This window comes from Salmo salar, chromosome 11 (genome assembly GCF_965601325.2).
Source record: "Salmo salar chromosome 11, fSalSal1, whole genome shotgun sequence".
In the NCBI taxonomy this organism is placed as follows: Eukaryota; Metazoa; Chordata; class Actinopteri; order Salmoniformes; family Salmonidae; genus Salmo; species Salmo salar.
Window position 1 is genome coordinate 10,130,635 of NC_138301.1, and position 111,395 is coordinate 10,242,029.

Sequence of the window (111,395 nt, forward strand, 5' to 3'; positions counted from 1 at the left end):
GGCCACACATAGAAAAAGAAACATAGAAATAGAAAACAAGAACCAAAATCCCCTAGACCCAAAAAAGACCAAAACACACAAAACAAACACCCCCCTGCCACGCCCTGACCATACTACATTTACAAATGACCCCTTTACTGGTCAGGACGTGACACCACCTACAACATTGTTTGAGAGAATTTGGCAGTACAGCCTCACAACCGAAGACCACGTGTAACCACGCCAGCCCAGGACCTCCAAATCCGTCTTCTTCACCTGTGGGATTGTCTGAGACCAGCCACCCGAACAACTGATGACACAGTGGGTTTGCACAACCGAAGAATTTCTGAACAAACTGTCAGAAGCCGTCTGAGGGAAGCTCATCTGCGTGCTCGTCGTCCTCACCAGGGTCTTGACCTGACTGTAGTTCGGGTCGTAACCGACTTCAGTGGGCAAATGCTCACCTTCGAAGACCGCTGGCACGCTGAAGTGTGCTCTTCACGAATGAATCCCACTTTCAACTGCATCAGGCAGATGGCAGATGTGTATGGTGTCGTGTGTGGGCAAGTGATTTGCTGATGTCAACATTGTGAACAGAGTGCCCCATGGTGGCGGTGGGGTTATTGTATGGGTAGGCATAAACTACGGACAACGAACACTACTGCATTTTATCATTGGTTATTTGAATGCACAGAGATACCGTGACAAGATCCTGAGGCCCATTGTCGTGCCATTCAGTCAAACCAACTCATGTTTCGGCATGATAATGCACGGGCCCATGTCGCATTGTAAAATAAGAATTTGTTATTAACTGACTTTCCTAGTTAAGGTTAAATAAAATTCATTTAAAAAAAGGATCTGTACACAATTCCTGGAAGCTGAAAATGTCCCAGTTCTTCCATGGCCTCATACTCACTAGACATGTCACACATTGAGTATGTTTGGGATGCTATGGATTGCCGTGTACGACAACATGTTCCAGTTCCCGCCAATATCCAGCAACCTCACACAGCCATTGAAGCGGAGTGGGACAACATTCCACAGACCACAATCAACAGCCTGATCAACTCTATGCGAAGGAGATGTGTTGTCCTGTATGAGGCAAATGGTGGTCACACCAGATACGGACTCGTTTTCTGATCCACGCCCCTACCTCTTTTTTTAAGGTATCTCTGACCAACAGATGCATATCTGTATTCCCAGTTGTGAAATCCACTATTAATCTTTCCATGTGTATAAACATCAAATTAGTATAGCCAATATAGAATACATTCCTTGCACCCCCCGCACATCAAACTTTAGAAGCCATTTCTATTGCAGGTGCCCCTAATCGTAAAGGCTTGTATCAGGTTTAACAAATAAATAAAAAAATTCTGCAGGATCCTTTTAAAGGCCCTTTTTACTCAAAAGTACTAAACTGTGATGCATGTATGAAGCCTCATATACTTATACATAAGAGAATATGGTCAACAGTAATATTTGATGGGACCAATTAAGTTCCATGTTATTTTTTTGTGTATTTACAGTACTTCAGATAGTAGACGCTTTCAAAGAATATACTTAAACATAAACATCTAAGCAGGTAATGCTTTCTACTGCCTTAAAGATTGATCTTGAGGAAAGATCAAATACACCTGCCTCTTCTACTTTCAAAGATATACTCTCTGTCTACTAAATTAAGAACATTTGCAGAATGCTCATTTTAGTCACATGATACTGCAACATTTTTATTTCTAGATGCTTTTGATATTTGGTTTGTTGTTCACAGGGTTGGGTAGGTTACTTTCTAAATGTAATTCGTTACAATTACTAGTTACCTGTCCAATATTGTAATCAGTAATGTAACATTTGGATTACCCAAACTCAGTAACGTAACCTGATTACATTCAGTTACTTTTAGATGACTTTCCCCTTAAGAGGCATTAGAAGAAGACAAATATATATGTTACCAATTGAATTACATCTATTGCTGGATAAATCAATGTTAAAGTTTACATAGCTGGCCATATATGGATGTCACATTTTATTTTATAGGTTGGTTATGTAGGCTTCTTGTAACCCATTGCTTTCTACTAAATATAATAATACAATTAAATTATATCTTTACATTAAAAAGCAAAGTCTATCAGAATTCCAGTCATTCCAATAAATAATATATCCCTTGGTCTTCAAGAATAGGACTTGGAAATATGGAAGCATAGATTAGCCAAATTGTTTTACCTGAGCATAATCCCAAAACTAAGGATTTATTTGCCAGCCCGGTTTATGATCATGTTGTCATGGAGGACTGATTGGGCTCATTGAGTCGAGTTGAAAAAGAAATGCTGCGCTCGTGGAATGGCATGCTTTGAGTATTACTGAAAAGTGCTATTTACATGTGAAAAATGAATGCCATATGCTGCATTTGCTATAGACCTATTGTTTACCTTTTTGTTGGTGACACTTTGATATCTAGATAATATGAAGCTGTTTAAAGGACAAATCTACAGATTAAACAATAACAAAACGGCTCCCCCGCCTCTGTTTTGGTAAAAAATTGAGAGATGGGCCTGGAGAAATGTAACCACTCTCAGATTAATAGACATAGCTATGGATGTAAGGTCTGATCATCCATGATATCAAAATGATTATTTTAACCATATGAGGCTATACGGTGTTTACATTTACAATGTTTACAAACATTGGAGAAAAACAAGCTTATATTTTGGGTTCTCATGGAGTGTGACAGTTGAACTAAGCTCAAAATATATATATAATTTATAAGTCCAAAAATGGATGTAGCAACTACAGATTGCCCCTTTAAGTCTATCAAAAGTGTGCAAGTATGAGCTTGTGTCCATTAGGCCTATGGATGTATTGTTTTTATCAGCATGAATTAGATTGAGTAATAAAAGCCATACTTTTATTCCATAGGCTGGGATCTGCACTATGCAGCTGTTGCAAAAGCGCATTTTTCACTGGCTGTCCACTGGTTTCAAAAACAATGATTGATATGCAGCTTAAATTTCTTGAATTCAACCATTATTGGGTTCAGATATACATTTAGATGTGAACAGCCGTCCACAACAACCACAATCCTTAAGGTGCAAATAGCTAAATGAGAGAGCAGCAGTGTGATTCACATCAATGCGCTATGTAGATATCAATAATAAGTGACATCCGTATCGCCGTAGACTACACCACTGCTGTCATCCTTACCTCCAAGCATTTATTCAAGTTGGATAATCTTTGGATGCCAACAGCAGTCGCACCACTGGAAGACATAGCTTGGACTGTAGCCTACAAAAGCCTATTCCTGCTCTTTTCCCGCGATCCATCAAACACATTTGGTGTGTCATCATAGTCTCTGACTTGTGGTCAGACTCACTCACGTGGAACAAATTTAAACTTGCGCCTTTTTTCAATGCTGATTTGAATGTCATCGTGAAAACAGAAGTGTCAAGGATTTTTTGCCCATAGAGCACTAACACAGCTATTCTAGAGAGGCACGCTGCCAAAACAACATGTTTCACATTTCCCCTGTGAATACCCAAATCACAGCCGCTGTTCAGAGCCCCAACCCATCCGGCTCAGTCAAGCAGGAAGTCCCTGAATGAGCTGAAGCTGCGGTCAGGCCTGCCAGGAGGATTGGAGTTGATCCTGGGGATCTTCTGCATCAGCTTGGAGACTGCTCTCCTGCGGAATGAGGCTGGGGAAGTGCCAAGTTGCTGGATCACATCTCCATAAAGAACAGTAAAGACGCCCGCAGTCTCTTCCCATCCGTCACGCACCGAAATCTCATGGAAGGACAGTTTTAGGCCCTGTGACAGGCCTTCTCCATCCTCAGTGCTCACCATTCGGTCAAACTCAAGGTCCTACTTGTTGGCCACAATAACTATGGGTGGAGGCTCAGGGCAGCACTTGCGGGCGCCTGAAGAGGAGTAGATGTGATTGACGAGGAAAGAGAGGCATATGACCTCATCAAAGTTGTCTGTTACAGAGTACACAATGACAAATCCATCTCCCCACTTGATCTTCTCTTCGATCAGCAGGGCATCTTCCTCCTTACAAGAAATGTATATTTAGTTATAGAATGGCAAAAACAACACAAAAATCATAGATAAATAAAAAAAACTACCTGAGTATACCAAACATTAGGAACACCTTCCAAATATTGAGTAGGATCTGGCATTGCAGCCAAATAACTCCACTTTTGACTAATTTGTCCAGAGCACATTGTTCCAGTAGTTTTGGTCTTTACCCAGGTCTTGTCAGTCTTGTCTTGAAGTTATTTTTTGAGAGCAGAGTATTCTTCCTTCCTCACCTCCCATGTAGGCCAAGTTCGTGCAGTATCTTTCTGACAGTTGACTCATGCACTTCGATATTGATTGTAGCAAGAGGCCTGTAGATCCCTTGATGTTACCCTGGGGTTCTTAGAGACTTCAATGAGCATCTTTCGGTCAGCTCTTGGGCTGAATTTGGTGGGACGACCTGTACTAGGTAGAATGCCAGTGGCCTGGAATTTTCTCCATTTGTAGATGACCCGTCAGACAGTAGAGCGATGTACTTCGAATTGCTTGGAAATGGATTTGTAACAGACTCAGGGGCATCAAACTTTCTTGAGGGCCTCAGATAGGTAGGTATTTTGATCTTTGCATGATGTGTTACCACACACCCATAAGGTTAAGACCAAACCAGACCAAGTTTCTAATCTTTGTGGAAGGCTACACCCTCCCAAGGTACTCTCTAATGATTTCGTAATCATTTGCACCTGTTTTGGTGCACGATTCAAATTTTAGCCATTTTAGGTGTGGGGGGGGGGGGTGTACAGGTGAGGTAGGGGTGTACACATTTTTTCTGCATAAGGAAATATATTTTTCATTTTAATTGCATTACATTTTCAAAGTACATTTTTTTTGTGTGATTTGTTAAATTGGGCTATCTTAACAATGAATGTGATTGGAATTTAGCTAAAAAATCCATGTGTCCAAATATGTCAAAAAAAAAGAAAAGAAGACCACTTTCCAAAGGATGTACTTACTTTTTCACGACTGTGTGTAACTATACAAAACGTAACATATCATACTAATGTGAGGGTGTTTTAAAAGAACCGACCTCAGTCTTCTTTTAAATGAAATCTGGGGTAAAAAAAGAGCAAAAGTACTCAGTTCTCTTTATATTCACACTGCCCTTGCCTTTGAATGAGGACTCAACTCTTTTGCCAGTTCACTTCACCTACTTTGTGGACCGAGTCCTCTTTGCATTCACATTGATATGTTTAGAAAGGAACCGATATCTTTTTCCAACATGCACTTTTACAAAGTGCAGGACAAGCCATTTAATCACAATGTGTTATCGGACAGCTAGACATAACTATTTACATTTTGGAAGCTAATAGATTGCATTTAGTTAAAATACAAGACATAATCATTGGAATCGGAAGATACTATTAACATGTACATTTCATTGGTAACAGAATACATAGCAATAGAACAACTGTAGAATAAATAATGCTGTCATTGAAAATTGTACACCCAAGGTAGGCTACTGCCCCTTTAAGAGCTAGAATAAATTGCGTACCCTATGTTGTGATTTTGACCAAATATGTTGTCTTCTCACTATTGAAACTCCACAAACAATAAACAGCTTATGAAGCTCTCAGCCTAGAGATCAATTTTTTTGGTAGATTATTTGTTTGCAATATTGATTATATTGAATAAAACTCCTTGACAATCACTAATCAATAACCAAAAAGAGCACACATTTTCTTCCATGAACCTGCACATCATCATCTCTCTTTGTGGCACGAATGTGAGGGTTTATAGCGGGGGAAACGGTGTTACAGTAGTCTAGTGTGTGGTGCGGGAATAATGACAAGGGGAGCTTTGTGTTTACGTTGTCCTAAAAAAAGAGAACCGAATTGAGACCACCCCTCGAGATGGTCTCAGTTCGGTTCGAGGGCTCTTTTGAAGGGTCTGAGATATTTTGTAGTATTCACACTGCAAAAAAATTACGCAAACCACACTGAGTTCACAAAACTTGTCTGAAAGGGACCAAGTGTGAAAACACACCGTGTCCCAGATTTTCGCTTAATCTATTATGTCTAGTCTATGAGACCAGGCTGGAATACCTCAAGTTTTCCTTCTTTGCTGTCTTCAAGCTAGGTTTCTCCACTGTGCAACATGATATCATAGGTGGCTATTTGTCATATAGGTGAGAAACTGCACCTGGATTTCACCAATTTCATAACAGATTCATAAACAATTGACCTATGACAGATTGCTTTAATTGTACTTATACAACACATCTGATTACATAAAAAGGCAAATTTACAAAGATTCACTTGAAAGATACCAAATATTGATCATAAATATGTTTTCCCATTATATTTTCAACTGAGCATGTGTTCCAAATTTCAGTGGCACATTCACTGGCCAAAAAGTTTATTTACAATTCAAAACATATAGCATCAAGTCAATCTGGGAGCAACTTCAATTGTGTTGATCCGAAGCACTGTTTGTGGTTGCACAATAACTGAAAAAGGAAAAGACAATAGTTAGTCTTGCAACATGTACGCAACATTATTCTGAAACACACACTGTCAGGTTATTCATACTGCTTTTACAGAATTTACTTCAGAGGACGAATATAATTTAGGATGTTTGAACATTTAATGAATAAACAAATGCTATTATAACACAAGGCCTCAAGTGTGACTCTCTTTTCTGTTGTGATATCGGGGGGAATTTCCACTCTCTGGAGAGATTTAATGTTCCTGTTTACTCCAAGAAAACAATATCAAATTATACTTGAACAGTAATCGGCATGTGTGGACAGAGGAATTCAGGTCATTCATTGAATCTAAAAAGAGAATCTTAGAATTGATGATCAAGTGATCACCCAACTACAGTGTATTCAGAAAGTAGTCAGACACCATGACTTTTTCCACATTTTGTTATGTTACAGCCTTACTGTAAAATTGATTAAATACATGTTAATCCTCATCAATCTACACACAATACCGCATAATGACAAAGCGAAAACAGGTTTTAGAAAATTTTGAACATGTATATAAAAAAAAATCGAAAACAGAAATACCTTATATACATAGGTATTCAGACACTTTGCTATGAGACTCGAAATTGAGCTCAGGCGCATCCTGTTTCCATTGATCATCAATGAGATGTTTCTACAACTTGGAGTCCACCTGTGGTCAATTCAATTGATTGGACATTTGGAAAGGTACACACCTGTCTATATAAGGTCCCACAGTTGACAGTGCATGTCAGAGCAAAAACCAAGCCATGAGGTCGAAAGAATTGTCCGTAGTGTTCAGAGACAGGATTCTGTCGAGGCACAGATCTGGGGAAGGGTAACAAAAAATGTCTGCAGCATTGAAGGTCCCCAAGAGGACAGTGACCTCCATCATTCTTAAATGGAAGAAGTTAGGAACCACCAAGACTCTTCCTAGAGCTGGCCGCCCGGCCAAACTGAGCAATTGGGGGGGAAGTGCCTTGGTCAGGGAGGTGACCAAGAACACGATGGTCCCTTTGACAGAGGTCTAGAGTTCCTCTGTGGAGATGGGAGAATCTTTCAGAAACCCAACCATCTCTGCAGCACTCCACCAATCAGGCCTTTATGGTAGAGTGGCCAGATGGAAGCATCACCGCAGTAAGTTTGCCAAAAGGCTCCTAAAGACTCTCAGACCATGAGAAACAAGATTCTCTGGTCTGATGAAAGCAAGATTGAACTCTTTGGCCTGGATGCCAAGCGACACGCCTGGACGAAATCTAGCACCATCCCCACGTTTATTTTTTAAAATTTGATTTAACCTTTATTTAACTAGGCATGTCAGTTAAGAACACATGATTTACATTCACGGCCTACCCCGGGCCAAACACTGGGCCAATAGTGCGCCGCCCTATGGGACTCCCAATCATGGCCAATTGTGATACAGCCTGGAAGCAAACCAGGTTCTGTAGTGATGCCTCTAGCACTGAGATGCTGTGCCAATCGGGAGCCCCAAATTGGTGAAGCATGGTGGTAGCGGCATCATGCTGTGGGGATGTTTTTCAGCGGCAGGGACTGGGAGACTAGTCAGGATGAACAGAGCAAAGTAGAGAGATCCTTGATGAAAACCTGCTCCGGAGCAAAGGTTCACTTTCCAACAGGACAAAGACCCTAAGCACTCAGCAAAGACAACGCAGGAGAGCTTTAGGACAAGTCTTAATGTCCTTGAGTGGCCCAGCCAGAACCCAGACTTGAACCCCATCGAACATCTCTGCAGAGACCTGACAATAGCTGCACAGCGACGCTCCCAATCCAACCTGACAGAGCTTGAGAGGATCTGCAGAGAAGAATAGGAGAAACTCCACAAATACAGATGTGCCAAGCTTGTAGCGTCAATACCCAAGAAGACTCGAGACTGTAATTGCTGCCAAAGGAGCTTCAACAAAGTACTGAGTAAAGGGTCTGAATACTTATGTAAATGTTATATTTCAGTTTTTCATTTTTATTAAATTTGCAAAAATGTCTAAACCAGTTATTGTCATTATGAGGTATTGTGTGTAGATTGATGAGGGGGGAAAAAATATTTAACCAATTTTATAATAAGGCTGTAATGTAACAAAACAAAAAACTACCTTGGAATGTGTCACTTTCCCACACAAACTCTTGCAGCTTTTACACGCTTGTTCATGCTGACAATTCTCCCAGGGATATTATACTTGACAATTACATTAGAGTATTGTTGTTTAGATTGTTTCCCAATTAAAACATTTCATATACGCGTCATTGGAATAAAGGAATAGTGTTGCTAGCTTTGATTTGTACACTACACGGTTTCAAAGATTATTTTAACTTCATTGTTTAAATATCAAAAACATTCAACATGTAAAAAAAACTAAATACTTCTTTTCTTCTGGTATCTGTGTCTTTTCCAGAACCGCATGTGAACTTTGGGCCAGGATTCAGTCTTCTCAATGACAGTTGCCTCTACTCTGACCAAATCACGACTACATGCGAAAAGAGGGGAAATGACTGTTAGAAATATGAGAAAATTAGAGCAGTACAGTGGGGGAAAAAAGTATTTGATCCCCTGCTGATTTTGTACATTTGCCCACTTACAAAGAAATTATCAGTCTATCATTTTAATAGAGACAGAATAACAACAAAAAGATCCAGAAAAACGCATGTCAAAAATGTTATAAAATTATTTGCATTTTAATGAGGGAAATAAGTATTTGACCCCTCTGCAAAACATGACTTAGTACTTGGTGGCAAAACCCTTGTTGGCAATCACAGAGGTCAGACGTTTCTTGTAGTTGGCCACCAGGTTTGCGCACATCTCAGGAGGGATTTTGTCCCACTCCTCTTTGCAGATCTTCTCCAAGTCATTAAGGTTTCGAGGCTGACGTTTGGCAACTCGAACCTTCAGCTCCCTCCACAGATTTTCTATGGGATTAAGGTCTGGAGACTGGCTAGGCCACTCCAGGACCTTAATGTGCTGCTTCTTGAGCCACTCCTTTGTTGCCTTGGCCGTGTGTTTTGGGTCATTGTCATGCTGGAATACCCATCCACGACCCATTTTCAATGCCCTGGTTGAGGGAAGGAGGTTCTCACCCAAGATTTGACGGTACATGGCCCCGTCCATCGTCCCTTTGATGCGGTGAAGTTGTCCTGTCCCCTTAGCAGAAAAACACCCCCAAAGCATAATGTTTCCACCTCCATGTTTGACGGTGGAGATGGTGTTCTTGGGGTCATAGGCAGCATTCCTCCTCCTCCAAACACGGCGAGTTGAGTTGATGTCAAAGAACTCCATTTTGGTCTCATCTGACCACAACACTTTCACCCAGTTGTCCTCTGAATCATTCAGATGTTCATTGGCAAACTTCAGACGGGCATGTATATGTATTCGTTGAGCAGGGGGACCTTGCGGGTGCTGCAGGATTTCAGTCCTTCACGGCGTAGTGTGTTACAAATTGTTTTCTTGGTGACTATGGTCCCAGCTGCCTTGAGATCATTGACAAGATCCTCCCGTGTAGTTCTGAGCTGATTCCTCACCGTTCTCATGATCATTGCAACTCCACTACGTGAGATCTTGCATGGAGCCCCAGGCCGAGGGATATTGACAGTTCTTTTGTGTTTCTTCCATTTGCGAATAATCGCACCAAATGTTGTCACCTCACCAAGCTGCTTGGCGATGGTCTTGTAGCCCATTTCAGCCTTGTGTAGGTCTACAATCTTGTCCCTGACATCCTTGGAGAGCTCTTTGGTCTTGGCCATGGTGGAGAGTTTGGAATCTGATTGATTGATTTTCTGGACAGGTGTCTTTTTTACAGGTAACAAGCTGCGGTTAGGAGCACTCCCTTTAAGAGTGTGCTCCTAATCTCAGCTCATTACCTGTATAAAAGACACCTGGGAGCCAGAAATCTTTCTGATTGAGAGGGGGTCAAATACTTATTTCCCAAATCCCAAAGCAAATCAATTTATACAATTTCTGACATGCGTTTTTCTGGATATTTTATAGACTGATCCTTTCTTTGTCAGTGGGCAAACGTACAAAATCAGCAGGGGATCAAATACTTTTTTCCCCCACTGTATATTCAAAATGGACACTGCATACATTCAAAACCTAAACATGCATAATCCCCCCACCCAGTTGATGATATAGAACTAGAAAACTTACCCGAGTAGGGGCCTCCCAATCAGTGTGAACTCTTCTCCACCAACCAGCAGCACCTATTAGATGGAAGGATTTTGTCCATAAAAAAGTGCAGCCTATAAGACTGCACTTGATGCTAGGGTCTACCAACATTGCAGACTTATTTGTGTGCCACAAATAGGGCGAGCGAAAATATGTTGTGGTTGAGAACTGTAATTTAGTAAAATACATAAAATAATTTACAGATGTTTGGGCTGACAATGACAGCAATGGAGTTGGTAAGAGCATAAAAAGAACTGGGACAAGGCTAAAAATATTTGGCATGTGTGGAAAATTTGTCCCTTCCAAATAGTAATGACATATAGTAAATAGTAAGAATATAAAGGACACAGACCTTCTCAAGTCTAATCTTGTCACCACATTCAGCATCAATGTGGTTTTCAATGAGGATCAGGTCTTCATTTGTCACTTTCCACTGTCGACTTGCAAAATGGACAACTGCAAAAAGCCTTCCATAGTCTTCCTTTGCAAGAAGGGTGTTCACATTTTCTAGAACCACTGTCAGGCAATGGGAGAGTGATCGTTCAGACACAGTAAATTACAAAAACACTGAATCTAAAGATTGATTTAGCCCTAGGCTGAAGTTTTATGTCTCTTTCACTACAAAATAGGCCTGTGATAAAATGTTTTAAAGGACAATTATTTCACATAAATAATCTTTGATGCGTGTTTAATGTTGGTTTTGCTTTATCAAAACTGAGAAAGCATTCAGAAAGCAACAATCAGTGTACATCGGTCATCCTTTCCCCCACCTTTGTGCTGCCTCTCCTCTTCGTCACTGCTGATATAGGACACTTCTGGCCATAGTGGTCTGGATAAGGACGTCGGTGGTACATAACTGCTGGGGAACATGAGCCGAAATTGCATTATTTTGATTCTATCATATTTTGGGTGGTTGAAGGTGTTCTCTTTAAATGATTTGAGATCAGACATTACACAGAAAGAATTGTAATCTAGAATCAATATGGAGTACGAAGTAATACATAATCATTCTACATTATTAAGTTGAGTGAATATACTGTACCTTGATGGTAATTTGCTCTGAGAACTTCGATGACGTGCTATTGCAGGACACAGAAGTCCTGAATGACAGATTATTCAGTTAGTTTATTCCCTCTGGGAGAGATTGATCCTATTCATTGTCTGAAATACAAGCTTGTTGTGTAACTATTTACTGGCTATAAATTATTTACACACCAAGATGACGCTCAATATATTAAATTGCGACAAATTTTTGACAGATGAGACGTATTAATGAAAGCTGCTGTTTTGCCTTTGGATTTCAACACAACATACTCATCAAGCTTGTGAGATTTAGCCGAACCGGCTAATGGTTAGCTAATGTGCAAATTTAGCTTGCTCTATTCCAGAGATAATACATCGCACGGATAACTTGACCAGTTTAGATTTGTCGACATAAGGGTGAACAACCTACCCATTTGATTAAGAATGGGAATTTTCACATGACGTGCTTGTAATCTCCAACACGTTCTCAGCATCTCCAGATATCCATTTCTCAAAGTCAGCGCCATCTTGCCTGTCAATATTAGGTGTTACAGTCATTACATTCCCCGGATTTCTATCAAATAAAATGAGTTCCATTTAAAAATTGTTATTAGGAAATGGAAGATGCACAATGACTATACAGATGTCGCTCCGACATTTCCTGCTTGCTAAAATTATAATAGATCGCCTAATTCCATGCAATGTGACAAAACAAGCAAGTATAGTGTAGAGAAGTATTGTACCATCTAAACCGTGTGAAATACACTGCTCAAAAAAATAAAGGGAACACTTAAACAACACATCCTAGATCTGAATGAAAGAAATAATCTTATTAAATACTTTTTTCTTTACATAGTTGAATGTGCTGACAACAAAATCACACAAAAATAATCAATGGAAATCCAATTTATCAACCCATGGAGGTCTGGATTTGGAGTCACACTCAAAATTAAAGTGGAAAACCACACTACAGGCTGATCCAACTTTGATGTAATGTCCTTAAAACAAGTCAAAATGAGGCTCAGTAGTGTGTGTGGCCTCCGCGTGCCTGTATGACCTCCCTACAATGCCTGGGCATGTTCCTGATGAGGTGGCGGATGGTCTCTTGAGGGATCTCCTCCCAGACCTGGACTAAAGCATCCGCCAACTCCTGGACAGTCTGTGGTGCAACGTGGCGTTGGTGGATGGAGCGAGACATGATGTCCCAGATGTGCTCAATTGGATTCAGGTCTGGGGAACGGGCGGGCCAGTCCATAGCATCAATGCCTTCCTCTTGCAGGAACTGCTGACACACCTCAGCCACATGAGGTCTAGCATTGTCTTGCATTAGGAGGAACCCAGGGCCAACCGCACCAGCATATGGTCTCACAAGGGGTCTGAGGATCTCATCTCGGTACCTAATGGCAGTCAGGCTACCTCTGGCGAGCACATGGAGGGCTGTGCGGCCCCCCAAAGAAATGCCACCCCACACCATGACTGACCCACCGCCAAACCGGTCATGCTGGAGGATGTTGCAGGCAGCAGAATGTTCTCCACGGCGTCTCCAGACTCGTCTATTCCATTTGCACAAAAGCATGTGAAATGTATTGTCAATCAGTGTTGCTTCCTAAGTGGACAGTTTGATTTCACAGAAGTGTGATTGACTTGGAGTTACATTGTGTTGTTTAAGTGTTCCCTTTATTTTTTTGAGCAGTGTATATTTCCCATAACCAAAAATATTGTATTTTCAGCTGTTTGAAGCTGGTGTACAAAACAACATTTAAGAACAGGAAGCATATAAATAGTGCACATAGAAATAACATATCTACCGCTTTCAATTAGATGTATAACGCACATTTCTATGTGAATTTGGTCATCGCCCAAGAAATTACATATTGCAGCTTTAAGACCCCAACATTTCACTAGTTTTTTTTTGCAAAATAAGTATTGAATACATCAATGTAGTGTAAGGCAGAAATAAGTGTAAGAAATAAATGAGAAATAACACTTGTCAAAGACGCCAGCCACTCAAGTCATAAACTGTTCTCTCTGCTACTGGACAGCTTCTACCCCAAAGCTATAAGACTGCTAAATAGTCAGTGAAATAGTTAACCAATAGCTACCTGGAATATCTGCATTGACCCTTTTTGCACTAATCTGTTTGACTCATCACATACTCCGTATCTATCCTGTTGCCTAGTCACTTTATCCCTACCTATATGCACATTTATAAACTGGGTGGTTCGAGCCCTGAATGCTGATTGGTTGACAGCCGTGGTATATCAGACTGTATACCACGGGTATGACAAAACATTCATTTTTACTGCTGTAATTACGTTGGTAACCAGTTTATAATAGCAATAAGGCACCTCGGGGGTTTGTGGTATATGGCCAATATACCATGGCTAAGGGCTGTTTCCAAGCGTCGTGCATAAGAACAGCCCTTAGCCATGGTATATTGGCCATATACCACACCTCTTCGTGCCTTACTGCTTAAATCTACCTCAATTACCTCATACCCCTGCACATCGACTTGGTACTGGTACACAGTGTATATATCATTTCATTTATTGAAATTCTTTCTACGATTTCATTTTTTCTTGAATTGTTTGGAAGGTCCCGTAATAAGCATTTCACTGTTCGTCTACCCCTGTTGTTTACGAAGCATGTGATTTGATAAGGCATACTTTTTATTCCAAAATACATTAAAAACATTTTTTTTGTAGGTTCCCATGAGGACTTTTCCAAGCCTCTCAACACTTTGGCAAAAACAAACAGAACACAGTGTCTGTAGACACCTCTGTGGAAAAGCAACAGCTCATTGTTTTTTAGGGGTGACTACCAGTTGGTCAAATAATGAAAGTCACAGTGGGGTGCCAAAACACAGAGTTGGCTGTGAATTGTCTATTTACAGTTTAATATTACTGTATTGAATGCCATTTCCTTGTCAAGATTGTGTGACATCTTTTTTTATATGCATTGGCAAAGATATTTATAATAACTAACAGAAGCAGACTCCAGTGCAGCAACCATTGAAATACCTGTCCTGTCACACCCTGTTGTTTCACCTGTCTTTGTGCTTGTCTCCACCCCCCCTCATTATCCCCAGTGTATTTATACCTGTGTTCCCTATTTGTCTGTTGTCAATTCATTTTGTTTTCCCCTTGCTCCTGTCTGTTCTAGTTCCTGTTTTCAATTTTTCCCCAGTTTTGACCTTTCTGCCTGCCCTGAGTCTGCCTGCCGTTCTGTACCTTGTCACACCACACTGGATTATTGACCCCTGCCTGCTCTGATCTTGAGACTGCCTGCCGTTCTGGACCTTTTGAACCCTATCTGGATTACTGACCTCTGCCTGCCCTTGACCTGTCATTTTGCCTGCCCCCTGTTCTAGTAATAAACTTTTGTTACTTCGACACTGTCTGCATCTGGGTCTTACCTGAAATGTGATAGTACCAACTGGCCATGACTGACCCAGCAGACTTGGACCAGCACCGCAACGACATCTCCTCCCAAGGAGCCACCATTGGAAGGCATGAGGAGACCTTGGCCGAACGCCATGACCAAGCGTTGAACACATTGCTGGAGCAATTCCGTGGGTTGTCTATTAGGCAGCCTACCACAAAGGTAACCTCCAAGCCCCTCAGTAACCCGGCTGTTAGCAGTGCCGTCACCCCAGTTTCCTGGGAGCCCACTTACCTCCCCCAGAACGCTTCGATGGAGAGTCGGGCACCTGTTGGGCGTTTCTCGCTCAGTGTTCCCTCATCATCGAGCTGCAGCCCTCCTCCTTCCCCTCGGACCACTCTAAGATAGCGTACCTCTTCGCGCTGCTGTCCGATAGGGCTCTCGCCTGGGCTACAGCAGTATGGGAACAACAGTCGGCCATATGTCTGGAGGAGTTTGTGGTGGAGGTAAAGAAAGCTTGAGGCTCCATTGTCTGGGAGAGAGGCTGCCCGGAAGTTACTCCAACTTTGGCAAGACTCCCGCAGTTTGGCAGACTATGCGGTGGATTTCCACACGTTGGCAGCTGAGAGTGCCTGGAACCCGGAAGCGCTGTTCGACATGTTCCTGCACAGAGTATCGGAGGAAGTAAAGGACGAGCTTGCAGCCCGGGTATTACCGACAAATCTCGACACGCTCATCGTCTTGACCATTCGGATCGATGGGTGACTATGGGAACAAAGGAAGGAGAAGAGAGTTGATTCCACCTCGCCTCTAAGGCATCCCGGAAGTCCACGACGGCTCCGTTGCCGAGAGAACCCGAGGCTACCCGAGTTCCTCCGAAGACTGCCAATTCACCTCTTCCCGAGCCTATGCAACTAAGCAGAGCTAGGCTGTCTCCAGCTGAACGGCTATACACTAAGAGTTGCCTGCGGCACTACTGGTCATTTCATCTCCACCTGTCCACTAAAGGACCAGGCTCACCGGTAGGAGCGAGTACTCTGGTGGGCCATACGGAGAACATTTCCTCTCCCCTTACTCACACCCCTTTCAAGCCATTTTGCTGTGGAGGAACCAGTCAATCTCTCCGGATACTCATCGACTCTGGGGCCAATGATAGCTTTATGGATGCTACCCTGGCTTCCGAGCTGGACATCCCCACCCAGCCCCTCTCCATTCCCTTGGACATTAGAGTGCTGGAAGGGCACTCTATAGGCTGGGTCACCCACAATACCACCCCCATCAACCAATGTGTGTCAGGGAACCACAGCGAGATGATTCAATTCCTGCTCATTAAGTCTCGTCAGGTTCCCGTGGTATTGGGATTCTCCTGGTTCCAGCAACACAATCCCCTCATTGACGGGTCTGCTGGTGCCATCATTGGCTGGAGCCCGTTCTGCCACACCCATTGCCTGAAGTCAGCAGAGCCTGCCCCGGGATGTCTTCCTGGGGGCTCGGAAGTTGCCCCGGACCTCTCCGTATTTTCCATAGAGTACTAGGACATCCGGGAGGTGTTCAGTAAGGCCCGGGCCGCTTTGCTTCCGCTGCACCGACCATATAACTGCAGGATTGACCTTCTCCCAGGCACCACTCCGCCCCAGGGACGACTGTACTCTGCTGGGTCCAGAGACCAAGCATATGGAGACCTACATTGAGGCCTCCCTAGCTGCAGGGTTCATTAGTCCTTCTGCCTCCCCGCCGGCGCAGGTTCTTCTTTGTGGATAATAAGGACAAAACACTGTGCCCGTGCATCGACTACCGGGGTCTCAATGACATCACAGTGAAGAACCGCTACTCGCTACCACTCATCTCCTCAGGCTTCGAGCTACTCCAGGGGACCACCGTGTTCTCCAAGCTGGACCTATGGAACGCCTACCACCTGGTGGGTATACGGGAAGGGGACGAGTGGAAGACTGCCTTCAACATGGCCAGTGGTCACTACGAGTATCTTGTCATGCCATTTGGCCTTACCAACGCCCCTGCTGTGTTCCAGGCTCTGGTTAATGATGTGGTCCACGACATGTTGAACCGGTTCTTCTTCGTCTACCTCGGTGACATCCTCGTCTTCTCCCGCTCCGCCCAAGAACACGTGCTCCACGTCCGACATGTTCTCCAACGCCTCCAGGAAAACCAGCTTTTTGTAAAAGCAGAAAAGTGCAAATTCCATCGCTCCACCATCCCCTTTCTGGGTTACATCCCTGCAGGGAGTGTGCAGATGAATCCGGTGAAGGTGAGAGCGGTGGTGGATTGGCCCCAGCCTATATCCGGAGTGCAGCTGCAACATTTCCTGGGATTCGCCAACTCATATCATCGAATATGCCCACAACACCCTTCCTTGCTCTGCCACGGGTCTATCGCCCTTCGAGTGTTCCCTGGTGTATCAGCCCCCGCTCTTCCCTGAGCAGAAGAGGTTGGCATACCTTCGGCCCAGATGTTTGTCTGCCGCTATCGTCGTACCTGGAAGAGACCCTGGTCGGCCCTTCTCAAGACCACCTCCAGGTATCGACGACAAGCGGATCGCCACCGGACCCCGGCTCCCCGGTATCATCTCGGGCAGAAGGTATGGCTGTCCATCCAGGATCTGCCCCTCTGGGTGGAATCCCGCAAACTCTCCCCCTGGTTTATCGGCCCTTTCCCCATCTCCAAGGTCATTAGCCCCTCTGCTGTTCATCTTCTGTTGCCCCGTACCCCCGTATACATCCCACTTTTCAACGTCTGCATGACGCCTGCATGTTAAAGTCATAAGGTGCATAGTTTATATTAATTCAATCTCAACCATAAATGTTAGAAATGTAAAGTTTTTCCCGTGCAAGCCGACATTCCGAAGTCGCCCCCTTGAGTTACAGTGTAGCTGTAGTCTACGGCTTGTGTATTTCCTATTATCGCTAATTGCCTAGAAAAGTTTATGTCCAGTCTATAGGTAATCTGTCTTTCCCTCAACACCTCACGGCATGGTTTATAAGCATGGATATCGACTCTGCCACTCAAGCATGCTTTTGGGGCACAGTCCACTTCGGGCTAGAAGGTTGAGGGTTCGAGACCTGCTCCCTGCTTTTTCATTACAGTATGTATATGATTACCGCCGATAGGGGGAGCTGTTACATCAATGGAGTGAGTGAGATCGTGATGTCTTGGAGATTTCTTCAATGTTCTTCAAACAAACTTTTCTCCATCTCATCATTTTACCCTATTAATTCAGGTATGTAATGTGCAAAAGTGCAATATGACTTAAAATATTGAGGTAACATGGTTAGTTACATAGTCCATGAGTTTGGTAAGGTTTGAAGGCAGTTGAAGGGAGTTTTAACCGAGTGAAAAAAAATGGTTGGTATTTTCCCCATTGTAAGTAATGGAGTTAGGTTAAGAGAAGGGATTAAGATGGTGTCCGACCTTTCTGTACTTTTTTCCCAACGTTTTAGATCAATTTGTTTTATTTTCTATAAACAAAGGCTCAGTTTAGTTTAGGTAATATACGTAAATATGCGATGTCACGATAAAATGTGTTTGTACGAAAATAGCGTTTAACAGTTCGCTATCTTGATGCTAACCAAATTTACTTGGATAAGCGCTAGCTAGCTCTAGGCTAGTTGGTTTTAGTCAATGTCAGCTTACATGTTAGTGATTAATGTAATGGTTGTAGCATTGTTTTGCATAGACCTTTTTTTGAAATTGACACTGATACTATAGTGGTTACATATATTTATATACTGGGTGGTTCGAGCCCTGAATGCTGATTGGCTGACAGCCGTGGTATATTTAAGCAGTAAGGCACGAGGGGGTGTGGTATATGTCCAAAATACCACGACTAAGGGCTGTTCTTAGGCATGACGCATCGCTGAGTAAATTGTAACGTATCCCTTGATGGTATTTGTTAGTTCAACATTGTTCTAACATAAGACATATAATAGATATATATTTAACCACAAGGGTGTACTAATGAGCTATGATTTTAAAATCATAATAGAGGACTACTGAAATAATATTATTTCAGTGTAGATAAGGGAAGGCCTGCTTAAATGAAAACATGCCAGCCAGACAAGCCAGTGTATGAATCAAATGTATTTGCATATGAATGGAGTGGAAATTAGCTGACAATGTGTGGGGGGGGGGGCATAGAAATCATATTTTTTACCCCGATGCCTGTTTGTTGATAAAAAACAGATTGTGGTAAATAACATTAATCGCAATGGTTAGCCTATGCAAATTAATTGGAAAACAAAAGCTTATTAATAGGAATACATTTAGCCTAATTGGTAACAAATATGACATGGGGGGGGGAAGACAGGATTCTAGTCAGGCTTTTGTTTGTCAAATCCAGTTAAACTGTTTGGTCTATGCATAGACCCATACCGATTCTAACTTTTTGGTATTTTGCTGTAGGCATAGCCTACCACTAATATTTTAAATTGCGGCGCATTTACTAAACAAACCACATTTTCCAGTGATGTTGAGGCTGAGCAAGACCTTCGATGGACTGTGTAAATAATCGTGGATCCCTTTATATAATCTGGACCGTTGCTTTCCTAAGGCTAAGCAAATAAGGGGTAGCATATGCTTTCTGCCCGTCTCTATAACAAGGGTTAGGCCTATATCCTCACATACCCCCTCAATTCGAACCCTGCTTTTAACCATAAGACATCTCCACAGAAATGTATAGCCTAAGGATTGCATGGTGACAGTGATTGTGTCTGTTAATCCGGTAAACTGGGAAGTGGGGAAAAAAACGAGGTCAAATCATGACAGTGATTTTCAGGTCAAAGAGATGCCAGAGTTTCTGAATTGGAATTCCGAGTTGGATGACCGTTCCCCAAAAAATATCCCAGTCTGAGCTCGTTTTATTCCAAGTTCCCAGTTGTCTTGAACGCACTGAAGTCGGAAGTCAGAGATTGCCGAGTTCTGAGTTGTTTTGAATGTGCCACTAGAGACCAAGCTACCTCTTATTTCTGAATAGGGCAACCTCCAACAAAGAAGCCCTTGTGTCTGTATTGATGTGAGAAATAGGCATATCTACACAGTAATGGTGGCGAGCTGCGATATCAACTACCAAAAAAAAATTGTATTGGAGGCGGTATGCCCATTTTAGAAATCATGTACATTTATAAGGCATTCATGGTGAGATCTTTAATAAACTAAACAGACACTTAAACTAACGTGACGCGTAACACACGTAGACGTTAAGGCGTTCATGGTAAGATCGTTCATAATAAACTGACAAGCAAACTGACACGTGACATGTTACACGACGTGAACACCATGTCTACATGACGTGTCACGACGCAAACACTACGTCTACATGTTATGTACGTGTCACGTGACGGGAACACGTTGGCAGTTTGCCGCCTTGGAAAAAAATCGTGTCTCCATTGACAGTCCATGTTAATTCATGGTGGTATTTTATGGCACTAGGAAGACATTAGGTGACTTCGTGAGAGGTGGCAGTAGCTTCACGAGACTTAATTTCAGCCCTTATCACCCGCCAGTCTAGCCTTGTCCAATGGTAAACATAATGGAGGCTATACTCATGTCACGTAGGGTCGTCAGACACCCAGCAGGTGAATGGGCCTATCTTAGGCCTAAATTGAAAAGGTTTCCTGCTTTTACAAATCGCATTAAATCAAGATACCAGCAGATGTCCCCATCTAAATAATTTAGCTACACTTGCAGTTGAGGGATGACAGGGTCTCAACAGGGATCTGTCAGCTGTGATGCAGCTGTGTTCCCCTACCATGAAATGTACTTTGATGCAAGCAAAAATTATTATGTTCTTAAGGAAATGTACCTTTTCTAGTTGACTCACATATTTCAACACATTATGCCTTAATATTTCCTTTAGAGAAAAGGGTAAATAGTCAGACAATTTTAATATGAATTTTTAAACATTTTAATTGTACATAAACAAACCAACCAAATAGGGATCACAATTTTGGCTCACAAAACAACAGCTTATTGAGTGTGCACTTAGCTTCACGCCTGTGGAGACAAGTGTTATCCTTAAATCAAAAACATTTAAGACAATATTGAACTGAAAATATTAAAAAAGCAACTGTTTTGGCCATCTAATAAATTCAGCAATGTCTATGCCTCACAGCGAAATCACAACATTGTACAACAAAAATATATAGAAAGTAAAGCTTTTAATTGAATTCACCAAAAGGCGACTTCACAGAATTGCATTCTAATCAATTAATATTACAGCTGTACAGACTAAGGTTTGGTCATGTGGCAACTAAGCTCTACATGTTTGAACTTTCTTGAATTTCAATGTCACATTGTGAAATATAATAACTTTGTTCTAGTAGAAAAGGCAACTGTACAAACCAAATGTTAAATAGAAAATCAGTCACTTTGTACCAATAATATTGCAAAAAATATCCAACAGGTTTCTTTTTTAGGATCACATTTAAACTCAGACCTAGCAGCTGACAAATCTGGAAATACAATCTGTCACATAATATTAAAATTAAAGAGCCCAGTCAATCCAATTCGTCTGTATTTTTTCTGCAGGTCAATTCATTTGAGATTCTATCCAATACATTTTTGTTGAACAATGGGAGATCAATAACCCAGAGAAGTGTTTTTTAATGGTGAAAATAATTAAAAGGGTAGTTCTGAGTACAGAACATGTGACAGTTCTATAATGTGGTTAGAGGCTCCATTTCTAAAACCCAATCCTGGTTTAAGAAGAGGGCACTGATGTTAAACAGGGATGGAGCCATGTTTTAACTACTGCAAAGACAATGGTTTGTATACATGTGGACTGAAATGATGACAGTAGAAGGGATTCATATTGCCCAAGTAAAGCAAATTGATGACGTTAATGCACAACGACACACATTTAACATGCCTAAAGTCATCAGACAAACTCAGGTCAGATAAAGCATCACTTCACATTCTACACACTATGCCAATGCAATACAACTATATTAAAGGTATGCTAATAAAAACTGTGCTCTCTGGGAGTAAAATACAACGTTTATCAGGAACTGCATGAAAAGGTAGTGTTTAGCCTTTATTATGAGACAAAAACACTCCCAACCCAACAGAATGAATCCCAAAGTTGAAACAAATAAGCCTTTAAGGGCACATGCTTTATAACCTGGTTTTATCTAGTTTTGGGAATACTTGTACGACAGAAAAATCAAAATAATTCCAACACCTAACTTCACCTCAAGTCCTAATATAAAATAGGGGTCTCTAAAATTTGTCGAAACACACATGAAAACCTAGGAGGTACAACCCACCACATCAACGTTGAAAAAGAAACCAACCCCTACTTTTGTTGCCCAGATGTTAACTTCAAAGGGCAACGTGTAAGAGATAAATGTGACCACCGGCATCGTTTGGCACTAGTTTATTCATAACTTTTTTTATTCTATTAAAAAAAGTCAATCACATTTTGCTGAGGATTTCAGTGCAGTTACAAAAAAAACGTGCATGCTAAATATATATATATATAACTGAAAAGAAACTCAATTCTGCTCATTTTGTATATTTTATTATTCAGACTAAGGATGATTTCCACACAAAAAGAAATGAAAACATTATGTGCCTGTGATGACTTCACACACTGAAAGACAAAAACGGAGATTCAAGTGTATATCGTTGTCACTCATTAGAAACTCCCCAAAAATTACCCTCATACCAACTAACCTAACGCAAAATGAGAAAGTCATCCCCAGTTCAGCAAAATATGACCAAAGACATCCTAAAAAAGCTTAGAACTTACAAGAGAAAAAACACCCACACGCAAAAGTAGTTTCTATAAATTGATTGGTTGCTTTCAGACACAAAACAAAAACGTAGTGTGGGGGGCGCTAGGAAGACCGCTCAAAACAAAGGGAAAAATAAACGTGTTTACTATTAAGGTCAAATTAAACAAAAAAATAAACCGATTTGGAAAAATCTAGTGGTTATGTCAGTAAGTTCTCGAAAAATACATTCTCTTTTTTGCTTGTAACAACTCATGTAGCTTTATAGATTTATTTTCTTGGCAGTCTGTCTAGCGCACCCTATTGGCAGCACAAAGGACAAAAGAGAAACAGAACAAACAAAAACATTTTCCAATAAACGCCAAAAGCTAACAAAAGGTCAAAAAGGTGAACATTTCAAGCGCCATAGAAGTGCAGAGGACAACGTACTGGACGATGAACTTTTGACGTCACATCAACATGCTAGGCAAACGATGAACAAACGGGCACGAAGATATCTAGAATAAAACAAAACAGGGAGACAAACTTAGGTTAAAGCAACAACGGAAAAAGGAGAGGGAAGAAAAAAGAAAATCATAAATGATTATCTTTGCATGGGGAGGGGGTCACTACCAGATACACAATCTAAACACAGAACATTTAATGTGAGACAGAAGAGGCGAAAGGACAGAGGGGGAACACAAGCAACATGCGAACAGAGAATTGAGGTAAGAACTTACAGGACACAACACCGAGACACCACACTGACTGCCTACTACTGTACAGTCAACATTTGTGACTTAGTATTACATTTGAGGACTCTTCATACAGTAGTCAAAAATATAAAGGGAAATATATAAATGATCAGTAATATTCCAATTTCAGGAAATAATCCTCCCAAGGGGTTTAGCGCCATCTGTCCCAATGTGCTTTTTTAAATTTTCTTACAGATTGTAAAAATAGCATTTTTTTGCTATTCATTGCTTGTAATGATAGTCACCTGGGTTACGAGCCAGCAATATTAGATTAATTGTGCTTTGCTAGAATGATCTATGAGAGCTGATTGTCAACTAATCTCAGTCAACATTTCTCTTGAATGTTTGCTTCATCTGTTCATAATTCCATCATATGCAATACAGCTAAATTACATCCACAGCAAAGGAGCTTTTCTCGAGGGCACAATACAAAACTGAGTCAAGTACAGTATCTGTACTTTAAGTGGCAAGGAGGTAACTTTCTTTTAAAATAAGAAGGCAGTTTGTCAATACAATACAGAAAGGGTAAGTAAAGACAGTGCAAACAAACTGAAGACAATTTATAAAACAAATGAGTAAAAAAGTTTAAGCTATAAAACTTTAAGACTACATTAGTCTGTTTCACATTATAAACAAAAACAGCTTTTCTGTGAGTGTTTGGCATCTTCTCATGTTCTCTCTACCATAATCTGCTGCCATTCTTAAGAATTCCACTTCTGTATGCTTACGCAAAATGATGCCTTTCATACAAAGCAAAAGTATGAGATGTACAGCAAAGTTAACAGTGATGGTTAAGTTCATGTACAACAACTATGTGCCCCCATCAGCTGAGATTCAGTCTTTGGACTTATTTTAATGGCAGCAAATACCCTGGACTTAACCTTGCAGTAACCCTGCTTAAGCCTATTTTCTCAGTTGGTATTGTTATGCACATGGAAATGATAGTTAAATAGGCACACATCTAGGTTGAACTCAAGTAAAATATTGATTTTCCCTATAATATATTCCATTCTTTAAATGCAAGGGGACTACAGTTTTGAAACTTTAGCAGCTGGCAAATCCTACTCACTGACCATACAAAATTGTCACTTGCTGCACATTAACAATAAACACTTGAATAGGGCTACACGGGTCAGTAGTTTAACCCTCACATATTTAAATGTAGTAACCAACGTCACATTAGGATTCTACAAAATACTGTTGAAGATTCTTGAAAAAAATCATTTCAATTCAGAGAAATAATGTAGGCAATAAATAGTTCCCGACACTTGGGAGAAGTATAAAACCTTTATAAAAATAGAAAAGGCATAATAGTTTTGTAATATACATCATCTGGACAATTGCTTCTTTCCATTTCTACAAAAACACTTTATAAGTTAATGGAAGTCTAAGAAACGGATTACTGTGTTTGTTGTAGTGATTAACATTTATTTAACGTCGCCAAATCATGAAATGCTAGCGTTTTCAGTTAATAATAAATACACACACTGGAATAAATATCTACAGGGAAGCCAGTATTTTGAGGGAGTAGTCTCATCTAACCAGCTCAGAGGTAGAGCAGACTACTTGAACTGCGGATAACGAGAGAGAAAAAATTAAATACAAATCAATTATATCTAATTTGAGCATTATTTTTGCATCGGTAATTAGTAGAGCTGATTGGATAATTTAGGATGAATCTGACAAATGTTAACTTCGAAAAGTCCCAATGTTGCTCTTTTCCAGGACACTCAATTGCTGCAAGCCTAAAATGCCAAGTGATATTCCATTTAGTGTTAGAAGTAGGACTGATGTTCTACTTGAACTGACAGCTAAACAGAAAGGAAATAGATTGAATGCGAATATTCTAAATGGGGCGGAATGCTAATTTGAAGTTAAAGATCATGGGAGAGTAGAGACTAAGTTATTGCCGCTATTAAAGTCACTGTTCCTCACTTAAAAGACGACATGTGAAGGGCAGCATTAGACAGAAGGCCAAATTTACACATCTGACAGGTGGGGAATAATATTACTCAAGCCAGATGACACTTTAACGGCTGTGTTCATTAAAACTTAAAGTAGGACCCAATTACTCCTCCCTTCACACACATTCAGCACAGTATTTGTTAATGACGCAGGACTCTATATTCTCTCTCAGATATTCAATTTTAAAAAAGGGTGAAATATTTCAGATACACTACATGCCTGAAGCAAGGGTGTGGCGTTGTGACATTGTCCTGAGACCAATCAAGAGGTTGGCAAGTTAAATATCTCACAAAATCATTCAAGGCAATACTGCTGACGTCTTACAAATCAATTCATTCAGAGTTGTAAAAAACTATTTTGCTCCAAAGTATAATGTTGAGAACAGAAATTCAAGCTTCTTGTTGGTTAATAAATAAATAAATAAACAAACAAACAAAAACAATGAGTAAAAGCCTACTGTATGCAATGTATTCCTGGTACAGCATCACCAATAGACTTTTCAGGCAACTTCTAAATAAAACAAATTTTAAAAAATGGCTCATCTGCTGGAGTGAAGTCAGATCTTGCGTACATGTAGATAATTGATAATTGCAGTCGGCAAACAGCTATTGTTTTCTTGCCATTATCCGGTGCATGGTCTGTCCATCCTCATTTCAAAAAGGCAGTTTTCTGGAAGGCTCCGCATGACGCATCAGAGCTTTGAAGAACGCAACCATGGGGATGGTTTGGTTATGATGGGATTCATTTGGAGTTGGGTCAGGGGGCATGATTAGGTGGTGGTGGGAGAAGGGGTAAAAATCAAGGGGATATTTTGGCAACTGGCTGTCATTGTGCAACATCATAATGACTTAACTTTACACAGCAAACTAATGACACCTTCACTTAAAATGAACAAACACAATTGTTTAAAAAAGAAAATTTCAAAAACAAAACAGAATGTAAGTATCCAGTTTCAGTTGAGCAACATCCTTTTGCATGTTGTTTTTGTTTTCTGCTTGCGTTTGTTAATACAGAGAATAGAAAGGAGTGACCCCAGCAAAGTGGAAATCTTGATATGCGCAAAGGGATAGGGAAGAATGAGGAGAGGGTAGGGGTTTGCAGCAGGGTTTTAGTTTCTTATTCACACTCCACTTACCAGAAAAAAAAAACAATTTCCTAACCAAGTCCAATTGAGAGAAAGCATTCAGTATGGCTTGCTGTCATTTTTGGATCTCTTCAGCTGCACCTTTAGTCGCTTCATGCCAATTTGGAAACCGTTCATCGACTGAATGGCGGCCTGGGATGAGACTGGATTGTCGTAACTCACAAAGCCTGTAAGAGAATCCAGATAAAAGTCATATGCAAGATACAAATCAATCCTTGCCTTCATAATAAGAACACACTATATACACAGCCTTACTAGTGATGTGCTGTTTTCCCCCATCCTCCAGCTTACCAAAACACTTGCTGAGGTTGGTCTGCTTGTCAATGAACACCTTAGCGGAAATAACGTTGCCAAAGGGCATGAACATCTGGAGCAGATCCTGGTCTCCAAACTCCTGGGGGAGGTGGTAGATGAACAAGTTGGCTCCCTCAGGGCCTTAAGAGAGCAGAGCAGGAAATCATTTATTACAAATGTCTGACACAACAAGATGGTAATGAATACAACTAAGCCAGAGGCAACAATTTTGTTTTTGACAGACTAACAGCATTTCAAAATGTTATCTGAGGAGCCTTCTGATACGAATTTCTGCTTATTTTAAAATGACATTTTCTACAACAAGTACTGTCAGTGGCGGTTCTAGCTTGTATGGCTCCCTGAGCGAACATGATATCATTGTCGTGACGTGCAAATGAGTGATAGAAAACCGATCGCGCAAATGTCACCATTTTGATTTTTTTTGTGCGGGCGCCCCGTCCCGACCACGGCAAGATGCCGCCCTGGGCGGCTGCCCATGTCGCCGATACCTAAATCCGCCACTGAGTACTGTGAAAACATTTCAGAGTGTTGCAATTAAATCTTACCCATGCTCCGACTGTCGCTTGCTGTTGCAGCATATTTAAAACAAGACAGAACCCTCAGCAGGTGACAATACATATTTTCACCAATATCCCACACTAAGGTCACATCAAAAATGATGTAATCTATAACTAAGCTCTTAATATCCCTTGCACTAGTACTACAATCAAACATCAATCACAGTGTAGCACGTGATCCCTGTAGAGCAGACATTTCAGTTAACACAAATCTCCCCATTCCCACACCCCCAGTCAAACCCTTTTATGCCCCATCTCTATCCCCCTACTTGCCTTCCTTCTGGCTTCCTGCAGCACTGACACTCTGTTGGGAGAGCAGGCTCTGGTTGTAGAGGCTGGGGAGGGCAGCAGCAGCGTACTGCTGGATCCCAGAGTAGGCCTGGGTAAGGGCCTCCATGGTGCTACCAGTTCCGTTCGACAGGCCCCCGCTGCCTAGACCACCGTTCAGGGCTGCCATCCCTAGACACAGGAGCTCTGTTACAAGATTAGGGCTAGAATACCTTGTATATGTATCATGCACTCTTCAAATTTGAGGTAATATATTTGTGGTAAATGAATGAATACAAATATGTTTTGAGTCTGCTAACCTGCAAGTGAGCCCATGTTGAGGCCGGCTCCAGCCCCTGCGGCCAAAGACTGCAGCGCCCCTAAGGAGGCCATGGGGTTCATTGAGTTGTTGTTACAGGAGGTGGGTGACGATCCTGCTGTGGAGATGAGTCAACCCCAAAACATTTAATCCCTTGGAGGAAAACGGCACCATTTGACTCCGCTAGGAGGACTTCAAAGTCTAAATTCACAGACCAGGGAACATAAAGCAGAGACTAGGGATGGGAAGGCAATAGGAAGAAAGGTTAATGAGAAACACCCAACAGTGTTTACAGAGGCAAGTCAGTGGAATGAGGTTAAAAGGTACATACAGGTGAGGGGGGGTGAGAGATAAAAAGCGGGACCAACCCTTGTAGGCGTCCCATGATGAGTGTGCCTGCTGTCCAGTACTCGTACCTGAGCTGGTGAGCACGCTGAGGGGACTGCTAGAGGTGGTGAGAGCGCTGCTGCCCGTGGGTGTGGCCTGTGTGGCACTGGCCGCGGCTGCCAGGGCAGCCAGGTTCTGCATGGCATTCAGCCCTGAGACACACGCATAATCTGCACTTAATACGGGCCATGGAACCTAGATCTCGCTTAGGTCAATATATAGGTTACACTGAGTCATGCAATCACTGTTTTTGCTTTACAACATGTAAAGAGTTGCAGGTACCTTTCCAACACAATCTGAAATGGGTGAGATGGGAGGCAAAAGTAGAAACTTAGCAGCCCATTCAATAAACAACTAGAGCACTGGCCAAAACACACAGAAAGCAGATACCCCACATATCACTGCATTGTTGTAAGTCAAGAAGTGGGATAATGAGCTGACTTTGGAAACGAGGTAAACAGTTTGAATCAACTCAGATGAAGTTTCAATATGAATTTAAAGCAGGCTTTGTAAAATCTTGAACAATTGTAGCTTGCCCCATGACATAGCCCGTGGTTATCATATTGGAATGAAAACCAGGAATGAAAACATTAATTACTCAGTTCTTGCTATGATGAATTCGATAAGTAGCCACTCGCTGCAGCAGACACACTGCTAGAAACCAGATAAAAAACACCAGTTTGTGTGTTAGTGTTTACGTCTGGAGTTTCCTAGTGGCAGAGCGTTTCAGCTCAAAATTCAATTCATAAACGAGGAGCCGGTTTTGAACATGGTCCCTCACCACTGCTTGACAAACACAGCACACTGAACAGATTACTTGGAGTTCAGGCATGCAGAGAATGACGCACACAGCAGTATCAATAACGCACATTTTCACCAGGCACACTACAGGTGGCAGTTGGATGGGGGAGGAAAACACATTTAGCGTGCAGGTGTAAGAATGGAAAGGGGGGAAGGAGGAAGAGAGGTAGGAAATGTCTGTTTTTACCTGACATACCAGACATGGGATGAAGGTTGTTGAGGGCATTCCCAGAGGTGGCAGACTGCTGAAGGAGCTGTAAATAAAGCTAGACATTACACCAAAACAGAGAACACAAAGGGTCAGGACTGCATCCGGGACTGTGCTTTCAGGAAAGAAATCGCAGAGAGAGAAAAAAGGTAAAGTGGGTGAGTAGGACAGATGAAGGGTAAAAGGACAGGAAAGAGTGGAGGTGTAAATGTTGGTGATACAGAGAGGGGAAGAATCAGAAAAAATAGAAGGTAAAAAACAAATCCAGAAAAAAACGTGACGCTGGGAAACACTGAGTGGGATGAAATGAGAGTTAAGAGGATTTAAATGGAAGGCAAGACAGCGAAGAAAAGGAAGAGGTTGGAAGATTTTCACAGCACACCCATGGAGCAGCACTAACATCGTAGCAAGCTCTGCCGTTTATATTGGACTGGCCACATAATTGGAGGGTCAGGAGATCTACTCCCCATTTAGAATTAAAGCCAATTGAAAACATATCAGGTCTTTAGGTGAGTTGAGACTAGATGGCCATCCAACATAGATAATTGGAAACAATGAAAATATACATCTCTAACATCTGTCTAGAAAGACAGCAAACCAAACACAAGCAAGGAGGGAGGGAGCTGGCTGGATGCAGAAAATGCGCGACTCATACAGAAGAAACAGATCATGTGTCTACTCCCTAAGGTCAGGGAGAATACTTACGAGGCAAAACTAACAATGTTCAATCAATGGAAACCTTATGTCAAATCAAGTCTAATAAGAAATTGACAATATGGCAGTCAATGCTCTAGAGCAGGGGTGTCAAATCGGCCCGCAGGTGGTTTGTGAAAAAATATATAAATAATAAATAAAAGAAATGGGGAAAAAATAATCAAACCACGTTATTTGTCACATGCTTCATAAATAATAGGTGTAGATTAAAAGTGAAATGCTTACTTCACAACAATGCAGGGATAAAAATAGAGAAATAATAGACAAGTAACACAAGGAATAAATACACAATGAGTAACTCATTATTTCGCTATATACACGGTGTACCAGTACCGAGTCGATGTGCAGGGGTACGAGGCAGATATGTAAATATAGGTAGGGATAAAGTGACAAGGCAACAGGATATATAATAAACAGTAGCAGCATATGTGAGTCAAGAGTTAATGCAAAAGGGGGTCAACGTAGATCGTTAAACCGAAAGAGTCATTCAAAAGCATATAAAGTGATTTGATAAGAGCTTTGATCGAAAATGCAAGCCTGATGCAACCTGAGCCTGATGAGCCATACTTTAAATACATTTTATGAGCCCTACATAAAACATTTTTTAATCCCAAGCCCAAAAAAAGCACAAATGATTGTGACGTTAGCCAATACATATGACATATAGGCGACTAAGCATTACGCACGACAGAAAAACGTAAAAGCCCATAGATGTAGCTAGCTACAATGAATTTGGAATGTATTCAGACTGCTTCCCTTTTTCTTCTGTTACGTTACTGCCTTATTCTAAAATGAATTAAATAAAATGTTTTTCCTCATCAATCAATACACAATACCCCATAACGACAAAGTGAAGACAGGTGCATTCATATGGGCCTTGGTCAGGGAGGTGACCAAGAACCCGATGGTCACTCTGACAGAGCTCCAGAGTTCCATCTCTGCAGCACTACACCAATCAGGCCTTTACGGTAGAGTGCCAGACGGAAGCCACTCCTCAGTAAAAGGCACATGACAGCCCATTTGGAGTTTGCCAAAAGGCACCTAAAGGATTCTCAGACCATGAGAAACAAGATTCTCTGGTCTGATGAAACCAAGATTTGAACTCTTTGGCCAGAATGTCAAGCGTCACATCTGGAGGAAACCTGGCACCATCTCTACCATGAAGCATGGTGGTGGCAGCATCATGCTGTGGGGATGTTTTTCAGCGGCAGGGACTGGGAGACTAGTCAGGATGGAAGCAAAGACGAACAGATCAAAGTACAGAGAGATCCTTGATGAAAACCTTCTCCAGAGCTCTCAGGACCTCAGATTGGGGCAAAGTTTCACCTTCCAACAGGACAACGACCCTAAGCACACAGCCAAGACAACGCTGAATGTCCTTGAGTGGCCCAGCCAGAGCCCGGACTTGAACTCGATTGAACATCTCTGGAGAGAGCTGAAAATAGCTGTGCAGCGACACTCCCTATCCAACTGACAGAGCTTGAGAGGATCTGCAGAGAAGAAATGGGAGAAAGTCGCCAAATACAGGTGTGCTAAGCTTGTAGCATCATACCCAATAAATGCTGATATTTCCGGGGGGGTCATACATAAATAAAATACTGTTTTGGCTTGGTCATTATGGGGTAGTGTGTGTAGATTGATGAGGGCGGAAAAACTATTTAATCAATTTTTGAATAAGGCTGTAACATAAAGTGTGGAAAAAGGGGTCAATACTTGTGTATTATTTATAATTTATAGTTTTGATGTCTTCACTATTCTCTACAATGTAGAAAATTGTAAAAAATAAAGAAGAACCCTGGAATGAGTAGGTGTGTTCCAACTTTTGACAGGTACTCTGTGTCTGTGCGCCACACACACACACACACACACACACACACACACACACACACACACACTACCAGTCAAAAGTTGGAACACCTACTCATTCCAGAGTTTCTTTATTTTTACAATTTTCTACATTGTAAAATAGTGAAGACATCAAAACTATGAAATAACACATACGGAATCATGTCGTAACCAAAAAAGTGTTGAAATCAAAATATATTTTATATTTGAGACTCTTCAAAGTAGCTGCCCTTTGGCTTGACAACTTTGCATACTCTTGGCATTCTCTCAACCAGCTTCATGAGGTAGTCACCTGGAATGCATTTCAATTAACAGGTGTGTCTTGTTAAGTTCATTTGTGGAATTTCTTTCCTTCTTAATGCATTTGAGCCAATCAGTTGTGTTGTGACAAGGTAGGGGGTGGTACACAGAAGATAGCCCCATTTGGTAAAATATCAAGTCCATATTATTGCAATAACAGCCCAAATAAGCAATGAGAAACAACAGTCCATCATTACTTTAAAACATGAAGGGCAGTCAATCTGGAAAATGTCAAGAACTTTGAAAAAGTTTCAAGTGCAGTTGCAAAAACCATCAAGCGCTATGATGAAACTGGCTCTCATGAGGACCGCCACAGGAAAGGAAGACCCAGAGTTACCTCTGCTGCAGAGTTCATAAGATTTAACTGCACCTCAGATTGCAGCCCAAATAAATGCTTCACAGAGTTCAAGTAAAAGACATCAACATCAACTGTTGAGAGGAGACTGCGTGAATCAGGCCTTCATGGTCAAATTGCTGCAAAGAAACCACTACTAAAGGACCCAATAAGAAGAAGAGACTTGTTTGGGCCAAGAAACACGAGCAATGGACATTTGACCGGTGAAAATCTGTCCTTTGGTCTGTGTCCAAATATGAGATTTTTGGTTCCAACTGCTGTGTCTTGTGAGCCACAGAGTAGGTGAACGGATGATCTCCGCATGTGTGGTTCCCACCGGAAAGCATGGAGAATGTGTGATGGTGCTTTGCTGGTGACACTGTCTGATTTATTTAGAATACAAGGCAGGCCAACATCCAGTGAAATTGCAGCGCGCCAAATTCAAAAACAGAAATACTCATAAAAATTCAGAAAACATACAAGTGTTATACATAGGTTTAAAGATTAACTTCTCGTGAATCCAACCACGGTGTCAGATTTCAAAAAGGCTTTACGGCGAAAGCATACCATGCAATTATTTGAGAACGTCGCCCAGCAGACAAATCATTACAAACAGTAATCAGCCAAGTAGAAGAGTTACACAAGTCAGAAATAGAGATAAAATAAATCACTTACCTTTGATCTTCATATGGTTGCACTCAGAAGACATTCATTTACTCAATAAATGTTTGTTTTGTTCGATAAAGTCTCTCTTTATATCCAAAAACCCCGTTTTGTTCGTGGGTTTTCTTCAGTAATCCACAGGCTCAAACGCAGTCACAACAGGCAGGCAAAAAATCCAAATTGCATCCGGAAAGTTCATAGAAACATGTCAAACGATGTTTATATTCAATCCTCAGGTTGTTTTTAGCCTAAATAATCGATAATAATATAATTTTTCAGAATACAAGCCTGAAACAATTTCTAAAAACTGTTGACATCTAGTGGAAGGCATAGGAACTGTAATTTGAGTCCTAAGTCAATGGATACTGTAATGGCATTGAATAGAAAACTACAAAAATAAAAAAATCCTACTTCCTGGATGGATTTTTCTCAGGTTTCCGCCTGCCAAATCAGTTCTGTTATACTCACAGACATTATTGTAACAGTTTTGGAAACTTAGAGTGTTTTCTATCCAAATCTACCAATTATATGCATATCCTAGCTTCTGGGCCTGAGTAGCAGGCAGTTTAATTTGGGCACGCTTTTCTTCCAAAATTCCGAATGCTGCCCCCTACCCTAGTGAAGTTAACCAGCATGGCTACCACAGCATTCTGCAGCGATATGCCATCCCATCTGGTTTGCGCTTAGTGGGACTGTCATTTGTTTTTCAACAGGACAATGACCCAACACACCTCCAGGCTGTGTTAGGGCTATTTGACCAAGAAGGAGAGTGATGGAGTACTACATCAGATGACCTGGCCTCCACAATCACCCGACCTCAACCCAATTGAGATGGTTTGGACCGGTGAAGGAAAAGCAGCCAACAAGTCCTCAGCATATGTGGGAACTCCTTCAAGAGGATTGGAAAAGCATTCCAGGTGAAGTTAGTTGATAGAATGCCAAGAGTATGCAAAGCTGTCATCAAGGCAAAGGGTTACTACTTTGAATCTCAAATATATTTGTTTAACACTTTTTTGGTTACTACATGATTCCATGTGTCATTTCATAGTTTTGATGTCTTCACTATTATTCTACAATGTAGAAAATAGTAAAAAACAAAGAAACCCTGGAAAGAGTAGGTGTCCAAACTTTTGACTGGTACTGTGTGTGAGAGATCTATCTATCTATATAAACAGGATTATCTATTTTGAATGGAATTGATAGGCAACAATTGATGAGGGAAAGACTGCTCACGCGCGCATGCTCTAATTCAAGATTTGTTACATAATGGCGACGAAGGACATTGCCACCGTTTTACACTCCCGTAACCAATTGTGCTATTGTGTATGTTTTTTCGCCTTATTTGTAACTTCTTTTGTACATAATGTTTCTGCCACCGTGTCTTATGACCAAAAAATACCTATTGATATCAGGGCAGCGATTACTTCCCTCGTACTGGAGGAATTCTTCTTCAACGAGTCGGACGAGAAGGATTTACTCCAGACACACGACAAGACCGTCATTCGCAGGAGGAAAAGACGGAGGTATCGTGGACGACAGTCCGGGTGCCTTGTAAGGATCCGTTGCCAAGAGGGTAATCTACCTTTACCATCGGTCCTATTTGCCAACTTACAATCAATCGAAATAAAATAGATTTACTACGAGCATGTATATCCTACCAACGGGACATTAAAAACTGTAATATCTTATGTTTCACAGAGTCGTGACTGAACGACGACATGATTAACATACAGCTGGCGGGTTTTAAGCTTTTTCGGCAGGATAGAACAGTGGCCTCTGGTAAGACAAGGGGCGGAGGCCTATGCATATTTGTAAACAACAGCTGGTGCACGAAATCTAAGGAAATCTCTAGATTTTGCTCACTGGAGGTAGAGTATCTCATGATAAGCTGTAGACCACACCATTTACCAAGAGAGTTTTCATCAACATTTTTCGTAGGTGTCTATATACCATCGCAGACCGATGCTGGCACTCAAATGAGCTGTATACGGCCATAAGCAAACAGGAAAATGCTCATCCAGAGGCGCCGCTCCTAGAGGCCGGGGACTGTAATGCAGGGAAACTTAAATCCGTTTTACCAAATTTTTATCAGCATGTCATGTGTAACCAGAGGAGAAAAAAAAAAAATAAATAAATATAAAAAAAAACTCTAGACCACCTTTACGCCAGACACGAGTACAAAGCTCTCCCGCGCCTGGCAAATCTGACCATAATTCTATCCTCCCGATTCCTGTTTACAAGCAAAAACTAAAGCAGGAAGCACCAGTGACTCAGTCAATAAGAAAGTGGTCAGATGAAGCAGATGCTAAGCTACAGGACTGTTTTGCTATCACAGACTGGAATATGTTCCGGGATTCTTCCGATGGCATTGGGTACACCACGTCAGTCACTGGTGTCATGACCGTGGCCCTTTTGGGTGTACATCGTGGCTCCCCCCTTCTCACACCACAGGTTTTACAACAGTCATAAATTCCTGGTAGAAACTCTCTTCGCTGCTATGAAGTATTGAGGGAGAGCCTATGGAGAACAAAGACATTCTTCTTGCCAAAACTCCTAATCCCCAAAATTGGAGAATTAAACAATATTTCAATTTTTTGAGAATGTGGGAATGGTCCATGGAAACGTAAGGGACAGTCATGTGGAGTTTGTCTCATTTGGTGATCTCATGAAGGATAGGAAACACACATTACTGTGTCTTTGGTTGTGTACAGTTTTCAATTATGGGGTTTACATCTAAATGTTGTGAAACGTATATGATTACATATGAAACTACCTGTGAAAAGATGAAATGTGATGTTAGCCTTCTAAATGAGTCTGGGTTTTCATGTAAAGTTAACTAATCAGTGGCCACATCCCCGTGAGCACAGACATTACACGGCGTCATGGAATGCCCCCTCTTCTACTAAGTATAAAACCTACTTCCGACAAAATTTACATTAGACCAAAAAATATAAAGCTGTCGCCAAAATGTATAAATGGTTGGAAATACAAACTAGAGTCAAGACAACGCCGGGACGAGGTCCCCACATTGAAATGGCTAAGAAATCTACAAACAAAATAAAAATTATTCAGGTTGCAGCCGTTTCAATACTTTAGTCTGGTAAACGCATCCGATCTAAGAACATTTCCGATTGGTACTCTGAAGTATCCATTATAACAAATACGACAGACTTTGATCTCTGGTGGACAAACCAAAGACTTTGTCGACTGACTATCCAGCAGACAGACTGGCGATCGCAGAGAGGGACAACCAAGACGTACACTCGTAAATGTCAATTGCATTTCTAAAATCCAATTGAGCGATTGTTAGGGTGTTAAATATCCATATTTACGATGAAGTATTCAACTGTATGTAGTGAATCCACTCCGAGTTTGCCGCTCTTGAACCGCCCCCACCCCTTTCCTTTGTCTACCAAGCCGTCATATCAGTTAAGCCCACTAGGGACTTTTCTATCATGTCAGTAACCAATGTATGACCTATTGTGTGCGTGTGTGTTTATGAAATTCTGTGATTGATTAATTTAGTGAATAAATAACTAAGCCAATTTGTATATCACTGATTCATGATCTATGTTAGGGTTCGCGTAGATATGCAAGGGTTTGTGACACTCAGAATATTACTGATGTGATGATAATACATTAATAAGTGACTAAATCGATAAGATATGAAAATATCTGAGGAGTTATATTCGGGAAATAGAAACTCTTTCCTGTGGTGCCCAGACTTCCTAGTTGATTAAAGTTACATTAGTTTAATTGCGTAATTAAAATACAGATAGTACAGAATTGATTTGATAAAATAAAAGTCAATTACGCCACTACATTGCAGTTATTGATGAAGCCGTACGTACATGACCGTACGTACATACCCCAACCAGAAGCCATGGGTTACAGGCAAAATACGCACTGAGCTAAAAGGTAAAGATGCCGCTTTCAAGGAGTGGGACTCTGACCTGGAAGCCTAAAAGAAATCCCGCTATGCCCTCCTACAAACCATCAAATAGACAAAGCGTCAATACAGGACTTAGAATGAATCGTACTACACCAGCGACGACGCTCGTCGGATGTGGCAGGGCTTGCAAACTATTACAGACTACAAAAGGGAAGCACAGCCACGAGCTGCCCAGTGACATGAACCTACCAGACTAGCTAAATTACTTCTATGCTTGCTTCGAGGCAAGTAACACTGAAACATGCATGAGAGCACCAGCTGTTCCGGACGACTGTGTGATCACGCTCTCCGTAGCCGATGTAAGACCTTCAAACAGGTCAACATTCACAAGTCCGCAGGGCCAGACGGATTACCAGGACGTGTCCTCCGAGCATGCGCTGACCAACTGGCAAGTGTCATCACTGACATTTTCAACTGTCCCTGCCTGTAATACCAACATGTTTCAAGCAGACCACCATAGTCCCTGTGCCCAAGAACACTAAGGTAACCTGCCTAAATGACTACCGCCCCGTAGCACTCACGTCTGTAGCCATGAAGTGCTTTGAAAGGCTGATCCCAGAAACCCTAGACCCAATCCAATTTGCATACTGCACCAACAGATCCACAGATGAAGCATCACTATTGCACTCAACACTGCCCTTTCACACCTGGACAAAAGGAACACCTATGTGAGAAAGCTAATCATTAACTACAGCTCAGCCTTCAACACCATAGTGCCCTCAATGTTCATCACTAAGCTAAGGACCCTGGGACAAAACACCTCCCTGCAACTGGATCCTGGACTTCCTGACGGGCCGCCCCCAGGTGGTAAGCGTAGGGAACAACACATCTGCCACGCTGATCCTCAACATGGGGGCCCCTCAGGGGTCCATGCTCAGCCCCCTCCTGTACTCCCTGTTCAATCATGACTGCATGGCCAGGCACGACTCCAACACCATCAAGTTTGCCAATGACAACAATGGTAGGCCTCATCACCAACAAAGATGAGACAGCCTATAGGGAGGTCAGAGACCTGGTTGTGCGGTGCCAGGACAACCTCTCCCTCAACGTGATCAAGACTAAGGAGAAGATTGTGGAACAGGTTGAGAGCTTCAAGTTCCTTGGTGTCCACATCACCAACAAATTAACATGGTCCAAGCACACCAAGACAGTCGTGAAGAGGGAACAACAAAGCCTATTCCCCCTCAGAAGACTGAAAATATTTGGCATGGGTCCTCAAAAAGGTTCTACAGCTGCAGTACATCACTGGGGCCAAGCTTCCTGCCACCCAGGACCTCTATACCAGGCGGTGCTAGAGGAAGGCCCTAAAAATTGTCAACGACTCCAGCCATCCTAGTCATAGACTGTTCTCTCTGCTACCACACGGCAAGCGGTACCGGAGCACCAAGTCGAGATCTAAAAGGCTTCTTAACAGCTTCTACCCCCAAGCCATAAGACTCCTGAACAGCTAATCAAAGGGCTACCCAGACCCATCTTTTACGCTGCTGCTACTCTCTGTTTATAATCTAACTCTCCCTACACGTACATACTTCTTCAATTACCTCAACTAACCGGTGCTCCCGCACATTGACTCTGTACTGGTACCACCTGTATCCTCGCTTGTTATTTTACTGCTGCTGTTTAATTATTTGTAACTTTTATTTTCAATTTTTTACTTAACACTTTTTTCTTAACTTCTTAAAGCATTGTTGTTAAGGGCTTGTAAGTAAGCATTTCACTGTAAGGTCTACACCTGTTGTATTCAGCGCATGTGACAAATAACATTTGATAACAATATTCGAGTGTTAGGCTGTTTTAAAACTCTGCAGCTGCAATAACATATTTACAATAAAACAAGAAGGTGACCCCCAAAAGCCAGATGGAAATGTGTAAATTAGACAACATGCATTTGTTCTTTATATTACTGTAGCATAGGCTATACTGCAGCAAATGTAGGCCTACCTGTCACAAGAAAAAAAAAAATTACCATGAGATGATAGGTCTACATGCATTGTGAACAGCAATACTGACATGTGCTATCTGTCCACAACATAAGCGTTGATGGTTGATCATGCAGAGAGACCGCAGAGAAGCAAGATTTAGACATTGCATATAATTTAACAGTTCCATTTCAAGTCATGCTGTTGATATAAATCATTTATAACAAATGTACCGGTTTCTCGGTTATTTATCCCAAAAAAAGGGAGTGGTTTTGGGCAGTAAATCTCAGTAACCGGGTTCCCCGCTATGCAACCCTAATCAGTACCGCTTGTCGTGTGGTAGCAGAGAGAACAGTCTATGACTTGGGTGGCTGGAGTCTGACAATTTGTAGGGCCTTCCTCTGACACCGCCTGCTATAAAGGTCCTGGATGGCAGGGAGCTCGGCCACAGTGACGTACTGGGCCGTACGCACTACACTCTGTAGTGCCTTGCGGTCGGATGCCAAGCAGTTGCCATACCAAGCGGTGCTGCCGGCAGTCAAGATGCTCAAATGGTGCAGCTGTAGAACTTTTGAGGATCTGAGGGTCCATGCCGAATCTTTTCAGCCTCCTGAGGTCCTTAGTAATGTGGACACCGAGGAACTTGAAGGGCTCATGCCACTCCACTACAGACCCGTCGATGTGGATGGGGGCATGTTCGGCCCACCGTTTCCTGTAGTCCATGATCAGCTCCTTTGTCTTGCCGACATTGAGGGAGAGGTTGTTTACCTGGCACCACACTGCAAACTGAATATACTTTTAAATAGTGATGCACCGACATTTTTGTCCGATACTGATATTTTCCTTGCCAAAAAGAATACCTACAATTTTTGCGGTCTTAAGCATTCTAGTACAGTTAAATCTTTACACACACACACACACACACACACAGCGGTCTAAGGCACTGCATCTCAGTGCAAGAGGTGTCACTACAGAACCTGGTTCGATTCCAGGCTGTATCACATCCGGCCATGATTGGGAGTCCCATAGGGGGCCGCACAATTGGCCCAGCGTCATCCGGGTTTGGCCGGGGTAGGCCGTCGTTGTAAATAAGAATTTGTTCTTAACTGACTTGCCTAGTTAAATAAAGGTTACTGTCATTGACAGTGATGCAAATGAATACAAATAGTAGAATTATGTGATAATTGAATAGATCATGCTAAACGAGGTTGGAATGTTATAAAAATCAATAAAAGACAATTTGTTAATTTGACAAAGATCTGTAGAAATCACACTGGATGTATTATACTTTATAATTGCATTGGGGGCATACTTATTCCACTGTACATGGGGCATCAGTCTACTCAGTGACACCCTGAGAACATTAGCGTTGTAGCTCTTATTGCAGAACTCAAACAACTGAATTGAGCCAAATTTATTGTCAACCTGTGTGTATTGAACACTATTCTGGAGGAAAAACAATACTGCATGGATGTTTTGGAGTCTGATAACTGAGGAGGACGTTGGTAAAAAATATATTGGGTCAGTAGACTGATACCCCATTTCATTGATCCCCAATCCTTAGTTAAAGCTGTACAGTGCAATATGAATGTCAATACACACAATTGGCTGACTGGGGAGGTGATTTCGCACAGTCATAGACCCACAATAAGAGCTACAATGCTAATATTTGCGCAAACTCTTCACAGTTGTGTTCTGTGGGTGTCATGAAGTAGACTAATACCCCATTTCATTCCTTCACATTCGAACCTTGTTTAACATCATCTAGTCTAAATATGGCATGATTCCACCAACTGTAAACTTATGCATCACTTTCAAAGAGGTACTTTTATTTTGAAGGAAAAGCACAAATTCCACTATTGCACCTAATCCTTATTGTGGCTAGCTTCACAACATAACCCGGTCCGGTCGAGCCTCACTAGCCAGATGAAGCTAGCTGGCTGCTTATAACGTTAGCTTTGGGCAACAGGGTTAAGTAGCTGGCTAGCCATTTATTTTCATTAACTAAAGTTCAATTTCAACAAGCGAACAACAAGTGGCAACCTAGCTAATACTTACGCAGAAGAATTCCTAAATCATTGCTAAGAATAATGAAAATGACTGCAGTTTCTACTGGTCATTGTTTTCAGGCTGGTTGCATTGGTGCTAGCTAGGTACCAAGCTAAAGCTAGCTACCCCAGAAGTTGGGGTCGAACAACTGATGCTTTATTACTAACGCTGTATTGTAAACACATAGTTTGTGGACTGTGTTTGCAGACTTTTTTGTACAGCTTTGAGAGTGCAACTGATCATAGTGGTGTCGTGTGCATGTGCAAATTCAGAACACACAACACTCTATAATAGAACTGTGTTATTTGACGTGTCAAATTAAAAGCTTATTTGACTCATCTTTTTTGACACGCAAAGACCCAAACGATGTTCCATAGTATGTCGTGAAGCTAATGGCAGTGACGCTATTACTGTTCAACTCCAGTAGGGCAACAGGTGTACCGGTGCTCCACCAATCTTTCGAAAGCCAACATCACCCACGACAGAGAACGGCTGATTGTCAAGGGCAATGATTTCCATTATCTTGGCGTTAATGGATTTCGCCTTTGAGTTGTCTCGCTAAAATGTTCTTACTCTTTCAAATGACTGCTGGACTTGTTGACTGCTCGATCCACACAGCAGACATTGTGGGCTAGGTTAGGAATGCTGTGTTGCACGTGTAGCGCAACATTTTACGTTGCTTCATTATGTTATGTACCTACGTTATATAGGTATGCACGTCAGCTTTGACATCGGTTTTGCACGTCGGCGTTAAACTAGACATCGGGCCGATACCGATGTTGGCATTTTTAGCTCATATCAGCCGATTCCGATATGTTCGCCAATATATCGTGCATCCCTACTTTTAAATCATTAAAACCAAATCGAAACTGTGTGGAAATGATAATGGACGTACATTCAATTTTGACGGCGATTAAATATTTAAATCCCTCCGGATCTGTATGTAGACCAAATGCGGCCTCCAGGGCAAAATTTGTTTGACACCCCTGATCTAGAGACTGTCTAAATCAGTCTGCCAAACAGCAGTGCATTTTAATGTGTCCCAGCTGTAACCCTCATCTTTCTAGAACAAACCTGAGATTGTAACCAATTGCAACCCAAACCTTAATTTGCTTGCAAACACAAACAACAAGCTAAGCTTAGTCCTGAATACCTACCTCTGGAAATATGAACCTAAAAATCTGTCAATTTCTAAACTGGAACATTAACAAGGGCTTGAAGCCAAGTCACGGGCCATTCCAAAGCTCTGCTGGGGATGGCGCTGGAGGAGGTGGTCACTTACTGCCAGATACTGTGGTCCCAGAGAGTTGAGCCCGGTCAGATTCCCCCACATTGAGGCAGTGTTGAGCTGCTGCATCTGCTGCTGAAGCTGCTGGGCAATGCGCTTCTGCTCCTTGTCCTTCTGCGTGTCGGCAAACTTCACTACGATGGGAGACGAGCAGCCCTAAAAAGTCAGGACAGACAGCAAATAGTGTCATTTCAAAACAATCTTCGATATTCCTCTAGCACGATTACAGCAATTTCAAAATGGCATTACTTGAGTAATGGGCCAGCCAATCATATAAGGCAGAGGAAAAAAAGCAAGTTATTATGTTATACTGAATGAAAATATAAACGCAACATGCAACAATTTCAAAGATTTGACTGAGTTATAGTTCATATTAGGTAACCAGACAATTGAAATAAATTCATTAGGCCCTAATCTATGGATTTCACATGACTTGGAATACAGACATGCATCTGTTGGTCACAGATACATTAAAAAAAAAAGGTAGGGGCGTCAATCAGAAATCCAGTCAGTATCTGGTGTGACCATTTGCCTCATGCAGCGCGACACATCTCCTTTGCATATACTTGATCAGGCTGTTGATTGTGGCCTGTGGAATGTTGTCCCACTGCTCTTCAATGGCTGTGCGAAGTTGCTGATATTGGTGGGAAGACACTGTCGTACACGTCGATCCAGAGCAGCCCAAACATACTCAATGTGTGACATGTCTAGTGAGTATGAGGCCATGGAAGAACTGGGACATTTTCAGCTTCCAGGAATTGTGTCCAGATCCTTGTGACACGGGGCCGTGCATTATTATGCTGAAACATGAGGCGATGGCAGCCGATGAATGGCACAACAATGGGCCTCAGGATCTTGTCACGGTATCTCTGTGCATTCAAATTGCCATCGATAAAATGCAATTGTGTTTATTGTCCATAGCTAATGCCTGCACATACCATAACCCCACCGCCACCATCGGGCACTCTGCTCACAACGTTGACATCAGCAAACCACTTGCCCACACGACGCCGTACACGTGGTCTGCGGTTGCGAGGCCGGTTGGACGTACTGTCAGATTCTCTAAAACAATGTTGGAGGAGGTTTATGGTAGAGAAATGAACATTCATTTATCTGGCAACAGCTCTGTTGGTCATTCCTGCAGTCAGCATGCCAATTTCACACTCCCTCAAAACTAAAAGACATCTGTGGCATTGTGTTGTGCACATTTTAGAGTGGCCTTTTATTGTCCCCAGTACAAGGTGCACCTGTGTAATGATCATGCTGTTTAATCAGCTTCTTGATATGCTACACCTGTCCGGTGGATGGTCATCTTGGCAAAGGAGAAATGCGAACTTCTGAGAAATAAGCTTAATGTGCATATGGAACGTTTCTGGAATCTTTTAATTCAGCTCATGAAACATGTGACCAACACGACCCTGCCTCACGACCCTGCCTCACACAGGAAGCGGCGCAGGTCCTAATCCAGGCACTTGTCATCTCCCGTCTGGATTATTGCAACTCGCTGTTGGCTGGGCTCCCTGCCTGTGCCATTAAACCCCTACAACTCATCCAGAACGCCGCAGCCCGTCTGGTGTTCAACCTTCCCAAGTTCTCTCACGTCACCCCGCTCCTCCGCTCTCTCCACTGGCTTCCAGTCGAAGCTCGCATCCGCTACAAGACCATGGTGCTTGCCTACGGAGCTGTGAGGGGAACGGCACCTCCGTACCTTCAGGCTCTGATCAGGCCCTACACCCAAACAAGGGCACTCCGTTCATCCACCTCTGGCCTGCTCGCCTCCCTACCTCTGAGGAAGCACAGTTCCCGCTCAGCCCAGTCAAAACTGTTCGCTGCTCTGGCACCCCAATGGTGGAACAAGCTCCCTCACGACGCCAGGACAGCGGAGTCAATCACCACCTTCCGGAGACACCTGAAACCCCACCTCTTCAAGGAATACCTGGGATAGGATAAAGTAATCCTTCTAACCCCCCCCTTAAAGATTTAGATGCACTATTGTAAAGTGGTTGTTCCACTGGATATTATAAGGTGAATGCACCAATTTGTAAGTCGCTCTGGATAAGAGCGTCTGCTAAATGACTTAAATGTAAATGTACATGTTCCATTTATATTTTTGTTCAGTGTAGATTCTCTGTTTCTGAAGAATGGGAGGTGTGCAGGTTCAATGCTTACCTCCATAGTTTGTGATTGGTGCATGGATTTGATTGTTGACTGTGCCATCTGTCTTGCTGTAAATGTTATAAACGCACAACCTGCAGAAGGGGAACAACTCGTAAATGGTTGACATACATGGTCCTGACTCCTGACAGCATTTATAAACAGATCATGTTAAGCATACAGCCCAGATTGCAGCATGCAATGGAGTCTGGTAAATTCTTGTTTTAGTTAAACAGCCCTCCAAAAAGCGCACTTGGAACAGTGTAACAGATATTTGGATCATAAATAACTAGAATTTAAGTCAATATGCTACATCTAGAAGTGATGACCTTGAGATTGGTACATAGCTGTGAGAGGATTTGTATGGAAGATGTGTGGGATTTGTACACAAGAGGACAAATGAGAGTAATGACTTATCACCCATCTGTATGCAACTATTTTAGAGTGAGTGTGTGGGAGTGTATGTACCGCATGTAGAGAGATTAATGTCAAAACAATGACTAGTCCTCATAGTATAACTGATAGAGTAAATGTGTATGTGTGTTTGGGTGCATCTTGTTGAAGGTGTGTGTGTGTGTGTGTGTGTGTGTGTGTGTGTGTGTGTGTGTGTGTGACGATGAGGATGAAAGGTGAACTGAATCTGCCTCACCACGGCTCAGTCCATCCGGCCCACGTAGTATTCTACATTCCTCGATCTGTCCGTACGGCGAGAACATAAGTCTGATGTCATTCTCATTACACTTTTTCGATATCATTCCTATGAACAACTTCCTGTCTTCCACCGCTGAAAGAGACAATGAAGAAGACAAGGTTGTTTCAACAAACATTGAGTAACTGCATTAGAGACATCATACAACAAGGGCAGCTTCTAAGAGGTAGGGCTTCAACGTAAAAACAAAACTACCACACCATCCACCAGTCTCCACTGCCTGCAGAGCTGTAGCTATACCCACCATTATTCTTCTCACTGTCAGCTGGCTTCATCTGAATGGGGTGATGCATCTGTTGAGGAAAGACATTGAATTTAAAGGAAGGAAGAAGCGCTGAAGGATACTGCCTTGATAGGTATAAATGGATGTGTGGTTGGCATCTCTAGGGCCCTATAAAATCTGCGATGTGGAGAACACAGAAGGAATCTAGACATTAAAACTTAATTCCACAATATTTAAATGTATTAACCTCTCTAGGGTAGGGGGCAGTATTTTCACGGCCGGATGAAAAACGTACCCAAATTAAACGGCCTACTACTCGGGCCCAGGAACTGGAATATTATTAGTAGATTTGGACAGAAAACACTCTGAAGTTTCTAAAACTGTTTGAATGATGTCTGTGAGTATAACAGAACTCATATGGCAGGCAAATATCTGAGAAGAATCTAACCAGGAAGTGAGAATTCTGGTGCTTGTAGTCCTTTCAAGTCATTGCCAATGGAACACAGTGAGTTAGGGTTCATTTTGCAGTTCCTAAGGCTTCCACTAGATGTCAACAGTCTTTAGAAAGTTGTTTGAGGCGTCTATGATGAACAGAGACCGAACAAGAAGGCTGGGAAGTTGTAGACCCATCAGTTCATTGGCGCGCGTTCATGTGAGAAGGAACCTGTGTTCCAAAACGTTTTTCAAGACACAGGAACCGTCCGGTTGGAATATTACTGAAGTTTCACGTTCAAAAGGCCCTAAAGATTGATGCTTTACAATGTTTTACATGTTTGAACGAACGTAAATAGATTTTTTTCTTTTTCCGGCGAGCTTATATTATGGAGTTTATCGTACAAAACAACATTTATTGTGGACCTGGGATTCCTGGAAGTGCCTTCTGATGAAGATCAAAGGTAAGGGAATATTTCTAATGCAATTTATGATTTTAGATGACTCCAAAATGGCAGCTATCTGTATTGCCTAGTGTATTTTTCTGAGCGCAGTACTCAGATTATTGCAAAGTGTGCTTTCCCAGTAAAGTTATTTTGAAATCTTTCACAGCGTTAGCATAAAGGAGATGTTCATCTATAATTCTTTGAATGACAGTTTAATATTTTATCAACATTTATGTTGAGTATTTTTGTAAATTGTAGCGCTGATTCACCGGCAGTATTGGAGGCTAAATATTTTCTGAACGTCACGCGCCGATGTAAAATTCTGTTTTTAGATATAAATATGAACTTGATCGAACAAAAAATGCATGTCATCTGATGAAGATCGTCAAAGGTTAGTGCTGCATTTAGCTGTGTTTTGGGTATTTGTGATGCATGCTAGTTGCTTGCAAATGGCTGTGTGGTTATTTGTGTCTATGTACTCTCCTAACATAATCTAATGTTTCGCTTTCGCTGTAAAGCCTTTTGGAAATCGGACAACGTGGTTCGATTCAGGAGAAGTGTATCTATAAAATTGTGTAAAATAGTCCTATGTTTGAGAACTTTGAATTATGACATTTTGTGGTTTTAAATTTGGCGCTCTGATTTTTCACTGGCTGTTGAATAGTGTGGGACGATTTCGTCCCACCTCCCCTAGAGAGGTTAAACTTCGTAGGGAATAAACTAAATGTATGGAACATTGTTAAATTTGCCCACGTTTATCATAAGACATGAACAGAATGCATCAGTGATGGGTATTTCCTGCAACTTTCTTAAGAGGCAACGAGAATTTCCCCTGACTATGTCTGGTGCACGCATCTACCACTTTGTGCATCCATTAACAATGATGCTAAAGAAATAATTCTGGCAGATGGAAAGGCTTTCCCAAAAATCTTCTCAATTAAATGTTAAACTACAAAATAGCCTATGCTAACCTGGCAGAATGAGATTATTATTTGCATCAATCCAGTATTTGTTCTGCAAACTATCACCACATGTGCTCTACAAAAACCTCTTGTGGACTTAAAGCATCCCATTTAGTTGTTTTCTATTTAAACAAGTGTGATAAAAAAAATAAAAAAATGGGGAAATGGAAACCTTGAAAAACAAAATGGAGAAAACGGAATTTGGGAAAAAACTAAGTAAACAGGAAAAATATACAACAGATGTTATAGGGTCCTACATCTCTAGAGATAGAAGCTGAACAGCAGCACTGACTGTTCTATTACAACCTGGCAAGCTACCCAATTCGATTTACTGAGGAAGTTAACATTTCTACCAAACCTACTCACCCCTGGGAGAATTTTCATGTTGTGAAGAGCATTTTGTGCTTCCAATGCAGATTTGCGAGTGTAATATGTTATGAAACAACAACCTGTTTGGGGATATAAACAGTTATTAGACAAAGTAAATGTTACTCAATTATAAAATGACATTGATAGAATATTGGTGGGCCATCTATGCCTGTTCACCAGAGCTAAAGAACATGTTCTGTACATGTGTTAGTTCAGGCACACATCTCCCTTCACGTTTCTCTCCCTCTTCTGAACCCTTCCCATCAACCAATTTGATTGACATGATGATGTAGACTAGCCTACATCCGAGTATCATATTTCTGAACAGCCGATATAAAAACCTGCAATTTGAACCAACATTCCAAAAATATATATTTTGTAGGCTAATTTAGGATGTAGGCTACAACCTTTTCGGTCTGTTGTAACTAAGGATATTGCAGTAGCACAAGTAGGGCGCAGTCTACACATTGCATTGGAGAAAAAACAAATCTGTTTTAACCACAAATAACCTACATCTTATAAAAACTGAAAAACACTATTTTGACTGCCCATCTTGCTCCAAATCAGTCAAAGTTTTCAATGATGATGAAAAAAATATAATTAAATCGCCATTTAGACTGCCTGTCTGATTCCTGCTTGTTTGATATGCTGCGGCAGCGGAGGGAGTAGTAAAGTAGAGAATCCCGCAAATAGGCAGAGGCTTCTGTTGTTTAGCTATCGGGAACAGGATTCCAGAGAATTCAGCAACACAGCCAATACATATAATGAAAAGGCATGGAATTCTGGATAGGGTGAGGGTGTAGTGTAATGGACACCTCTGGTGAAGAACTCAAGACAGCACTGTCACCTTTGCTTTGTGGGGGGTTTTGACTCCTGTCACGCAAGACATTGATTTCATAGACGGCGCCGTAAGGCTCAAATAGCTCCCGCAGCTGTTCCTCTGCCCAGGACCGTGGAATCTGGCCAACGAACATCTTGATAGCATCGATGTCGGGCTGGTCTGGGTGGTCCAGGGTCCCATTCATCTTCTTTGCCCTGAGAGAGAAAGAAGATAAGTTGTTATAATATGGCTACATGATGTGAACTTGGGCAACAGAAGATACATTTATGAGCCGTCTTCCCCAGTGGCGCATTAAATATGTCCCTGCTGGAAATAACATATTTGCATAATCGACTAAGCAGCTGGAAGCTTCACAAAATTGCATCGGAGCAAAGGCTGTTTTGCAGAAATGTACAATCAAGTCTAGACTATTTCAGTAGCACTACATAACTTGTAGTCAAGTAATGTTGTTATTAAGTGTCAGTTGAAAGAGGTGCCATCTGAGGAAACGTTCTAACATGCATACAAAAACATACAGCACCAAATGCATACTGCCAGCAGAGAATTGACCTACGCAACTAAGACCAATAGCTCTAAAGAGAATGATCTTGAATGTGAAGTTTGTTTTGGGAGATCTGATCATTCATAACCAAACAATTATTCATCTCATGCAATATTGAAGGCCGCACAGAACAAAACAAGAAAATATTAGTCTACATCAAGTCCATCCTTGTCAAATTCATAATGAGTATGAATTAATATAAAAATCCATTTAAATATCATTTGAATGTGCAAGCACATACCAACTAGGTTTTCGATTGACAAACTGTACCTCCATATGGTCAGATTAGTCCAAATCAAGACTGTCTAACATGGTGACCAGACCGCACACGATCGTGCAGTATCGCATGCATGTTGATTTTATCCCCACACACCAGACGCGATCAGGACACGCAGGTTGAAATATCAAAACAAACTCTGAACCAACTATATGAATTTGGGGCCAGGTTGAAAAGCATTAAACATTTATGCCACTTTAAATAGCTAACTTGCTGTTGCTTGCTAATTTGTCCTGGGATATAAACATTGGGTTGTTATTTTAACTGAAATGCACTACACCGACAATTAATCATTTCTAACTTGTTAACAATTTATGCTAGTTAGTTTTTGCTACCATGTGGGTTTTAGCTTGCTTGAGCCTGCTAACTGAGGAGTGTTAACTCACCTGTTTCCATACACCTTTCATTTTAAAACATCTATCTTACAAAATAGTTTTTTAATCTAACTTCTTAACTCTACATGGAATTGTATTTGGGGTTTTTTACTCATTTTTTATCATCTTTACAGGAACATGCCACGGGCACTATCTGATGTGTGGAGATATTTCACTGCAGCGAACATAGAAGGATAAGCTGTGTACATTTGCAAATACTGTGCCAAATCATGTGTGAAGAATGCAACAAAGATGCAGAATCATCTGGCCAAGTGCATAAAATTCCCTCAGCGCTCACAACAAGCAACCTCTGACAAGTCTCTCTACTTCTATTCGAGGTGAAAATTATGAATCAGACACCTTATCGATAGCAACAGCTAATGGTCCTCCTGGAATCTGAAGTTTTTGACTCAATGGGAGGAAGGTAGTCAGAGAAATGCTGATGAATATCTTGCTCGAGCTGTGTATGTGACTCGTTCAGCTCTGATGCTCACAGGCAATGTGTATTGGAAGAGATTTCTGAATGTACTTCGCCCAGCATACACCCCTCCAGCCAGGCATACTTTATCTTCTCATTTGTAGGATGCAGAGTTCAACAGACTTCAAGTGAAGGTCAAGCAAATCACAGAAAGCAGACTGTATTGCAATCATCTCTGATGGGTGGTTGAATGTTCGTGAGCAAGGAATAATTAACTACATCATCTCCACCCCTCAACCGTATTCTACAAGAGCAGGCACAAGGGACAACAGACACACCGTTAATTCCCATATACTCCCGTTAATTCCCACTTCTGAATATTCCCCAAAATGTGCAACCCTACATAGCAACATACAAAACCTTTTTCAGATGACTGGCTAAATTGATTATTTGATGCGAAAACTAAAATGGATGAGTGGAACATATCTTTTGATCCTTTCGGTGGCATAACTATAGATTAATGGGGAAAAGAGATGGCAATAATACCCAGGCATGCAGATTTGGAGGACACTGCATTGAATGATCTAGAGAAAAGCCACAACAAAAAAGACAGTTAAGAATACAAACTGGGTTGTGCGTTGCGTCAAGGGATGGCTAGGGGGGGGGGGGGGGGGGGGAGTTGTTGACGTCAAAACTGTCACTAAGGAAGAGTTAAACATCCTTCTCCGACAGTTTTAAGGAAATGCACGAAATGAGAAGGTGGGAGCAGTACAGCATAAGTAGATACCTGGCACACCATAGTGGGCTCAACAGGTTTCTAAAACACCCATCGGTCGCAGCTGGTGCCTTATGAAGGACACTGAATTTACCACCTCGAATCATGTATTTCTGGGCAACATCAAACATCTAAGGCAGCAAAGAAAATATATCACAAACAGCCACCCTCCCATCACCGATAAGGACATTGCCCAGCTCCAAAACTCCCAGGCTCTGAATCCGGGTACACCAAGGGGTCTGGTTCAGAAAGTGTGGTTCGACCTCCAGTTATATCTGGGTCAAAGAGGAAGAGAGGGGAACACACAACTAAAGCCCCAACTCATTCCTCGTAAAAACAGACGAGAACGGTTTAAGCCAAGGTATGTTGTTTATAGCCTGTTTGTGTTATTTCTAAGTTGCACTCGTTATTAGGCTACTGGAAAACAATATTATAAACGCATTCTCTCAGATACACCACTCTTGCATAGAACGAGGCCACAAAGAATCATCTGGACCTAAAGGAGACACCCGTGCCAATATATCTACAAACACCGGCTTCTCGGGCATTAATCCAAATAATGTTTTTAATGAAACTATGTCGATCATTATTTGAATGTTGGTAACTCGTTGTATAAAAGTGATAATGCCCTCGAAGCCGGTGTTTGTTGGATATATTGTCACGGTTTGCCGGCCAAAATATATTGTCTCGGGCCTAACAACACCCGTGCCAATATAGCCAACAAACACCGGCTTCTCGGGCATTATCACTTAAATGGATACTGCCCAACCCTAAGCTCTAACCATTAGCTCAACCCTGCTTTAGTTTCAAACGCATGACAACTGTTAGTAGCCTATTAATTCCCTTCACATGAACCCACTCTAAAGCCCTAATGTGTACGTTACATCTAAGCTAAAATGTTTATATCTTTAAAAGTAAAAACACAAGATCAACAAATAATAAGCAGCACCCTTTCCTAACAATTTCCCTGTAGAGAAATTGACAGACTGCCATGGTTATAACATAGCTTAGACCACTTGTTTTAAGCCTCTGACATGTACAATAACTACTGATTGTAAGTCGATCTGGATAAAAACAGCTGCTAAATTATAAAAATGTAACTGCACTGCATACGGAATACAGACTATGAACCATTACGGGGGGCACTTGGGGAGTGTATGCACCTGTTGAAAACTCGCTCTACCACCGTTTGCACCTCCAACACCTACATATCAAATTTAAAGCACCAAGTTTAGGACTGGAACATTATGGAAAGCACAAAAATGTGAAGTCACATGCTGGGACTAAACTACAGATCAAGAAATTGAGTATCAGTCTATACAGCTGAAAATACACGGCGGAATACCAGGTGGAACCAATATATAGCCTACCATCCCCCCAAAATGACATTAAAAACGAATGTAAATAAAAAAAACTACACCTCAAATCCATTTCTGAAAAGCACTTTTAAAAAAACATTCTGTACAAGCAATAAGCTTATTAACTCATTGCTAAATAAATAAGAAAAACTACTCACACAGGACTAGAATTCAAAGAGCAATGGTCCACCATCATCTCAGGCAAAAAATCCAGCTTAAAAGAGCCCATGTTTTTGGGTATGTTCCCTTTTCCAAAGAAAAATAAAAACAAACTTGATCACACTTTTTCACACCAGAAAAGTCAATACACTGCAAACCACTAGAGCCTTCTCAGAAACTTTTCAGCAGGAGGCTGCTGTGGAAAAACTATGCCGAAACCACATGGAGGCTGATCTATAACTACGAGAAGTAACATAAAATGGTAAAGAACCAACAACTTCAATTAATTGGACAACGGTGAAACGTTGAACCAGAGTATAACACAAAACAAATCCTCACTGTCCAACAAACTGGGTCTAGAATAACAGAAGAGTAGGCAGGCCACTAAAAGCTGTGGCCCCGGGTCCCACAAATAAAGTGCTGATGGGCTGGGGCTTTTTGTGAGCATTTCTCTTAGCCAAGCAGAACTGGGTGCAGCGTCAGATAAATAGTGTCAGATTGAGGCTGATAAGGGCGAGTGACTGTCCAGAATGAATGGGGAACTGGAGCGAGCTGGTAATCCCTGCACTAATATGAGGCTGTGGAGACAATCAGGTTCCGGCACTGGGACACGGTCACCCTGTTGTTCAGCGCAGTTGGGGGGGGGGGCTGGGTCATATGACATTGGTCGCATTAACTCCCACCCTAACCCCCTGACCTTAGAAAAGCCACAGGCATGGCAGCGAACACAAACAAGGAGGGGAACCTGTGTAAACAACCTGGACAGTGGATGGCTCAATAAACTTGCCCTTTCTTTTGTTGCGCAATCACAACAACCAGAGTAGTTACAAAACCACCATTACGATTTAATACGCCCTACTTAAATTATAGCAAACACTGCTTTCAAGCTTTCGTGACCATTTCTGTACAATGTCAAGTTACATGCTGGGTCAATTAGGAATACAAAATGCCAGCCAGTACCCACCAAATTTCACAGTGGGTGCGAGACACTGTGGCTTGTGGGCCTCTCCAGGTCTCGCACCCACTGTGAAATTTGGTGGAGGCTCTGGAGGTGCTTCAGCAAGGCTGGAATCGGGCAGATTTGTCTTTGTGAAGGACACATGAATCAAGCCATGTACAAGGAAGTCCTGGAAGAAAACTTGCTTCCTTCTGCTTTGACAATGTTCCCCAACTCAGAGGATTGGTTTTTCCAGCAGGACAAACAATGATCCATGCAACACAGCCAGGTCACTCAAGGTGTGGATGGAGGACCACCAGATCAAGACCCTGTCATGGCCAGCCCAATCTCCAGACCTGAACCCCATTGAAAACCTCTGGAATGTGATCAAGAGGAAGATGGATGGTCACAAGCCATTAAACAATGCCAAGCTGCTTGAATTTTTGCGCCAGGAGTGGTATAAAGTCACCCAACATCAATCTGAAAGACTGGTGGAGAGCATGCCAAGACGTATGAGAGCTGCAATTGAAAATCAGGGTTATTCCACAAAATATTGATTTCTGAACTTCCTAAGTTAAAACATTAGTATTGTGTTGTGTGAAAAGGAATATGAACAAATTGTCTTGCATTAGAGGTCTGACAACACTATCTTTTTTGTTATTTTGACCAGTTGTCATTTTATGCAAATAAATGCTCTAAATTACTATTTTTATTTGGAATTTGGGAGAAATGTTGTCAGTAGTTTATAGAATAAAACAAAACAAAATCATTTTACCGAAACACATACCTATAAATAGTAAAACCAGAGAAACTGATAATTTTGCAATGTCTCCATTGCTTTCCAGAGCTGTGTATACACTTAAAGTCGTAAGTTTACATACACCTTAGCCAACTACATTTAAACTCAGTTTCTCACAATTCTTGAGAATTAATCCTAGTAAAAATCCCGTTTTAGGTCAGTTAGGATCACCACTTTATTTTAAGAATGTGAAATGTCAGAATAATAGTAGAGAGAATGATTTATTATTTGAGCTTTTATTTCTTTCATCACATTCTCAGTGGGTCAGAAGTTTACATGCACTCAATTAGTATTTGGTAGCATTGCCTTTAAATTGTTTAACTTGGGTCAAACGTTTCAGGTAGCCTTCCACAAGCTTCCCAAAATAAGTTGGGTGCATTTTGGCCCATTCCTCCTGACAGAGCTGGTGTAACTGAGTCAGGTTTGCAGGTCTCCTTGCTCGCACACGCTTTTTCAGTTCTGCCCACAAATTTTCTATAGGATTGAGGTCAGGGCTTTGTGATGGCCACTCCAATACCTTGACTTTGTTGTCCTTAAGCCATTTTGCCACAACTATGAAAGTATGCTTGGGGTCATTGTCCATTTGGAAGACCCACTTGCGACCAAGCTTTAACTTCCTGACTGATGTCTTGAGACGTTGCTTCAACATATCCACAATTTTCCTACCTCATGATGCCATCTATTTTGTGAAGTGCACCAGTCCCTCTTGCAGCAAAGCACCCCCACAACATGATGCTGCCACCCCCGTGTTTCACGGTTGGGATGGTGTTCTTTGGCTTGCAAGCGTCCCCCTTTTCCCTCCAAACATAACGATGGTCATTGTGGCCGAACAGTTCTATTTTTGTTTCATCAGACCAGAGGACATTTCTCCAAAAAATAAGATCTTTGTCCCCATGTGCAGTTGCAAACCGTAGTCTGGCTTTTTTATGGCGGTTTTGGAGCAGTAGCTTCTTCCTTGCTGAGCGGCCTTTCAGGTTATGTCGATATAGGACTCGTTTTACTGTGGATATTGATACTTTTGTACCCGTTTCCTCCAGCATCTTCACAAGGTCCTTTGCTGTTGTTCTGGGATTGATTTGCACTTTTCGCACCAAAGTACGTTCATCTCTAAGAGACAGAACGCGTCTCCTTCCTGAGCGTGGTCCCATGGTGTTTATAGTTGCGTATATTGTTTGTATAGATGAACGTGGTACATTCAGGCATTTGGAAAATGCTCCAAAGGATGAACCAGACTTGGAGGTCTACAATTTTTTTTCCTGAGGTCTTGGCTGATTTCTTTGGATTTTCCCATGAGGTCAAGCAAAGAGGCACAGTTTGAAGGTAGGCCTTGAAATACATCCACAGGTACACCTCCAATTGACTCAAATGATGTCAATTAGCCTATCAGAAGCTACTAAAGCCATGGCATCATTTTCTGGAATGTTCCAAGCTGTTTAAAGGCACAGTCAACTTAGTGTATGTAAACTTCTGACCCACTGGAATTGTGATACAGTGAGTTATAAGTGAAATAATCTGTCTGTAAACAATTGTTGGAAAAATTACTTGGATCATGCACAAAGTAGATGTCCTAACCGACTTGCCAAAACTATAGTTTGTTAACAAGAAATTTGTGGAGTGGTTGAAAAACGAGTTTTAATGACTCCAACCTAAGTGTATGTAAACTTCCGACTTCAACTGTATATACACACTACCGTTCAAAAGTTTGAGGTCACTAAGAAAACCACATTTTTGTCCATTAAAATAACATCACATTGATCAGAAATACAGTGAAGACATTGTTATTGTTGTAAATGACTATTGTAGCTGGAAACGGCAGCTTTTTATGGAATATCTACATAGGCGTACAAAGGCCCATTATCAGCAACCATCACTCCTGTGTTCCAATGGCACGTTGTGTTAGCTAATCCAAGTTTATCATTTTAAAAGGCTAATTGATCATTAGAAAACCCTTTTTCAATTATGTTAGCACAGCTGACAACTTATCCTTATTAAAGAAGCAATAAAACTGGCCTTCTTTCGAATAGTTGAGTATCTGGAGCATTAGCATTTGTGGGTTCAATTACAGGCTCAAAATGGCCAGAAACAAAGAACTTTCTTCTGAAACTTGTCAGTCTATTTCTGTTCTGAGAAATGAAGGCTATTCCATGCGAGAAATTGCCAAGAAACTGAAGATCTCGTTCAACACTGTGTACTAGTCCCTTCACACCAGAATAGAAAGAGGAGTGGGAGGCCCCGGTGCACAACTGAGCAAGAGGACAAATACATTAGAGTGTCTAGTTTGAGAAACATACACCTCACAAGTCCTCATCTGGCAGCTTCATTAAATAGTACCCGCAAAACACCAGCCTCAACATCAACAGTGAAGAGACGACTCCAGCATGCTGGCCATCTAGGCAGAGTTGCAAAGAAAAAGTCATGTCTCAGACTGGCCAAAAAAAGAAAAGATTAAGATGGGCAAAAGAACACAGACACAGGACAAAGGAACTCTGCCAAGGCCAGCATCCCGGAGTTGCCTCTTCACTGTTGACGTTGACTGGTGTTTTACGCTTGTGGGGGTCGTAGAGCAAAACGGCGAACACCATCATGTTCGTGAGAGTTTAAAACATAGTTTGTAGGCCAAACGCTACTAACAATTTTGTGAAAAGACTGATTTTCGGGATGTCTCATGGTCTGACACACCACTCCATCTGTAACCTTTCACTGCAGATGCGTAAGCGTGACATCGGCGGATGCGGTGGATTGAGACGGGTCCAATGCAGAAAAACATGTAGCTTTAAACAGACAGATTTTAGGGGGGGAGGGGGGGGGGGGGGGGGGTTTATATGCTAATTCGATTTCCACAGTGGCGCAGACATTTACTCGAGACGGTTCAAATCGGGCCAGTGCTGTCTTAGATATCACGTACGAACAAACTAATGTATGAAAGCACTAACGGACGAAGACAGATCCACAGTCCCCTTCCCGATTTCATCGTGGGGACGACAAGTAGACCACACAGACAGACAGGAGGAGAACAGGAGACATCGGCCTAACTTATGAATGCATACTGATTAATGGCATAGAATGGTGTAGAACTAGGCTATTGTCACAATGTGTCTAATAGGGTTGTCAAGATAGCAGAATTTTGACTTCGATACCAAGTTTAGTATCATGACATTGTTTCCGCTGCAGTCATTTTACTGTGGCGCTGCGCCACGGCAAAATCATTGCCGCCACACCAAAATAATACGGAATATGAAAAAAAGTACTTTTCCTCTGCAAACCTCATAATATGGACCATGCATATGCATGGTCCAATATGCAAAAATAAGTTTATAATAATTTTAACAATATGTTACTGGGCTTATTTCTGGAAGTGGAAACTCCATTTTAGATGGTGTCAGCATAATTTAATTTTAATTCATTTTGGAGTAGAATATCGTTTTAAAAAGTCACCTGAGCTTCTCAGTCCTTCTACATAAAAATATCTGGGGGGCACACCAGACCCCCCAAAAGAAGGGGGGAGGGACCCCCACTTCAACAGTTTATGGTGGAAATCAGCTATGAAATCGACATATTTTCAATTGACGTTAGCTTCAGCTGTAAGCTAGCAAGACAAGTTAGCTTACAAAGCTACCAGTATCTTCTCGCATTATAAAGTGTTCTAGCCTTTATGGACATTGTTTTGCAAACTGTAATTAACAGCTTCAACATTTCTACATGCAGTGTCACATTCAAGTGTGTTAACTTCTGTGCAGCATGAGTTTGGAGCTAACATGATGCAGTCCAGATCCCAGTACAGGCTAACAATTAGTAAGTGGAGCAGGCACAGTGCGTGCCTCGCACTATAAGGGGGACATTGGCTGTGCAGATAGAGTTGATCCGAGAGACACATTTGACACAAGTACCAAAACAAACATTTCAGTACCGAACAGTTTTTCATGTTCTAGTATTGAACATTTTCACTATCCCGTGCAACACTAGTGTCTACATTATAGAATAACAGATGCAGAAGTCATTTTCCATATAATGTCTGCTCAAAACATCCTAAGGCTTTTCAACTTTAGAATCTTGATTCACTACCATGCTTCACATGCAATTCTTAACCACTACTTGTAGGCCCAACTAGTATCTACTACTATAGTTAGTGTCCTCGACTGCATTTCAGCACCAGAATTAGCCCTTGTGTGGCATGTTGACCCAAAGCATACAAGTGTAGGCAGAGGGTCCACTGAAGGGGAAAAAGCAAGGGAGAGAAAGAGTTCTTACCCCCCCATGGTGGGCACCTCCAGGGCAGTTTGGGGAAGCTCACATTGTGGCTGCCCATGCTGCTCCGTGGACAGGTACAAACCCTCAGCGTCGATACTATCCATCCAGTGCCTTTCACAACCACTACAGAAACACACCAAACAGCACAGGACAAACATGACACCCATGTATGTATTCACAAGAAAAACACAAACAGTGCATGGAAAGGACTTACAGTTGCTGAGACAAAGACATCCAGAGTTTGGCCAAGGAAAAAGTGTAACATGCACGTCGAAGATATGAGAGAAATCAAAATGTACATGACAAAACTGGACACACAACAATGATATTATAACAAATAAATGACAAGCACTGCATGTAGGCTAGACTGTACATTGTCGTTCTTTCTGGATGCAAACAAGGGCAGGGAACCTAGAGAACGTTACATGGAGTGCACAGCTAATAGAGCAGAGTGATTTGCCTTATTGCGTTGAGGATATGAAATGAGTGGACCTAAAAATACTACCAATAAAAAAATGTATTGGTAGTCTGAGTTACTTTGTGCTTCTCTGAATTATTTGCACAACTCACTCAAGGGATGCGAGAAGCTAGGTCAATGTGTTATCTAAGAACAAGGCATTTGGTTAGATTACAACTACCCTGGGGTGTAAAGGTGAAAAACTGCGTTCTGACACGAAATACACCAACATTTACGCTTATACAATTGGTTAGCTGTGTTGTTGAAAGGACCCAAGATTCAGGACTGTTCACATGGCAGATGTCCATAGCTACTCCATCATGCCAAAGAGTGTTTAAAGACATGTGTAACAGTATTGCTTCCGTCCCTCTACTCGCCAGTCACCCTCGAAGCATTGTTACCTATCGCGCCACAAAAGCTGCAGCCCTTGCAGAGCAAGGGAAACAACTACTTCAAGGGCTCAGAGCAAGTGACTTCACCGATTGAAACGCTATTAGCGAGCACCCCGCTAACTAGCTAGCCATTTCACACCGGTTACACGTGCTCCAATAATTTGGCGACCAGTATTTTATATATTTTTTTTAAACCTCCCGCTTCGGGCTGGATGTGTCAATGTGTTTATACATGTATAAACTATGAGCAGAATTACTGTCATACCTCAATTGGCCACGAAATCCCTAGTTGGAAAGCAACTTTTCTGGAAAGCAACTGTTTTCTGGAAGCTGTGTAGTACCATTTTCTCTACATTTCCTCCCACGTGTGTCAGCCCCCTAGCAATTAGAGTTCCGGCCAATGAGCTTCAACCCCTTGCCATTTGAGTGACAGCTAGCAAGATGCACACACGGTAGAGCGAGAGAGAGCAATGACGTGGTGCACATAGTCAGTCGGGGACCATTTTGGGAACCGTTTTTGGCTTGTGGGTGCTACCTTCAGAACTACTGGCTAGAAAGTATACAGAAGTACCGGAGATCGCCTCCCAAATTGCGCAGCAGTCTAAGGCAGTGCATTGCAGTGCTTGAGGCGTCACTACAGATCCGGGTTCGATCCCAGGCTGTGTCACAGCCGGCCGTGACCGGGAGACCCATGAGGCGGCGCACAATTGGCCCAGCTTTGTCCGGGTTAAGGCAGGTTTGGCCGCCCGGGATTTCCTTGTCCCATCGCGCTCTAGTGACTCGTGGCGGGTCAGGCATCTGCAAGCTGACTTCGGTCACCAGCTGGACGGTGTTTCATCTGACACATTGGTGCGGCTGGCTTCTGGGTTAAGCGAGCAGTGTGTCAAGAAGCACTGCAGACTGGCAGGCTATTTTTCGGAGAACGCATGGCTCTCGAACTTCGCCTCTCGAGTCTGTAGGGTAGTTGCAGCGATGGGACAAAACTGTAACTACCTATTGGATATCACGAAATTGGGGAGAAAAATGGGTAAAAGTACAACAACAAAAAACAAAAAGTACAGGAGATACCTTTAAAGGTTAGGATTACTTTTCATAAATAAATATTGAACACTAGGAGTCTTTTTTTTTTATAAACACCAATAGGAGAAAATGAGTCCTTGATACTACTCAACTACACATTGTGCAGATCTTCCATGACTCAAGTGAAAATTACGTTTGTTTCCCTTTTATCAACCATAGGCCTCTAATCTCAGACAAGCATATGTTCACTTTGCTGTCAACTGTTGTACCCCAGCAACACACATAATTGGCGAGAAATGCCTTATCCTTTCACATGGCCAATTAATTTTCTGAACCAAGCAATGCACCAATCCTGGGCTAGGGTAGATTTGTTCACTGAGTACTATTAATTATTGATCTGTTCTCAGTACAGCCATGCAATGAGTCCTATCTAACTGTAAAATCTCTCCCGTCTGGCTTGATTGGTGTTAGTGGACAAAGGGTTTACCCAAAGGGTTTACAGCAGGGGCCATCAACTAGATTCAGCCACGGGCTGGGGGGAGGGTGGGGGTGGAAAATAATTATAATTTGTACTCAGCGAATTGATGCAAGAAGGCTGAACAGATATTGCATAAGACAAAAACAATTTCAAACCTTGATTACATAGGTACATAGGTGTCTCTGAGTGTCTCATAGGTACATAGGTGTCTGTGTGGAAATACTTGGTAATAGATTTCCTAAATTAAAATAATTTTGAGGTGAATTCCTAGTGAGTTTAGTCTCATTTCCAAAAACTATAATAAAAATGTATAATGTGGTCCGCGGGCCCCCAGTTGATGATCCCTGTTAGCAAGCCTGGCATTTGTCCAGTAGTGCTGAGCGAATAGTGTTTTTTATTAAATCATATCGTTTCTTTTTTAAATATCAAGGTTTTTAATTTTGGTTTCGCACATTTTTTGGGGACATTAAATGCACCAAAACAATTAAGAAAAATAACCATGATGGTAGTGACTGCCCATTATTGCTTATCACTTATTTACCATCATTTATTCACATTACTTTAATAAAATATTTCAGTTGTGTATATTATACTGAACAAAAACTTAAACGCAACATGCAACAATTTCTATGATTTTACTGAGGTACAGTTCATAAGGAAATCAGTTAATTGAAATGAATCTATGAATTTCACATGACTGGGCAGGGGCGCAGCCATGGGTGGGCCTGGGAGGACATAGGCCCACCCCCTTGGGAGACTTGCCCAACCACAAGGCCCAGCCAAACAGAATGAGTTTGTCCACAAAAGGGCTTTATTACAGACAAAAATACTCAGTTTCATCAGCTGTCTGGGTGGCTGGTCTCAGACGATCCCGCAGGTGAAGAAGCGGGGTGTGTAGGTCCTGGGCTGGCGTGGTTACACGTGGTCTACGGTTGTGAGGTCAGTTGGACCTACTGCCAAATTCTCTAAAACGACGTTGGAAGTGGCTTATGGTAGAGAAATTAACATTAAATTATCTGGCAACAGCTCTGGTGGACATTCCTGCAGTCAGCATGTCAACTGCACACTCCCTCAAAAGTTGATACATCTGTGGCATTGTGTTGTGTGACAAAACTGCACATTTTACAGTGGCCTTTTATTGTCCCCAGTACAAGGTGCACCTGTGTAATGATCATGATGTGTAATCAGCTTCTTGACATGCCACTCCTGTCAGGTGGATGGATTATCTTGGCAAAGGAGAAATGCGCACTAACAAGGCAGTAAACAAACTTGTGCACAAATTGAGAAAAATAAGCTTTTTATGCATATGGAACATTTCTGTGATCTTTAATTTCAGCTCAATAAACATGGGACCAACACTTCACATGTTGCATTAATATTTTTGTTCAGCATACATGTTTATTTGATGTCTTTATTATTTCATTCCAAGTCATCTCTATTGAGCTAAGGCTTATGCTGTCTGACAAAAATCACTATTTTAGTAGTTCTAAAAATCTAAAATCAGAATTGAATGACTGCTGAATAACAACTATCAATCACTTAGATCGGTACCCCCTGTATAAACCCTCGTTATTGTCATTTTATTGTTTGTCTTATTTATTTTTTACTTTAGTTTATTTAGTAAATATTGTCTTAACTCTTATTTTTCTTAAAACTGCATTGTTGGTTATTAAGGGCTTGAAAGTAAGCATTTCACAGTAAGGTCTGCACCTGTATTCAGTGCATGTGACAAATAACATTTGATTTGATTTTGTATTTTCAGGTAGAGATACCTCGCGAAGCAACTGCCCTCTAGATTGTGAGTTCTTCCCTTTGTCTCCATGCCCACACAGATTGGACAATTATACATGGAATGGATTATGGTCATTGTAGTTAATTATAAAGTCTTCTGCGCTAAACTATGTAGAATATTGGCCTGTTGGAAACTACAACCCCCAACTGCATTGCACAGTTCGGGCATGATCTGATTGATCTCTAGAGAAACTGCGCATTGAGCTCAGAAAAAACAAACTAAATGGAATTCAAGAAACTGACCTGACCTCAGTCAATTACTTTAAAAAGTGAAAAATAAAAACATTTCAGAAGAAAAAAAAGAAAAGAAAAAAAAATCACTATTGTCCAGATAACACCGTTTAGAATCAGGATAGATATTTTCATGAGGTAAAATAGTTTTGATCTGTACACAAGATTAATGTGTTGATGGTTTTACACTAGTGATCAACTTCTTGGACATACCCACCAGACACTAAAATGGGAAAGGCCAGTCATGGCTAAAGGCAGTTCTTCAAAGAGAAACGCACCTAGTTCTGTTAAAACCTCATTTGTCTTGCAGCTCTCCACCTGCTAAATACTTCCAACAAAGAAGAAATAAAAAAGGCAGATAAATATTACCAGTGGCAGACCACTCCCTACTTGGCTGCAATGAAATGGAAACGGTTATTACGGAGGGTAATATATGTGTCTTTGAGAACGGCTCTGCCGTCCAAAAATGTAATCTCGGCTCTGCTGGGAGCAGTACAGAAACAATAAGCACACCAAAGATCGACAGGGGTGGTGATAGTAGGGGATAGGACCAGAAAATTCAAATGGGCAAACAAGGAACCTGGGAGTTGCCATGAATAGACATTACCTTTAAAAAAAACAGTTGCTAAGGAGTCTTGCAGGGTTACAACAAACACGCATTCTTGACACAAGAAACACCTGACAAGTTTGCCATTGCCATGAATAACCAAAATGTAATAGCGTCACAATAATCCATTGAAAGCTCATTACAAGGTGTGAAACCCCTCAGTGAGTACGGTTAATATGATTATTGTGGATAATCAGATGAATATAATAAAAGTTCATTTAAAAATGTTTAAATACTTTGCAAGACAATTTCCCAAATAATCCTGTTTACACGGACACATCTGAACTAAGGCTACCTGATGGGACTTATATAAATGCATAAAATGGGCAACAACAAAAAAAGTTCTAACAGGGACCATGTTCTATTTGATTCTAAGTTCGGACAAAGCTCGCATGCGAAAGATGTATACTTTGTTTTTCTAAAATCACTTCACTCGCGTATAAGAGGGAGGTTTGCGCTACCGGTTTTTGCCCCTGCGCAGATCAAATATGCCGATTTATTAAGCTACTTACATGTTCGAACAATTCGAAAGATGATTCAAACAATGTTTTCTGAATAAGTGTATGCTTACTTCGATTTTAACCTTACGTTGATTAAGACTAGCAAAGTGTTTACGTCTCCCAAATGGATGGAAAGGTGGATGAAGGTGGCAACTGATAACTGACTAAATTGTGTGCACTCACCACTTACTGTAAGTTGCTCTGGATAAGAGCATCTGCTAAATGACTAAAATGCAAATGTAATGCAATCATAACCATTATCTACCGTAAATTCCAGACTATAAGCAGCAACTTTTTTCCCAGGCTTTGAACCGCGCTGCTTAAACAATGACGCGGCTAATATATGGATTTTTCCCGCTTTCAATTTATTTTTTATTTTTTTTAAACGCATACTGTGACGTGCTCAGTTTTTTGGCGGCATGAAGCTTTCATTAGACCAATGAAATTGCCGAACGGGTTAAGGTCAAACAACTTTGTTTACTGTTTAGAATAAATCGAGCTCTCTCAAACTTCCCATCATTCTGATTACGGTAGTCATTTTGTCACCCTCATCATGGCAAAGACACGGAGAAATGCATATGATGCAGCTTTCAAGTTGAAGGTGATTGATCTGGCTGTTGGAAAAGGAAATAGAGCTGCTGCACGGGAGCTTGGTCTTAATGAGTTGATAAGACGTTGGAAACAGCAGCGTGAGGAATTGACTCAGTGCAAAAAGACAACTAAAGCTTACTGCTATTTTTTGTTACAAGCCGTGTTTCGTTAAAGCCTGTGTAAAGTTAATTTGTTTCAATGTACCGGTGGGCACCTGCGGCTTATAGACATGTGCGGCTTATGTTCAAAATAATTATTATTTTTTAATTCAGTGGGTGCAGCTAATATTCAGGTGCGCTTAATAGTCCGGAAATTACGGTAAATAGAGGAGGTAACTGAGGTATGGCATTCCATTTAAGGCTATGCCAGAGAACAAAAAATCTTGGTTGACTGAAAGTCATCTGTTCTTTCGACCAATCGATTGGTAGAAATTTGAAACATGTATTTTTCCATATACAGTGCCTTCCGAAAGTATTCAAACCGCTTGACTTTTTCCTTGTTCTAAAATTGATTCAATTGTTTTTCCCCTCAATACCCCATAAATGACAAAACAAAAACAGGTTTAAAAAATGTTTTTACCAATTTATTTTGGAAAATATATATATTTTTATTTACATTTACATAAGTATTCAGACCCTTTACTCAGTGCTTTCTTGAAGCACCTTCGGCAGCTATTACAGCCTTGAGTCTTCTTGGGTATGACGCTACAAGCTTGGCACACCTGTATTTGGGGAGTTACTCCCATTCTTCTCTGCAGAGCCTCAAGCTCTGTCAATTGGATGGGGAGTGTCACTGCACAGGTATTTTCAGGTCTCTCCAGAGATGTCCAACCAGGTTCAAGTTCAGGCTCTAGCTGGGCCACTCAAGGACATTGAGACTTGTCCCCAAGCCACTCCTGCGTTGTCTTGGCTGTGTGCTTAGGGTCGTGAAATTTCACCCCAGTCCGAGGTCCTGAGCACTCTGGAGCAGGTTTTCATCAAGGATTTCTCTGTACTTTGCTCCGTTCATCTTTGCCTTGATATTGACTAGTCTCCCAGAACCTGCAGCTGAAAAACATCCCCACAGCATGACGCTGGCGCCACCATGCTTCACCGTAGGGATGGTGCCAGGTTTCCTCCAGATGTGACACTTTGCATTAAATCTTGGTTTCATCAGACCGGAGAATCATGTTTCTCATGGTCTGAGTCTTTTAGATGCCTATTGGCAAACTCCAAGGGGGCTGTCATGTGCCTTTTACTGAGGAGTGGCTTCCGTCTGGCCACTCTACCATAAAGGCCTGATTGGTGGAGTGCTGCAGAGATGGTTGTCCTTCTGAAAGTCTCTCCCATCTACACAGAGGAATTCTAGAGCTCTGTCAGAGTGACCATCAGGTTCCTGGTCACCTCCCTGACCAAGGCCATTCTCCCTCAATTGCTCAGTTTGGCCGGGCAGCCGGGCAGCCAGCTCTAGGAAGAGTCTTGGTGGTTCCAAACTTCTTCCATTTAGGAATGATGGAGGCCACTGTGTAGAGTTTCTCTGTGGAGGTGGGAGAACCTTCCAAAAGGACAACTATCTCTGTAGCACTCCACCAATCAAGCCTTTATGGGAGAGTGGCCAGACAGAAGCCACTCCTCAGTAAAAGGCACATGACAGCCCGCTTGGTATAAAGAAACATGATATGAAGAAAATGTAGTCTATTTCAGAAGAAATAAATAGCATACTGTCATGACTGTCCTGTAAGGATCCAAATAGGTCAGATCAGTTTTGCCATAAATTACTTCGGCCAGACCCCCTCACCCCCACGGGGGGGGGGGGAAGGGAGCTGGTGGGGGGTTGACAGCTCACACTGTTGTAAATCAAGGACAAGAACATTCAGCCATCTCCCGCTCCAAATTCACACAGTAATGCGCCTTTGTTTAATAGACATTCTCCAGCCAAAACTAACACATTCTAAAGCAAATACTGGAACAATATTTCTAACATAGAACGTGGGGAATGGTCAGAGGTGACCCAAAGACCACTAATGTCGTTTGGTTGTTATTTTGTGATGTCATTAAAAATGTTAAAGGAAATACTGTAACTTGAAAAGTATACACACTATGTGTGAAGTGTCCATCCGATGAGTTGTGCATGTAATATGGAAAATTAGTGTTTTTGTTAAGAGGGATGTGATCTTAGAAACTATGAGTAAATTGTTCCCATTACTTTGTACAAGTAAGAGGTCACCGCCACCTTGAGTGAGGTCAGAGAGCATGTCAGCCTCACAAACCGCTCCTTTTGAAAGAAGTGTATAAAACAATGGGTTAAGAATTAACATATGAGACCAGATAGCCGTTGAGCTGTAGCTCACATCCAAAGTGGTTCGAACTCTGAAATCTCAACAAGGTAGAGACAATAACATCACCTCCCGGACAATCACTGGTATGGCTGATTAGCAGTCCTAAGTAAAGTATCTAGAAAAGTGAACTTAAGCAGGACCATTCCACTACTCTTCTCAAATCACCGTAGCACGCTACTTTCATCACCCCAATGGGAACCATGAATAGGCTGGCTAGCTTCAGTAGCAAATGGAAGAGAAATCAACTCTGTAGTTCTGTTCTACGTGACAAGTCACAGGATACCGGACGACGGCAGAGATTAACAGTAGAAGACGGATGGGGACCCCTTTTGGACAATCAGAGTCTTACAAGCGTTCCGCAAAAAAAGACCCAACAACCTTCCCAAGAAGGCCTGGTACCGACAGAAATACACCAAGAAACAAGACATTTACACATAAATACATTCATGATTTCTTACTCCAAACGAGCGACGGTTCATGTGCAAAGTATATGATTACAGCGAGAGTAATTTCTAAATGTACCAAAGTATTGTGTCTCCGTCCCTCTCTCTCGCCCGTCATGTCTTTTGTAAGAAGCCACCATATCATGTCAGTCTGCTAGGTACCTGTTTCTAACGTATTAAGTGTGTATGTTTATCCTGTGTTTCCATTTAGTTAGCTAGTAAATAAATATTTAAACCAATTTGTGTTGTACTGAATCATAAGTAAGGCTGGGGTTTTTGCAGATTCAGGAGGTTACGACTGTTCACAATGATATGATACGAGGTTATGATTAATAAGTTGACCGTTTATAGATGTGCTAGGTTAAGATCTTTAGAGTTGGTAACTCCTTAAAAGAACCGCTCTCGTGGAGCCCCAATTCCTAATGTAGCCCACATTGTTACATGATTCATAAAAATAAATAAATAGATGTTTTTTTTAAATGAATTAATAATCAGGTAACAATTAAACATAGTTGATTAGATAAATAACAGTCATCAGATTAATGTAAGTAAAGTCATGACAATACTCTGATTTGTCCTTATGTTAGGCCCTGTTCTGGCTATGCAATATGGCTGTGGGCTACACTAGTTCATTTAGCTGACAAGATTTGCTTAGAACTCTGTGGCAGTATTTTATACTATGAAGAACACAATTGAACATAGCTGAATAAAATAGAAAGGCTATTTTCTCCAAACTATTTGAGGGAGTGCGCATATTCGGCTATTCTATGTTGAGCAGTTAAAGAAACAGATACTCCTATATGTTTGTTTAATTTAGAGTTATTTATATAACTTTAGTTGTGATACAAATGTTGGGCTATATGTTTAGATGTTTAATACATTCAAAGGCTGCATACTGTGACTAATGATGATTTGAAAAAAGTTGCATGAAAGGCATGAGCTCTGCTTTGTTTTTTGCGCATGCTGTACACGCTTCATCACTCTCATTCACAATTTGACAAGTACAAACAAAACATCCATGCCTTTTGTGGCCAGTGGCTGTTGTGCATTTGGGGTGAATTTAAAAATTATAATTCCCTTCTCCCGGCTGCACACCGAAGCACCTCTCACTCACATGGCTCTGTCATGTGATCGGGTCTTTTGCACAGGCTACAAGTGAAGACCGAAAAATCGTGAATGAAACTGCACGTGTCCTTATCCAATTACGAGGTGCATATTGAAGATATTGGCAGAATTGTCCACATTTACTTTTCGTCAGCCAACAAGATGAGTAGGCCTAACGAACAGCAAAAGCACTAGTCTTGGTCAATCTACTATCCCCCATAGTACAAAAGTTGATCTATTCTATGCGAGAAACACATATTCCAAACATAGATCCCAATAATACAGCCACTAGCATCAAAAAATGTTTTAAGCAATGAGCCTGAGAACAGATGAGAACGTTTAGCTTAAAATGTTGATAAACTATTAGGCTATTTCTTCACATTATAAGCGCAGAAATGCGCACATGGCAGTAGACTATAGGTGTGAATCTTCCATAACAGGAAAACACCACTCTCAAAAGTGACCACAAATGCAATTATTCATGTAATGATTTTATTATAAAAAGGTGCATTTTTATGGTAAAAATGATCTTCCACAAACGTGTGTATAGTATGCCAGTTATTTTTGTATTTTTTTAAACAATGTCAAAGCTACCGTGCATACCGATATAGGCACATGACATAATAACGCCAGGTAAAATATTGAGCTACACGTGCAACACAGCATTCCTAACCTAGCCCTCACAATGTCTGCTGTGTGGATCAACCAGTCAACAAGTTGAGCAGTCATTTGAAAAAGAACATTTCAGCGACACAACTCAAAGGCAAAATCCATTAAAGCCAAGATAATGGAATTCATTGCCCTTGACAATCAACCGCTCTCTGTTGTGGGTGATGTTGGCTTTCGCCGACTGGTCGAGCACCGGTACACACTACCAAGTGCGCCATTTCTCAGATGTTGCCCTACCGGAGTTACACAGTAATAGCGTCACTGCTATTAGCTTCACGACATACATACTATGTAACGCCGTTTGGGTCTTTGCGTGTCAAAAAAGATACAATAGTATTGTCAAATATTACATTTACATTTTAGTCATTTAGCAGACGCTCTTATCCAGAGCGACTTACAGTAGTGAATGCATACATTTCATACATTTTTTTTCTGTGCTGGCCCCCCGTGGGAATCGAACCCACAACCCTGGCGTTGCAAACACCATACTCTACCAACTGAGCTACAGGGAAGGCTAATATGTACAAAAATGTCTGCAAACAAGTAAACACCGGCTACGAACGATGTGTCTACAATACCACGTAGGTAATAAGGCATCATTTATTTTGAACGCAACTTCTGGGGTAGCTAGCTTTAGCTTGGTTCCTACCTAGCACCAACACAACCAGCCTGAAAACAATGACCAGTAGAAACTGCAGCCATTTTCATTATTCTTAGCAATGATTTAGGAACCCTTGTGAGTAAGTATTAGCTGGGTTGCCACTTGTTGTTTCCCATATTGAAATTCAACTTTAGATCATGAAAATAAAAAGCTAGCCAGCTACTTAACCCTGTTGCCCAAAGCAAACGTTATAAGCAGCCAGCTAGCTTCATCTGGCTAGCGAGGCTCGACCGGACCAGGTCGTCCCTCTGGCTCAGTTGGTAGAGCATGGTGTTTGCAACGCTAGCATGGTGTGTGCAACGCCAGGGTTGTGGGTTCGATTCCCACGGGGGGCCAGTACAAAAAAAAAAATGCATGAAATGAAATGTATGCATTCACTACTGTAAGTCGCTCTGGATAAGAGCGTCTGCTAAAAGACTAAAATGTAATGTAAAATGTTATGTGCTGTGAAGCTAGCCACAATAAGGATTACGCACAATAGTGGAATTTGCGGTTTGCCTTCAAAATAAAAGTAATTGACTGTGATGCAAATTAATACAAATAGAATTATGCCATACATTTATTTTGAAGGCTAACGCAAAGTCCACTGTTGTGGCTAATCCTTATTGTGGCTAGCTTCACATAGATGGGGCCGACCATTAATCAAATAAGAACTGTCTTATAAATTAGGGTTATTTTAGATGACACCTAGCTATATAGTTAGCTAACTAACTAACTATAGCTACTGAAACAGATGTAGTGTATCTTTGACACGCAAAGACCCAAACGGGGTTCCATAGAAATCCTGGTTGAAAATGAAAACGACTGAACAAAACAGCACAGCAAGTAAGTGAAAGAAATAGGTTTTGATTATGTTTTACTGGTAATGGGGACATACGTAAATGCTAACAATATATACTGCTCAAAAAAATAAAGGGAACACTTAAACAACACAAAGTAACTCCAAGATAATCACACTTCTGTGAAATCAAACTGTCCACTTAGGAAGCAACACTGATTGACAATAAATTTCACATGCTGTTGTGCAAATGGAATAGACAACAGGTGGAAATTATAGGCAATAAGCAAGACACCCCCAATAAAGGAGTGGTTCTGCAGGTGGTGACCATAGACCACTTCTCAGTTCCTATGCTTCCTGGCTGATGTTTTGGTCACTTTTGAATGCTGGCGGTGCTTTCACTCTAGTGGTAGCATGAGACGGAGTCTACAACCCATACAAGTGGCTCAGGTAGTGCAGCTCATCCAGGATGGCACATCAATGCGAGCTGTGGCAAGAACGTTTGCTGTGTCTGTCAGCGTAGTGTCCAGAGCATGGAGGCGCTACCAGGAGACAGGCCAGTACATCAGGAGACGTGGAGGCCGTAGGAGGGCAACAACCCAGCAGCAGGACCGCTACCTCCACCTTTGTGCAAGGAGGAGCAGGAGGAGCACTGCCAGAGCCCTGCAAAATGACCTCCAGCAGGCCACAAATGTGCATGTGTCTGCTCAAACGGTCAGAAACAGACTCCATGAGGGTGGTATGAGGGCCCGACGTCCACAGGTGGGGGTTGTGCTTACAGCCCAACACCGTGCAGAACGTTTGGCATTTGCCAGAGAACACCAAGATTGGCAAATTCGCCACTGGCGCCCTGTGCTCTTCACAGATGAAAGCAGGTTCACACTGAGCACGTGACAGATGTGACAGAGTCTGGAGACGCCGTGGAGAACGTTCTGCTGCCTGCAACATCCTCCAGCATGACTGGTTTGGGGGTGGGTCAGTCATGGTGTGGGGTGGCATTTCCTTGGGGGGGCCGCACAGCCCTCCATGTGCTCGCCAGAGGTAGCCTGACTGCCATTAGGTACCGAGATGAGATCCTCAGACCCCTTGTGAGACCATATGCTGGTGCGGTTGGCCCTGGGTTCCTCCTAATGCAAGACAATGCTAGACCTCATGTGGCTGGAGTGTGTCAGCAGTTCCTGCAAGAGGAAGGCATTGATGCTATGGACTGGCCCGCCCGTTCCCCAGACCTGAATCCAATTGAGCACATCTGGGACATCATGTCTCGCTCCATCCACCAACGCTACGTTGCACCACAGACTGTCCAGGAGTTGGTGGATGCTTTAGTTCAGGTCTGGGAGGAGATCCCTCAGGAGACCATCCGCCAACTCATCAGGAGCATGCCCAGGCGTTGTAGGGAGGTCATACAGGCACGTGGAGGCCACACACACTACTGAGCCTCATTTTGACTTGTTTTAAGGACATTACATCAAAGTTAGATCAGCCTGTAGTGTGGTTTTCCACTTTAATTTTGAGTGTGACTCCAAATCCAGACCTTCATGGGTTGATAAATTGGATTTCCATTGATTATTTTTGTGTGATTTTGTTGTCAGCACATTCAACTATGTAAAGAAAAAAGTATTTAATAAGATTATTTCTTTCATTCAGATCTAGGATGTGTTGTTTAAGTGTTCCCTTTATTTTTTTGAGCAGTGTATATTTTTGGTCAGTGTGGTGTGTGTGTAACCTTTATTTAACTAGGCAAGTCAGTTAAGAACAAATTCTTATGTACAATGACGGCCTAGGAACAGTGGGTTAACTGCCTTGTTCAGGGGCAGAATGACAGATTTTTACCCTGTCAGCTCGGGGATTCAATCTAGCAACCTTTCGGTTACTGGCGCAATGCTGTAACCACTAGGCTACCTGCCGCACTTGTCACATTATTATGAAGTATACGGTAGTCCACAGTCACGTGGTGTTTGTTCACAAGCACACAACGATAAGAGACTGCTGGTTATTTGTTTTGTTCGTGCAGCAAACTGTGTAGCATTTGAGTAACTTGAGTACTTTAGGTCATTATTTTAGCATTCTCTATAGGATTTTACATGTACTTGTTAGCATTGCTAACCTTCGGATTACAGAGTATTAGGTTTTGAAAACAGCGCCCCTTGTGTTCAGTATTGGTATTACAGAATATCCCAGTATGGCACAATACAAGTTAAGTATGAAGGTATGACAATCTGGAAACCGCCCAAGCCATAGACTTTCAAGTAGATTTAACTCAACATTCAAAGGCTTCTTGGTAAGCAACTACAGTGTAGATTTGGCCTTTTTATTTTGTCCAGGCTTCCTTCTTTTCCCCTCTGTCAATTAGGTTAGTATTGAGGAGTAACTACAATGTTGTTGATCCATGCTCAGTACTCCGGTCACAGCCATTAAACTCGAATGGTTTTAAAAATCACCTTTGGCCTCTTGGTAAAATCCCTGAGAGGTTTCCTTCCTCTCCGACAACTGAGTTAGGAAAGACACCTGTATCTTTGTAGTGACTGGGTGTATTGATACACCATCCAAAGTGCAATTAATAACTTCACCATGCTCTAAGGGATATTCAATGTCTGCTTTTAATATTTTTGTTTTTTAAACCATCGACCAATAGGTGCCCTTCTTTGCGAGGCATTGGAAAACCTCCCTGGTTTTGTGGGGTGAATCCGTGTTTGAAATTTTCTGCTCGACTAAGGGACCTTACAGATAATTGTATGTATGGGGTACAGTGCTAAGGTAGTCATTAAAAAATCACTATTATTGCACATAGAGTCCATGCAACTTAATACGTGCATTGTTAAGCACATTTTTACTCCTGAATTTATTTAGGCTTGGCATAAGAAAGGGGTTGCATACTAATTGAATCAAGACATTTCAGTTCTAATTAATTTTTAAAAATTTCAAAAAACAATCCCACTTTGAAATGATGGGGTATTGTGTGTAGGCCAGTGACACAATGTCTCTATTTAATCCATTTTAAACTCAGGCTGTAACACAACAAAATATGGAAAAAGTCAAGGGGTGGGAATACTTTCTTTAGGCACTGTATTTTCTCTGAGACTGGAAGGTGGGAAACAAAATAGTAAGTATTTTCTTGTATTTTTTCATTCCTCTTCTGACATAAAGAGGGGGCGTGTCACACCTATGTAAAAATTCAGCCAACAGCAGTCATCTACCCTCACTAAGCCGTTGACTCCATCTGTAGGAGCGAACCATTTTCGTGAACGTTTACCTAATAAACTGGTCACCGAGTGTATATTTTGTTTGTATGTATGTGTTGGGCTTTAGCTGAGATTATTCTTTACAGAGTCAAGTATTTGTCCAGGCCTCAATTGTTCCTTGACTAGCACCATTCATTCTCACCGCCAATAATTCTGTTATAACTTTAACAGTAACTGTATCCACTGGCGATTTGAGAGTGGGCTATTTGCCATCAAAGAGCCAACATTGTTTTTAGCGGCAGTGCTGCCTGCCAGCAATAATTGTCTCTGACAGAGACTGAAGGAGCTGTCATTGTTAAGTAACATAGAAGATGCAACGCATTTCATATTTACATTCATGCACTTCCTCCCAAGAAGCTTAACTGCATGGCACTCCTACATCATATGAATGTGGTTACCGGATTTACGGGACACAGCGAACAGTTGGGAGTTAGGGCCAATTTCATCATAAGTTTTCCTTGGTGTTAAATACAGTCTGAACAAACTTTAAATGTATACAATTGATGGTTCGGATTTCAGGACGCCAAGGTCATATTTTTCCATATTCTGTTCCAGTTAAAGGGTTGTTCAGATTCACTTAGATCTGTGGACCATACTTTTTTAATGGCTAGCTCAGAATATGATGGTACGGATTACACATTTGGACCATTGGGAGGATGCAAAGCATTATTGTGAAATAATGGAGTATGGGCATGCCATTTTTATTCCCAGGTACAAGCACTTGAATGCACTCATGACTCAATTATATAAGCACCAAAATTACAATTTGTTTGTCTGAAGTGCCTGTGAAAGCTGAACAAAGTAAGATCCTATTTTATAGCTTAGCAAAACATTTTGGCAATAGAATGCATTTTCAAATGATTCCCACCTGACCCAGATTGGGAATTTAAAAGAACGTTTTTGGAATGTGTAAACAATATTAATTGTGTGATGGGTGTTCCAAACAAAAAACTACAAGTGTGCATGCTTCAGTTCCTCAATCGTAAAGCTAGAAGAGCTTAAAAAAAAAAAGCCTTATAGTTGAAGGCTCTTTCCTTGAGTCATGAAAGTGCATTGACATTACTTAGGAACAGTTTAACAAGGTGTGTGGCCACTTAGAGACACCAGTTAGACCTCTCACTCAAACCCTTAAAATAGTTTTTTCTTGTCCCACCTACCCCAACATTTCAATGAATATATTCAGCAACAAATGAAGAATATTCAGAGTATTTTCAGATTTCATTATTGGCAAATGCGGTGAAGTACAGTAAATGTCAAATGCACATACAATCAAAAGTGTAATGTTTGGATTCAGTCTTGTGTCAGGTGACCTTTGGTCTGATAATGTCCCCATAATCTCCAAAGTCCTCTCATGCATTTGCTTTTTATATTTCTTCTGTTAGAAACATTTCAATTTGGCCATAAGAAGGCTACGACGGGTAATCATGTTTAGAACCGCTTGTGCCTTTTCTGCCCATATGATGAAAATGAATCTATGGCCATGACTTAAATAGCCTACTTGCCCTGCGTCAAGGAAGGCATTGAAATAGCCATATTGTTTCAGTGACCCAATAGGCTAATACTACAACTACTACTCTCTGAAAACCATTTTAAGCCAACTGAGCCCATTACTTAAAATGACTTTGAGGATGTAGTCTGCCTCTAAGCAGTAGATGACAGCGAGAAGATTGTCTGAGAATGACTAGCCTGATGACTTACCCTGGGTTTGCTTGTCACGTAGGTAATGGTTCTTCCCCCTTTATCCTGTTAACAAATAGAGACATAAAATGACCAAATCTGTGTGACTGACACATAACAGCCATTGATTCTCACTTTTGGCATTTTAAGCAATAAGACAAGAGTCAGAGCTGATTAGATCTCAGAAGCAAATAATCAAATCAAATGTATTTATATAGCCCTTCGTACATCAGCTGATATCGCTGATATAAACCTGCTAACATAAATAGTCAAGTTCTCCGGTGTAGCACATTACCAGTGCTGTAGGTCACATTGCAATGTACCAGACAGTGACATGAAAATACTACATTATTTGTATGCAATCAATTTCTGTAAATGGCAATAGTTCAAACATGACTTACGTTGCATATTGTATGCATAATGAAAATGTAATGTGAGGTTATGACCACTGGTCTGACCAAACTCCATCTCATAAAATGAGTCATTACTACAAACGAACTTGTAGAGAACCAGTTATCATCCATTAGAAATTCTTTAGACACATAACATCTGCAGTAGACAGCTAAATTCTTATGTATGAAAACGATAGATTTGAAAATAGGGAACGTTGGATATGGACACAGCGTACTGTAGGCGTGTGACTCACCGGTGTACTACAGAGAGAGTCATCGAAGTCACTTATGAAGACACCAGTCAGAATAATTTGTTTTGTGTTGTCGTGGTATCTAACAATAATAATTACTATACATTGACAACTTAAATAGTTGCTCTGAAGAACACGTAGCACACAAGCCTCAAACACTTTTTTAACTGCCACTGTTCCAACTCACTCGTATGTGGCCCGAGAACAGACGTTCGAGAAAAGTAGACCTCACCCCTCATTTAGCTAGTTAACGAACGTTACTAGCTATTCTAGTAATTCATGCAAGGGTTGTACAAATTTGAAATATTCAACAGATACTTAAGAATATCGTCTCGATTCAACATTTAGAAATTAATTGTGAAACGATTAACCAGCCTATTTATTTCGCCATTTTTGTTCTAACGTTAGGCGAGCGGAAATAAAGATATGCTTTGCTTGTTTATTTTAAGTGCATTGAGCATCAAATCCAATATATTACCAGATTTGGTAGCTAACAGTAGCTGCTCTGTGAAACAGCAAGTGCTGTAGTGTGTGAGGCTAACTTGGCTGTTTAGAACCAGGCTCGGTGGTACTAGTAACGTTAGCTTGTTGATAAGCACACTGACAGGCTATTTCAGTCTTCTGTTAGCTAAATGCAAACATTATCAAAAGAAGAACCATGCGTGTTTGGAAAGTATTCGCTAGCAGTTGTATTTATTGTTGGGTAAGAATGGTTCCATTTAGCAAACAGATAGCTAGTTTTCTGGAAAGCAGTTTAATGACGCATGTTGTTTGTGACCCTCTTTGCTAAGCCAGCTGACAGATCCATAAACAAGCCAAATGTGCGCCGCTATCTAGCATTGGATATCACATTTGATAGCTAGATAAACCAGCTGGCAAATAATTCTACTTCAACCCTACTTACCTGTGTGATGTCTTAACTTTAAATGCGACTACCTATGTGTTTAGCCAACACAGTGTGTTATCAGTATTTGCTAAGTGTATGTTTGGTGGCTTATTATTTCAATTATTTTCTTCACCAGCTCACTTTTAGACTTGTACTTCTATCTTGCAAAATGGCGGTCTTTCCTGCATTTACCATCAAACTCTCGGAAACAGGGGATTGGGGGTGTGACCGTCGATTATGTTTTTTTAATTGAAGTGAATGTTGGACCAAACAACGTTAGCAAAATATTTGTTGCAAGCTTTTTCTAAATGTGCGTTATATTTAACAACTTTCCTTGCGTTTCCGAGTCGCCTTTAGACCCATTGTGCCATTTAGAATAACAAGTGTCCCCTGCGTCACAAACTTGGTACGTTCTAGATTCTTTCTCATGGGAGGATGTTATGTAGTCATTCTGTTATTTAATAGCTCAATGGTCAGCTGCAAAGTTATTGTGTTGCCATTCAATTTATGTTGATCAATGTGTTTTGATGTAAATTGCCTCTTCTCCAGGTGCAACATGTTGAGCAGCATTTGAAACTAATTCTGAGAAGTCGGTTGTACAACGCTGTCTGCATCTGAAGCAATTACACAGATGTTCATGTTTCTCAGCAGGTTTTGACAGCTGGCTGATCCTGCCCCAGTATATGCTTTTAAAGATGTTGATGATGAGTATGCCATGTCTCCTCTCCAAGGCTCAGGAAGCTCCGATTCAAACTAGACAGCTCTGCAAGCGTTATAAAGTCAAAATACGTTCGTTACTCACAAAATAAAAATGTACACGCAATCGAAAGAATGCCTATTCACTCACATCCCAAGGATCCCGGATAGCACTAACTTTAATGCTATGCACAAGTCGGAAGTCTACGACAGCTCAATACATTGAAGGTGCCGAAAAGTGTTTTTTTGCTGTTGCTTGTAAAATATTTGTGTATCCTTTTTTGGAAGTACAAAAAGTACTACGGGAGTAAATTAAGTTAGTTGCTCAGCGAAACCCCTACATTGGTTAAATACCGAACGTATTTTTACATAACTGTGTGTCTAATGAGAGTTTGAATAGGAGCTTCGTGTTAGAGACGAGACACTTGTCGCTGACATCTCTAAAGCACAGATACTGGGTAATTAGCCTGTTAATTACACAGATACTGGGTAATTGGCCTGTTAGGTTGAATAGTACATCTGGAACAACACGTTTTCCTACCAGTCATTTAGATGTTGTTGGTTTGGGCCATGCATCTATCTCGGATTTGGAATTTGCTTTAACATTGGTGCTGACTACGCTGTAAATGTAAGTGTGAACATGTCTGGCGCGTTAGCAAGGATACTGTTTTAAATTATTGAACCTTTAACTAGGCAAGTAAGTTAAGAACATTCTTATTTACAATGACGGCCTAACCCGGACGACGCTGGGCCAATTGTGCGCTGCCCAATGGGACACCCAATAACGGCCAGATGTGATACAGCCTGGATTCGAACTGTAGTAAAGCCTCTTGCACTGAGATGCAGTGCCTTAGACCGCTGTGCCACCCTGTAGACCCTGCCTTTCAAATCAATGACTAAGGAGGTAGCTAGCTGATACATTTTGGTTATGTGAACTCCAGTCCAGTCTACTACTTTTAGCTGGCATGCACGCGCTACTGATTTTGTAATGGAGAAAAAGAAATTGACATCAACATTATTTTCTACTTCCAGCTGGTGCAGATGTAACGGTGTATTTAAATTGTTCAATTCCCGCATAAAATGGGTATTATTCCACCTGGTGGATTACTGGGTTAACAATGTCTAATACACTCTGTAATAAAGGTATGGGATTCTGGGTGTTCCATAGCTCTATGGAGAGTTGCTGTGGGTGAGTTGAAAGGTCCCGCGATAGAAATGACATCGTTACATCATAAAATCTACCTTTTACATCAGCAATGTATGTTATTAGTAACAAATGTTGTTGGTGTGGCGTAAAATAAGCCACTCTTTATGTTATTTGCCGAATCTTAGTTTGCCTTGTGGGTTTTTTGCTAACAGTTAGCTAAAGTTCCCTCTGAAGTTGGTAGCTAACTTGAAAATGCATATTCTTTAGGAGTCTATTTGTATCCCGTCGGCTACTCATGCAGCCATACTGCGTGTGTCCCATGAGTGCAGGTAATTTATGACAAATGATTAAAGAATGTTTTATAAATGTATGAGCACCAGCTAGCAGCGTTTATAGATGTACTATTGTGAAATGGTTGTTCCACTGGATATCATAAGGTGAATGCACCAATTTGTAAGTCGCTCTGGATAAGAGCGTCTGCTAAATGACGTAAATGTAAAATGTAAATGTTTTGGCCTGGTTTTGTTAGCTTAGGAAAATATGGTACATTCTAGGTGTATTGTATTTCTTCGCCACAAGAGTGTGACGTTGAGTGATTTTTCGGGTTCATTTGATATATGTTGAATTGTGTGTGATCGTTTGTTCTGATGTGAATATGAGATTACACATGGAAACAATATATTTTTATTATAGTGAATTGGGAATTAGGGATTATTGAATCCACTATATGATAATGACTTTGATAGACATTTCCATTGTTATTTTGTTGGTATATTGTACAGCAGATCTATGGAGAATTGCTGTGGGAGTGCTATTTATATCCAGATGACTACTCATCATTCATCCATACTGTGTGTGTGTTGCATGATTGCAGCTTGGAGATAAATGGGGTGCCCAGTATAGAGAACCTGCACAGAGGAGTGGACAGAGGAGTGGAGTTCGCACTCAGTCACCGGGAAAAGGGCTCCGGTGTCAATGTCCACTGTAAGGCTGGACGCTGTCGCAGTGCTACACAAGCTGCTGCATACATCATACGGGTGAGTCAGTGGCTTTGGCCAGCAAACGACAGGCTTTGCTTTCCATAGATTGCCACTGCTGGCTATCCTGATCATCACTAGTACTGAATTAGTTATCTACCGAACTTGTACATCAGTTTGTTGGTCTGTTTACAGATTCACTGCTAGGGTCCAGAGGAAGCATGTCAGATGTTGGCCTCTATCCGACCACATGTAATAATTTCTTCTACACAGCTGGAGATGCTTCGGCAGGTACCATCAGCAAGTCTGTGGCGGGGGGGTTCCATTTAAGATTGTTGAGAGGCTGCCAGCATACTTTATTGCACTCCTACAGAAACTGTAAAATGAGCTTTGTCAAAACAAACCATATTCTTCTTGAAGAGTTTTTTTGACCTTGAGCTTATTCTTTATTACATTGTTTTGTTACTCAACTGGATCAAGGGCATTGTATAATTCAAATGTTTTATCACAGCTCATCAGAACATGGGGTATAATAAAATGCAATCCCCATCAAAGTACTGACAGCTGGGTGAGGGGGTGGGGTGTGTGTATTTAAAAACATGTTTCTACGTAACATTTTTTCCTCCTTAATAGGGAATTTGATTACAATTTCTATGTTAAGCAAATTTTTGTATGTTACAAATTTCACTGATTGTGTGTGTTTATGTATATATTGGTGATACGGGAATAATATGTTCAAAGGTAAATGATTAAAGAATCCAACCCTGTCACGTAACTAATTAGTAGTTATGTAGCATGTATAATGAATAATTAAAGTTCTAATCGAAAGGCCCATAAGGTCTAGTAGAGGCCCGGGACAAAAATGAAATGTGTGTGTATTAGTGTGCCTAAGAAAATAGTAGACAGTGTTTGACCCGACCTAGTGAGGAACTTTGAGTAACTTAGAGAAGAAAGGGAGTGACCCTCAAGGTCTCTCTAATCTCGGGGGAAAGGAACAGACAGCACTGGCTAGTGGTTAACAGTGGTGAGAACTCCAGGGAGGGATACAACTCACCTACTGTTTGTGTGGAGGTATGTGCGTAAGTGGAGAGTTAGCATAAAATGAATGTCTTTGTTATTTGGACCTCAGAACGTTCTCTGAATAAACTGTATGAACATTTTGCAGAAAGCTGAGTCCTTGCCTAATTATTCTTAACCCAGTGTCTTACAAACCTTGGGGATTAGTCAAGGCTTATTGATTGTTAATTATTATCATTGGGATAGAACATTCCACTGACAATTGGAAAATAATATGACTTATTATAAAAGGATAGCTATTGATACTTCATCCATGGAAACATAACCGGAGTGAACATGTAGCCTAATTGTCTGGAAAGCCTTTGTTGAAATGAGCATTTGAATCAGGAAAGTTCTCTCACGATATTCAACCAGAATGTTGAATGAAATGATATGTTAACGTACTTAAGCAGTTATTTGTGCAGTTGGTCCTTTTGGCGGTAGGAATGTGAGACAATATCCACAGGAAAGTATATCATTATGCTGAACAAAAATATAAACACAACATGTAAAGTGTTGGTTCCATTTTTCATGAGCTGAAATAAAAGATCACAAATGTTCCATATGCACAAAAAGCTTTTTTATCAAATTGTGTGCACACATTTGTTTACCGTAATTTCCAGACTATTAAGCGCACCTGAATATAAGCCGCACCCACTGAATTAAAAAAAATAAAATTATTTTGAACATAAATAAGCCGCACATGTCTATAAGCCGCAGGTGCCCACCGGTACATTGAAACAAATTAACTTTACACAGGCTTTAACGAAACACGGCTTGTAACAAAAATAAATAGGCTTTAATGAAACACGGCTTGTAACAAAAAATACAAAAAATAGCAGTAAGCTTTAGTTGTCTTTTTGCACTGAGTCAATTCCTCACGCTGCTGTTTCCAACGTCTTATCAACTCATTAAGACCAAGCTCCCGTGCAGCAGCTCTATTTCCTTTTCCAACAGCCAGATCAATCACCTTCAACTTGAAAGCTGCATCATATGCATTTCTCCGTGTCTTTGCCATGATGAGGGTGACAAAATGACTACCGTAATCAGAATGATGGGAAGTTTGAGAGAGCTCGATTTAATCTAAACAGTAAACAAAAAAGTTGTTTGACCTTAACCCGTTCAGCAATTTCATTGGTCTAATGAAAGCTTCATGCCGCAAAAAAACTGAGCACGTCACAGAATGTGTTTTTTTTTTTTTTTTAGAAAGCGGGTAAAATCCATATATTAGCCGCGTCATTGTTTAAACCGCGAGGTTCAAAGCCTGGGAAAAAAGTTGTGGTTTATAGTCCGGAATTTACGGTACATCCTTGTTAGTGAGCATTTCTCCTTTGTCAAAATAATCCTTCCACCTGACAGGTGTGGCCTATGAAGAAACTGACTAAACAGTGTGTGATCATTACACATTACCTTATGCTGGGGACAAAAGGCCACTTTAAATTAAAATGTGCAGTTTTGTCACAACACAATGCCACAGATGTCAAGTTTTGAGGGAGCATGCAATTGGCATGTTGACTGCAGGAATGTCCAACAGAGCTGTGGCAAGAGAAGTTTATGTTAATTTATCTACCATAAGCCACCTCCATTTTAGAGAATTTGGCAGTACCCGCTACTGGCCTTACAACAGCAGACCACGTGTAACCATGCCAGCCCTGGATATCAGTCTCAACATTCCAAAAGGAGTTGAATGTACCAGAACAGAGACCGGCAACCAGGCTAGTATACATTTTGGATACAAACTAGTATAGCAACAGATAGCCCTTGATGAGATCTATCCAATGTTAAATTACCTGTCTGAAATGTGCATTAAAAGTAAATGGTAAAACAAAGACCATCAACCGTTGATTCTACTGCATGTCTGTAATGGTGGTGACGCAAAAACTTTTAACAAAGATTTATATAACTAAACCAAGATAGACCACAGCCTGTCGTTTACAACGTTGAACAAATGAGTCATAGTGGGCAGAAAAAGCAATGATGGCAGAGCCAACCACGACCAAGCGAGATCCTATCGGCGTGTACTAGCACTCATCTGCATATTTCCGTCAGGGAACGCCTACTCTAAAGTGCAAATGTGCAACAAAAAAAAAAACAGAAGAAAATTGAATACGTCATTGAAAAAACATGGCGGCATCGTTAGTGCGTTTTGTTCGCGGAGGTTTTAGCAGGACTTTGAATCGTAAGTACATTTCGAGTGTTAACTGTGCACTAACATGCTGTCTTAATGTTTAGTTAATGTGCGTGATAACGTACTTATATTGTTGTTAAGATCGCGCTATCTGTAGTCGGCCGATTCTCATTTGACCTTCCATCAAATTGGCTAGCAAGTCAGTGGTTATGTTCCAGGTCGGGATTTTAGTTGTCACACTGCGCATCTAGAAGCTTGCTAAACGCAAGTCAGATTTTGATTATCTGCGCAGGACGACTGAAACAGACGACGTCTGGAACGCACATTGTAATGTCAGTTATAAACTGACACTAACAGGCATGTATGCCTTGAATACACTATATATACAAAGGTATGTGGACACCCCTTCAAATTTGTGGATTCGGGAATTTCGGCCACACTCTTTGCTGACAGGTGTATAAAATCGAGCACACCGCCATGCAATCTCCATAGACAAACATTGGCAGTAGAATGGCCATACTGAAGAGCTCAGTGACTTTCAACGTGGCACCGTTGTCAGTTCGTCAAATGTCTGCCCTGCTAGAGCCACCCTGGTCAGCACTTACAGTTGTTATTGTGTAGTGGAAACGTCTAGGAGCAACAACGGCTCAGCCGGGAAGTGACAGGCTCACAGAGCTAGACCACTGAGTGCTTTAGTGCGTAAAAATCATCTGTCCTCGGTTGCAACACTCACTACCGAATTCCAAACTGCCACTGGAGGCAATGTCAGCACAATAACTGTTCGTCGGGAGCTTCATGAAATGGGTTTTCCATGGTCGAGCAGCCACACACAAGCCTAACATCACAATGTGCAATGCCAAGCGTTGGCTGAAGTAGTGTAAAGCTCACTGCCATTGGACTCTGGAGCAGTGGAAACACATTCTCTGGAGTGATGAATCACGCTTTACCATCTGGCAGTCCAACAGACGAATCTGGGTTTGGCGGTGCAAGGAGAACACTACCTCCCCGAATGCATAGTGCCAACTGTAAAGTTCGGTGGAGGAGGAACAATGGTCTGGGGCTGTTCTTCTTGGTTTGGGCTAGGACCCTTGGATACAGTGAAGGGAAATCTTAACGCTACAGCATACAATGACATTCTTGATGACTCGGTGCTTCCAACTTTGTGGCAACAGTTTGGGGAAGCCCTTTCCTATTTCAGGATGACAATGCCCCTGTGCACAAAGTGAGGTCTATACAGAAATGGTTTGTCGAGATGGGTGTGGAAGAACTTAACTGGCCTGCACAGAGCCCTGACCTCAACCCCATTGAACACCTTTGGGATGAATTGGAACGCCAACTGCGAGCCATGCCTAATCGCCCGACCTCACTAATGCTGTTGTGGCTGAATGGAAGCAAATCCCCGCAGCAAATGTTCCAACATCTAGTATAAAGCCTTCCCAGAAGAGTGGAGGCTGTTATAGCAGCAAATGGGGGAGGGACCAACTCCATATTAATGCCCATGATTTTTGAATGAGGTGTTCGACGAGCAGGTGTCCACATACTTTTGGTCATGTAGTGTATCTATTAGCTAGCTATATCCTTGTTATGACAATGTTATGTAGCCATAACCGAGTCAAGTAACGTGAAAGTGTTAGTCACTTAGCCGCTAGTTAGCGAGCAGTCAACTAGCTCAGAGGAGAGGACCATGCTGGTAATCCAACCTGTTTTAACATTAGCTAGCCATTGTGGATGTAATGTTATTTTATGTAATATGTTACAGTTGCCAATCAAAGCCCATGTCTCGTGCAAGCGAGATCCGAGACTACTGAAACAAAACGTGAGTATACCAGTGTCTAATAGAATTCACCCAGGCCGTGGCATTTGTCTTTATGGTGTACATTGCAGATAATCATCATCAGTATGTTGAACCCGCAAAGTCCTAGTCCATCCCCAATGTAGTATAATTATCTAACCGTTTTAGTTTTCAATTCCGTCAGTGATCTTTGCGACACTGAATACAATAGATGATTGAGTGCAACAATAACTGTATCGCCTCTTCCTTTATTTGAATCTATTTCATGCGCCCATCTCTATGTAGCCACTGTCAGACCCAAGGATGCGGTCACCCATAACCAACTTGCAGCTTTTGGAGAATATGTGGCTGAAATGCTTCCTAAATATGTGCAGCAAGTCCAGGTAAGATAATGTAATTGCAACAACTGTAATGAATACAGTCAGCTTTAACACGAAGACATCCACACAATCATACAATGTTGAGCAACCATTTAGGGAAACTATACTGTAAATCCTAAATGCGTATGGTGCAGCTAAAACATGGGGAACATACACATAAGGTTACAAAGGAGCCCACACTTGGGAATTAAGCTGGCAACCAGAAGGTTGCTGGTATCGCATCCTAGATGCCATTGTGCCCTTGAGCAAGGCACTTAACCCCCCACAACAACAGGTCCCCAGGCACCCAGTGTGGCAGTCCCCTGCACCTCTCCAAAACCTGTTTGTATGTGTATATTTTGGAGGGGTTGGGTTAAAAGCGGTTAATTTCGGTTGGACCTTGTGTACAATTGACCACTAAAGTTAGCTTAATCTTAATTTACCTTCTTAGAAAGCTTGATGTTTTGTATAGCTAATTGAATGTAATTTTGAAGCCATATGAACTTCACAAGGATGCATGTTATATCTTCAGGTGACGTGTTACAATGAGTTGGAGGTGATGATCCATCCTGACGGGGTCGTCCCTGTGTTGACCTTTCTGAGAGACCACAGCAACGCTCAGTTCCGAAACATGATTGACCTTACTGCAGTGGACATTCCCACCCGCCAGAATCGCTTTGAGGTACCATTCCGTCCATACCCCCAGCCCCATAAGTAAGAATTTTAACCAGATTGTTTTGACGAACCCTGATCTATTCAGTTTTTTTTTAATGCGTAAGTCTGTTTTCTTTGATGGTGAATAGATTGTGTACAACCTGCTCTCCCTGCGCTACAACTCCCGGATCCGTTTGAAGACCTACACCGACGAGCTCACCCCAGTAGACTCCTCTGTGTCTGTCCACAATGCAGCCAACTGGTACGAGAGGGAGGTAAGTCTGACAGTTACATCGTAAGAATGCTTTGCTTGAAGGGTTCAAAGATTGTAATGTACCATTTTTTGTGTTGGCAGCTCAAGATTTATATTTTGCCTGCCAAAGGCAAATGCTCATGAAAGGATAGGTTTGTAAAACTAGCAGTAATTTACCAAAGTTACTGGAATCTTTGGTAATTAACAGGTAATCTATGGCAATCTATTGTAACTTTGGTCAGTTATACTCTAATAAAAAAAAAAAAATTCTTCATATAGTATACATTTTTTTATCTGTTCATATTCTCCATGAGTTTTTAGTGGAGGTCATATTGTTCAAGAGAAAATATCTAATTATTGAAAAAGAGCATCTAATCAACAATGCCATTATTTCAATTAACTCTGCAACTGTTTCAACAATTGACATTTTTCACAACTGCCAGCAGTTTGGCGTCAATATATTGATAACAAATACATATTGACATAGTAAAATAAGTGTGGGGGGGAAAATATAATGGATATTTCATACTGAAACCCATATATTAAACAACAATGATATTCACTAAGTTGATGGCCACACAGAGTATAAGGCCACACAGAGGGCCAGATATAACTACAGACACCTGGATAATCTGAAGTACCCAAAAAGGCCACTAGATGTCATAAAAACAACATGAATGTTACCAAAATTCTGGTAGTTTACTGGGAAACTATATACCCTCCCTTTCCAACACTATGAAAGGATGTTTTGTGCTTGTCATTAGGTGTGGGACATGTATGGAGTTTTCTTCGCCAACCACCCTGACCTGAGACGTATTCTGACAGATTATGGGTTTGAGGGGCATCCATTTAGGAAGGACTTCCCACTGTCTGGATTTGTGGAGGTAAGGTCAGACGTGAATGCCGAGAAATGTCCCATGTAGTTTACATACATTAAAGGCCGAATTATAACCTAATCCTATCCTAAGATCTGTACATGTGACTTCACATTACTGAAATATTGTATCTACCACAGGAGGTTGGTGGCACCTTAATTGGGGTGGACGGGCTCGTGGTAATGGCTGAATGAGTGGAATGGTATCAAATGCATCAAACATATTGTTTCCATGTGTTTGATGCCATTTCCATTTGCTCTGTTCCAGCCATTATTATGAGCTGTCCTCCCATCATCAACCTCCACTGGTATCTACCATATTATTCATTCTGTACATCTGGTACATCTCAGGTGCGTTATGATGACGAGGTGAAGCGTGTGGTGGCAGAGCCTGTGGAGCTCTCACAGGAGTTTCGGAAGTTTGACCTGAACAGCCCATGGGAGGTGTTCCCAGCCCACCGTGAGGCCAAGGCACCTGAACTGCCAGCTGGGGATAAGCCAGCTGACAAGTAACCATCTATCCCAGAGAGAAAATGCCCACACCTATGTATAATGACTGTACTGTTGATGGACCCATGTCCTGCTTGAGCCCACTAAAGTATTTATGTAAATAAAAACAAAAGGTAAACATTTATTTGTTTGTCTTTGATATTTATTCATTAGTTGGATGTGCTGAGTAGAGATTACATTTTGACTGTGTATGTTTAAACTCTAAGAGACAGTAGCACTAGTAGAAACAGACCTTGCCTTACCATAGCAGACCAAAAGAGGGCACTGTGTGCATGTTAAAAAGCAGTTACGTATAGGTTATATTGAATAAAAAAAAAAAAAACGTTTATATTCAAGACCACATAAGATTAAAATATTATTGGATTAAATTGATTTGTATATTTTGAATATTGTTGAGGTTTATTGTCTCATGAGTCAATTAGCATCATGCTGATATAAGCTCTCCCTATGGGCATGTTCAAGTTCACTGACATAGATGTGCCTTCTACCAATAAGAGTACAGAAAAATAAACATGAACTTTATTTATTCTGCTTCACATGTTCCAAAGTATCCATTGTATAAGAAATATTTTTAACATTTCAAGGAGCCAACAAGAAGCAGACTACTAACACATGGGTTGAATGTACCCAGGGCAGAATTTGATGCAGTTTACAATCATTGTAAGGACAAAGATATAAGCACAGGTCACCAGCGTACCACTTACAACAAAGTTATTTACAAAAAAATCAGTTATGGATAGAAATACGATCTCATTACAAAGAAGATCTTCAAAGCTGTTAGACGATTATTCTCCATGACAGCATGCATGAAATTATTAGTCAAAATATTCTCCAAGACTCAATTCCCAATATCATAATGCCTGTTATCTCTCTGGAAATTGATCTCACTGAGCTCTAAGAAATAATACTTTTTGTGGGTTCCTTACTCTCTCAAAAGTTGTCATGCTAGTGGTTTTTAAATATAATTAAAGCTGTTATACAAATTTGGTCCACTCAACTCGAGGACTATTTCCTTTTGCAGTCCATGCACATAATGATTGAAATTAGAACTACAAAGCAAATGCTAAACTACAATTTTCCCATAAAAATTGAAAAATTATACATCCGTTTCATATTTTTAAATTTGCTGTATCGAAAAAGTCATTCCACCCTCAGGGTACAAAAGTTGCCACAATTAGTGACACTTGGACATTAGGGAGTCAAGAGTGTGACGAAGGATGTGCTCCAAAAGTAGGTTGAATAAGGGCAGCACCACAGGAGTGAGTATATGCCTGACACCGCAATCACAGGCAGGTAAGCATTTTTCTTCAAGAATCTTGTTCTGGAGGCAGCTCTGCTGAGTGGTCACTTGCTGGCACAGCCACAAAGTCATAAAAATCTGATTTTAAGCATAACCTTAACTACACTGCTAACCCTAACCTTAAATTAAGATCATAAATAACATTTTGACTGCAGCTAGCGGAAATGGCTAAGTTTTGCCTCCGGGACAAGATTCATGACAAACATCAACCTGCTATTCGCATAGTAGATGACCATTAATTGGGAGACTAACTATTACTGAAATAGTCTCATTATTCAGCAAGTGTCACATTTTGTGTTTATTCCTTTTGATAAGATGCTAATTCAAACTGAAAAGGAACAGTACCCAGAGATGGTGTACATAACCCAATAGGCCCACACAACTCATGATATGACCCAGATGCAGACACAGGAGGCAGATAGTACAGTTCTCATAATATTTATTATACAAGGGGGCAGGTAGAGGTCAGTAATCCAGGGCAGAGTCAATGAGGTACAGAACGGCAGGCAGGGTCAGAGCAGTCAGAACCAGGAAGACTAGAAAACAGCGACTCAAACAGGGAAAACACGCTGGTAAGACTTGACAAGACTAACAGACAAACAGAAAACACTTGTATAAATACACAGGGGATAATGGGGACAAATGGGAGACACCTGGTGGGGGGTGGAGACAAGCACAAAACAGGTGAAACAGCTCAGGGTGTGACATGTGGAGAATCAAAATACAGTATTTGCTGGAGTGTAAAATTAACATTACAATTGGACTATATGCTATTTTTATATGTTGTTTAAATGACCTCTCAAACTGAGACTGTAGTCTGGCACAATCTTAACAGCATTTTTCTCTCTCTTGGGGTGTGTGAATTAAACCGGCACGATTATCATAAGGGATGATATAGGCAATTCAATTTTCTCCACAGCGGTCACCATCTGAGGAAATAAATTAAACCCTGCTAAGTTAGAAATCAAATTATGAGCCTGGTGCCCCGAGGTCCAAAACTAGCATGTTCTCTGTGAGGATGTGCTCAGACTTCAAGCTACAACCAGGACGAGTATGGTGTCTGTATTCATCCAATGGAGAGCCCTGCACTGTAAGAGGTCATTTATTCTAAATGTTGATCATGCTTTTTGGTTCAAAATGCCATTTTATTTAATTGTGATCAGACACTGGCCTTAACAGAAACTCACTCCGAAAGGAAGGAAAATACAAATTTTGACACAAAACAAGTGTCCCCATTATTTCACCATGCCTTTCAAGACATTGATAAAGGTATGTTAAAAATCCAGATAAGTATTAACTGAGACATCATATCCTGAAAATATCAGAAATGCTAGCACGTAGTAACATCTTCATTAATGCAAGACTGCAAGTTGGAGTTTGACAAAGTAAACCCATTGAAAGAATTAGCTGGACATAGAATAATTGAGTGTAGTAGGTCCACAGCCAACTGTGTTCTTCAACACTGTCCCTTATGGCTTCCGGCTCTGCTGTTACTGCTGATTGGTGGCTGGTTTTTGTATTTCTGGATAGACCAGGAAGCCAGTGAAGGTTATATACTTGGCATGGTTGCTGTATGCTCCAAATCCATCGCGCTGGTGGCTATAAAGCCAGACGATATCACCACGGCGCAGAGACAGCATCAGACTTTGGCTCTGCAGAGCCTTCTCGGTATCACTGTCATCGTAGATCATGGCCTGCACCTCCAGGTGGTTCTTCATCAGCTTGATTGACAGGGTTTTGTGGGGAAGCTTGCCAGCATTGAAGGAGAAGAAGTAGGCTCCTGGAATACGGCAGGTGAATACACCTTCGGTGACGTTAAAGTCAGCGCCAATGTTGACAAAGTCTGTGTCAAAGGCGATAGGACGGTGCTCTGTGAAGCCCTGGTCCACCCCTATGATGCTCTGAGTGCGGCCAACGGAGAAGGCTGACCTCTGGTCCTCCTCTTTATCCTCTACCTCCTCTCTCTTCTCTACGTTGTCTCTTTCTTCCAGCCCATCCTGGTCTGTTAGGGTGTGGTCATTGGCATTCGCCTCGTTTCCATACATGGGAGTTGGGTCCTCGTGCTTGGGGTCTTGGAAGGTGTAGGTGTCAGGGTAGATTAGGTAGCCGTTAAAGGTGGTGTAGTGACCTGTGTTGCTGTAGATGGCATAGCGGGGATCACCGTGAAGGCGGAGCCAGACAGTGTCACCAAAGTCCAGCTGCAGCATGGCGCTTTGGCTCTGCACCTTACGCTCCTCTCCCGCATTCTCATCGTACACAATTGCCTGCACCTCATTCCTGTTCTTCATTAGCATGACTGACAGATCACGACTGGGGAACTTCCCCACTGTGAAGGAGAAGTAGTATGCTCCGGGGATGCGGCAGCGGAACAGGCCTGCCTTTGGATCAAAGTCTCCACCGATGTTAACATACTCCTTGTCAAAGGTCACCACCATCTTTGGTCCACCCTCCATGCTGCTGGTGCGTGCCACTGAAAATGCAGAACGCAGCTCTGCATCCTCGGGCAGGCGAGCGAAGGCCCACGTGCAGGTTACCTGACACATCAGGCCAATCAGGAGACGGCTAGCTGGTATAGTCATCTTTCCTGATGGGAAAAAAGTTTGGCTCAGTTAATTAAACAACAAAGTCAGGTGCTTAATCTCAATATAATACACAACAGATATACCATAGCAGACCAAAAGAGAGCACTGTGTGCATGTTAAAAAGCAGGTCCGTAGCAGTGTGATACCATGGTGCAGGTTATATATGAATTGACTGTATGTCAACAATTGAATAGCTCAAGGCTTTGCCAGCTCAATTGAGAAGTGAAATCAGAAACAAATGAGATTGTTATTAGTGATTCAATACCACCTGGATCCATTGAGGATTGAATCTTCTCTGAGACACTTGCTTTGAAAATATGTTTACCCCAAAACGGAAGCAGCATTAATACGTTCCTAATTAGCATTTCATTTTACCTGGCTAATGGAGGAACAAAAAGAGAGACAATAATATTTGCCCTTCGCTGGCCGAGGTGCCAAACCAACTGGAGAAAACACACCATCTTCACCCAAAGTCATCCGTTTACTCAACACCAGTTGAACGAGATTTGCGTCTTGGCGGTGTGGATTCCATGCGGGTGTTATGTTTGCTATATCGTACTCTAGCAGTTATTGCTACTTGTCCTTCTCGAGTCACGGTCGCAAGATTTCGCCCTCAAAAATAGTCCGAATTCATCTAAGATAAATCAAGAAATCTCTAATTAATTTGGACTTTTGTTTTTTTTCTTCAACTTTCTCACTGTCTATTACCGGAGTGTCCGTCTGGCAGAGTTTCATAGCAAATCATGTTATACAACAGGTCGCGGCAGAGCACAAGATGCTTGCGAATTGGTATGAATTTTGGAATATTGACAAGTAGTTGGGATGTGTGCGCAACGTCTCAATTCTCATTTTGACCAAAACAGTGATCATTGAGTCTGCCACTATCAAACACATTAGCAAGTGGCCACTCGATAAAGGGCTTATCAGCCTATTTGTGTTATTTCAACATAACATTGGTAACGTGTTGTCTTATATAAACAAGTTGGGGCGCACAGTAACGTGGCCAGGTCTGTCTCACTGTCTGTAGGTTCTGCCGTACAATTAGATCGAGCACAATCAGTGCAGCTGTTTCTCCGTGCTTGACAATTCTCCCTAGGCGTTAGCATCCCGTGTTAGTGGGCATGATCGAAATCACCCCTGAAATATCCAATGGAACTAGGAATGCGGTACAAATGCAATCCTCCCGGTTGTTCTGGAGAAGTTCCCAACGCTGTGTAATTAGACGCGGTGGCGAACCACAATATCCATTCATCCAATTACATGCGTTAACCCTTTACTGACTAGAGACGAGTCTGTAGCTCACAGTGATAATTATGGTCAGGCCATGTGAATCAAACCTTTTTCATTATAACAGCTGTTGCAAACCTCAGTTTTGGAAGATACTGACTTTATGATAAAAAATGATATAGTCTTTACACATTGTAGTAAATGTGTACACTGACTAAAATCGATGCAACATAGGCCGTTTTCAACTAGATACATTTTTTTTTGGGGGGGGGGGGGGGGGTTCAGCTGCTCTTTAAGTACTGTGATGCTATCGGTGAACGACAGTTATAGTATTGTATGACAGCAGCCTCAAGGATTTGCTGCAATTCTGCATTTGACTAGCCTGCTGCAAAGAGGTTTCTCATTTCTTCATGGTTGATGCAGTGACATGTTGAAACCTGCTCCATGAGCGCAGCATCCCTGTTTCCATCCAAAGATGATTCAATCGCTAGTGAATAAATGTAAATGGCAAGCTGACTGAGGGCTGAGTCTTGCCCTTACAGTGAATGTGACATTGTCTGTGTAGATATTCATCTTCAATTACATTGGAGACATTTACAATTGTGTTTTTCTATTCAACCAAATATCAACAGAATACATAATCACTTCTATTTTGAATGTTGATCGCTTTGTTTGTAATTATTTAATATTTTGAAATCTATTTTGAGTGTGTGCATGTTTTTTTTAGGGACACTGTGCAATAACCAGGGGGAATGAGAGTCCAAAATAAGTTGTAGTGAGCAGCATTTCCTCACTTTAATGCTGTTGGTGAAAAGCATTCCACCACGCTGAGCCATCTGCTAGAGGTGATAACAAACAAATGCTCAGAAATGAATAAATCCCAATGGTGGCCAAATAGTCTCATCCCTGGAGTGTCGATGGATCCATAAGTGGGCCTAGGTTGTGGAATGTTAATTTAGATAAGTGCAATTGTAGACTCTCAGTTAAGGGATATTACTTAAATGTAAATATTAGCCTATCGTACGTTTGCCATGAAAATAATCAATTTCGGGAAGTATATTCTCGTAGTATACTTAAGTAAAATGTCACATGATATATAACAAATATAATATGTTATATGTACAATATACAGGGCATTTGGAAAGTATTCACCGTTTACCCCTTTACTTTTTCCACATTTTGTTACGTAAAACCTTATTCTAAAATGTATTAAATTATTGTTTTTTCCTCATCAATCTACACACAATACCCCATAATGACAAAGCAAAAACAGGTTTTTAGAAAATTTTGCAAATGTATTAAACATTTAAAAAAACACATATCTTATTTACATAAGTATTCAGACCCTTTGCTATGAGACTCAAAATTGAGCTCAGGTGCATCCTGTTTACATTGATCATCCTTGAGATGTTTCTACAACTTGATTGGAGTCCACCTGTGGTAAATTCAATTGATTGGACATGATTTGGAAAGGCACACACCTGTCATATAAGGTCCCACAGTCGACAGTGCATGTCAGAGCAAAAACCAAGTCATGCGGTTGAAGGAATTGTCCGCAGAGCTCCGAGACAGGATTGTGTTGAGGCACAGATCTGGGGAAGGGTACGAAAACATTTCTGCAGCATTGAAGGTTCCCAAGAACACAGTAACCTCCATCATTCTTAAATGGAAGACATTTGGAACCACCAAGGCTCTTCTAAGAGCTGGCTGCCCATCCTAACTGAGCAATTGGGGGAGAAAGGCCTTGGTCAGTGAAGGTGACCAAGAACCTAATGGTCACTCAGAGAGCTCCAGAGTTCCTCTGTGGAGATAGGATAAACTTCCAGAAGGACAACCATCTCTGCAGCACTCCACCAATCAGGCCTTTATGGTAGAGTGGCCAGACAGAAGCCACTCCTCAGTAAAAGGTACATGACAGCCCGCTTGGAGTTTGCCAAAAGGCACCTAAAGACTCTTAGACCATGAGAAAAAATATTCTCTGACTCAAGATTCTCTGACATTTTCAACCTCTCCCTGTCTGAGTCTGTAATACCAACATGTTTTAAGCAGACCACCATAGTGCCTGTGCCCAAGAACACTAAGGTAACCTGCCTAAATGACTACCGCCCCGTAGCACTCACGTCTGTAGCCATGAAGTGCTTTGAAAAGGCTGGTCATGGCTCACATCAACACCATTGTCCCAGAAACCCTAGACCCACTCCAATTTGCATACCGCCCCAACAGATCCACACATGATGCATCTCTATTGCACTCCACACTGCCCTTTCCCACCTGGACAAAAGGAACACCTATGTGAGAATGCTATTCATTGACTACAACTCAGTGTTCAAAGCTCATCAATAAGTTAAGGACCCTGGGACTAAACACCTCCATCTGCAACTGGATCCAGGTGGTAAGGGTAGGTAACAACACATCTGCCACACTGATCCTCAACACAGGGGCCCCTCAGGGGTGCGTGCTCAGCCCCCTCTGTACTCCCTCTTCACTCATGACTGCATGGCCAGGCACGACTCCAACACCATCATTAAGTTTGCCGATGACACAACAGTAGTAGGCCTGATCACCGACAACGGCGAGACAGCCTATAGGGAGGAGGTCAGAGACCTGGCCGTGTGGTGCCAGGACAACAACCTCTCCCTCAACGTGATCAAGACAAAGGAGATGATTGTGGACTACAGGAAAAAGAGGAATGAGCATACCCCATTCTCATCAACGGAGCTGCAGTGGAGCAGGTTGAGAGCTTCAAGTTCCTTGGTGTCCACATCACCAACAAACTAACATGGTCCAAGCACACCAAGACAGTTGGAAAGAGGGCACGACAAAACCTATTCCCCCTCGGGAGACTGAAAATATTTTTCCTCAGATCCTCAAAAGGTTCTACAGCTGCATCATCGAGAGCATCCTGACTGGTTGCATCACTGCCTGGTATGGCAGCTGCTCGGCCTCCGACCGCAAGGCACAACAGAGGGTAGTGTGAACGGCCCAGTACATCACTGGGGCTAAGCTCCCTGCCATCCAGGACCTCTATCCCAGGCGGTATCAGAGGAAGGCCCTAAAAATTCTCAAAGACTCCAGCCACCCTAATCATAGACTGTTCTCTCTGCTACCGCACGGCAAGCGGTACCAGATCGCCAAGTCTAGGTCCCAAGAGGCTTCTAAACAGCTTCTACCCCCAAGCCATAAGACTCCTGAACACCTAATCAAATGGCTACCCAGACTATTTGCATTGCACCCCCCCTCTCCCCCTCATTACACCACTGCTACTCTCTGTTGTTATCATCTATGCATAGTCACTTTAATAACTCTACCCACATGTACATATTATCTCAACTAACCGGTGCCCCTGCACATTGACTCTGTACCGGTACCCCCCTGTATATAGTCTCGCTATTGTTATTTTACTGCTGCTCTTTAATTACTTGTTACTTTTATTTCTTATCTGTATTTATTTATATATATTTTTAAACTGCATTGTTGGTTAGGGGCTCGTAAGTAAGCATTTCACTGTAAGGTCTACTTCTGTTGTATTCAGGGAATGTGACTAATGCAATTTGATTTGATGAAACCAAGACTGAACACTTTGGCCTGAATGCCAAGCATCACGTCTGGAGGAAGCCTGGCACCATCCCTACGGTGAAGCATGGTGGTGGCAGCATTATGCTGTGGGGATGTTTTTCAGCGGCAGGGACTGGAATACTAGTCAGGATCGAGGGAAAGATGAACGGAGCAAAGTACAGAGAGATCCTTGATGGTCCTGAGCGCTCTGGAGCAGGTTCTCAGACCGGGGGTGAAGGTTCACCTTCCAACAGGACAACGACACTAAGCACACAGCCAAGATAATGCAGGAGTAGCTTGGGGACAACACTTTGTCTGCTGAATCTTGTAAGCAGGAAGACAGGATTACAAAAACCTCGACATTTGGCATTGACCCACAAAAACATGTAATCAAGCACAAACTAATTTGCGCAAGCACATGACCGTGGCAATAGCACTGCTGTCAAAGGTAAACATCAACAGTGTTTATAATTATGCCCTGATGATTAGGTTTTCAATAACCCAGCATAACCACCTCTTAAAAAGAACCTAAAAGTAACAGCCATCCAGGAGTTGTTTATATAGGATTATGTTCATCAGACATCATGTTGCTACAGCATATTTCAGGTTCATGTTATATGATACACAAGGTTTAAATGAAATAGACACACAGAAACACACTGGAATCATATCCATATTCAAACACTGACAAAAATCTATATTTGTTTATTGCGTTCTAATTTTTTGGGGTCTATTTTCAAATATGAGATGTGGCTTCTCTTATTTATTCCTATTTTTATTCTATGCTTCTTATTATATTTCCAAATACAGAATATACTACACAAAGGATAATACTGTATATCCCACTCGTGGAAATCAACAGAGAAAAACACAAGACTTGTGTGAAATGTGTTTTTACACTTTCAAGGAACATCATTGCCACACACCTAAAGGCAATGAGAGGCAATCTCAATGAGCGAGCCACTTAATCTCTCTCATAGGCATAAAGTGGTGAAATAGTCCCATATGATCAGCCTCTTTACATGACCTGCTCAATCCTAATTCCAGCATAATAGCATCCCTCTGTCAGCTATCTGTGGTAATTAATGTAATCATACATGAAAATGAGGTGTACCGCCACTATGCCATAGTTACAACCCTGTAGGCACCAGACATATGGCTGATACCGTAACTTTTGTCATCCTATCATTGATCTATGAACAACAGTTCATTTGCTTAGTTGGCGCATTTATCAATGGAAGATGTCCGTACATTACATGTTATTGTAAATTTAAGCTAAAGTTAAGTGTTGACTGTAGAGTTTCCTCTCAATAAACTCACCACTCTTCTCTGCATTTCCAAAATGTACATTTTTGCTTAGCGTCACCTACTTCTGCTGTCACGCCCTGATCTGTTTCATCTGTTCCTGTTATTGTCTCCACCCCCTCCAGGTGTCTCTTGTTTTCCCCAGTGTATTTATCCCTGTGTTTCCTGTCTCTCTGTGCCAGTTCGTCTCTGTATGTTCGTCAAGTCAACCAGTGTGTTTTTCCCCGTACCCCTTTTTGCTATTCTCTTTTTGATAGTCTTCTCGGTTTTGACCCCTGTCTGACTCTGGACTACTTTCCCACCTGCCTGATCATCCTGCCTGCCCTGACCTTGATTCTGCCTGCCCTTCGGTACCTTTTGGACTCTGAACTGGTTTTGACCCTTTTGCCTGTCCACGACCATTCTCTTGCCTTACCCTATTGGATTAATAAATATTGTAAAACTCCAACCATCTGCCTCCTGTATCTGCATCTGGGTCTCGCCTTGAGCCATGATATCTGCTTTGAATAAGGATGGTTTTTATTATCTTTGCACCACTGACATTGGGGATCAGATGGATATTTTCTTCGAAAGCGCAGGTGACTGACCAATGGTTAAGCCAGTTTAGGTACATCTACCCCTGAGTGTGGATGCATATCAAAGTGCAGACTTCAGTCAGAGGACACTGGTATCTGAGATGATATGACGGGTCCCTGCCGCTTCTGTCCCTCTTATTAGTCACATCCTCGCCAGATGTCATCTTACTGCTCAAGTGGAGCCTTAACACGAGGCATGGATCTGTCACCATCTGGGGTCATTGGCTCAAACGAGAGAAAAGGGGTAGGAGAGAGTGAACCAGCAACAGAGGGAAATGAGAGCAAAGAGCTTTTTAAAATGTCAGGCTTGAGAATCTGTATCTGTGAAACTATTTGATGTTTTGCGCATACCACCATGATTAAAAAACGGAGAGGAAAAGCTTTCCCTGCATTGGCTCTTGATGCACAGTCCCATCATTTATAATGTGACAGCAGTAATGACTCAGGAGTACACAGACACAGTCCATTAACAGCGAAGCACGGTTGGTGTTCGATCTACACCCTACCAACAGGAGCAAGACACCTGGTGAGAATCTCACATATTGATTTTTTGAAGAGAAGAGGCTCACTGAGCAGTTGACTTGACAGCTCCCCAAACAGGTCCATAGTTGGACTGGATTCAAATGGGTCTCAAGATTTAAAGGGCTGAGGAAGACTCGCAGCAAAGAGTATCAAACACAGCCACTGTTTGGGGACTGAAGGGACCTCTTCACAACAACCACTGCCCATGGGACAATGTATGAAACTCAGTGGTGGAAAAAGTACCCAATTGTCATACTTGAGTAAAAGTAAAGATATCTTAATAGAAAATGACTCAAGTAAAAGTCACCCAGTAAAATCCTACTTGAGTAAAAGTCTAAAAGTATTTGGTTTTAAATATACTTAAGTATCAAAAGAATAAATCATTTCACATTCCTTATATTAAGAAAACCAGACAGTGCTATTTTCTTGTTTTTTTTAATTCACGGCTAGCCAGGGGCACACTAACACGCAGACATAATTTACAAACTTTTGGATGTGTTTAGTGAGTCTGCCAGATCAGAGGCAGTAGTGATACCAGGGATTCTTGATAAGTGTGTGAATTAGACCATTTTCCTGTCCTGCTAAGCATTCAAAATGTAACGAGTACTTTTGGGTGTCCGGGAAAATGTATGGAGTAAAAAGTAAATTTATTTTCTTTTGGAATGTAGTGAAGCAAAAGTTGTCAGAAATATAAATACTCAAAAAAACGACTTAAGTAGTACTTTAAAGTATTTTTACTTAAGTGCTTTACACCTTGATGAAACTGCCAGGTCCACTTCTCTCTTTCCTTGATGAACATGGTATGGGTACTCATTATACATGATACTCCCATCAGCATTATCATCAAATCAAATTTTATTGGTCGCGTACACAGTTTAGCCGGTGTTCTTTTGTGCGCAGCGAAAGGCTTATGTTCCTCGTTCCTATCAATCAATGCAGTAAATTATGCACAATTATCCTTCCAAATCCCTCTATCCTACAATATCATAAACCTCTGCAGTAGGGCAAGATTAGTTGCGCTGGAACATTTTAAAATTAGGAAGATTTAATATTAGCAACAAAAAATGAAATACCATAATGACATTGATATTACCTCTGTGTGAAATATGAAACACTTTGATGTTTAACAGTCTTGTTTAGTATTGTAAACTTTTGTGGTTAAAACCAGAGATCTAGATACTTAGCTACATGCGTAGTGACAACTCTGACGAATGTGTGTATGACTGAGCCTGTAATCCTCCCACTCACATTTTGAAGAAAAAAAAATGAAAACATCAACTCCCTCTGACTAGGACACCTGCCTGACCGAGTTTGCGTTTGTCTCTTTGTTTCTTTCTGCTTTTATGTACCAATTGGAATTGGTTAAGATTATAGCCCCCTCTGTGTTTTATCATCTCCTTTCTTCTCTATACCTCCCACTGCTGTTGACAGATCAACCTGAATCTGGGATTGGGTGGGAGATGATAGGTGCTCTTTCTTTGTTAGCATTCTCCATGTGCTGTAGATGAATATTCTATATACCATGCCCACGCATCCTCCTGCGAGATGTTATTACCTTCTTCTGGTCCATGCATTGGAAACACTCAAATATGAACAAAGGAAGAGAAATTGAGAATACAGCAGGGGATGTACATAGGCAGAGAGCATTGTTGCTGGAGTCACCTAATAAACCACAATCTCAAGGCTACAGCAATCCTCTCACCTCCCTGAGATGAAGAGGGGTACATGATAGATAAAATGATACATTCCTATTTACTCAGCAGTGTTTGGCACCCCGTCCAGATTCCGTATTGATGTTGCTGTAGATCGGTGCAGACAAATAACGCATGTTGCTTAGACGCAACAAGATTCTAAAATGCACAACATCTACTGCATGCAAGAGAAGAAAAAAAAAAGTAACCCCCTCTATACTGCAGTAATCCTTCATTCAAGGTGTCCTTACCTCTGTGTAGTAGACTGTGCTGTAGGAGAGAAATGCTCAAAGTTCTCCAAAAGAGCTCTGCACCAGGAAGCGTTCGCTGTCCTTGTGTGTATCAACCTGCTGCTGCTGTCTGGGAGGCTGTGTAAGCAGCACACCCACATATATATACACACTCACTGGAGAATATGAGAGTGATAAAGGGGCTCCTCATCTGATCAGGGAGACTCTGGAAGTGCAGAGCGCTCCTCTACTAAGGCATTTTCGGAAGTGGGGTGACACAAGGGGGGGGGATTGGAAAAGGTGGGGGGGGGATTTTTGATGTGATATCTTGGCATGATCTTCCATGTATCTCAAACAGATTGTGTTTCCAGAATGAGCCTATATTTTCTAATTGGATGTTTGTGAATGTTTGTTTGCGTGTGTGCATAATGGTTGTGTGTGTGTGTGTGTGCGTGCGTGGGTGTTCACATGAAAGGGGAGGAGAGAGCCTGTCAGGGTTTAATCACTGAAGGGCTTTGTTATATTGCAACAATGTTGCCAATTTCACACTCATCCACATTGTTATAGTCATTATCCTCATTCTCACTGGGGAAGAGGGTGGAAGGAGGATAGCATGTAATGCCCTCAATTTGAAACGTATCTGACAATACTTATTTTATATTCTCATTCAAATGTCACATTCTGTTCCTACTGCACATATTTAAATGAGCAATCCTTCAATGTGTAACTTTCCCAGGATTTGGCACACAGTGTTCCAGCAGCAGGTGCTGCTAACTCAGCACCATGTAGACCTCCATTCTGTTCATGTTTGCAGCAAATGACCCATTTTGGCTCAGAACAAACAAGGGGAGAGATGATGCCACCAAAGTTGTCGTTCTCTCACTCTTTGTGATCAGTAGCCCTCCATTCTTCCTCCACTTTCCTGGGTAATCAATAAGACCGGAGTCAATGTAAATGCTGCATGCCTGGTAATGGATGGCACATAGAGGTTCAGGTTGACGTTCGATGGGTGTTTAATGGTCTCTAGTGTGGATAAAAAAATTTTTTTACTGAAAATGTATTGGTATGTGCTCTGGTTTAAACAAATCTCATTGAAATATCATGAAATGCTAAAGAGATAAGTAATCTCAACAAAAACATTATTATTATGAATGGGAAATTACATTGACAAGTGGTAGTTCAGGGCAACGTTGACAGTAATGAGCAATCATTTTAAAGTCGGAGAACAAAATATGGTTATTACAATGTAAAGTGACATCAAATCAAATTGTATTGGTCACATACACATGGTTAGGAGATGTTATTGCGAGTGTAGCGAAATGCTTGTGCTTCTAGTTCCGACAGTGCAGCAATATCTAACAAGTAATCTAACAATTCCACAACAACTATCTAATACACACAAATCTAAGAAAAGGAATGGAATAAGAATATATACATATAAATATATGGATGAGCAATGACAGAGCGGCATTGGCAAGATGCAATAGATGGTATAAAATACAGTATATACATATGAGATGAGTAATGCAAGATATGTAAACATTATTAAAGTGGGCAATGATTTCAAGTCCGTATGTAGGCAGCAGCCTCTCTGTGTTAGTAATGGCTGTTTAACAGTGTGATGGCCTTGAGATTGACTGAAAAACAGATTCTGTCTCTCGGTCCCAGCTTTGATGCACCTGTACTGACCTCGCCTTCTGGACGGTAGCGGATTGAACAGGCAGTGGTTCGGGTGGTTGTTGTCCTTGATAATCTTTTTGTCCTTCCTGTGACATCGGGTGCTGTAGGTGTCCTGGAGGGCAGGTAGTTTGCCCCCGGTGATGCATTCTGCAGACCGCACCACCCTTTGGAGAGCCTTGCGGTTGTGGACGGTGCAGTTGCCGTACCAGGTAGTGATACAGCCCGACAGGATGCTTTCAATTGTGCATCTGTAAAAGTTTGAGGGTTTTAGGTGACAAGACAAATTTCTTCAGCCTCCTGAGGTTGAAGAGGCGCCTTCTTCACCACACTGTCTGTGTGGGTGGACCATTTCAGATTGTCCGTGATGTGTACGCTGAGGAACTTAAAACGTTCCACCTTCTCCACTGTTGTCCCATCCATGTGGATAGGGGGGTGCTCCCTCTGCTGTTTCCTGAAGTTCACGATAATCTCTTTTGTTCTACTGATGTTGAGTGAGAGGTTGTTTTCCTGATACCACACTCCGAGTACCCTCACCTCCTCCCTTTAGGAGTACAGGAGGGGGCTGAGCAAGCACCCTACCTACCTACGCTACCTACACCACCTGGGGGCAGCACGTCAGGAAGTCCAGGACCCAATTGCACAGGGCGGAGTTGAGACCCAGGGCCTCAAGCTTAATGATGAGTTTGGAGGGTACTATGGTGTTGAATGCTGAGCTATAGTCAATGAACAGCATTCTTACATAGGTATTCCTCTTGTCCAGATGAGATAGGGCAGTGTGCAGTGTGATGGCAATTGCATCGTCTGTGGACCTATTGGGGCGGTAAGCAAATTGAAGTGGGTCTAGGGTGACTGGTAGGGTGGAGGTGATATGGTCCTTGACTAGTCTCTCAAAGCACTTCATGATGACAGAAGTGAGTGCTACGGGGCGGTAGTAATTTAGTTCAGTTACCTTAGCTTTCTTGGGTACAGGAACAATGGTGGCCAACTCGAAGCATGTGGGGAAGCAGACTGGGATAGGGAGCGATTGATATATGTCTGTAAACACACCGGCCAGCATGTGGGGAAGCAGACTGGGATAGGGAGCGATTGATATATGTCTGTAAACACACCGGCCAGCAGGTCTGCGCATGCTCGGAGGACGCGGCTAGGGATGCTGAGCCTTTTCTATCATAGCATTTGTCATCCTCCTTTCCTCCTTGATGTAACATGTCACACATGACTTTGACATCATGACTATGGAGGGTAGGGGAGAAAGTTGGAAGGAATGTTTATGAGGAAAAACCTGACGTGTTTATTGCTTTAATATAACTCTTCTGGTTTCAAATCAGGGCCTATTGAGCGAACACTTATTCAAGGATGCCAAGCATAAAAATGTAATGCAGAGGGATCTATTTGGTATTTTGGTATTTTATTAGGATCCCCATCAATGGAAGGTATCTGCTGGTGGCATGTGGATAACAATACTGTCACGACTTCTGCCGAAGTCGATGTCCCTCCTTGCTCGGGTGGTGCTCGGCGGTCGACGTCACCGGTCTTCTAGCCATCATTGATCAGTTTTTCATTTTCCATTGGTTTTGTCTTGACTTCATATACACCTGTTTCCAATCCCATTAATCACGTTGTGTATTTAACCCTCTGTTTCCCCTCATGTCCTTGTCGGTGATTGTTTGTGAAGTTATGTTACGTGGTGTTTTTGTATCGGTGTAAGACGGGTATATGTTACCCATGTTATTTTGGACTTTGGTTTTGGAGTTTGTTTTTCATTAAATACTCCAGATTAACCAATTTGGTTTCTCCTGCGCCTGACTTCCCTGCCACCTACATACACGAATATGACAAATACAAAAATGATTTCAACTTTATTTAACCAGGTAAACAAGTTAACAAGTTCTCATTTACAATTGCGACCTGGCCAAGATAAAGCAAAAACAGTGCGACAAAAACAACAGAGTTACACATGGGATAAACAAACGTACAGTCAATAACACAATAGAAAAATCGATATACAGTGTGTGCAAATGTAGTAAGATTAGGGAGGTAAGGCAATAAATAGGCCATAGTGGCGAAATAATTACAATTTAGCATTAACACTGGAGGGATAGATGTGCAGAAGATGATGTCCAAGTAGATGAGATGAGGAAAGGAAGGACTCTGGTTTGATCAGCAGAAGAGGATGGAATATTCCCATAGGACAGTGATGTAACAAGTGACTTCCATTAAAGCGATCACAATTTCCCCCTGGTTAATAATTCAGGATAGCAATCTGCAAATGGTTACTCAATGTTGCACTAAGGACCTCAATACTGTCCTGAATAGTTTCTGTATTCATGATTTATAATAAGAATGCAGTCACAGTACACAGTCAAAAGCCAGTGCTTTCCCGCCCATTGTTCACATCTCTCCTAAATGTGCACTGTATATGTGTCTCATAGAATGACGCTACTCATAAATGTTTTTAATCTCAACAATTAACACAAAGTAGATGAAAGGAGCATCCGTTCTACCTTCAGGTCTCACAATGCTGCGCGCGGGAAAGTATTGTTCTACAAACCACGTGCCCCTTTGAAATGCGCGTACTGCTGGAGGTAGCATAGGGACCCTTTGAGACCGTATACCTAAGACCATAGACTGTTTAAGAGTAGGGCTGGCCTACTTTACTCATTAGCTGTTTTTGTAGAACAGTCTGAGGATCTAAAAATAGTACCACACAGATCATGTACTTAAATCAGGCCATACAATTGGTACACAATTTGTTATTGGCAATGAATCTTACTGAGATTCGAGATGATCCTTTTGAAATGAAGACAGATTAGCCACAGCAAGAGGCAACGATGGAATACAGAAAATAACATTGGTCATGAGTGTAGTGTTGGAATCTGCACACGATAGGAATATTCAACCGAGGTGAATACCATCCCTGGAAAGAGAATCCACAACCCCATGTCCACGTCATTCGTGTCCTATGATTCTGATTTATTTCATTCTCACCTGACAAATTGTGTCCTTCATGCTTCACATTCTGAAGAATCATTTCCTGACTCCAGTCTATAATCTTGTTACATACGGAAGTGCTTTCACCCAAAACCAAAGGGATTTCACACGCCTGTCTTATCTCATCCCCATCTCCAAAGTAAGCTAACATTCCAGGCATAATTATTCCACCTGCTATGAAAATAACAATGTGATTTTCGTAATCTGATCCATGTAATCTAATTGAGCATGATCTGTATGGACGTAATTAGGATATATTACAGCAAGGAATGTACACTGAATTTTTAAGGATGAATATATCAACAAAGGGAAGACATACTATAACACTAAGATCTACTGGACTGACAGACACACAGTTCTTTCTCAATGGAGAAGAACAGACTGTAAAGGCTTGGTGGCATTAACAAGATGCCCTTGCAGGTATAAGCAGTCCACTGTCTAACCTCAAAAGCACAGCCATCATCAATCTATGCCTCACTTCAGCTTGGCTGTGACACAGCCTTGCCCTACAGAGGAGAAAAGGGTATTGTGACAAAGAGAGTCTGATTTTCTCCACTTTACTATATTCTATTCACAAGAATGACAACAGCATGATGAATCAGTTATTGGAAGAGATTTTTCACACCCTCAATTGACTTAATTTATTCCCTATTTTATTTAACTTTTTTTTACATACTGCTTTCTGCTTTAATATTCTGGCACAGGGAGGGAAGTTATGAATCCCTGTTCCCATAACATCTGACAGTTTGGCAGATGGAGCGGCAATTATCATGACTCTATAAACTCCTGTGGGCTCCTGAGTGTCACAGTGATCTAAGGCTCTGCATCTCAGTGCTAGAGGCGTCACGACAGACACCCTGGTTCAAATCCAGGCTGTATCATAACTAGCCGTGATAGGTAGTCCCAAAGGGCGGCGCACAATTGGGCCGTCATTGTAAATAAGAATTTGTTCTTAACTGACTCGCCTAGTTAAATGTAACCCCCCCCCCTAAATAAAAAATAAATATCTGCTTTCAAAGTCTCTCAGTTTGGCTTCCCCACAGGCTATCAGTAGTGGGGAGATGGCCTATTGGTTGTAAGCTGTGAGGTGCCTTATTACAAACAGGCAGGCATGCAGACAGGTCACAAGGTTACAAATGGCAATCAGATGAGGCATGTGTTTTTCTTTTGGTATATAGAGTAAAATACAATGATGATTGACTGATTAGACATGGGTTTAGTTTTTAGCAAGACATTCACATCATGGTCGTAAATCCAGGTCTTTGGAACATTATCCCGGCATGGAAGATTACTAAAGGCCTCATGTGGAGAGGGCTGAAGAGATTCTCTTCCAATAAATTAGAGCTCAGAGACGTTTTAGAGCCATGCAGTGAGGTATTTCAGAATCCAGTAGGGTCGGGACAAGGTCTACAGCGGACTGCAGTGAAGCCAATGTGATTTGCAGCAGCGGCTGAACATGATGTATATTAAGAACACACAAATGTAGCATCCACCTATTTAGAATTGAATGCAGGAAAAGGCAGGGAGCAATTTATTCATTGCTCAATCGATCCCTTTACACATGAGGAATACTTTGAAATTGATGGGTGTCATCTGCTTCTTAAAGGGATATCAATGGAAATATTGTCATAGATAGAACCATTCAAAGGATACAAAGTCTCGGAGGCTGTTACTGTGAAAACTACCACATTAGATAATTACCTAGATAATTACACACTACGAATGATGTCAGTTTAAGGGGTAAGTGTTTGGACAAGAAAGGCCATATCATTACCATCAAGCGATAATGAATATCTTGCTAAAACTGCAACAGAAAAAAATGGGTGGCAAGAGGGGAGACCTGAATGGGAGCGAAGGGGAGGATAGAGAGCTAGTCGTCATACAATATTTAAGAATTCATGCCTTTCTCAAGGTCATCCATGTGTGCAGTTCCCCGATGCTATTGGTTCCTCGCATGACTCACACGTAGCTCTCCTGTGGCTTTCCAATAGGCTTGCATGTCTCCTCGATCTGTTCCGCCCTATCTCGCTAATAGGATCTGACAACTCGAGTCTATAAGCTGCAGTGGTTACACACTTTGGTGGGCATGGCCATTGGAGATACACTATACCATTCACATCTTCATTTCAATTATATTTTTTTCCAGTGATTTCTCAAGAGTCATATATGCATGAGATACGAAGGGCTGGCTCAAATTGTGTCACAGTTTCCCCCATGCACTCAAATAACTAATTGTCTATACACCTGCCACATTAGATACTTCAAAGTATGGCTTCACTGGAATCACAGTTCTATAGACTGAGACCAGAGGGCTGGAAGAATCCAAATCTTTTAAAGCAATTAAAAAAATGTATCTTCTCAAGTTGGTTATACAGGGGTGGCTTTGTTAATGATTCTGCTGCTGCAAACCAACCTTGCCCACTTAATGAGCATGAATGAATTATGCAAAGGAATGGTGCAGCACTTTACATTGTATAATGAGCATCAATGCTGAGTGCAAACACTCATACAGCACCATTCACGCTCAAACAAGCAAAAACAACTGCTGGACAAAATTCAAATGTGCTGCTGTGCATATTGTTTCCACATCAAAGACAGAGCCATGTGCATATTTAATCATGGTCAAAGCTCACATGTTGTGGATTTATTTATTCATTTGTCTAGAACTGTCTAGAACTGTTCATGCTGGTCCTCAGGACAACTGAGGCTGGCTGAGTATCTCTGAAACAGTAGCGATTGAAATACAGAAGTTTGCAGTAGCTTTTTCTTGTTTCGTCTGCTCATCTCTTCATCCAAACCCCCCACCCCCGACCTAAACAGTCACTTCTGTAGCTCATTTCCTCATCTAGGCTAGAGTGTCCTGCCTCTGTGCCTGATAACAGCTTCAGAACAACCCAAGATTATAATTTACTTTCCTCTCTCTACATTCAATTCCCGGAAACAATGAAATTCAACAGACACCGGGTCAAGTTGGGAGCACGTGGTACCAAAACGCAGTATCCACACATTTTTTACATTTGTGTTTTTTCATCAGAAATGATTGCTTATGTTTGTGTAAAACATTTCTGCTCTCAGATTTTAATTAATAGATTTTAGATGTGTATTCAAAATGTGTTATTTTGCTAAATGATACATATCCGTTGTTTAGCTGGAATGGAACGTTCCATTATGTATATTTGACTGTAATGTGTGGATTTCTCACTTAGCTATCTTAGATGAATGCACACATTTTACGTGGCTCTGGATATGAGCATCTGCTAAATAAATAAAATGTCAAATGTAAATGTTTTACATACAGATCACATAGTATTGTATTTATATATTTTGTTTTTAAAATATTGATGTCACAAATGTATAATTTGTACAGTTCTTTATTAAAAATGTAGTTATTTGTTACATTGCAAAACCTAGCAGTTATACTAATTTCTCAGAGTGAGGCGGATATATAGCATTTAGCAAAAAAAAAAAGATGAGTCACTCTGAAATGATAGATTTCAAACAAATACATGTCTGTCACTGAAAAACCTCATGCTATGAATATAGTAAAAAACTCACCAATTTCTTTCAAAAGTTCTTTAAACAATAAAAGCTCATTTACCAACATTTTTGAAAATGGATAAATAGTGTTTTGGAATTAAACTCTTCTTCATTTGCAGGTAAATTACTTTTGTTGATTTACGCTATTTTCATGCTAGTTCCCGAAAGCTCTTTTGGACGTATTACCTCTAAAGGCCTCTACACTGTTTACGTGCGTAGATCTATGCACATGAATGTTCTTAGGTGGAGACATTTTTTTGGGGCCAGTGTAGCGGTCTGAAACACCCTAGAGTTGATGCCCCTGCAAAAATCAAAGTAGCATAATGAAAACATCCACATTGAAATCTGTCTGTTTAAGCTAGAGATATATTTTTGGATTGAGATGCAGCATGGGTTGGCCTTCCGCCAATGGCAGACATCCGCATCTGAGGTGGAAGGTGGCCAAGCTACAGCAGTGTTTGTCAGGCCATAAGACCAGTTGCGATTTTAGCATGTAAACCTTGGTTGGGCAAACTCAACCAATTACTTTAGACGCATGCCAGCGAAGCCACTACACAACACTAAACTATACAGTTGAAAGTTTACATACACCTTATACATTTAAACTCAGCTTTACACAATTCCTGGCATTTAATCCTAGTAAAAATTCCCTAGCTTAGGATCACCACTTTATTTTAAGAATGTGAAATGTCAGAATAATAGTAGAGAGAATTATTTATTTCAGCTTTTATTTCTTTCATCACATTCCCAGTGGGTCAGAAGTTTACATACACTCAATTAGTATTTGGCAGCAGTGCCTTTAAATTGTTTAACTTGGGTCAAACGTTTCCGGTAGCCTTCCACAAGCTTCCCACAATAAGTTGGGTGAATTTTGGCCCATTCCTCCTGACAGAGCTGGTGTAACTGAGTCAGGTTTGTAGGCCTTCTTGCTCGCACACGCTTTTTCAGTTCTGCCCACAAATATCTATAGGATTGAGGTCAGGGCTTTGTGATGGCCACTCCAATACCTTGACTTTGTTGTCCTTAAGCCATTTTGCCACAACTATGGAAGAAAGCTTGGGGTCATTGTCCATTTGGAAGACCCATTTGCGACCAAGCTTTAACTTCCTGACTGATGTCTTGAGATGTTGCTTCAATATATCCACATAATTTCCCTTCCTAATGATGCCATCTATTTTGTGAAGTGCACCAGTCCCTCCTGCAGCAAAGCACCCCCACAACACGATGCTGCCACACACGTGCTTCACAGTTGGGATGGTGTTCTTCGGCTTGCAAGCCTCCCTCTTTTTCCTCCAAACATAACAATGGTCATTATGGCCAAACAGTTCTATTTTTGTTTCATCAGACCAGAGGACATTTCTCCAAAAAGTACGATCTTTGTCCTCATGTGCAGTTGCAAACTGTAGAATGGCTTTTTTATGGCGGTTTTGGAGCAGTGGCTTCTTCCTTGCTGAGTGGCCTTTCCGGTTATGTCGATATAGGACTCGTTTTACTGTGGATATAGATACTTTTCTACCTGTTTCCTCCAGCATCTTCACAAGGTCCTTTGCTATTGTTCTCAGATTGATTTGCACTTTTCGCACCAAAGTACATTCATCTCTAGGAGACAGAACCCATGGTGTTTATACTTACGTACTATTGTTTGTACAGATGAACGGGGTACCTTCAGGCGTTTGGAAATTGCTCCCAAGGATGAACCAGACTCGTGGAGGTCTACAATTATTTTCTGAGGTCTTGACTGATTTCTTTTGATTTTCCCAATATGTCAAGCAAAGAGGCACTGAGTTTGAAGGTAGGCCTTGAAATACATCCACAGGTACACCTCCAATTGACTCAAATTATGTCAATTAGCCTATCAGAAGCTTCTAAAGCCATGACATCATTTTCTGGAATGTTCCAAGCTGTTTAAAGGCACAGTCAACTTAGTGTATGTAAACTTCTGACCCACTGGAATCGTGATACAATAAGTGAAATAATCTGTCTGTAAGCAATTGTTTGAAAAATTACTTGTGTCATGCACAAAGTAGATGTCATACATTTTCAAAAAATCATTTTTTGCTTTGTCATTATGGGGTAGTGTGTGTTGATTGATGAGGAAAACAAACAATTTAATACATTTTTGAATAACGCTGTAACGTAACACTCTAGCTCTAGGTATAAGCAAGTGCAAGCAAACGAGCTGTGACGAGGTAGACCTTTGTTCAGCACTTTCAGAATGGACCCTGACAGACAACTTTACTCTTCTTTGAGAGAGAGAGAGAGAGAGAGAGAGAGAGAGAGAGAGAGAGAGAGACGGTTGGTTAGCTTACCATTTGAAGTATTTTATTAGGCCTATGTGGTCTAAAAAGGAAGGAAAATACTTTTATAGACAATATACCTACGCACAGACAGCGCGTCGCGCAATCAAAACAACCCTCGCAATTTCAACTGGAATTACATGGGTCTATTACTGAACTTTTAGTTTAAAAAAAATATTTGAATGCGAAGAGACTGTCACTGGCAAACATGGTTACAGACCCAACAACATTACATAGTATCCCCTCCTCAAGGAGAAAAGCATATGAGCTAATTATAATACACAAAGTAAGCAAAACAATGAAATACATCTTTCCAACATTGCTTAAAATGATGAATACTATACGAATAAGCTATATTAGCAATATAACAATTGA

The 111,395-nt window shown here is 41.5% G+C and overlaps 4 protein-coding genes and 1 long non-coding RNA gene across 36 annotated transcripts; 2 read left to right on the forward strand and 3 right to left on the reverse strand.

Moving 5' to 3' along the window:
• Positions 1 to 6,222: 6,222 nt before the first annotated feature.
• Positions 6,223 to 12,278, reverse strand: LOC106561938 (large ribosomal subunit protein bL21m). 2 transcript variants are annotated; one of them, XM_014126372.3, is made up of 7 exons: positions 12,117 to 12,278; positions 11,706 to 11,763; positions 11,434 to 11,519; positions 11,016 to 11,179; positions 10,646 to 10,698; positions 8,869 to 8,972; positions 6,223 to 6,492 (listed from the first exon to the last, which is right to left on the reverse strand). In XM_014126372.3, exons 1-7 carry the CDS (start codon positions 12,211 to 12,213, stop codon positions 6,428 to 6,430), a joined length of 627 nt encoding a protein of 208 aa, XP_013981847.1. In that variant the 5' UTR covers positions 12,214 to 12,278; the 3' UTR covers positions 6,223 to 6,427. The 2 variants fall into 2 exon arrangements, with proteins under 2 accessions (XP_013981847.1, XP_013981846.1); XM_014126371.3 differs by having other exon boundaries at positions 11,434 to 11,522; positions 12,117 to 12,262.
• An 8,682-nt stretch (positions 12,279 to 20,960) lies between these two features.
• Positions 20,961 to 77,268, reverse strand: LOC106561939 (CUGBP Elav-like family member 1). Of its 30 annotated transcripts, XM_082957718.1 has the most exons (16): positions 77,101 to 77,268; positions 75,575 to 75,619; positions 58,596 to 58,718; positions 48,716 to 48,903; positions 47,866 to 47,948; positions 45,681 to 45,729; positions 45,377 to 45,511; positions 44,743 to 44,822; positions 42,568 to 42,729; positions 29,489 to 29,567; positions 28,482 to 28,652; positions 28,115 to 28,231; positions 27,801 to 28,001; positions 26,947 to 27,090; positions 26,647 to 26,822; positions 20,961 to 23,309 (listed from the first exon to the last, which is right to left on the reverse strand). In XM_082957718.1, the coding sequence occupies exons 3-15, from the start codon at positions 58,697 to 58,699 to the stop codon at positions 26,695 to 26,697; spliced, it is 1,641 nt and encodes a 546-aa protein (XP_082813844.1). In that variant the 5' UTR covers positions 58,700 to 58,718; positions 75,575 to 75,619; positions 77,101 to 77,268; the 3' UTR covers positions 20,961 to 23,309; positions 26,647 to 26,694. The 30 variants fall into 30 exon arrangements, with proteins under 30 accessions (XP_082813844.1, XP_013981859.2, XP_082813849.1 ...); XM_014126384.3 differs by having other exon boundaries at positions 20,961 to 26,822; positions 27,801 to 27,986; positions 29,498 to 29,555; positions 45,380 to 45,511; XM_082957723.1 differs by having other exon boundaries at positions 20,961 to 26,822; positions 29,489 to 29,555; positions 45,380 to 45,511.
• Positions 77,269 to 77,354: 86 nt separating this feature from the next.
• LOC106561940 (uncharacterized) lies at positions 77,355 to 81,064 on the forward strand. Of its 2 annotated transcripts, none has more exons than XR_001318942.3 (3): positions 77,355 to 78,406; positions 79,800 to 79,962; positions 80,098 to 81,064. It is a non-coding gene; the product is annotated as an uncharacterized LOC106561940 (long non-coding RNA). The 2 variants fall into 2 exon arrangements; XR_014379339.1 differs by lacking the exon at positions 77,355 to 78,406 and adding an exon at positions 78,416 to 79,254.
• A 1,927-nt stretch (positions 81,065 to 82,991) lies between these two features.
• On the forward strand, positions 82,992 to 87,652 carry LOC106561942 (NADH dehydrogenase [ubiquinone] iron-sulfur protein 3, mitochondrial). Its single transcript, XM_014126399.3, has 7 exons — positions 82,992 to 83,137; positions 84,846 to 84,902; positions 85,164 to 85,261; positions 85,770 to 85,919; positions 86,041 to 86,166; positions 86,909 to 87,028; positions 87,370 to 87,652. Exons 1-7 carry the CDS (start codon positions 83,083 to 83,085, stop codon positions 87,529 to 87,531), a joined length of 768 nt encoding a protein of 255 aa, XP_013981874.3. The 5' UTR covers positions 82,992 to 83,082; the 3' UTR covers positions 87,532 to 87,652.
• A 2,003-nt stretch (positions 87,653 to 89,655) lies between these two features.
• On the reverse strand, positions 89,656 to 100,651 carry LOC106561941 (complement C1q tumor necrosis factor-related protein 4). Its single transcript, XM_014126398.3, has 2 exons — positions 100,537 to 100,651; positions 89,656 to 91,412 (listed from the first exon to the last, which is right to left on the reverse strand). The coding sequence occupies exon 2, from the start codon at positions 91,405 to 91,407 to the stop codon at positions 90,319 to 90,321; it is 1,089 nt and encodes a 362-aa protein (XP_013981873.1). The 5' UTR covers positions 91,408 to 91,412; positions 100,537 to 100,651; the 3' UTR covers positions 89,656 to 90,318.
• Positions 100,652 to 111,395: the final 10,744 nt, after the last annotated feature.

What these genes read in the sequence shown, in the direction of transcription:
- LOC106561941 (XM_014126398.3), bottom strand. Translation starts at nt 91,407, where the DNA reads ATGACTATACCAGCTAGCCGTCTCCTGATTGGCCTGATGTGTCAGGTA.
- LOC106561939 (XM_082957718.1), bottom strand. Translation starts at nt 58,699, where the DNA reads ATGGATAGTATCGACGCTGAGGGTTTGTACCTGTCCACGGAGCAGCAT. An exon ending in TGACAGTGAGAAGAATAATG is followed by an intron (nt 45,512 to 45,680) that starts GTGGGTATAGCT and finishes TGTCTCTTTCAG; the next exon opens with CGGTGGAAGACAGGAAGTTG. An exon ending in TGGGACCACAGTATCTGGCA is followed by an intron (nt 29,568 to 42,567) that starts GTAAGTGACCAC and finishes TGTAATGTCTAG; the next exon opens with CTTTATTTACAGCTCCTTCA.
- LOC106561942 (XM_014126399.3), top strand. Translation starts at nt 83,083, where the DNA reads ATGGCGGCATCGTTAGTGCGTTTTGTTCGCGGAGGTTTTAGCAGGACT. An exon ending in CGAGACTACTGAAACAAAAC is followed by an intron (nt 84,903 to 85,163) that starts GTGAGTATACCA and finishes ATCTCTATGTAG; the next exon opens with CCACTGTCAGACCCAAGGAT. An exon ending in CCCGCCAGAATCGCTTTGAG is followed by an intron (nt 85,920 to 86,040) that starts GTACCATTCCGT and finishes GATGGTGAATAG; the next exon opens with ATTGTGTACAACCTGCTCTC.
- LOC106561938 (XM_014126371.3), bottom strand. Translation starts at nt 12,213, where the DNA reads ATGGCGCTGACTTTGAGAAATGGATATCTGGAGATGCTGAGAACGTGT. An exon ending in AGAGGAGAGGCAGCACAAAG is followed by an intron (nt 11,180 to 11,433) that starts GTGGGGGAAAGG and finishes ATTGCCTGACAG; the next exon opens with TGGTTCTAGAAAATGTGAAC. An exon ending in CAGATACCAGAAGAAAAGAA is followed by an intron (nt 6,493 to 8,868) that starts GTATTTAGTTTT and finishes TTCCTTTTTCAG; the next exon opens with TTATTGTGCAACCACAAACA.